The 144179-nt window shown below is 39.4% G+C and overlaps 4 protein-coding genes, 1 non-coding gene and 3 pseudogenes across 9 annotated transcripts in view; 4 read left to right on the top strand and 4 right to left on the bottom strand.

Moving 5' to 3' along the window:
* RPS12 (ribosomal protein S12) overlaps positions 1 to 1077 on the bottom strand; it is a 2548-nt gene extending 1471 nt beyond the window's left edge. Inside the window, exons 1-3 of the mRNA XM_077144031.1 lie at positions 955 to 1077; positions 773 to 824; positions 520 to 636 (exon numbers count right to left, since the gene is read on the bottom strand). Coding sequence (XP_077000146.1) covers positions 520 to 636; positions 773 to 786 — 131 coding nt within the window. The 5' untranslated portion in view covers positions 787 to 824; positions 955 to 1077. The remainder of the gene's footprint in view (positions 1 to 519; positions 637 to 772; positions 825 to 954) is intronic.
* Positions 323 to 395, bottom strand: LOC143669435 (small nucleolar RNA SNORD101). Its single transcript, XR_013168942.1, has one exon. It is a non-coding gene; the product is annotated as a small nucleolar RNA SNORD101 (small nucleolar RNA).
* A 44549-nt stretch (positions 1078 to 45626) lies between the features above and the next one.
* On the top strand, positions 45627 to 77003 carry SLC18B1 (solute carrier family 18 member B1). 4 transcript variants are annotated; one of them, XM_077144026.1, is made up of 15 exons: positions 45628 to 45812; positions 46935 to 47074; positions 56162 to 56257; positions 56719 to 56792; positions 59030 to 59177; positions 61422 to 61463; positions 63022 to 63178; positions 67634 to 67770; positions 70471 to 70572; positions 71658 to 71749; positions 72951 to 73046; positions 75302 to 75376; positions 76074 to 76167; positions 76264 to 76316; positions 76537 to 77002. In XM_077144026.1, the coding sequence occupies exons 1-15, from the start codon at positions 45770 to 45772 to the stop codon at positions 76661 to 76663; spliced, it is 1476 nt and encodes a 491-aa protein (XP_077000141.1). In that variant the 5' UTR covers positions 45628 to 45769; the 3' UTR covers positions 76664 to 77002. The 4 variants fall into 4 exon arrangements, with proteins under 4 accessions (XP_077000143.1, XP_077000141.1, XP_077000144.1 ...); XM_077144029.1 differs by having other exon boundaries at positions 45630 to 46100; XM_077144028.1 differs by lacking the exon at positions 72951 to 73046 and having other exon boundaries at positions 45627 to 45812; positions 76537 to 77003.
* LOC143669320 (protein MIX23 pseudogene) lies at positions 67782 to 70461 on the top strand (annotated as a pseudogene).
* A 13740-nt stretch (positions 77004 to 90743) lies between the features above and the next one.
* LOC143669429 (U6 spliceosomal RNA) lies at positions 90744 to 90843 on the bottom strand (annotated as a pseudogene).
* Positions 90844 to 110080: 19237 nt separating this feature from the next.
* LOC143668981 (pantetheine hydrolase VNN2-like) lies at positions 110081 to 117860 on the top strand. The gene is given in 7 exon segments (XM_077143573.1): positions 110081 to 110104; positions 110106 to 110135; positions 110262 to 110392; positions 113380 to 113572; positions 115435 to 115723; positions 116973 to 117349; positions 117762 to 117860. Coding segments are annotated over 7 exon segments (1143 nt in total).
* A 4045-nt stretch (positions 117861 to 121905) lies between these two features.
* LOC143669047 (histone H3.3A-like) lies at positions 121906 to 122324 on the bottom strand (annotated as a pseudogene).
* Positions 122325 to 127946: 5622 nt separating this feature from the next.
* Positions 127947 to 139751, top strand: LOC143669315 (vascular non-inflammatory molecule 3-like). 2 transcript variants are annotated; one of them, XM_077144023.1, is made up of 7 exons: positions 127947 to 128248; positions 128337 to 128467; positions 131545 to 131737; positions 133630 to 133921; positions 135800 to 136173; positions 136986 to 137159; positions 137836 to 139750. In XM_077144023.1, exons 1-7 carry the CDS (start codon positions 128036 to 128038, stop codon positions 137992 to 137994), a joined length of 1536 nt encoding a protein of 511 aa, XP_077000138.1. In that variant the 5' UTR covers positions 127947 to 128035; the 3' UTR covers positions 137995 to 139750. The 2 variants fall into 2 exon arrangements, with proteins under 2 accessions (XP_077000138.1, XP_077000139.1); XM_077144024.1 differs by lacking the exon at positions 128337 to 128467 and adding an exon at positions 128745 to 128988 and having other exon boundaries at positions 128137 to 128248; positions 137836 to 139751.
* The last annotated feature ends 4428 nt before the right edge of the window (positions 139752 to 144179 follow it).

Below are 144179 nucleotides of genomic sequence, written 5' to 3'. Positions count from 1 at the left end.
TGACCAGTCTACAGCAAAGCAAACTGAACTGACTTAAATTCAGACTTGTTTGAGAATCAAGATACATTTAAATTCAGCTAAAGTAAGCTAATGCTTTGCATTTGCCCAGAGAACCTTTTTAGACTAAGATATTTTTATACCGTATCCCATATTCTACTTCCTACTACATGACTAAATTCATCTAAAATCTCACCTGCTTTTCCAACTTAAAGATTAGTTTCAGATTTCGTTAACAAAGATTCAATTTTACAAAACGGTAGATGAAACGAGATTCCATCCAATCTCTAGTCAAAATCACTAACGACCCCATCTTAATCTACAGGTTTGTCAGACTTCATATTTCACTCATTAAGAGGAGTGAAGGGGTATCCGACAACGTAAGTCATCACGCAAACCTGTAGTTTTACTTTCTTAAGCTCTAATGACCTTTTCCTAGGCCTCCTGTAGCACGCTTTCTTCCCTTGGCTGAACTTATGTATCGGTTATAACAACCCACAGTAGTGAGACTACTACACGTACTTGTCTAAAGCTTTGGCAGCTTCGCGGATTCCACGTGCGAGGCCATCGTGGATGAGGGCGGTCTTCAGCACCTCTTGTAAAGCAGTGTTCACGTCCATTACACCTCCAGCAACAATGCTAGAAACACAAAAGAATACATCAATAATTCTCACAAACACACGAACAGCCGCACGTCTCAGACTCATTAGGTTCATGGATTTATTTAACTAAGCCTCGCTTCGAGAGTTCCGCTGGGGACAGCCCAATTACTCACCCTTCCTCGGCCATGGCGGTGGGATTACGGGTGGAGCGGAATTTTGAGAGCACTGCAAGAGAAACAACACATCAATCCACCACTTGACCTCGCTCAGATTCAGGTTCCAATCTCAACCCCAGCCCGAACCTACCAAACCAGGAAAGCAGGGGCACCCTTCGGCCGCAGCCGCACAAACTCACCCTAGGCCTCCGCCTCCGCACGACCCGGCGGCGGCAGGGAAAAAGACCGTGAACCCTCGCAAGACGGTATTTAAAGCGTTTCAGGACCCCTGGGCGCATGTGCAATTCAGCCCACGAATGAGGTGGCTCTCGTGGTGCCGGGCCTCGGGACGTCTGTTTCCGAATTGAGGAGCTTCTAAAATCGTCCGTCTCTACGGTGCCCGTCATTGGCGCGCGCAACAGGCACGGCTAGGGCAGCCTTGCGTCCTGTGCTCCTGCAGGGGGCGGGCCCTGCGGAGGACCGAAGAGCACGTTCTACGGTGTGCGAGAAGGGACAAGGGCGACTGTCCCCGCGCCGTTGTTGGGATACCTGCGCTCGGCTTCCGGCGAACCGGAGCCTCTAATTCGCGCGGTACCTAGGCCTGACTAACCCGGTTAGACTGGGGCTAGCAGAGCCGCACGCGGTCCTCCTTCCCTTTGTAAATGCCGCCAGGTCACTCAGAGTGATCTTGTCGTTGTGTGGCGATCTTCGTGTGTGTGTGTGTGTGTTTTCAAGAGCTGAAGTCATTCTGTTTTCGCTTTTCACAGCGCAAACGACGTGTCTCCCGGCTCCGGATTTATTCGCAAAGTGTTGGTAAAGGATCCTCGGGCCTGAACCACACATCCGGTTCTGAACCGAATTTATCTTCTGGGTAGTTTGCCCCCGGGATTCGCAATCCCGTGCAAATCTATTCGTTACGTGCTTTTTAAACGCAGTGTGCTGGACGCGGGCGTACGACCCGGGAAAAAGTCTTTGAGAAATCCGGCATTAATTCGTCATCTGGCTTCTAACCGAAGCGCCGTTTGCGGTTTGCAGTGCGTGGTTGGCTGTGGTTACCCCACCCCGACCCCGAAAGCGAACATGAAACCTACCCAGATGTAATCGGTGCAGCCTTTCTAACTTTGTTAGGCTTCCCTCCTGACCAGACGCCGAGCCAGTGAACAATTACTCAGTACTTGGTGTTGGTCGTTATCGTGGATACTGGGGTGAGCAAGATAATGTCGGACTCAGGACAGCTGTGAAAAAAACAAAAATGGGTGAGATGATAAGAGTGCCAAGAAGAGTTGGCCAAAGTAGTGCCGTATTGCAGTTTTCATAATTGATAAGCTCATTTGTGGCCTTTCAAATGCTATTCCGTTTGAATAGTGTTGAACCTACTTCTTGCCATCCTTAACGCATCCCAAAAAGTTGTTCTCTTAATTAAGCAAATGTTTATTGAGCTTGGTAAAGACTTTGGAAATGTAAGTGGGGAAACTAAATCGAGTCAAAACAACGTATTTATGTGGGGAAAAAATGATTGTCTTTTAGCCGATCCCAGTTGTTCCCAGTGTAGCCCCAGCCAACGCAGACTTGGTTTCTATTTTCTAATGCACATAGCCTATTTTGTTAAGCCTTTTGGCCTGTGCTTTAATATCTTATCTTAATAAAATTCCTTTTCAATTCATCGCAGGCCTCCCTCCTTAAGACTGAAGCTACATTTTTTACCTTTAAAAAATGAAAGTCGTTAATTATAAAACTGGTTCTGACGCCCAAAATAAAGTTAAAGGGCAGACTGATGTTTCAGGGATTCTTTAATACAGATTCTCTTAGTTCTCTTTCCTTTGAATTTTAGGTGTTGGTAAAGGTGGAAGACCTTTTTTTTTCTTCTAGGGACAGTAATGGTAATGATAGGTAATTTTATTTAGCATTTTCTGTGTAACATGCAGTCTGCTAAATGTTTGCCTTTTTTTTTGTAAGATATATTCACATACCACACAGTCCATCCAAAGTGTGTAACCAATATAACCATAGAGTTGTGCATTTATCACCTCATTCAATTTTACAGTTCTCATTATCCCATGTACTTTAGCAGTCACCTCTCAATTGCTCTATCCTTCCTCAGCTACATACCACAAATCCAATTATGTCTCTTAAATTTATTATATCTACATTTTATATAAATGGACTCAAACGATTGTAGTACTTTGCATCTGGTTTCTTTCATTAACACGTTTTGGGTTTTTTTTTTTTTTCCTTCTTTTTAAGTAGGTTGTAGGTTTACAGGAAAGTCATTATATTAGCTAGGGTTCTCTAGAGAAACAGAATCAGCAGGAAATATCTGTAGATAGAAAATTTATAAAAGTGCCTCACGTAACCTTGGGAACGTAGAGTCCAAAATCCATAGGCTTTTGTGAAGCTGAGGACTCCAATGAATGGTCTAGATGAACCCCACAGGAGAGGCTCACTGGCCAAAGCAGAAAGAAAGACTTTCTCTTCTGAATCCTTAAAAGCCTTCTAGTGATTAAATTCAGTCACTGCAGAAGACACTCCCCTTGGCTGATTACAAATGCAATCAGCTGTGGATGCAGCGGTGCTCATGATTTAATTCTATGAACTATCCTCATAGCAACAGACAGGCCAGCACTTACCCAACCAGACAAACAGGCATCATCATCACCACCTGGCCAAATTGACTCATGAACCTGACCATTTCACCTTGTTGTTTACACTTTGCATTAGTGTGGTACCTTTGTTATAAGTGATGAAACAGTATTAAAATATTAATGTTAACTATAGTCTGTAGTTTACAGTAAGTATATTTTTCCCATATAACACCCTATTATTAACCTTATTATAACTTGTAACAGTATCATACATTTGTTATAATTTGTGAAAGAACATTTTACATTTGTACTATTAGCCACAATCCATCATCCACAACTTGTTAATGTGGTGTATTACATTAATTGATTTTCTGGTGATGAACCTCCCTCACATATTTGAAATAAAACCCACTTGATCATGGAGTTCTTTTACTGTGCTTTGGATTTGATATGCAAGTATTTTATTGAGAATTTCACATTATGTTCATTAGAGAAATTGGTCTGTAATTTTCTTTTCTTGTAGCATCTTTATCTGGCTTTGCTATTAGGGTGATGTTGACTTCATAAAATGAGTTAGGTAGTGTTGCCTCCTCTTCAATTTTTTGGAAGAGTTTGCACAGGATTGCTATTAATTCTTGTTGGAATGCTTGGTAGAATTCACTGGTGAAGAAATCTGGTCCTGACCTTTTCTTCTGGGGAAGGTTTTTGATGACTGATTCAATCTCTTTGCTTGTAATTGGTCTGTTAAGGACTTCTATTCCTTCTAGAGTCGGAATACGTTGCTTGTATGCTTCTAGGAATTTGTACATTTCATCTAAGTTGTCTAATTTATTGGCATAAAGTTGTTCATAATATCCTTTTATGATCCTTTTTATTTCTGTTGAGTAGATAGTAATGTTCCCCCTCTCATTTCTGATCTTAATTATTTTATTTGTTTTTTTCTTCTTTGTCAGTTTAGCTAAGGGCTTGCTAATTTTATTGATCCTCTCAAAGAAGCACCTTTTAATTTTGTTAATTCTGTGTTTTTTTAAATTCTCCATTTCAGTTATTTCTGCTCTAATCTTTGTCATTTCTTTCCTTCTGCTTACTTTGGGATTAGTATGCTATTCTTTTTCTAGTTCCTTCAGGTGTACAGTTAGGTCTTGATGTTAGCTCTTTCTTCTTTTTTAATGTAGGTATGTAGCACTATAAATTTTCCTCTCAGCATTGCCTTCACAGCATCCCATATGTTTTAATATGTTGTGTTTTTGTTTTCATTCATCTCAAGATATTTACTGATTTCTCTTGCAATTTCTTCTTTGGCCCACTAATTGTTTAAGAGTATTTTGTTTAACTTTCATGTATTTGTGGATTATCCAGTGCTCTTCCTGTTGTAGATTCCCAGCTTCATTCCATTATGATCAGAGGAAGTGCCATAATTTCAATCTTTTTCAGTTTATTGAGATTTGTTTTGTGACTTTCTATCCTGGGGAATGATCCATGAGCACCTCAGAAGAATGTTGTATATCCTGCTGTTTTGGGATGCATTGTTCTGCTTAAGTTTGTTAGGTCTAGTTCCTTTATATTATTTAAGTTCTCTGTTTCCTTACTGATTCCCTGTCTAGATGTTCTATCTATTGACAAGCATGGTATATTGAAATCTTCAACTATTATTGTTGGGAAATCTATTTCTCCATTCAGTTTTGCACCGTGTTTGCCTCATGTATTTTGGGGCACCATGGTTAGGAGCATAAATATTTATATATCTTCTTGGTGGATTGCCCCATTTATTAAAATAAAATACAGTGTCTCTTTGTCTCATAACAGTTTTGTATTTAAAGTCTATTTTGTCTGATCGTAGTATAGCTACTCTAGCTCATTTTTGGTTACTGTTTGTGTGGGATACCTTTTTCCAAGCTTTCACTTTCAATCTTTTGTGTCCTTGGGTCTGAGTTGAGTCTCTTGTAGACAGCATATAGATGGATTATACTTTTTTATCCATTCTGCCAATCTGTGTGTTTTGTTTAAGGAGTTTGTTCCATTAATATTCAATGTTATTACTGTAAAGGCAGTACATACTTCAACCATTTTATCATTTGGTTTTTATAGGTCTGTCTGTGAGATTTTGGTTGTCTTATCTTCTAATTTGTTGATTGTTTCTTTTGCCTGTTCAATTCTGCTGTTGCATGCGTCTAGTTTATTTTTAATGTCTTCTGTTATGCCTTTCATTCCAATAAATTCTTCTATGTTCCTTTTCATACTTTCAAATTCTTTTTGCTCACCAAGTGTCTTCTTAATGTCCTTTATCTTTTTAGTCATATTTTATTTCATCTCCTTGAATTCACTTAGATTTGTTTGAACATCTTTGATTAGTTGTTCCAAAGTCTGTGTCTCCTCTAAAGTTTTAATTTGTTCCTTTGACTGGGCCATATCTTCCCGGCTTGTAATTTTTTGCTATTGTGTAGGCATGTGATAATCTTGATGAGTTTACTCTGAATATCAGTCTCTCTTTTGCCTAGGGCTTTATTGTTGATTGGCTATGTGTTATGGCTCTTCTTTGACACTTGGTTCACCTTAATCAGACCTTTAGAATTGCCCAGATCTTTTTAGCTCTTCATCTGATTGTTGGGTATGAGGTACAATTTCTAAGATTGCACTATTTGTGCAATTGTTTCACCACAGAGGAAAGCTTCCTTTCCCCTCTTCCTTCTCTAGGAATCTTGATTTGTTCTGTTTGTTTTTGTTTTGTCTCTATTGTTTTTTTATTTTTATTTTCTAAACTCTTTTATTGCCTCAAGCTGCTTTTCCCTGGAGGGCAAATGCTGAGAGGAAAGTCACCCTGGAGAGGACTTTCCCAAGTCAGTATTGCCCAGCCAAAAAAAGGGTCAGGGACCCATGGTGGGGGGCACAGACTTGTTCCAAAGAGATCTGGGGGAGGGTCAGGAAAGATGCTAAAAAGCCTTTTTGACGGCTCCTTGAAACAGTACTTTCCTGGCCTGCCCAGCAGATGGCAGTCGTCAGCAAAATTCCCTGCAGCCCTAAGTATACCCCACATCTTGAACTTCAACTGTCTTCATCCCTGTTGGTGGCATGGTTGAAAAGGTGGCCAGGCGGACCCTATACAGGGTGGGCTAAATTCACGGCTCAAAGCTTGGACCCAGCAATCACAATTTGCTGGTCAAAAGCTATGATCAGTGCTCGGCCTTACCGCACTCTGTTCTAGGAGAAGAAAGCTTCTGTGTCTCTCTCTGTACACAGCAGCCAGCCAAGAACTAGAATAGGGCTAGCCTAGAGAGTGGGCTTTGGACACAGGCAGTTGCTCTGAGCACTTCACTCCGTTCTTTACCAGTATCTGAGTCTCTTCCAGAACCCCAGAACGGTTGTTTTGGACAGTTACTGCCTGTCCACTTGCAGTTTTTGGACGAGGATTAAGTATTGTAGCTCCCTACTCTGCCATCTTCCCTGGAAGTCTCTGCTAAATTCTTAACCTGTATTTTCTCCCTAGATCATGGAAACCTTATCCTATTGCTGTTATCACCATTTAAAAAGTAAGGAAATGAAGACTGAGAGAGTTGTCCAAGATCTCATGCTATAAATGTGTGAATTGAGATCTGAGGCTAGTCAAAGCCTATGCTCCTACCCTTCAGCCTTTGAACAACTGCCCAAATATGGAAGGGAGATCACTGAAAATTCAAGGATGGACTTCACTTTCATGTTTGGCAATAAGATGACTATATCTGCCTCACTATGCTAAAAAAAAAAGTTGTATACATACAGAAAGGTAATATTGCAGTTTCAGGCAGAAAAAGAGCAGCAGAAATCTGGATTTCTGAATCATCTAAGTATAGATGACAGAGAGGGAAGACATGTAGAACAGATGAAATGAATTGAGCTGCAGAAACACTTTGAAAAACTGGGGAGAGAAGATGGGCTAAGGCAAATTAGAGATTTTTATCTTGGTGTGGAGCCCATGAGCTGAGTTCAAATTACAGCTCAGCTCACTTTGCTCTTTGGCAAGATACTTTTCTGAAAGTATGTTTTCTAAAATAGTGATAATACATATTTTGTGAGGATAAAATGAAATGGTTGTTTAATACGCTTAGTACCGTGCCTGTGAAGCAATCTGCCCTATAAAGAACATAATATGAAAATATATGGAAAGGTACCTAAATATAATTCTCCTGTCCTAAATCCAGCACATAATACGGTAACTTATATATTGGAGGTGTTAAACAAGTGTGTACTGAATGAATTCACTGAATGAAGTAAGATTAAAGAAGCATCTGGGTAGATGACAGACTTAAAGGGAAGCCATTTTGGAAACTATTGTCAAGTTAATTTCTGTTGTAAGTTGGAATCTTTAGGCATCCCAGAAAAACACTTTTTACTTGAAAACTTGTTAAATTCCCATACCTTTGGGAGTATAGACTAAATACAATAGATGGAAATGGTGTTGAGAAATAGAAAATTTTATTATCCTGCTGCAGCTCAGGGACATACTGGTCTAGCTCTGACTCATGAAGCATGTAGTTTTAAACATGCTGAAGAAAAATTCATTGGAGCTGAAGGACAGGTTTGAGCTGAAGAAGACAGAGTCCAAGGAGAAGTAAAATGAAATAAAACAGTACATAGATGAAAAAGAGGGCAATAGATTTAAACTAAGACTATCAGTTGTAGCTTGTAAAATTAATAGAATGAGGCTTTTAATTGGAAAACTTTATGAAGGAAAAATAAAAGGTCATAGGAGAGAATGGGGCTAGATTATTATATAACCAAGTGTTCTGGTTTGCTAGCGCCAAATGCAACATACCAGAAATGAAATGGCTTTTTAAAAGGGGGAGTTTATGAAGTTGCAAAGTTTAAAGTTCTAAGGCCATGAAAATGTCCCAATTAAAGCAAGTCTATAAAAATGTCCAAATTAAGGCACCAGCAGGAGGTTACCTTTATTCAAGAAAGGCTTTCTCTTCCAACTAGAAAGGAAAATGGTGAACATGGTGACATCTGCTAGCTTTCCAGGCTTCTTATCTCATGAAGCTCCCCCAGGGATGTTTTCCAAAGGTCTCTGGCTGCGTGGGCTCTCATGGTTCTTGTGGCTCTAAAAGGGACTCTCTCCAAAATGTTTCCTCTTTTAAAGGATTCCAGTAAACTAATCAACACCCACCTGGAAAGGATGGTGTCACATCTCCCTCTAATGAAAGGTTAATACCCACAATTGGGTGAGTCACCTCTCTACGGAGATAGCCTAATCAAGTTTCCAACATACAGTACTGAATAGGGTTTTAAAGAAATCCACAATATTGGATCAGGATTAAAGCATGGCTTTTCTAGAGTACATAATCCTTTCAAACTGGCATACCAAGTATAAGGCCCATTTAAGTTTCCATAAGTCTTACTAAGATTATTTCCTCTTACCCTTGTTTTTATTGCTACCACATGGTGTCTAGAGCAGTTTAGGTGGGGCTGCTAGCTAAAGGGCTACTTCACAAGTCATAGGAACTAGACGTACTGAGGAAGAGAATTAGAGATGATACTTAAAGTTTATGAATAAACTAATTATAAACAGTAACATATGTACTTTACAAATGATGTAAAGAGTAATTGCCAATAAAGCAAACTCTAAATTTAAACATTAAAATTATTCTTGTAGGGTAAAAGGAGGGCCTGAGTATATGGGAATCCAAACTCCAATGCAGCTTCATATAAAGTAGCTGTGTTATTATCTGTGTAATGTTTCTTTTGAAAAACATGTCTCGATGCCCTAAAATGTATTTGTTAACTAAAGTTCTTATTAGAGAAGCATCAGAATGAAACCAAAGCCTCTGGATTCTGATACAGGATCTACTAATTTCTAACTGTAGCCTTGGTCAAAATCCTTCTAGTCTCTGGTCCTTAAGTATCTCATCTGTACACTGAAGGAAAGAGTTGGATGATATGCTCTTAAGAATTCTTTAGCACAGACATTCTATTTTGTCATTCTAAAACAATTTTAACTTTAAGCAAAATGTGAACGTCTATGCTGTTCTCCATACTAGTTTTCTGATATCATTTAACTTCACCCACATGACTCTGAGCTATAGCTGATACACAGGTTACAGCTTACCTCTTTATCTGTAAATTATAGTTATTGCTTTTCTTATATTGGGAAAATTAAGCATAGTCACTTTAGAAAAGTTGGATTCTTTGCATGTAACAGAATGAGCTATGGGCCACATAAACCAAAAAAAAAGAAAAAAATGAATTTATTGTAATGCTACTAGATGGCTCATAAAATAGAAGGCTTCATGGAGCAGTGAGGTCCAGGAAATGGCAGGATTAGGATGGCTCCAGGAATCTTGGTTAAAGGAACTCCTGAAAAGTCTGTTAAAGCATTGCTTCTCAAACTATTTGACTGTCTTTGTGGGTGAAGAATTTTTATACAGGTTTTGCTAGAAGCAAGCCTTCTACAGGTAACTACTAAAACATTAAGATTTTTAAAACAACTACATGAAGACACTGAAGATTGACTAAACAAAGGCAGCAAATGGGGGTGGAGGGTTGAATGGGAGACAACTCAACACTCAATCCCAATGCCTTTTCCACGTTTGCATGTATTTGTCAAGCAGCCCACTTCCTGGTACCAAAATCTGTTTTAGTTTCCCAATGCTAAAATCAATACTGTACAATGGGTTGGCTTAGCAACCCAATATAGAAATTTATTGGCTCACAATTTCAGAAGTTAGAAGGTTTGTTTCCTCCAGGGTTGGTGTTTTCTGGATAGCCAGCAGTTTTTGCCTCTTCCCCATGGCTTCTGCTTATAAAAGATTCCAGGAATTTAGATTAAAGCCCAGCCTGATTCCATTTGGCCACATCTTCACTAAAGTAATAGCTTGAAGAGCTCTTATTTACCACAGGTCCACAAACCACCAGGATCAGACCAAGACCAGGAACATGTGCAAACCAGCATACACAATTCAGTCCACTAAATATGCCTTGTAATTAATAAGCATAAAAAGTCTGGAGTGACTATGTTAAAATAAGATAAAGTATACTTAAGGGGTATTACTAATGTTAGCAGCATTTCACAATGATAAATAGTAAGTTCACTATTTTTTATAATGTAATAGTCATTTTAAAATTTATACCTTATAACAGAGCTTCAAAAACTTGTATGTTCTAGTTTGCCAGCTACCAGAATGCAATATACCAGAAACGCAATGGCTTTTAAAAGGGGGAATTTATTAAGTTGCAAGTTGACAGTTCTAAGGCCATGAAAATGTCCCAATTCAAGCAAGTATTTTTGTGGCAGCTTCAGTTGATCGTGGGCTTGCTTGTGTTAATAAAAATGTCCAAATTAAGGCACCAATAAGAGGTTACCTTCACTCAAGAAAGGGCACTGAAGTTCAGGTTCCTCTCAACTGGAGAGGCGCACGGTGAACCTGGCGACATCGACTATCTTTCTCTCCAGGCTTCTTGTTTCATAAAGCTCCCCCAGGGCATTTTTCCTTCTTCATTTTCCAGGGTCTCTGGCTGCACAGACTGTGATTCTCATGGCTCTAAAAAGGATTTGCTCCAAAATGTTTCCTCTTTTAAAGGATTCCAGTAAACTAATCAAGACCTACCTGGAATGGGTGGAATCATAGTTCCCTCTGATTGAAGGTTAATATTCACAATTGGGCATATTACGTCTCTGGAGTAATCTAATCAAGTTTCCAACCTACAATGCTGAATAGGGATTAAAAGAAAGGACTACCTCCACAAGATACATTAGGATTAAAACACAGTAGCTTTCCTAAGGTATATAATCCTTTCACATTGGCACACGTGTGCACTCAGAGCCCTTCTCAGCCACTTGCCACTACTGCTGCCACTCCCTGGGAATGGTCTGGGCAAGAGCACATGGCCCTCGCTAGTGGCCCTGAATCATTTCTGCGTCCCTGGCCACTGACCCCATGTTGTCCCTCCCCACCCTCCAGGAGGACAACAGGGAGCTGCTGCTGATATTAGGAAAACACTTTCAGGAAATGGCCTCTAAATGTTGGCTAAATTGTTTACTCTTCCTTTGTGAATCAGCAATCAGATTTTTTTAAATGTTCTCAGCTATTTAGTATTTGTTGGAAGAACAAAGTGAAACCCAGCCTAATATTCTTCATAATGATCCTCATGCTAAAGATTCAGTTGACAGTGGACAGAATCATCTAAATGGACAGATGAACTTCAATGCAAATGCCAGCCTTGAAGAGATTTGTTGATGCATTTAAAATGGACAAATGGACACATAATTCTCCCATTGAAGACTTACTACTGGGGAGATGCATAGAAATTATTAACATAGAGGTGGGTGATTGCAAAGATATAAAGAAAAAGAAACATTTCATCTGTTTGTACCAGAATTCTATTTAATCAAAGGTTATCTATCCAAAACTTTTTGGTACTGGGATATAAATATTATCCTCCTGTAGAGGGTCCCAGATGCTGTTCTGATCTTGCAGTTTCTTTTCATTATGCTGACCCTCTAACTAATGTATGAGATAGTATACCTCATTTATTATTTTCACCCATATGTTCATTTATACAGATACCAATCTGCCTTACCTGAGAATATACTAAAGGAAATAAGTGAAATATACAAAAATGATGATCCAAAAGTAAAAACAGGAAACACTTGAAAGAAAAACATGAATGAAGAGAGGTCAAATGTTTCACATTGCACTGAAGAAGGACTTCTGCATTTCTGATAAAGAATATTGGAATCCCAATGTGGAATTTTTCTAAATGAACATTCCATAGTAAAAATCTTTAATATAAATGAGCGTAAACTGAAGATTTAAGGAACTGTGGAGTCTGTTAAAATGTGTTTTTGAGCCTCTCACCTTTCTCACCTCTATCTTTGTGAGAGTGCACACATTTTCTCTCACCTATGTACCTAATAAATTTTCTATCTGCTTAAAAAAATGTGCTTTTCACACACACACACACACACACACACATATGTATATATACTATATGCTTTTTAAATAGTGACCAGATAAAGGTATTAGAGAAGACATTTTATTGCCTGTTCTGGCCACATTTGTTATTGTCAGTGAGAAACTAAAACAGTTAAATTAGCTAAAACTACACTGCACCATATTAGTAACACACACAATGTTAAAAAAATCTGCTTTAAAGAAAATTTTAGAAGAAAAAATGTTGCTCAATATTGTTTACAAACTCAAGACATGAGTTTGTATTTGCAGTATGACATATATGACACACTGTCTAATGAAATTTTTCCTGTGATTATTTATAATCAGCAGTATTTTTTTCAGAAACAAGTGGCATATGAATGGCATTTGTCCTAAAGAGCATTAATGAAACTATACTTTGAAATTTAAAGAATTAAATGGCATAATAAAAAAATCTAAGATCATAATTAAAGATTTGAACACCCTTCTCTTAGAAATTGATGGAATAATTAGACAAAGCATTAAGATGATAGAAGATATGAACAAACAATTACTTGGACCTAAATGAGTTTTTAAATAAAGCATTACTGGGAGGTGCGATGTTGGCTCGGTGGCAGAATTCTCACCTGCCATGCCAGAGACCCAGGTACAATTTCCAGTGCCTGCCCATGCAACTAAATAAATAAAGCATTACAGAATAATATTGTTTTCAAGTGTGCATGATACTGATTATAAAGATAGAATGCATGTTGGGCCATAAAACCATTTCCAATACCTTTTAAAATTGTTTGTTAAATCATTCCTTCACTGTTATAACTCCTCCTTTTCCTTTGATACTACTCCCAATCTACAGGGGTCCTGAGCTATGCCCATTCTAACTTTTTCACTTTGAAAAGGGACGTCGACAACATAGGATGGGGAGGTGGAACTAGTTGATGTTCTTGGAGTGGCTGGCCCCTCTGGGTTTCAGAACTTATCTAGCCTAGAAACCATCTTGAGGTTACAGGTTTCAGGAAAGTAACCTAGTAAATAAAACTTTTGTAAAGTCTCATTTAGAGCCCTAGGTTCTTTAGGGTTAACAGGGATGATGTTAGTTAGGGTGTACTAGCTTGCTAAAGCTGTCAGAATGTGATATATCAGAAATGGAACAGCTTTTAAAAACAGAATTTATTAAGTTGTGAATTACAGTTCTAAAACCATGAAAATGTCCAAATTAGGGCATCAGCAAGAGGTTACCTGCACTCAAGGAAGGCTGATGCTGTCTGGAGAACCTCTGTACCTGGGAAGGAATGTGGTTGCTTCTGGTGGTCCTTGCTCCTAGGCTCCATTGCTTTCAGCCTCTTTTTCCTGTGGGGATTCTTCACTTGGCTTCTCTGGAATTAGATTTCATTTTTTAACTTCCCTTGACTCTCCAGGTTCTAGGTTCTTAGCATCTCATATGCATATGGCAACATCTGCTGGGTTCTGCCCATACCTAGGCATCTGCTCTCTTTCCCTCTCAGTACTCCAAGCATCCCTAAACATCCATATCTCTGTCAGCTCTGAAGTAACTGTTCTCTAAGCATTTATACCTGAGATTTCTCCAAGATGTTTCCTCTTTTAAAGACTCCAATAAACTAACCACGACCCACCTTGAATGGGCAGAGTCACAGCTCCATCTAATCAACAGTCCCTACTCACAATTTGGTATATCACATCTCCAAGGAAGTAATCCATCCACAACTGGGTGTGACACATCTCCATGGAAACAATCCATTCAAAGTTTAAACCTTAGAGACTTCTGGGAAGATGGCCAAATAGAATAGCTTGACATTAGCCCTGCTCCATGGAAAAGTTAGAGAAGGGACAGGAGGGCTACTGACTTGGGAGAACCTTCTGCACCACATGGGGCAGCCCTGGTTGCAGAGGCAGAGGAACTGAGAGACAGAGGGCTGGAGCCTGGCACAGAGGTGTGGAGTTGGCAGGAGTACACGGATGAAAGTGGGGACTAGGAAGTAAGCCAGGGCATGTTCCTTGGGTGTGCTATGATCAGCAGTGCAACCCCGTGGCCAGCGACTTACCCCACACCCCAACCACCCGAACCCCATCACCCACTCCCATTCCTTGCACTCCAGGCACCCCCACCCCACCACCCCCAGTGCACATACCTGCCCAACACCCCCACCCCAAATGCGGCCCAACCCACCTCTCCTGCACCCTTCCTGAGCACTATCTCCCCCTCCCTGTTCCCTGTAGGTTGTTGCCAGTGCATAAAGCCTGCAGGCACTAACCTCCAAACCCAGGCTACCCCTACCCCCCTGCCCATAATGTCGCACAGCCTCACCCTGCCCCCTTGCCCCCCGCAAGGCTCTGTGCATTGGTTTACATCACTCCTAGGCCCACACATGTGCACAGCCCTCAGCCACACTTTCAAGTGCTGAGAAAGTGCTGACCTGTGTAGTCGGCCCACATCTGCCTCAATCCATGAAGGCATAACACTGATCTGCTGCCATAGGTCTACACATGCACACAAAGGGCCTCATGCCTTAGACCAGTGCACACTAGGGTTACACCCCCAGACTGGTGCACCCATACAGCTACATCCTCCCTGGCTGTTGGGCACTCGCATTCACTGGCATCACCATAACATCCCCAACCTGTGCCAATACCTGCCCTGAAACAAATCACCACACTGAGTGCCCCACCCCATACCCTGCTCCCTGTTGTACAAACATTCCACCAACAAAAGGCCTTAGACTACTGAAAGAATTCAACTCCCAAAGTAAATCAACCAAGATATTTACATGCCACGAAGACAGCAGAAGATCACCAAGCATGTCACAATGCAGACAGATATAGCCCTGACTAATGACCAAATTAAAACACCAGAGGAGACATAGACATTGGAACAACTAATCAAAGATGTTCATTGTAACTCTACTTAATAAAATAGTGAGATAGCAAATGATATAAAGAAGATCAAGAAGACAGTAGAAGAGCATAAAGAGGAATTTGAAAGAATAAATAGAAAAATAGCAGATATCACAGAGATTAAAGACTTTGTTGACCAAATTAAAAACATACTAAAGGCACACAACACCAGAGTTGAGGAGACAGAAGAAAGTATAAGTGATATGGAGAACAGGATAACTGACTTCAAAGACTCAAAACAGCAAACAGCAAAAAAGATGGAAAAAATTTAATTGGATCTCAGGGAAATGACAGACAACAAAACACACAACTATAAGAATCATTGGTATCCCAGAATGAGAAGAGAGGAGTAAAGGGCTAGGAAGAGTAGTTGATGATATCATGGGGGAAAACTTCCCAACCCTCACAAAAGACATAAATATACAAGTCAAAGAATCCCAACAAACTCCAAACAGAATAAATCCAAATAGGCCTTCCCCAAGGCACATACTAATCAATCTGTCAAAAGTTGAAGAGAAGCAAAAAAATCTGGAAAGCAGTAAGAGTAAAGAAATCTACTATATACAAGGGGAACCAAATAAGACTGAGTTCAGTCTACTCAACTAGCACCCTGGAGGTGAGTAGGCAGTGGTATGATATATTCAAGATCCTGAAAAGAGAAAGACTTTCAGCCAAGAATTCTGTACCTAGCCAAATTGTCCTTTAAAACAGACAAAGAAGTCCTGAAATAATCTGTCAACAAGAGACCAGGCTACAAGAAATACTAAAAGGAGTTCTGCTGGCTGAAAGAAAAAGACAGCACAGGAAGGTCTAGAGAAGGGCACAGAATCGAAGAGTACCACTAGGGGTAATTCAAAGAATACAAAGGAGAAAGAGGGAAAAGAATATATGTATATGACAAATAAAATTAAAAAGATAAGATGGTGGATTCAAGAAATGCCTTTTCAGTAATTAGTTTGAATGTCAACGGACTAAACTTACAATTAAAAGATACAGATTGGCAGAATAGAATAAGAAATGTAATCCAGCTATATGCTGCTTACAAGAGACTCATCTTAGACACAAAGATACAAAGATTGAAAGTGAAAGGATGGAAAAAGATTTCCCATGCGAGTTGTAACCAAAAGAAAGCAGAAGCAGCTATACTAATATTGGACAAAATAGACTTTAAATGTAAAGACATCATAAGAGACAAAGAAGGACACTATATACTAATTAAAGGGTCAATTCACCAAGAAAATATAACAATCATAAATGTTTATGCTCCCAATCAAGGAGCTCCAAAGTACATGAGACAGACATTGACAAAACTGAAGGGAGTGATAGATGTTTCAACAATAATAGTAGGAGACTTCAATACACCACTCTCTTCTATAGATAGAACAACCAGACAGAATATCAACAAGGAAATAGAGAAGTTAAATAATTTAATAAATTAATTAGACCTAACAGATATATATAGGTCATTGCATCCTAAAGCACAAGGATATACATTCTTCTCTAGTGCTCATGGAACATTCTCCAGGATAGATCATGTACTGGGCACAAAATAGGTCTTTATAAATTTAAAAACACTGAAGTCATTCAAAGCCCTTTCTCTGATCACAATGGGATTAAACTGGGTCTCAATAACCACCAAAGAATGAGAACATTCACAAATATATGGAGAGTAAATAACACACTCTTAAATCACTAGTGGGTCAAAGAAGAAATTGCTAGAGAAATCAGTAGCTATCTGGAGACGAATGAAAATGAGAGTACAACTTATCAGAATTTATGGGATGTGGCAAAGGCTGTGGTGAGAGGGAAATTTTTGCACTAAATGCCTATATTAAAAAACAAGAAAGAGCAAAAATCGAGGACTTAACAGCACTCCTGGAGGAACTTGAGAAAGAACAGCAAGCTAACCCCAAAGCAAATAGAAGAAGAGAAATAACAAAGATTAAAGCAGAGATAAATGAATAGGAGAACAAAAGAACAATAGAAAGAATCAATAAATCTAAAAGTTGGTTCTTTGAGAAAATGGGCCACTAGCAAGATGGACAAAAAAGATGCAAATAAACAAAATCAGAAATGAGAAGGGGTGTGTTACCACAGACTCTGAACAAATAAAAGAAATCATAAGAGGATACTATGAACAACTATGTGCCAACAAGCTAGACAACTTAGATGACATGAACAAATTCCTGGAGATACACAAACAAACTACACTGACTCAGGAAGAAATAGAAGATCTCCAACAAACCAATCGCTCATCAAAAATCTTCCCACAAGGTAAAGCCCAGGGCCAGATGGCTTCACAGGGGAATTTTATCAAATGTTCCAAAAAGAACTAACTAATCCTGCCCAAACTTTTCCAAAAAAAATTGAGGAAAAAGGAACTCTACCTAACTTGTTTTATGAAGCTAATATCATTTTAATACCAAACCCAGGTAAAGATGCAATAAGAAAGGAAAATTACAGACCAATCTCCCTAATGAACATAGATGCAAAAATTCTAAAAAAAATATTAACAAATCGAATTGAACAACACACTAAAAGAATTATACACCATGACCAAATGGGGTTTATACCAGGAATGCAAGGATGGTTCAACACAAGAAAATCAACTAATGTAATACAGCACCTTAAAAAATCAAAAGGGAAAATCACAGTATCATCTCGACTGATGCTGAAAAAGCATTCAACAAAATTCAGCATCCTTTTCTGATAAAAACACTCCAAAAGATAGGAATCAAACGTAGCTACTTCAATATGATAAAGGGAATATATGAAAAACCAATGGCCAGCATCATACTCAATGGAGAGAGATTGAAAGCTTTCCCCCTAAGATCAGGAACAAGACAAGGATGCTCGCTGTGACCACTATTATTCAACACTGTGCTAGAAGTTCTAGCTAGAGCAATCAGGCAGGACAAAGAAATAAAAGGCATCCAAATTGAAAAGGAAGAAGGAAGACTCTCACTTTTTGCAGATGATATGATACTATAATTGGAAGATCCTGAGAAATCTATAGCAAACTTACTTGAGCTAATAAACAAATTCAGCAAGGTAGCAGGATATAAAATTAATGTACAAAAAATCAGTAACACTTCTATACACAAACAACGACCTAGCTGAGGAGTCAGTTAAGGAAAAAACTTCATTCAAAATAGCAACTAAAAGAATCAAGTACTTAGGAATGAACTTAACTAGGGACGTAAAGGACTTGTACACAGAAAACTACATAACATTGCTGAAAGAAATCAAAGGAGATCTAAATAGATGGAAAGACATTTCCTGCTCATGGACAAGAAGGCTAAATATACTTAAGATGTCAATTCTCCCCAAATTGATCTACAGATTCCACACAGTATCAATCAAAATTCCAACAATCTACTTTGATGATTTAGAAAGCTTATTACCAAATCATCTGGAAGGGAAAGAAACCCCAAATAGCTAAAAGCATCCAAAAAAAGAAAAACAAAGTGGGAGGATTAACACTCCCTGGCTTAAAAACCTAATATAAAGCCACAGTGGTCAAAACAGCATGATACTGGCACAAAGATAGAAGCATTGACCAATGGGATCAAATTAAGAGTGCAGAAATAGACCACAAAATCTATGGTCAACTGATTTTTGATAAGGCCCCCAAATCCTCTGAACTGGCACAAAATAGTCTTTTCAATAATTCGGCGTGGAAGAACTGGACGTCAATAGCCAAGAGAATGAAAGAGAACCCCTATCTTCCATCCTACACAAAAATTCACTCAAAGTGGATCCAACACCTAAATAAAAGAACTAGCACCATAAAACTTCTAGAAGAAATTGTAGGGAAACGTCTTCAAGACCTAGTAATAGGGGGTAGCTTCCTAACATTTCACCCAAAGCACAAGCAACAAAAGAAAAAACAGATAAATGGGAACTCCTCAAAATCAAATGCTTCTGCACTTCAAAAGACTTTGCCAAAAAGGTGAAGAGGCAGTCAACTCAATGTGAGAAAGTATTTGGAAATCATATATTCGACAAAGGTTTGATTTCCTGTACATACAAAGAAATCATACAACTCAACAACAAAAGAACAAACAACCCAATTATAAAATAGGTTAAAGATATGAATAGGCATTTTTTCTGAAGAGCAAATACAGATGATACAAAAGCACATGAAGAGATGCTCATCTTCATTGGCTATGAGGGAAATGCAGATCAAGACAACAATGAGATATCACCTCACACCTATAAGAATGGCTGCTATTAAACAAACAGGGAGCTATAAGTGTTGGAGAGGATGTGGAGAAATTGGAACACATGCATTACTGGTGGGAATGTGCAATGATGCAGCCACTATGGAACACTGTTTGTCATTTCCTTAGGAAAACTAAATATCGAATTGCCCTACGACCCAGCAATAGCACTACTTGGTATATACCCAGAAGAGCTGAAAGCAACAACACAGACAGCCTTTTGCACACCGATTTTCATAGCAGCATTATTCACAATTGCCAAAAGATGGAAACAAGCCAAATGCCCGTCAACAGATGAGTGGATCAACAAAATGTGGTATATACATATGATTGAATATTATGCAGCAGCAAGACAAAATGACATCCTGAAGTACATGACAAGATGGATGAGCCTTGAGGACATAATGCTGAGTGAAACTGGCCAGACAAAAAAGGATAGATACTGTATGAGTTCATTTTTATGACCAGCAAAAAGGTATAATCAGAGACTTATAGTACTGAATATAGGGGACTTAGAGATACATAAAGATACATAGAAACTAGAGATGGGTGAACCTATTAGCTAATGAGGTTGAAATCCAATTTAAGGGAATAGATAAGAGTGAAAGTGCTTCTCTATTGGGTCTGTAAGTAATGTTACCATATTGAAGGTGAACAAGATTGAAAAGGGTTGTATAGACCTACATGTCCCACTGATTAACACTAGAAATATGAATGAGTTTTCACAAGAATTACTTCAAAATATGATTCTTGTACGGAGTGTTTAAGTCCAGGGTAGTGGGAAAACTGTTACTGCATGCTATGAGCTATGTTCCAAAGGAAACCATCAGCAGAACAGCAGCAACAGCAGAGGTAAATAATGGGGGGAGGGACAAGAGTTAAGAGGAGGTTTAGATTTCCTATTTGGCGAGGGTGTGTTTATTGGTTTTGCTTCTCTTAGGAACAATGAAAGTATCTAAAATTGAGAATGTTGATGGACTGTGGAGTTTGGGCCCTCTACATTATGCCCAATGAATGCATGTGGCTGAAGGATACACTGAAAGAGAAGTAGATTGGTGAATGATGGTGTATACTTATGAACAAAGGTTGTGCTGCTACAAAAAGAAACAAAGTTGTGAGGCATGCAATGATGAGAATAAACATGTGGGACATTTGGTGAGACAAAATAAGCCAGAAACAAAAGAAAAAGAATGGTATGGTCACCTTTAGAGAATGCTTATAAGAAAACAGGGGCCTAGATTGTAAGCTTTTAGAGCAGATACTTTAAGTCCAGAGTGGTGGTTATTAATTCTGTATTTTGAGAGGCTATTATATATATATATATATATAGCCTGATATTTAGAAATAAGAACAAAGCTGAACAGTTGGGGTTAAAGTAATTCAGAACATAGGGGTAAGGAAGACAGTGTCTATATTTTAGAACCACACATACTCTTTGAGACCAACAGAAGAAAGGTTTATTTGATCTGGAACTGAAATTTTCTGTAGTGCATAATCTAATTCAACCTATCTGTATAGTTCATTTGAGCAACTGAAAATCTAAGGCAATATATACGATTCCACAAGGGTTCCAGAAACCTACAACCTCCAAATGGGTCCCTGGTCCAGATAAGTCCTGAAAACTAGCCCAGCCTCTTGAGAACATTAGATAGTTCCATCTCCCTACCCATATAAATGACAGACCCTTCCAATATGAAAATTTTTTAGAATGGACATAGCCCAAACACCCTGTTCTAGTTTGCTAGCTGCTGGAATGCAATATACCAGAAACGGAACGGCTTCCAAAAAGGGGAATTTAATGAGTTGCTAGTTTACAGTTCTAAGGCCAAGAAAATGTCCCAATTAAAACAAGTCTAAAGAAATGTCCAATCAAAGGCATCTAGGGAAAGATACCTTGGTTCAAGAAGGCCGATGAAGTTCGGGGTTTCTCTCTCAAGTGAGAAGGCACATGGCGAACACAGTCAGGGCTTCTCTCTCAGCTGGAAGGGCACATGGCAAACACAGCATCATCATCTGCTAGTTTTCTCTCCTGGCTTCCGGTTCCATGAAGCTCCCTGGGAGGCATTTTCCTTCTTCATCTCCAAAGGTCACTGGCTGGTGGACTCTCTGCTTCATGGTGCTGCAGCATTCTCTGCTCTCTCTGAATCTCTCCTTCTCCAAAATGTTTCCTCTTTTATAGCACTTCAGAAACTAATCAAGACCCACTCAAATGGGTGGAGACATGTCATCCCCTAATCCAGTTTAACAACCATTCTTAACTAAATCACATCAACCAGGGAGATGATCTCATTACAGTTTCAAATATACAGTATTGAATAGGGATTATTCTACCTTTAAGAAATGGGATTTATATTAAAACATGGCTTTTCTTAGGGGGCATACTTCCTTTCAAACCAGCACACACCCCTAAAGAGAGGGATGGAAAGATCAAAAGTGATGGTGGAGTTATAGAGAGAAGACAGGATCTAACAAATGAATATGAATACTGAATCATTAAATTGATATCTCTTTTTGTCTCCAATATCTTAGAAAGTAACGACCTAAAATTGTGGAATTGTAAACCATGTCAAACTCTGAAATATATTCTACAACTAATTGTGGTGTTGTGCTTTGAAATTTATAGCTTTTTTTGTATATATGTTATTTTTCAGAAAATAGGAAGGAAAAAAGTCTATTGTGACGATTAAAAAAATATTTAAGCCCTCTAGCCTCCTATATTCTGGAGCAGCTAGAAGGAAAAATATGAGAAGATTGCATAGTAGCCCATGACAAACTCTGGGATCTGTCCTGTAACTACTTGTTGAAGAGCTCTTTGAAAACTATTGCTTTTTTATTTCTTTGTTTTGTATATATATTACACTAAACAATAAAAAAAAGTTAAAAGTAAAAAAAACCCTAAACAATAGGTCTGGCCCCACAAGATTGGATCAGGATAAAACATGGCTTTTCAAAGGAGCATAGTAGTTTCAAACTGGCACGTGAGGTATGCAAACCATGGCAATTAGCAATATCTAGCTGAAGCTAGCATAAAAGTAGCCTCCAGGATAGCCTCTCAACTCCATTTTAACTCTCTTAGCCACTGATATCTTATTTTGTTACATTTCTTGTTCCCCTTTTAGTCAAGAAGGTATTGTCAATCCCACAGTGCCAGGGCCAAGATCAGCCCTGGGAGTCATATCCCCCATTGTCAGGGAGAATTTTACCCTTGAATGTCATATCACATGTAGGGGGGAGGGTAATAATTTTCCCTGCAGAGTTGGGCTTAGAGAGAGAGGCCACATATGAGCAACCAAAGAGATTTCCTAGAAGCAACTTTAGGCATAATTATAGGTAGTTTTAACTTCTTTATTACAGAAATAAGTTTTGTAAGGGTAAGCCTCAAAATTAAGGGCTTGGCCTATTTTCTTGGGAGTTTCTAATATTTGAAAGAGTAGCAGAGGGTTCCCAGATGGGAAAACTTAACATTTCCAAATTTTTTCTCCAGTCCTTCAAGAGACTTTACCAATACTTTTTTTTTTAACATTTTTATTGAATAGTATAACCTATATTCAAAGCAAAGGAAGAAAAAAGCAATAGTTTTCAAACCACTCTTCAACAAGTACTTACAGGACAGATCCCAGAGTTTGTCATGGGCTCCCATACCATCATCTAAGATTTTTCCTTCTAGCTACTCCAGAATTTAGGAAGATAGAAGGAATAAATATTTTTTATCATCACAATTGATTTTTTTCTTTTTTGTGAAAAATAACAAAATACAAAAAAGCAATAAATTTCAAAGCACAGCACAACAATAAGTTGTAGAACAGGCTTCAGTGTTTGGTATGGGTTACAATTCCATAACTCTAGGTTTTCACCTCCAACTCCTCCAAGATACCAGAGACCAAAAGAAACATCAACCCAGATTCAGCAATCACAGTTGTCTATTAAACTCCACCCTCTCTGTACAACTCCACCACCATCCCTGATCCTTCTATCCCACTCTCCAGGGGTACCTGGGCTATGGCAATTCAAAATTTTTCATATTGGAGGGGGTTGTCAATAATATGGGGTAGGAGATGGAAGTAGCCGATGTTCCAGGGAGGCTGGGTCCCCTAGGTTCAGGACTTATCCATATTCTGGGTATTACATTAAGCTATACAGAATTAGAGGGTCCCATTCCTGTTCTGGGCAACATGAGTTCGGGTTGTTTAAATGAGCTATCCAGACACGTTGACTTAGTGTGTTATAGAATATTTAAGTTCTAGGCATAATAAAACTCTCTGTCCTTGGCTTCATACAGTAGTGAAGCTCTAGTGGACATATTACCATCATCCTTTGCCCTGTATTCTGATTTACCTTAGTCCCAAACTTATTAGCTTCATTTTTATCTCTAACTGAAACCTGCTTTCTTTTTTCTTTTTTTTTTTTGGTGCAATGGGCTGGGAGTCAGAACAGGTGAGCATTCTGCCACTGAACCATCCATGCATCTTTTCTGCCTTGCTTTTAGTGATCTTTTAGTAGACCACTATGTAGAACAGCACCCCCAACATGAGATTTAGGCCTTGATTTGTTGGGGAATTATTGATAAGCCAAGTGTAAAAGGGGACCTTCAATGCAAACCCAAGTAAATACAAAAGTTTAGATGAGTGAAAGAAACCAACTTTCAAAATAACGTTATTAAGGTTTGTGGTAGTTAGGTTCAGGTGTCAACTTGGCCAGGTGAAGATGCCTAGTTCTACTGCTGTGGACTTGAGCCAATGGCATGTGAACATCATATGTTGCTGATTACATCTGCAACACGCTTTGGCTTGGAGGTGTGCCTGCTGCAATGAATGATGTTTGATTTAATTGGCTGGTAGCTTAAATGAGAAAGCTCAATGTATCACAGTCCAAGCAGCTCAGTATACCTCATCTCAGCACTCACAGCTCAGCCCAGGCCTTTGGAGATGCATAAAGGAATCACCCCAGGGAAAGCTGTCGGGACCCAGAGGCCTAGAGAGAAGACTAGCAGAGATCACCTTGTGCCTTCCCATGTAAGAAAGAACCTCAGTTGAAAGTTAGCTGCCTTTACTCTGAAGAACTATACATTTTAAACTAAATAAATCCCCTTTTATTAAAAGCCAATCGTCTCTGGTGTGTTGCATTCTGGAAGCTTTGGTAGGCTAGAACAGATTTGGTACCAGAGAAGTCGGGTGCTGCTGCAGTTTGCAAATAGACATGTTGGAACACTTTTTTTGGATGGATAAGGGGAAAATCTTGGAGAAACTGTGAAGAAAATGTTGGAGAAGTCCTGGAGTGCTTGAAGAGACTGTTGGCATAAATGGAACCACTGCCAATCTGGACAAAGGGGGACACAAAAGGGACAAATTGGAGTTTGCAGAATGAGACCCATGAAAGCTCAGATCTGAAGTCAAGAAACCTCAAAGCCAGGAGAGTGGACCCACCCATATACATGGAGAGAGTGAGTTTGCCCTGAAGGCAGAGGATGAGTCTCCCACCTTGTTGCAGTAGAAAAGTTGTGCTACCTCAGGCCTTGGAGAAGGTATAGCATGCTCCTTGGGGACCGGGGAAAGCCTGGCTCCCACCACATGGAGGGGCTGAGCCTGTGCCCTGGAAAAGCCCAGGTGTGGCCCCAATGCTTGGAAAGGGTGGAGCTGAGAAAAAGGTGGTCTCCCCAATGTCCCATGGGTTGATTTGGAAAGAGGTCGGCCACTTGCATAGGCCTTTGGAAAGGGTGAGACTTCAACTTTCTAAAACTGAAGGATAAATGACTTTCAGACTTTGAAATCCAATGGAGTTTGCCCTGCAGGTTTTCAGAACTGTGTGGGTCTTGTGACTCCTGTGTTGACTCCAATTTCTCTCTACGGAAATGAAAACCTATATCCTGTTACTGTCCTCCTTTGCATATTGTCACTAGATAACTTGTTTTGAGATTCATAGGTCCACAGCCTGAAGAGAATTTTTGCCATTTTAACATCATTTAAGGTGATGTGTATAGTGCCAAGTTGAAAAGGGGTGAACATGTGATAGTTAGGTTCAGGTGTCAGCTTGGCCAGGTGAAGGTGCCTAGTTCTATTGCTGTGGACATGAGCCAATGGCATGTGAACATCTTCTGTTGCTGATTACATCTGCAGTCAGCTAGGAGGCATGCCTGCTGCAATAAATGACATTTGATTTAATTGGCTGGAAGCTTAAATGAGAGAGCTCAATGTAGCACAGCCCAACCATCTCAGCATACCTCATCTCAGCATTCGCAGCTCAGCCCAGGTCTTTGGAGATGCAGAAAGGAATCACCCTGGGGAAAGTTGTTGGAACCCAGAGGCCTGGAGAGAAGGCCAGCAGAGATCATCCTGTGCTTTTCCATGTAAGAAAGAACCTCAGTTGAAAGTTAGCTGCCTTTACTCTGAAGAACTATACACTTTTAACTAAATAAATACCCTTTTATTAAAACCCAATCCATCTCTGGTGTGTTGCATTCTGGCAGCTTTGGTAGGCTACAACAAAGTTATCAAATGCCCTGGATGCAACAGAAAATCACAAAGCATGTGAAGATCCAGGCAGAAATGGCCTAGCTAAATGACCAAATAAAAACACCCAAGGGGACACAATATGGGAAAACTACACAAGGATATTGTTTCAGTTTGTTAAAGTGTCTGGAATGATATATACCAGAAACAGAAGAGCTTTTAAAAAGGGAATTTATTGCATTGCAAATTTACAGTTCTAAGGCCATGAAAAATGTCAAAATTAAGGCACCAACAAGAGATTACCTTCATTCAAGAAAAGCTGATGCTTTCTTGAATGTCCCGAACACCTCTGTCACTGGAAGGCATGTGATTGGCATCTGCTGGAGTCTTTAGCTTCTGAACACCTTTTTCACCTGGAAAGACTCATGTCAATGTCTGCTAGCTTCTTCTCCCACCTTTTCCTTTCAAAGAACTTCCCTGGGGGCATTTTCTTCCTGCATCTCCAAAAGTCTCTGGTTGTTTGGGCTCTGAAGGTTTTTCTAAAATGGTTCCCTCTTAAAGGACTCCAGTAAGCAACCCCACCTTAAATGGGTAGAGACACATCTCCATGGAAACCACCTAATCAAAAGGTCCCATCTATAATTGGGTGGGTCAGATCTCCATGGAAATAACTTAATCAAAAGATCCTACCCAACTATATTGAATGAGGATTAAAGAACATGGTTTGTCTGGAGTATATAACAATTTCAAACCAGTACAGATATTTATAAATAAATAAAGGATATCAAGAAGATTAGAAAAACATAAAGAAAATTTTGAAAGATTAAATAGAAAAACAGCAGATCTCACAGAGATGAAAGATACTTTAGACCAAATTAAAAATATAATAGAATTGCACAACACCAAATTTGAAGAGGCAGAACAAAAAATAAGCAAACTAAAAGAACAATTGAACTTGAACTCACAAAAGAACAAATGGAAAGAAAGATGGAAAAAATGGACCTTGATCTTAAGGAAATGGACAACAAAAGGTGCATAAACATAAGAATCATTGGAGTCCCAGAAGGAAAAGAGAAGAGTAAAGATATGGGAAGGTTAGTTGAAGAAATATCAGAGAAAACTCCCCAATGCTTATCAAAGCATAAGTATAGAAATCAAAGAGACCCAAATGAACCCCAAATGGAATAAATCTAAATAGGCCTACTCCAAGAGCACCAGTACTCCCAAGGGCAATTCAAAGGATAAAAAGAAGGAAAGAGAAAATGATTTATAGATCTGGACAAATAAAAAGAGAAGGATAAATGGTAGATTCAAGAACTGTTTTCACAGTCATAACTTTGAACATTAAACGGACTAAACTCACCAATTAAAAGGTACAGATTGGTAGAATGGATTAAAAAATATGATCCATCAATATGCTGTTTACAAGAGATGCATCTTAGCTCCAAGGATACAAATAAGTTGAAAGGGAAAGGATGGAAAATGATGTTCTATGCAAGTTGTAATCAAAAGAAAGCAGGAGTAGCTATACTAATAACAGATAAAATAGACTGTAAATGTAAAGATGGCATAAGAGACAAAGAAGAACACTACATATTAATAAAAGGGAAATTCACCAAGAAGAGCTAACAATCATAAATGTTTATGTTCCTTATCAAGGAGTGCCAAAATACATGAGGCAAGCATAGGCAAAACTGAAGTAAGCTACAGACATTTCAACAATAATAGTGGGGGACTTCAATATATCACTCTCCTCCATAGATAGAATAAAAAGACAGAGGATCAACAAGGAAATGGAGAATTTAAACAATGTGATAAATGAATTATACTTAATAGACATATATAGATTTTTACACCCCAAAACACCAGCATATACATTTTTTTCTACTGTGCTCATGGAATATTCTCTTGGATAGATTATATGCTGGAACACAAAACGTCTTTATAAATTTAATTAGATTGAAATGATTCAAAACGCTTACTCTGCCCACAATGGAATGAAGCCGGAAATTAATAACCACCAAAGAAAAAAATCTTTCACAAATATATGGAAATTAAACAACACACTCTTAAATAAACAGTGGGTCAAAGAAAAAAACTGTGAGAGAAATGGCTAAATATCTGGAGATGAATGAAAATGAGAATACAACATATTAAAACTCATGTGGTGTGGTAAAGGCATTGCTGAGAGGGAAATTTATTGCCCTATATGCCTATATTAATAAAGAGGAAAGAGCAAAAATCAAGGACTTAACCATTCATCTGGAAAAATTAGAGAAAGAACAGCAAACTAACCCCAAAGCAATAGACAAAGAGAAATAACAAAAATTAAAGCAGAAATAAATGAAATGAAAAAAAAAAACAATAGAAAGAATCAATAAAATCAAAAGTTGGTTATTTGAGAAAATCAATAAAATTGATGGACCCCTAGCTAGGTTGACAGAGAGAGAGAAAGAGAGGGAGAGAGAAAGAGAGAGAGAGAGGGAGAGAGGGAGGGAAGGAGGGAGGGAGGTAGAAGACACAAATAAACAAAATCAGAAATGAGAAGGGGCTCATGATTCCTGAAGAAATTTTTAAAAATCATAAGAGAATACCATGAGCAACTACACACCAACATACTAGACAACTTAGCTGAAATGAACAAATTCTTAGAAACACATGAATAACCTAAACTAACTCGAGAAGAAATAGAAGATCTCAATAAACCAATTACAAGTAAAGAAATTTAATCAGTCATCAAAAAACTTCTACAAAGTAAAGTCCAGGACCAGATGGCTTCACAGGGAATTTTATCAAACATTCCCAAAGAACCAATATCAATCCTGCTCAAACTCTTGCAAAAAATTGAGGAAAAAGGAATGCTACCTAGTTCATTTTATGACGTTAATATCACTCTTAATACCAAAACCCAAAACAGAGGTTCCTACAATAAAGGAAATTGACAGACCGATCTACCTGATGAACATGGATGCAAATCCTCAACAAAAATACTAGCAAATTGAATACGATGACACATTAAAAGAATTATAAATCATCATTAAGTGGGGTTTATATCAGAATGCAAGGGTGGTTCAACATAAGAAAATCAATCACCATAATACAGCACATTAACAAATTGAAAGGGGAAAATCACACATTCATATGATTGATGCTGAAAAAGCATTCAACAAAATCCAGCATCCTTTTCTTAAACACTTCAAAACGTAACAATGGAAGGAAACTTCCTCCACATCATGAAGGGTAAATGCAAAAAGCCCATAGCCAGCATTATACTTAATGGTGAGAGATGAAAGCATTCCAGGTATGAGAAAAGGATGCCCATTGTCAGCACTATTATTCAACATTGTACTAGAAGTCCTAGCTAGAGTATCAGGCAGGAGAAAGAAATAAAAAGCATCCAAATAGAGAAGGAATAAGTAAAACTTTCATTATTTACAGACAACATGATCCTATATTTGGAAAACACTGAGAAATCTATGAGAAAACTACTTGAACTAATAAACAAATTCAGCAAAGTGGTGTGCTATAAGATTAATGTACAAAAATCAGCACTGTTTCTATACATAGGTAATGGCCTAATCGAGGAGTCAATTAAGGAAAAAGATCCATTCAAAATAGCAACCAAAAGAATCAAGTATATAGGAATAGGTTTAAGCAGGAATGCCAAGGGCATGTACATAGAAAACTACATATTGCTAAAAGTAATCAAAGATCTAAATAGGTGGAAAGACATTTCCTGCTCATGAATTGGAAGGTTAAATGTAGTTAAATTGTGAATTCAACCCAAATTGATCAACTGATTCAATGCAACAACAACCAAAATTTCAACAACCTACTTTGAATACTTCAAAAAGCCAGTAATCTAATTTATGTGGAAGGAAAAGAGACATTGAATAGCTAAAGGTATTCTAAAAAGGAACAGGGAAGTAGGGGTACTAACAATTCCTGAATTTAAAATTAACTATAAAGCCACAGTGGTCAAAACTGCATGGTACTGGAACAAAGATAGAAATATTGGCCAATGGAATAGAATTGAGAGAACAGAAATGGACTACCAAAACTATGGTCAACTGATCTTGGATAAGTTCCCCAAACCTACTGAACTGGTACAAAATATTATTTTCAAAAAATGGACATGGGAGAACTGGCTATTAATAGCTGAAAGAATGAAAGAAGACCCTACACAAAATTTAATTGAAAATGGATTAAAGACCTAAAATATAAGGGCCAGTACCATAAATCTCCTAGAAGAAAATTTAGGGAAACATCTTCAAGACCTAGCAATTGGAGGTAGCTTCTTAAACTTTATATCCAAAGTACAAGATATAAAAGAAAAAAATGATAAATGGCAACTCCCTAAAATCAAAAGCTTCTGTGCCTCAAAGGACTTCTTCAAACAGGTGAAGAAGCCACCAACTCAATGGAAGATAAAATTTGGAAACCACACATTGGATAAAGATTTATATTCTGTTTCCGTAAAGAAATTATACTACTCAACAACAAAAGAACAAACAACTCAACTATACAATAGACAAAGGATATGAATTGACATTTTTCTGAAGAGCAAATACAAATAGTTAAAAAATACACGAAGAGATGCTGATCTTCATTAACTATAAGGGAAATGTCAATCAAGACTACTCTGTAGTAGTCTCACACCTATAAGAATAGCTTCTATTAAACAAGTAGAAAACTACAAAATGTTGGAGAGGATTGGAGAAGCTGGAACACTTATTCACTGCTGGTGGGTATTTATAATGGTACAGCTTGGTAGTTCCTCAGAAACTAAATATTGAATTGCCCTTTGACGGAGAAATACCAATACTCAGTATATACCAGAAGCGCTGAAAGCAGTGACACAAACAGACATTTGCACACTGATATTCATAGCAGTACTTTTCACAGTTGTCAAAAGATGGAAACAATCCAAGTGCCCATCAACAGATGAGTGGATAAACAAATGATGGCATAAACATACGATGGAATATTATGCAGCAGTTTAATGAAGTAAGGTCCCAAAGCATATGACAATATGCATAAACCTTGAGGATATAATGCTGAGTGAACTAAGTCAGCAACAAAATAAAAGATACTATATGATTTTGCTATTATGACTCTGGTAAGGTAATCTCAAAGGTTACACTGTAGAATATAGGGGATGTAGAGGTATGCAGAAGCTAGAGACCAGGGAAAGGTTACCCAATGAGGTTGAACATAAATGTAAGAGAATGGATAGAAGTGATGGTAGCTAATTAATGTAGTTATAAGTTACATTGCCATACTGAAGGTGAATTTGATTGAAAGGGGATATATAGTGCCATGTATCCCACTGACTAACTCTACAATTATAAATAAGTTCTTACATGAACTCCTTAAAAGGTTTGATCTTGTACAAAGAGTCAATAATAAAGGTGTATAGTGGGAAAATTAAAATTGCATGCTATGGCCTATAGTTAATAGGAAGACATCAATGGTACTACACCAATACCAGGGGTAAATAATTGGGGGGAAGGGATGAGACATTATGGGAGGTTTTGATTTGATACTTGCTGAGGCTACACTTATTGGTTCTTTGTCTCTTTGGACCAATCAAAACTGCCTAAAATTGAGAGTGCTGCTGATTGTACAACCACATGAGGACACTGTAAGATATGATTTGTTTATTTTTATTATCCATGATGTCCAATGAATGGAGGGGGCTGAAAGTTCACATTGACTGAGAAGCTAAAAGGTGAACTGTGTGGCTGATTGAATACTGTGTGGCTACACAAAGGAATGATGTTGTGAGGCACACAATGAACTGAATTAACCTTGGGGACATTGTGTTGTGCAAAATAAGCCAGAAAAAGAAGAGCAAATATGCTATGATCTCTTTTAGAAAATACCTATAAGAAAATTGGAGCCTAGAATGTAATCTCTTAAAGCAGCCATCCTTAGTCCGAAGTTTTAAGTGTATTTCTAGATTCTGAGACACTGAGCTATATGTGTATAAGCTGGTATTTTCCTAGAAATTTGAGTACCTCTGTGACACCTAAGATATAGAGTGGTGGTGGAATAGTATGGGCTGACTTCACTCAAGTCTGAATTTTGTAGGGCAGGCTGCAATTTGGAATGCTGATGAAGGTTTCAATGAATTCCCTAGGAGAAGCTGGCTGGTTGAGGTAAAGACAGAGATTCTTCTTTCTGATTACTGAAATCATCAAGGCTTCTGTGTGGGTTTGAAAGGATTCTGCACCCTAGAAAAGCCATATTTTAATCCTGATGCATCTTGTGAAGGCAGCTGTTTCTTTTAATCCCTATCCAGTACTGCATGTTGGAAACTTGATTAGATTATCTCCATGGAGATGTGGCTCACCGAATTGTGAGTATTAACCTTTGAATAGAGGGAGATGTGACTCCACCGATTCCAAATGGTTCTTGATTAGTTTACTGGAATCCTTTCAAAGGAAACATTCTTGAAAATCTTGAGAGTCCCAAGAGCCATGAGAACCACGAGAGCCCATGACGCTAGAAACCCTTGGAGATGAAGAAGGAAAATGCTCCCAGGGGAGCTTCATGCAACAAGAAGCCTGGAGAGAAAGCTAGCAGATGTTGCCATGTCTGCCATGTGCCTTTCCAGTTAGGAGGAAAACCCTGAACTTCATTGGCCTTTCTTGAGTGAAGGTAACCTCTTTTTTTTTTTTTTTTATTAATTAAAAAAAGAATTAACAAAACAATTAGAAATCATTCCAATCTACATGTACAATCAGTAATTCTTAATAACATCACATAGTTGCATATTCATCATTTCTTAGTATATTTGCATCGATTTAGAAAAAGAAAAAGACAACAGAATAAGAATTAAAACAATAATAGAAAGAAAAAAAAACAAAAAAAACAAAAACAAAAAACCTATACCTCACATGCAGCTTCATTCAGTGTTTTAACATAATTGCATTACAATTGGGTAGTATTGTGCTGTCCATTTCTGAGTTTTTATATCCAGTCCCGTTGTACAGTCTGTATCCCTTCAGCTCCAATTATCCCTTCTCTTTTTTTTTTTTTTTTTAATTAACGGAAAAAAAGAAATTAACCCAACATTTAGAGATCATACCATTCTACATATGCAATCATTAATTCTTAACATCATCACATAGATGCATGATCATCATTTCTTAGTACATTTGCATTGGTTTAGAAGAACTAGCAACATAACTGAAAAAGATATAGAATGTTAATATAGAGAAAAAAATAAAAGAATAATAGTAAAATCAAAACAAAACAAAACAAAACAAAACAAAAACCTATAGCTCAGATGCAGCTTCATTCAGTGTTTTAACATGATTACTTTACAATTAGGTATTATTGTGCTGTCCATTTTTGAGTTTTTGTATCTAGTCCTGTTGCACAGTCTGTATCCCTTCAGCTTCAATTACCCATTGTCTTACCCTGTTTCTAACTCCTGCTGAACTCTGTTACCAATGACATATTTCAAGTTTATTCTCGAACGTCCGTTCACATCGGTGGGACCATACAGTATTTGTCCTTTAGTTTTTGGCTGGATTCACTCAGCATAATATTCTCTAGGTCCATCCATGTTATTACATGGTTCATAAGATTATCTTGTCTTAAAGCTGCATAATATTCCATCGTATGTATATACCACAGTTTGTTTAGCCACTCTTCTGTTGATGGAGATTTTGGCTGTTTCCATCTCTTTGCAATTGTAAATAATGCTGCTATAAACATTGGTGTGCAAATGTCCGTTTGTGTCTTTGCCCTTAAGTCCTTTGAGTAGATACCTAGCAATGGTATTGCTGGGTCGTATGGCAATTCTATATGCAGCTTTTTGAGGAACCGCCAAACTGCCTTCCACAGTGGTTGCACCATTTGACATTCCCACCAACAGTGGATAAGTGTGCCTCTTTCTCCGCATCCTCTCCAGCACTTGTCATTTTCTGTTTTGTTGATAATGGCCATTCTGGTGGGTGTGAGATGATATCTCATTGTGGTTTTGATTTGCATTTCTCTAATGGCCAGGGACATTGAGCATCTCTTCATGTGCCTCTTGGCCATCCGTATTTCCTCTTCTGAGAGGTGTCTGTTCAAGTCTTTTTCCCATTTTGTAATTGGGTTGGCTGTCTTTTTGTTGCTGAGATGAACAATCTCTTTATAAATTCTGGATACTAGACCTTTATCTGATATATCATTTCCAAATATTGTCTCCCATTGTGAAGGCTGTCTTTCTACTTTCTTGATGAAGTTCTTTGATGCACAAAAGTGTTTAATTTTGAGGAGTTCCCATTTATTTATTTCCTTCTTCAGTGCTCTTGCTTTAGGTTTAAGGTCCATAAAACCGCCTCCAGTTGTAAGATCCATAAGATATCTCCCAACATTTTCCTCTAACTGTTTTATGGTCTTAGACCTAATGTTTAGATCTTTGATCCATTTTGAGTTAACTTTTGTATAGGGTGTGAGAGATGGGTCTTCTTTCATTCTTTTGCATATGGATATCCAGTTCTCTAGGCACCATTTATTGAAGAGACTGCTCTGTCCCAGGTGAGTTGGCTTGACTGCCTTATCAAAGATCAAATGTCCATAGATGAGAGGGTCTATATCTGAGCACTCTATTCGATTCCATTGGTCGATATATCTATCTTTATGCCAATACCATGCTGTTTTGACCACTGTGGCTTCATAATATGCCTTAAAGTCAGGCAGCGCGAGACCTCCAGCTTCGTTTTTTTTCCTCAAGATGTTTTTAGCAATTCGGGGCACCCTGCCCTTCCAGATAAATTTGCTTATTGGTTTTTCTATTTCTGAAAAATAAGTTGTTGGGATTTTGATTGGTATTGCATTGAATCTGTAAATCAATTTAGGTAGGATTGACATCTTAACTATATTTAGTCTTCCAATCCATGAACACGGTATGCCCTTCCATCTATTTAGGTCTTCTGTGATTTCTTTTAGCAGTTTTTTGTAGTTTTCTTTATATAGGTTTTTTGTCTCTTTAGTTAAATTTATTCCTAGGTATTTTATTCTTTTAGTTGCAATTGTAAATGGGATTCATTTCTTGATTTCCCCCTCAGCTTGTTCATTACTAGTGTATAGAAATGCTACAGATTTTTGAATGTTGATCTTGTAACCTGCTACTTTGCTGTACTCATTTATTAGCTCTAGTAGTTTTGTTGTGGATTTTTCCGGGTTTTCGACGTATAGTATCATATCGTCTGCAAACAGTGATAGTTTTACTTCTTCCTTTCCAATTTTGATGCCTTGTATTTCTTTTTCTTGCCTAATTGCTCTGGCTAGAACCTCCAACACAATGTTGAATAATAGTGGTGATAGTGGACATCCTTGTCTTGTTCCTGATCTTAGGGGGAAAGTTTTCAATTTTTCCCCATTGAGGATGATATTAGCTGTGGGTTTTTCATATATTCCCTCTATCATTTTAAGGAAGTTCCCTTGTATTCCTATCTTTTGAAGTGTTTTCAACAGGAAAGGATGTTGAATCTTGTCGAATGCCTTCTCTGCATCAATTGAGATGATCATGTGATTTTTCTGCTTTGATTTGTTGATATGGTGTATTACATTAATTGATTTTCTTATGTTGAACCATCCTTGCATACCTGGGATGAATCCTACTTGGTCATGATGTATAATTCTTTTAATGTGTTGTTGGATACGATTTGCTAGAATTTTATTGAGGATTTTTGCATCTGTATTCATTAGAGAGATTGGTCTGTAGTTTTCTTTTTTTGTAATATCTTTGCCTGGTTTTGGTATGAGGGTGATGTTGGCTTCATAGAATGAATTAGGTAGTTTTCCCTCCACTTCGATTTTTTTGAAGAGTTTGAAGAGAATTGGTACTAATTCTTTCTGGAACGTTTGGTAGAATTCACATGTGAAGCCATCTGGTCCTGGACTTTTCTTTTTAGGAAGCTTTTGAATGACTAATTCAATTTCTTTACTTGTGATTGGTTTGTTGAGGTCATCTATGTCTTCTTGAGTCAAAGTTGGTTGTTCATGTCTTTCCAGGAACCCGTCCATTTCCTCTAAATTGTTGTATTTATTAGCGTAAAGTTGTTCATAGTATCCTGTTATTACCTCCTTTATTTCTGTGAGGTCAGTAGTTATGTCTCCTCTTCCATTTCTGATCTTAATTATTTGCATCCTCTCTCTTCTTCTTTTTGTCAATCTTGATAGGGGCCCATCAATCTTATTGATTTTCTCATAGAACCAACTTCTGGTCTTATTGATTTTCTCTACTGTTTTCATATTTTCAATTTCATTTATTTCTGCTCTGATCTTTGTTATTTCTTTCCTTTTGCTTGCTTTGGGATTAGTTTGCTGTTCTTTCTCCAGTTCTTCCAATTGAACAGTTAATTCCTGCATTTTTGCCTTTTCTTCTTTTCTGATATAGGCATTTAGGGCAATAAATTTCCCTCTTAGCACTGCCTTTGCTGCATCCCATAAGTTTTGATATGTTGTGTTTTCATTTTCATTTGCCTCGAGGTATTTACTAATTTCTCTTGCAATTTCTTCTTTGACCCACTCGTTGTTTAAGAGTGTGTTGTTGAGCCTCCAGGTATTTGTGAATTTTCTGGCATTCTGCCTATTATTGATTTCCAACTTCATTCCTTTATGATCCGAGAAAGTGTTGTGTATGATTTCAATCTTTTTAAATTTGTTAAGACTTGCTTTGTGACCCAGCATATGGTCTATCTTTGAGAATGATCCATGAGCACTTGAGAAAAAGGTGTATCCTGCTGTTGTGGGATGTAATGTCCTATAAGTGTCTGTTAAGTCTAGCTCATTTATAGTAATATTCAGATTCTCTATTTCTTTATTGATCCTCTGTCTAGATGTTCTGTCCATTGATGAGAGTGGGGAATTGAAGTCTCCAACTATTATGGTATTTGTGTCTATTTCCCTTTTCAGTGTTTGCAGTGTATTCCTCACGTATTTTGGGGCATTCTGGTTCGGTGCATAAATATTTATGATTGTTATGTCTTCTTGTTTAATTGTTCCTTTTATTAGTATATAGTGTCCTTCTTTGTCTCTTTTAACTGTTTTACATTTGAAGTCTAACTTGTTGGATATTAGTATAGCCACTCCTGCTATTTTCTGGTTGTTATTTGATTGAAATATCTTTTCCCAACCTTTCACTTTCAACCTATGTTTATCTTTGGGTCTAAGATGTGTTTCCTGTAGACAGCATATAGAAGGATCCTGTTTTTTAATCCATTCTGCCAATCTATGTCTTTTGATTGGGGAATTCAGTCCATTAACATTTAGTGTTATTACTGTTTGGATAATATTTTCCTCTGCCATTTTGCCTTTTGTATTATATATATATCATATCTGACTTTCCTTCTTTCTACACTCTTCTCCATACCTCTCTCTTCTGTCTTTTTGGTTCTGACTCTAGTGCTCCCTTTAGTATTTCTTGCAGAGCTGGTCTCTTGGTCACAAATTCTCTCAGTGACTTTTTGTCTGAGAATGTTTTAATTTCTCCCTCATTTTTGAAGGACAATTTTGCTGGATATAGGAGTCTTGGTTGGCAGTTTTTCTCTTTTAGTAATTTAAATATATCATCCCACTGTCTTCTAGCCTCCATGGTTTCTGCTGAGAAATCTACACATAGTCTTATTGGGTTTCCCTTGTATGTGATGGATTGTTTTTCTCTTGCTGCTTTCAAGATCCTCTCTTTCTCTTTGACCTCTGACATTCTAACTAGTAAGTGTCTTGGAGAACGCCTATTTGGGTCTAATCTCTTTGGGGTGCGCTGCACTTCTTGGATCTGTAATTTTAGGTCTTTCATAAGAGTTGGGAAATTTTCAGTGAAAATTTCTTCCATTAGTTTTTCTCCTCCTTTTCCCTTCTCTTCTCCTTCTGGGACACCCACAACACGTATATTTGTGCGGTTCATATTGTCCTTGAGTTCCCTGATACCCTGTTCAAATTTTTCCATTCTTTTCCCGATAGTTTCTGTTTCTTTTTGGAATTCAGATGTTCCATCCTCCAAATCACTAATTCTATCTTCTGTCTCTTTGAATCTATCATTGTAGGTATCCATTGTTTTTTCCATCTTTTCTACTTTGTCCTTCACTTCCATAAGTTCTGTGATTTGCTTTTTCAGTTTTTCTATTTCTTCTTTATGTTCAGCCCATGTCTTCTTCATGTCCTCCCTCAATTTATCGATTTCGTTTTTGAAGAGGTTTTCCATTTCTGTTCGTATATTTAGCATTAGTTGTCTCAGCTCCTGTATCTCATTTGAACTATTGGTTTGTTCCTTTGACTGGGCCATATTTTCAATTATTTGAGCATGATCCGTTATCTTCTGTTGGCGTCTGCGCATTTAGACAGATTTCCCTGGGTATTGGATCCAAAAGTTTGGAAGATTTTTCTGTGAAATCTCTGGGTTCTGTTTTTCTTATCCTGCCCAGTAGGTGGCGCTCATGGCACACGTTTGTCTGCGGGTCCCACCAGTAAAAGGTGCTGTGGGACCTTAAACTTTGGAAAACTCTCGCCGTCCTGGGGGTTCGCTAGCCGAAGCGGCTTGAGCCGGCCCGGGGTCCGAACGCAGGGAGGGTTGCTGGTCGCCGCAGCCAGGGAAACAGCCCGTCCGAATTTCCTAGTCGGCCCTGGGCAACAAGCGTGGCGGGAGGGCGCCAGCAGCAGCGGCCCGCCCGAGAGAGTGCACGTTCCCCGGGAGTCACGGGTTTGGAAGGGGCCTTCCCCACCCGTCACCGTTCTCCACGGCCTGGGGGTTTCCGATCCAATTCTCTCAGTTGGTCCGGGGGCTGCACGTGGTGTGGGCGCCAGCCGCCTTGGTTTCAGGGGACCGCCTCTCCAATTCTCCCTGCCGGCCCGGGAAGGGGGAAGGGAGTAACTCCGGCCGCTTGCCACCCCGCCCGGTAAGGCCCGCGCGCCTCGGCGATCTCACCCGAGCTGCTTCTCTCAGCCAGCCAGCCGTTCCAGGATGGGGTATGCTGTCTTTTTTATCTCTGTTGTGGCTTTGGGCGCTTTCTGTATCGTTTCTACTCCCCTAGTAGGTGTCCTGGAGAAGAAACTAAGATCCGCGCGTCTTACTAAGCCGCCATCTTCCAGGAAGTCTGAAGGTAACCTCTTGTTGGTGCCTTGATTTGGACATGTTTATAGACTTGCTTTAGTTGGGACATCCATGGCCTTACACTGTAAACTTGCAACTTAGTAAATTCCCTCTTTTCATTGTAAAACTTGACAAATAAATTCCCCCTTTTTGAATGAAAGAGGACCCGTATCTCATACCCTATACAAAAGTTAACTCAAAATGGATCAAAGATCTAAACATTAGGTCTAAGACCATAAAACAGTTCGAGGAAAATGTAGGGAAATATCTTATAAATCTTATAATTGGAGGCGGTTTTACAGACCTTACACCCAAAGCAAGAGCACTGAAGAAAGAAAGAAAGAAATGGGAGCTCCTCAAAATTAAACACTTTTATGCATCAAGGAATTTCATCAAGAAAGTAAAAAGACAGCCTACACAATAGGAGACAATACTTAGTAACGACATATCAGATAAAGGTCTAGTATCCAGAATTTATAAAGAGATTGTTCAACTCAACAACAAAAAGACAGCCAACCCAATTACAAAATGGGAAAAAGACTTGAACAGACACTTCTCAGAAGAGGAAATACAAATGGCCAAAAGGCACATGAAGAGATGCTCAATGTCCCTGGCCATTAGAGAAATGCAAATCAAAACCACAATGAGATATCATCTCACACCCACCAGAATGGCCATTATCAACAAAACAGAAAATGACAGGTGCTGGAGAGGATGTGGAGAAAGAGGAACACTTATTCACTGTTGGTGGGAATGTCAAATGGTGCAACCACTGTGGAAGGCAGTTTGGTGGTTCCTCAAAAAGCTGAATAGAGAATTGCCATTTGACCCAGCAATACCACTGCTAGGTATCTACCCAGAGGACTTAAGGGCAAAGACACAAACGGACACTTGCACACCAATGTTTACAGCAGCATTATTTACAATTGCAAAGAGATGGAAACAGCCAAAAATGTCCATCAACAGACGAGTGGCTAAACAAACTGTGGTATATACATATGATGGAATATTATGCAGCTTTAAGACAGAATAAACTTATGAAGCATGTAACAACATGGATGGACCTTGAGAACATTATGCTGAGTGAGACTAGCCAAAAACAAAAGGACAAATACTGTATGGTCTCACTGATATGAACTGACATTAGTGGATAAACTTGGAATATGTCGTTGGTAACAGAGACCATCAGGAGATAGAAATAGGGTAAGATATTGGATAATTGGAGCAGAAGGAATACAGACTGTGCAACAGGATTGGATAAAAAAAACTCAGAAATGGACAGCACAATATTACCTAACTGTAATACAATTATGTTAAAACACTGAATGAAGCTGCATGTGAGAATGATAGAGGGAGGAGGGCTGGGGACATAAATGAATCTTTAACATCTATTTTTCAGAAAGAAAGATAGATGTTAAAGATTGAGATGGTATAATCTAGGAATGCCTAGAGTGTATAATAATAGTGACTAAATGTACAAATTTTAAAAATGTTTTTGCATGAGGAAGAACAGAGGAATGTCATTATTGCAGGGTGCTGAAAATAGATGGTAATTAATATTTTAAAATGTCACCTTATGTGTGAGACTAAAGCAAAAAATGTTTGTTACAAAATTTATATTTTGACTAGTGCATTTCCTAATATAACTTATGTAAATAGTTTGATTGAACACTGTAAGTACTTGGAATATCAGGTAGGACATGAGATTTTGTTGGTTAGTCCAGAGTGATGCCCCGATGAATCCCAGCGTGATTCGATCAGTGAGTGGAAAAGTATTTGCAAAGCCCCTTTTGGGGAATGGTGAGAATGGGGAGAAATTCAACTTCCCCAAGTTGAATTCTTGATATTCTCACAAGCAGTGTGGACAACCAAAGCTATAGGCTCAGCCCCCAGTCTTGGGGTTTGTTCATATGAAACTTAACCCCACAAAGGATAGGTCAAGTCTACTTAAAATTTAGGACTAAGAGTCACCCCCAAGAGAGCCTCTTTTGTTGCTCGATGTGGCCCCTCTCTCCAGACAACACAACGAGCAGTCTCACCACCCTACCCCTCTCTACGTGGGACATGACTCCCAGGGATGTGAACCTTCCTGGCAACGTTGGACAGAGATCTTGGAATGAACAGAGACTCAGCATCAAGAGATTGAGAAAAACCCTAGAATGAGCTGAGACTTAGCATCAAGGGATTGAGAAAACCTTCTCGACCAAAAGCGGGGAGAGGGAAATGAGACAAAGTGTCAATGGCTGAGAGATTCCAAACAGAGTCGAGAGGTTATCCTGGAGGTTATTCTTATGCATCAAGTAGCTATCATCTTGTTATTCAAGATGTAATGGAGAGGCTGTAGGGAACTGCCTGAAAATGTAGAGCTGAGTTCCAGTAGCCATGTTTCTTGAGGATGATTGAATAATGATACAGCTGTTACAATGTGACTGTGATTGTGAAAAACTTGTGTCTGATGCTCCTTTTATCTACCTTGTCAACAAAGGAGTAGAACATATGGAATAAAAATAAATAACAGGGGGAACAAATGTTAAAATAAATTTAGTTTGAAATGCTAGTGATAAATGAAAGGGAGGGGTAAGGGGTATACGGTATGTATAATCTTTTTTTTTCTATTATTGTTTTATTTCTTTTTCTGTTGTCTTTTTATTTCTTTTTCTGAATTGATGCAAATGTTCTAAGAAATGATGAATATGCAACTATGTGATGATATTGAGAATTACTGAATATATATGTAGAACAGAATTATATGTTAATGTTTTTGTTTGTTCTTAATTTTTTCAATTAATAAATAAATTTTTAAATAAATAAATAAATAAATCTTGAAAAGAAAAAACATTTTCCCCTTTTTAAGGTATTCTTCTTCTGGTATACTGCATTTCGGCAACTAGCAAACAGAACAGCTTCCTTTAAGGCTTTCAAATGATTGGATGAGACTTCTCTTATTGTTGAAGACAATCTCCTTTGTTGATTATAGATGTAATCAACCAAAGATGCAATCAATCTACTGATGATTTAAATCCATGAAATACCCTCACAGTAACAATCAAGCCAGTGCTTGCTTGACCAAACAACTAGACACAATAACCTAGTCAGGTTGACACATGAACTTAACCAGTGTAAGAAAAGAAATTTAAAATACCAGGAATAAAGGGGAACTATCATTACAGACCACATATTTTCAAAAAGAGGGATATGATGAACAATTTTGAAGTCAAATTCAACAACTTAGATGAAATGGAACATTTTAAAAGAATATTTAAAACTTGCCAAATCTGACACAAGACAAAATAGAAAATCTGAACAGCATTAGATCTAGGAATGAAACCAAATTTGTTACCAAAAAACTTTACGCATAGAAAACTCTAGTCCCCAGTGGTTTCCCTGGTGAATTCTGTTAGACATTAAGGCAAAAAATTACACTAAACATACACAAACTCATCTAGAAAATACAGGAAGAAGGAAAACTTTTGACTTATTTTATGTGTCCAGAATTACCCTGATACTACAATCTGAAAAAGAAAATTAAATATTAAAATTACTATAATGATAATTGCAAAAATGCTTAACAATATACTAGCAAACTGAATCCAGCAATATATGGAAAGACTATACATTTCATCAAATTTAGTTTATCCCAAAAATGCCAGTTATGTTAACATTAGGAAACTGATTAAGGTAATTCATCAAATAAACAGAATAAAGAACAAAAACCTTTACAATAAGTACTGAAGAACTATTTAATAGAATTTAATGGCAAACTTGTGAAAACTCTCAACACATTAGGAATAGAGGAGAACTTCTTCAATCTCATAAAGGCACATATGAAAAACCTACAGCTAACATCATATTTAGCATTAGGAAGAAAGTGAGGCTCTCATCTCTCACTACTTCTGCTCAGCATCTTACCTGTCATCCTAGCCAGTGCAATAAACTAAGTGAAAGAAATAAAATCATATATTTTAGAATACCAATTATAAAGAAAAAAATCCCATATGCCTGTAGATGTCTAGGTGAACATATTAAAATATGAAGAGATAATTGTAGTCAGATGATAATGGCTTCACAACCTATGTCCATATCCTAATTCCTGCAACCTGTAAATATTACTTTATTTAGGAAAGGGTCTGTGCAGATGTGATTAAATTAAGGGTCTTGAGGTTGAGAGATCACCCTGGATTATCTGGGCGGACTTACATGTCTTGCAAGTGTCTTTGTAAGAGAGAGGCAGAGGGAAATTACACATGCAGAAGAGGAGGAGGCCCAGTGACTACGGAGGCAGAGATTGGAATGATGCAGCCACAAGTCAAGGAATGCAGGCAACCACCAGAAGCTGAAGAGCCTCTGCAGGGAGCGTGGTTCACTGACACCTTGATTTTGGTTCAGTGAAAATTCATGTAGAACCTCCCACTTCCAGAACTGAGAAAGGACAAATTTACGTTGTTTTAAGTCACCAAATTTGTGATAATTTGTTTCAGCAGCCCCAGGAAATTATTATTGATAATAATAATAATTAATTATTATTAATTAATAATATTAATTAATTATTAATGATAATTAATAATTGAGGGTGATCTCTCAACCTCAAGACCCTTAACTTAATCACATCTGCACAGACCCTTTCCTAAATAAAGTAATATTTACAGGTTGCAGGAATTAGGATATGGACATAGGTTGTGAAGCCATTATCATCTGATCATCTAGGGAGGGGGAAAGGAAGGAGATTAGCTATGGAAAGGATGGTGTGAATATGAATATATATACATACGTCACAATGCCCTTTATGTAGATTAAAACATGCATGAACCTAAAACAAGAGTACAGATTTTATGAACACATAATCAACAAAAAGATATGCACTAAATACACAAGAATGGTTGCTAATGCTGTAGGGAAATGGGAATGCGGACAGAGGCAAACAGACTGATGACAACAGAAATGAAAAATTCAGTTGAAGGATTGATAGAGTTGGGTAAACGTTCTAAAAGATGGGGTCAAAATAGGAAGATTTGAGAAGAGTTAGTCAACATCTGCATGAAGTGTTTGAGAACAAAAGAACTAAAAAAGGGAATGTAATCATCAAAGAAATAATTCAAGAAAATTTCCCTCTACAGTCGGATGTTAGATCAGAGAGGGAATGTAGAGTTAAATGGTTTGGAGAAGCTGGCAAGGGTCAGATGATTAAGATTCTGGAAAGCCACTTTTGTGAGCCTTGGCTGGACCTCTCCTTACCGACTTGTTCACACAGAAATTTTACTTATCTTCCAGGATCCAAGGTAGCAATACCACCCAAGGAAATCATCCTAGACTTCATCTGCCAAAATAAACAGTCCTTCCAACGTGTTTCTCTTAAGCACTTAACCCATTGCAGTACAGTAAATTATTAAACAGGGTGTGCTCTATCTGCTGGAAAGTGGGGTGCTACCTGAGAGCAGAGAATGGACGAGGCTCATTCATCTTTAAATTCACACTGCCTGGCACAAAGTCGTAAGCCAATGGTAGTTTATTTTACCTTGGTCCTAAATCAAGAATTTCCCAGTACCTGAACGAACTTTAACCCCTACTGGATGGAAAAATATGATGAAAATAAGTTTCAGCTACCTTCACGATCAGTGAAAAGGTAAGGCGGCAGCTATCACGTCAGCCTGCCAACCACTGCCGAACACTCACACACCTACTCACTCATGCTCACAGCCTCCCCACAAGCTAGTGCTATAAGCCTGAGTGTACGGATGCGGACACTGAAGAATCACGCAGCTACTAAGTGCCCAGATTGAAACCCAGGCAAGTGCCTCCAGAAGTCGTGCTCTTAGACACCAGGCTTCCCCAGCATTCACAATTCTTGCAAAAATTTATCTGTGCCGGATGCTTTCATATTAGTTATTCACCATCGGCTCATTGATGTATGGCTTCAGTGGTTACACGCTGTGAAAAAATAATGCCCTTTTCAAAATATTCCATATAAGCCTAATTTTCTAATTAGTCTTCGTGTCTTTCAGTATAGGTACTCTTACCTTTTCTGCGTCTGCAGGCGCTTCTTTTCTTCCTTTCAGTCGGAATAATTGATATTCCTTTAAAGGTTTAGGACTGTCAAGTACACTGAATATGAACTCGCCTTTTATTTTTCTCATGTGGGATAAAAAAGTACAGCCACTATGGTCGGTTAGGACGAGAGCCTGAGACTTAAAAAAAAACCATCCTGGGTCCCGCCACGCCCCCGGCCTTGCGGTGGCCCGCCACCCTCTCTGCCAGGCTCCCGGCTCCACGTCTCGCCTCCACCCTGCACTTCCCCACCACGCCCTCGACACGCACCTGGCTCCGCCCCTGGCCCTGCCGTTCCCACCGCCCCGCCCCGCCCCTGTCCTGCCACGCCCCCACACCTTCGACACGCCCCTGTCTCCGCCTCCTGTCCGACCACGCCCCCGACGCTGCCTCTGACCCTGCCGCTCCTCCACTACGCCCCTACCCTGGCCCCGCCACGCCCTCGACACGCTCCTGGCTCCGCCCCTGGCCCTGCCATACCCATCGCCTCGCCCCGCCCCAGCCCTGCCTCCGACCCTGCCACACCCCCCACGCCGATCCTGGCTCTGCCACGCCCCTTCCATGCCCCCGCCACGTTCCCAGCCCCGCCTCCGGCCCCGCCCCGCCCCGCCCCCGTCTTCCCAGGCGCGCCTGACTACCCTTGGGCAGCGTTGGCCCTGCGCCGCCGGCCGCCGGCGGGGGATCCCGGATGCCTGAGCCGGGCTGAGCCGCGGCGCCCCGCTTGGCCGCGCGTCCTCCCGCCCGAAGTCGAGTCCGAGGCGCGAGCTGGGGGCGGAACGGCGTCCGGAGTCCGCGCCCGGAGTCTGCGCCCGGCTCATGGACGCTCGTGGGGATCCCGAGGGCTCGCGCCCCGCTGGAGGTGATCTGGACCTTTGGTCCTGTCTCGCTCGCAAAGGCTCAGTTGGTTTAGCTCGGTTTGCTTTCGCGCGATACCAAAAGGCTGGACCTCGTCTTGGGAGTCGAGTCAGCATTTCTTTACCGTCTGGGAGTGTCTCAAGTTCAGGGACTGGGCACCGGCTCTCATGACGTTCTTCCTGTGGCTCTTTTTTTCAGTCCAGCGCTTAGGAACGGGTTCCAGTAGAATGCCATTAGAAAAACCCAAAACGTTCCGTTTCAGTTCCTTTTCTTGTTGCCAGCTCTTTTAAAGGTTCGCTCGTTTTCCCTTCCTCATCCACTCCAAAGATTTACAAAATTTACAAGTGTGCCAGATTTCGTTTTTCTGAGTTGCAATGGCAACCTCCGAAAAACTGAGCAGATCAGATGTTCTTTTCTTAAGTGTTGTTTTTCAAAACCATTTATTTTCAAATGGCTAATGGATTTGCTAGATACTTGATAATGTAGGTGTCTTATGAGAAATTTTAGTCCAGGGAATAAATGTTAAATGAAACGATGCAAAAGGTCAGTAGTTGGTGTAAAAAATGTATTAATTTATGGATTTGTGGGGCTTATCCATCCAAGAGCATACCATAGTAAGTATTAATTCATCAGTTGAATGATTTAGCTTGTTTTTCCTACTTACATTTCACTTAATTCAGATACTGTTCTGAAATGTGTAATAAGCAGCTAACATTACATGGTGAGATAATTTTGAGTCCATGCAGCAAACGAAGCTAGTAACTTGAGAAACTAAGGGACACTATACATTAGAGAACAAACTTCCTTTGTTGATCACTCAGCTCCCTCAATTCTTGAAGAGACTTATTAAAATCAGAAGAAATTGGCCTTAGGTTGAAGTCAAAAGAGATCAAGTGATTTGATATGTCCTGTATTAAAATTCTAATAGTGAATTGTATGTAAAGGAAAACAATGCTTTCAAAATTGCAGGTTTGTGTTATCTTTGATCAAATGTGCTATTTTAAAATAGCTGTTAGCTCAGCAAATGTTATCCTCAGTGTGCATAGTCTGTGTACAGAAATGACCCTGTATGCTTTGATCAGTTGTATGTATTACATGTCTGTAATTGTAAACATTTACATTCAAGGTGACGGCTTTCCAGAAACATCAAGAGATGCTCCCAGGCGGCTTTCCAGAGAACAACTTTTTGTACTGATATCAGCAGCTTCCATTAACTTGGGTTCCATGATGTGTTATTCTATCCTTGGACCCTTTTTCCCCAAGGAGGTAAGAACATTTTATATTCCTAAAGACTCCAACTTTTTAAAAACCCTGAATGATTTCATTTTATAGTAGGTAATATATAAAAATGTAAATACAGTAAAGGTGATATGTAGAACATTAGCCAACAAAATATTTCTTACCAAATACTTTATACCAGAAAGAGAAGAAAACCCCACACAAAAAAGCAGAGAGAACATGCTCTTTGAAGGTAAATGATCTAGATAATTGACCTTCTAAAGGTTACTTCGCGTACCATATAACTTGATTAATCTTTACCTGGTTTCTGTAATTGAAACAAAAGAGGGTGCACTGAATATCTGAGATTTAAAGTGGTACTGCAACAAGTCTATTATAGACATCCAGTCAACCATGATGGTGGCATAGGACACTGCAAGGTGCTGTTGCACCACGAAATCTTTTAAGAACTAATGTAAATTGGCAGTGCCATTTCCTTCAAAACTCTGGAAAATAATTAAAGGGTTGTAGGAACTAAATCAAGTTTTCTTGATTTAGAAATGTTTTAAAAATGATAGAAGGGGTGCATGGTGGTTCAGTGGTAGAATGCTTGCCTTCCATGCGGGGGACCAAGTTTGATTCCCAGACCATGCACCCCCCAAAAAAAAATTTTATAGGAAAACTTCTGACACCCATACTGACCCCTCTCCCACACCTTCCCCTGTACAGTGTGGAGCTGGCCTGTGATCCATTGTCAGTCACTGGCTGTGTTCTGGAGGGAGCAGAATAACCCCTGTGCACATACTGGGGCTCCTGTATATCATTACCAGTCAACTGGGTGACAGTCTGTTCTAGTTTGCTAGCTGCCAGAATGCAACACACCAGAGATGGACTGGCTTTCAATAAAAGGGGATTTATTTAGTTAACGTATAGTTCTTCAGAGAAAAGGCAGCTAACTTTCAACTGAGGTTCTTACTTACGTGGGAAGACATAGGGCGATCTCTGCTGGCCTTCTCTCCAGGCCTCTGGGTTCCAGCAACTTTCCCTGGGGTGATTTTTTTCTGCATCTCCAAAGGCCTGGGCTGAGCTGCAAGTGCTGAGATGAGGTATGCTGAGATGCTTGGGCTGTGCTATGTTGAGCTCTCTCATTTAAGCCCCAGCCAATTAAATCAAACGTCATTCATTACAGCCGGCTTGCCTCCTAGCCGACTGCAGATGTAATCAGCAACAGATGAGGTTCACGTACCGCAGCAACAGAGCTAGGCACCTTCACCTATCCATGTTGACACCTGAACCTAACTACCACATGTAAATCTGTTTTAGTTTGCTAGCTGCTGGAATACAATATACCATACAGTTCTAAGGCTGAGAAAGTGTCCCAATTAAAACAAGTCTATAGAAATGTCCAATCAAAGGCATCCACAGAAAGATACCTTGGTTCAAGAAGGCCGATGATGTTCAGAGTTTCTCTCTCAAATGAGAAGGCGCATGGCGAACATAGTCAGGGCTTCCTTCTCTCTTGGCTGGAGGGGCACATGGCGAACACAGGGGCATCTACTAGCTTTCTCTCCTGGCTTCCTGTTTCATGAAGCTCCCCGGGAGGCATTTTCCTTCTTAATCTCCAAAATTCACTGACTGGTAGACTCTGTTTATCATGGCTATGTCGTTCTCTGCTCTTTCAGAGCTCTCCTTCATTCTCCAAAGTATTTCCTCTTTTATAGGACTTCAGAAATTTATCAAGACCTGCCCAAATGGGTGGAGACATGTCATCACCTAATCCAGCTTAACAACCACTTTGACTAAATCACATCTCTAGGGAGATGATCTGATAACAGTTTCAAACATACAGTATTGAATAGGGATTATTCTGCCTTTACGAAATGGGATTTTAATTAAAACATGGCTTTTCTAGGGGACATATGTCCTTTCAAACCAGCATCACTCTGAAAGTCTGAACCAGAGAATTCCTTTTCTCTGGCTTTCTGTTGGAGAACTTGGCCTGTAGACAGAAGCATCTTGCAGACAGCTAAAGCAGTGTAAGAAATAATTAGTTAATGCAGCCTGGGGAAAACAGTTACTTGCTTTGAGAAACACAATAGAGCATTCAGAAAAGGGGAAATTTTATAGGAAGTAGGGGCAATTCCTAAGGCCAAAACTAGCACAAGCCCAGGACAAGAGACAGGTTCATAGAAGAGAGAGAACCCTGGACTACACTTTCTCCTTGGGCTGATCTTCTTGATCAGAGGGCAAAATTCTGAAGGAGTACACCAGCCAAGGCAGAGCCAATTTATGCAGACTGAAAGGTGTTTTATTTTTACCTTGTTTTGTTAGCTACAGGCACTCAGGGATATCTGTGTTATATCAATACCTGGATACAGACTTAAGGAACACACAGATCAGAGTTAACACTTTAAAATATTAAAACGTATAGTGCGCAATAAAGATTACAAGATAAACAAAGAAACAGGAAATGATGGTCAAAGGAACAAAATAAAAATCCAGAAACCATCAATAAAGAAGACCAGACTTTCAATGGTCTAGACAAAGACAAAAAAAATGCTCCTTAGTATGTTCAAGGGGATAAAAGAAAATATGGAGAAAGAACTAACGGATGTCAGTAAAACAATGAGTGAATGATAGAGAATTTCAATAAAGAGATAGAAATTTGTAAAAAGGAGCCAAACAGAAATACTGGAATTGAAGACCAAAATAACTAAAATGAAACATTTGCTAGAGTTGTTTTTTGCATGGACAGGTACCGGGAATCAAACGCGGGTCTCTGGCATGGTAGGCGAGAACTCTGCCTGCTGAGCCACCGTGGGCTGCCCCCTAGAGTTTTTTTTTTTTTTTAACATGGGCAGGCACCGGCAATCGAACCCGGGTCCTCTGGCATTGGCAGGCAAGCATTCTTGCCTGCTGAGCCACCGTGGCCTGCCCGCCCCTAGAGTTTTGATAGCATCTTTGAGCTGGCAGGAGAACAAAAAAGTGAACTCAAGAAAAAGACTATTTGAAATTATTCAGGCTTAGAAGCAGAAAGAAAAACAAAAAAGAAAATAAGTGAAGAGAGCCTAAAAGACCTGTGTGACATCATCAAGCATACCAATATATACATTGCAGGAGTCCCAAAAGGAAAAGAAAGGAGTAGAAAGACTGTTCAAAGAAATAAAGTCAGAAAATGTCTAAATTTTATGAAAGATGTGAATATGCACATTCAAAAAGTACGACAAAGCCCAAGTAGGATAGACTCAAAGAGAACCATGTCCAGAAACATAGTTGTCAGGCTGTTGAATACCAAGGAAAGAGTCTGAAACCTGCAAGAGAAAAGCAACATGTTATGTACAAGAGAATCCCCAATAAGACTGAGTGCTAATTTCTCATCAGAAAACATGGAGACAAGGAGACAGTGGGACAAAATATTTCAAATGCTGGCAGAAAATAATTGCCAACCAAGATTTTTATAGCTAGAGAGATATAAATGAGGAATCGATCAAGACGTTCATAGATAAACAGAAGCTGAGGGAGTTTGTCAGCATTGGACCTGCCTTACCAGCAGTGCACAAGCATTCCAGTTCTTCAGAATGAAAGGAAAGGACACTGGACAGTGGATCAACACAGCATAAAGAAATAATGATCTCCAGAAATGGTAGCCATATGCGTAATTATAAATGTTGGAACTTTTGAATTGCGTTGCTTGGTATATAATTCCCCTTTTTACTTCTTAGAGGTTCTAAAATGCACACGCATAAAAATTATGAAATCTGTGGTACTTTACATACAATATATGAAGAGATATTTTGTAGCAAGTATGACAAAAAAGTGAAGGGATGGGGATGTAGGAGTAGCATATGTGCATGCTATTGAAGCTGAGTTATATCAAAGAAAACATGATTGTTATAGATTCAGGGTATTCAAATTAATCCCCATGGTAACAGCAAAGAAAACATCTGAAAAAGATGTACAGAAGGGAATGAGAAGAGACTCAGAATGGTACTGTGTGAAAAAATCAAACTATAAAGTAGGCATTAACCAAAGAATTAAGAGACAGAAGTACTATAAGAAGTACCACGCCCAAGTAGCAAAATGGCAGAGAAAGTCCTGAATTATCAGTTGTGACTTGAAATGTAAACAGATTGAGCATCAAAAGGCAAAAATTGTCAGAATGGATAAAAAAGCATAATCTAACTATACGCTGTTTACAAGAGACTCACCTTAAATTCAGACACACCAGCAGGTTGAAAGTGAAAGGATGGGAGAAGATATACCATGCAAATAGTAATCATCAGAGACTGGGATAGCTATACTAATATCAGATGAAATAGACTTTAAATAAAACACTGTTAAGAGAGACAAAGAAAATCACTGTATACTGATAAAATAGTCAAGTCAACAAAAGCAAATACACAAAATAATTATTAATATATGCACCTAGTGACAGAGCCCCAAAATATATGAAGCTAATATTAACAGATTTGAAGGATGAAGTGAACGCTGTGTTAATAGTACTTTACATGGGCATTACATTAATAGTAGGCGGTTTCAGTGTACTACTTTCAATAGGGTAGAACCTCTAGACAGAAGATCAATAAGGAAATTGAAGACTGGATCAATAATTTAAACTGCCTTAACAACATATAAAAAGCATTTCACCCCATAGCAGTGGAATACACATTCTTCTCTAGTACCTGTGGTTCATTCACTAGGATAGACCATATGTTAGGTCACAAAGCAAATCCCAATAAGTTTGAAAACATCAAAATCATATAATGTATATCCTCTGCTCTGCCCACACTGGAATAAAGCTTAAATATCAGTAACAGAGGGAGAGCTGGAAAATTCACAAAGATGTAGAAATTAAACAACACAATCTTATACAGCCAAGAGGTCAAAGAAGAAAACACAATGAAAATTAAGTAATATCTTAAAGTAAATGAGAACATAAACATGTTGAATGAAATAAGCCAGAGACAATAGGACAAATTCTGTAATAAATAATAAATTTTAAAAAGGTCTATATTAAGACAGTTTTCTTAAAATTCTGATTGGATTTAGGAATATGTGGTCTACTACATTGCCTTCTCTGTCCTGAATTTCTTATGCAATCTAGTGGCCATGTTTACCCAGAGGAGAAATTCTGATTAATGTTGCCTAGTTCCCTTTTTACGTGGTATTAGATCTGGAGCAATTGCTCTCTTACCTGCACTGTGCTCTCTAGATTTCAGTTCTCTTTCCCACACATTAATCTCCTTTGATTCCCACAGCACTCCCAGGAGGGCACAGTAGGGCTAATCTCCTCATGTTGCACATCAAGAAACAGACTGAGAATTTAAGGCATGTGTCCACTTCAGAGCCATTTGGAAGAAGTTTTGTGAGTCTCACTAGAGTGTGAAAGGCATTGGATGTGTTAGGGCAGAAAAGAAAAGGTGAGGGAAATGGTCCTGTCTTCTCTGCCTTTTAGGAGAGAAAAAATATGGAAAAAAAAAAGTTACACTTTGGACATCCTCTAAGGAAAGAATATATGTTCAAGATGTTGAGAGACTCAAGAGAAACGAATGGTTAATTCTGCCTTGGAGAGTGTGGAAATGGACTTCACAGCATAAATTTTGGCTGGATCTTGAGAAATGGTGGTTGCCAGGGTAGAGAAAAAGGCTCCCTAGATATAGAATTAGTAAAATAAATAGTAGGTTCTTGGGAACAACAGAGAGCTTGGTGTGGCTGGATTCTAAGGTGGGGTAAGATCTATGGGAAGCAGAGTATCTAAGGGGACAGGTTGGAGCTGGAACTCACAGGCACTCCCATGGCCTGCTAAGGATTTAAGTGATGAGATGTCATTACAGGTGTTTGAGCAAGACAGAGTAGCCTGACCACATTTATAACATATGCAAGCCCATGGAAATGAGACAGAGATGTAGGGACCCAACCAACCAGTTAGGAAGGCATTTCCTGGCTTGGCTGGAATTCAGCAAGATCAGCTGATGTTAGTTTCCTAATATTAGGGGAAAAGGAAAAGCAGTCTTAGTTATATGTGTGTTTTAAAAATTTACTACTTAATTTTTGTTGCTTATAAGAGGGAAGATTGAAATGAAAGAAGGTGGACACAGGAGAAGGTGTTCTATCTTCAAAAGCTATGGTTTGAAGAGTGGGCTCTTCCTTTTTATTTTTATTAAAGTCTTATACTGACAATTGCCCTGATAAAATGTCGCCTTCCTCCTACATGTTCGAGTCATCTTTTGGGAAAAGGAAAACTAAGGCCCTTCTTCATTTCGGCTGTGGGATTCCCACTTCTACTCACTCTTTGTCCGGTCACCTTCCTCCTCTGTCAGAGTACTATGTAGTTTTAGTTTCCTAGCTGCTAAAACAAATCCCATATAATGGGTTTACTTAAACAGTAGGAATTTATGGGCTCGTGGTTTTGAGGATAGAAGTCCAAAATTGAGGCATCAGCAAAGTGATGCTTTCTCCCCAAAGACTGTGGCATTCTAGGGCTGGCTGCTCTCAGTCCTTGGGGTTCCTTGGCTCTTCTGTCATATGATAATGCATAAGGCAATGTCTTTTCCTTTCTCTTCCATGTTCCACTGACTTCCAGCTTCTGGCTGCCCCTAGTGACTCTTCCCTCTGTGTCCAATTTCCTTTGCATATAAAGGCTTCAGCCATATTGAATTAAGGCCCACCCTTGTGCAGTTTGGACCTAACCTTAACTAATCACATCTTCAAGAGTCTTATTTACAAATGGGTTCATACCCACAGGACCAGCGATTGGGACCTGAACATGCCTTTGTGGGGGACATGATTTGCTCTCCAACAATATGTGAACCAGATGTTGTATTCCTGCTTTATTAATGGGTAATAGGACCCATATTCCAAAGTTAGCACTCAGCTGCAGCCATGACCCATGGTTCTAGAACATTGTGTCTACGTTTCTGCAGTGAATTTGGAAACAGGCAAAAGATGGAAGCTGCTTTGACTGCAGTGACATATAACCTTTCCAAATCCATATTCTCATCAATAAGAGAAGGACAGCAAAAAGTATATCCCTTTTTAAATTGTACCATGTAAGCTAGCACTTAACAGAGATTCTGTATTATAATGAAGTTTCAGTAAATATTAGTTGCTATACCCATTGTATATTTTTGGCCCCACACTAGAGTTAAATAACTGTCAGATTTATTTAGCAAAGAACATGGCTAATGTAACTTCACCAGTAAATGTTCTTCCTGCATCTCAACTGACTCCTTGTATACTGCCTCCCTTGGAGGTACAATATAGACTTGACATTGTGTGCTACAGTGAAGACTTCACATTGCCGTGTGCATCTAGCATAACCTGTTAAGATGCCACTAAGAACATCTTTTTATAGTGAGCTCCCTCTTGTCTCCATAATTACCATTGACTCATGGTTATAAGTTCTTGGAAGGGGAGTGGCTATTCTGAATCCTATAATATAAAATTATGGTTTAAATCCTGCCTAAGCAATCACTGCAGTGCAGTGGACCCATCCTTTCGACCCTCACCCCTGCCCACCAACCAGGGAATTAGGGAGCAGATATCTAGGCCTCTCCCTAAAGTAAGGGAGGCGGGGGGCAGGGATGGGGAGGAGCTTGCTAAAATTTAACTTAGAACAAAGGAATCCAGCTATCTGATTTCCTGTGATATTATGCTAGGAGAAATGTCAGGTTTATTTAAAAAGACATAATCCGACATAAAAAGAATAAATTTGAAAAATGCAAGGATTGAATGAAGATTATATCTTAATATGGGAAGCAATGGATAAAAATTTTATCTTGAATATCTAGTTAGAGAGGAACGGCAAAGAGATGTATTGAGTGCTGTTGAAGAGAATTTATTTTAAAGAGTGTGTATTTGTGTGTGTGTTTCTGTAAAATTCTTGTTTGTGAGAGATCTGACTCCCTGGCATACGCCTGACTTAGGGAAGATGTTCAGTGAAGGATGGTTGACTGAGAGGATGACGAGTTTGCAGGTCTGACTTGGCACTTCATAGGATGCTAAGTTGCCAGTTTTTAAAGAAATTAAACACATATTCCAACTCCTTAAATTGCTATAACTAAAGCCTTATAGAAGGATACGCCATGTTTCTAGGGTTTAAAATTTTTTCAACCTTCTCTCCATTTATGTGTATGAATCCAATTGTACATCACAACTGAGAGTTGCTTGAAGTTCATAAGAGGTATATTTAGTATACTTAGTATATTAATATTTTATGTAACTTCTAGTAAATGAAGGATCTCCTTGATAGAATGGGCTTTCAGCATAAATGGTTAAATTTGATAGTTGCTAAGTTCCCTGAGGTGTTTTAAGAGAACAACATCTTTGATCTGTGTTCTTGAGATCAGGAAAGAAAGCTCTGTTTTCTCCAGACTGTCAGGTGGTTGGTGTTATGTCAGAAGCACCAGACCAGAGTCAGCGGGCCTTGATTCATGTGTCAACTCACAGAACCTCTTCTTGAGCTCTTGACTGTCACAATAACAAAGAACTGCAAATATGGTGGTTTTAAAAAACAGAAATCTATTGCCTTACAGTTTTGGAGGCCAGAAGTCCAAAATCAAGATGTTGGTGGGGCTGTTCTCCCTCTGAAACCTGGAGAGAAGAATCCTTCCTTGCCTTTTCTGGTTTCTGGTAGTTGCTGGCAACCTTTGGCGTCTGTTGGCTGGCAGCCACAGCCCTTCAGTCTCTGCCTCTGTCTTCCCATGGCCTTTCGTCCTCTTCATATAAGGACACCACTTTTATTGGGTTTAGCCCCCCCCAATCCAGTATGACCTCGTCTTCACTTGATTACACCACACCCACAAAGACCTTATTTCCAAATGAGGTTACATTCTGAGGGGCTAGCAGCTCGGACCTCAGCCTGTCTTTTGGGGGACACAATTCAACCCACACACTCTCCACTTTTGAGTTTTGCCAGCAATCAGGTGTGGTGGGTGAGTTATTTTCACATCACAGACCAGTTTTTATGGTATTTCCCCTTCCTTCTCTACCTCATTTGTTTTAAAATAATAACCTTTGAAATTGCCACACAGATAAAGGTTACAAAGAGATGATGCCCTGATCTAATCATTCCATTACCCCATATCTCTGCTAATTTTTCTTTCAAACTTTGTTTCCTTTTCTATTTCTGTAAAGGCTGAAAAGAAGGGAGCCAGCAATACAGCTATTGGTATGATCTTTGGATGTTATGCTTTGTTTGACTTACTGGCATCTTTGATATTTGGAAAATATGTAAGTATTAAAGCTTATGTGCACATTTTAATTTTTAAAAATTGTGTAGGGAGTTACTCTAATTCACTGGTCAAGAATTTCCATTGATACAAAATAACCACTGCTGTATTTTATGGATTGTGCCACTGTTGACAGTTCTAGTCTCTAGGTGGCTTGACTTTTAATGCCTTCTATGTTTGTAAGCAATGTTTGTCATTCCATAGAGATGTTGGAATTTCATATGAAAAACATTAGTAAGGCAAAGTGGTTCTGCAGAATTTTTGCATTCACAGCTCTGATCAGAGAAGGTTCCAAACAGATAAATAGCTGTGTGTGGAGTTTTTAATAAATGTTTAGTTGAATTATTAAAATATTATATCGACTGTACCTGTTTCCCCAAGATCTTGTATTTCCCAACAGTGGGGTCAATTTGGACTTGTAGCAGTCATCAATTTACCACTCTTCTCTGACATTTATTACAGCTCGTGTATATTGGAGCAAAATTTATGTTTGTAGCAGGAATGTTTGTCTCGGGAGGAGTTACAATTCTCTTTGGGTGAGTCATTTTCTGATTGTTTGACAGTTCGAACAGGTCTCATAATCTGCCTTCAACTTAAAATATTTACAGCGTATTTAAATCATTCACTACCGCTGTCCGTTGAGTGCCTAGCCTGTGCTGGGCACAAGTAGCTGAGGGAGGGGAGTGAAGTAGGAAACAGGAATGAGTATCCTTGACCTTGGAAGTCCTCCAGGAGCAGCAGGTAAGCTGGCTACCGAATCTTTTCGTTAGGACTCTTGTAGTGTATGTGACAGAAACGTAACTCAAAGTGAATTTCTTGCCTAAAAAAATCAGCAGAAGAACATCAGAATACATACAGATGTTAAGAAAGTGTCATCCGAAATCTTTTTCAACGTTGTGATTTTGTTTCCTTTCCGTGTGCTTTGTTTTGGGGCAGGCTCTCCCCTTGTGGCGATGCACCCCACCTGCTCCAGGGGAAAGAGAGTGCCGCTTTCCCAGTAGCTCCCGGGAGAGTCCCAGCATGGACCCCACTGGACTGATCTTTGATTGATGGCTCCTCCCTGCATCGGGAGTTGGGGGTGGAGGGGGGTAGGGAGAATCTGTGACTGGGCAGGCCTGGGCCCTGTGCTCAGTTCTGAGAGCAGGAGCCAAAAGAGGGGGAAGGAGTGACAGAGGATGTTCTTAAGTGCTATGGAAGATCTTTTATAATAATTATTATTATTATAGAAAAGTTTTGAATTTACAGAATAATCATGCATAAAATACAGGATTCTCATGTACCATCCTAGTATTAACACCATGCATTGGTGTGGTACATTTGTTAAAATTGATGAAAACACATTTTTATAATTGTACCATTACTAAAGCCCATGGTTTAAATTAGGGTTCTCTGTGTAGTGCAATTCCATGCATTAAAAAAAAATTACTCTATTATCACATATAGAATGTAAACCTTCCCCTTTTAACCACATTTAGATATATATATATATCAGGGCTGTTAATTGCATTCACAATCTTGTCCTCCCATCATCACCATCCATTACCAAAACATTTACATCATTCCCAGTAGGAACTCTGAAGATTTTAAACCTTAACTTCCTATTCTGTATTCTCACCCCATTCCCTGGGAATCTGTATTTTAGATTCTGACTCTAAGAATTTTCTTATTGTAATTATTTCGTATCAGTGATATCATATAATATTTCTTTTTATGCCTGACTTATTTCACTCAGCATGATATTTTCAGGGTTCATCCATGTTGTACATAAAGGATGTCATTCCTGTTTATGGCTGAGTAATATTCCATTGCATGTGTATACCACATTATGTACCACATTTTATTTATCCATTCATTGGGGTTGTGTCCATCTTTTGATCATTTTGAATAATGCTGCTATGAACATCAGAGTGCAAATATCTTTTTGAGTTCCTGCTTTCAGTTCTTTTGGATATATGCCAAGTAGAAGCATTGCCAGGTCATATGGTATTCTATATTTAATTTTCTGTGGAATCACCAAACTGTCTTCCACAGTGACTGCACCGTTTTACACTTCCACCAGCAATGAATGAGCATTCTTCTTTCTCCACATCCTCTCCATAACGTTTTAATTTTCTGTCTTTTTAGTAGTAGGCATTCTAGTGGGTGTGAGAAGACAATAGACGATCTTAAGCTTAGAGTTCCTTAAGCCAGCAGAAAAGTGGCAAATAGTAAGGAGGAGCTCAAACAGGTATTTGGGGAATATGCAGGAATGATCAGAATATCATTTATGAGATTATTTATGATGAAATAGGCCTAGGAAAACCTTTATATCAAACACACTGTAGATGGGGTTTCTCTTTTCTTTTATTATTATTATTATTTTTTTGGTGGGTCAGGGAAGGAAGAAGGTTGATCTATCTCTTGCATTTATTCTTTTTCTGAAGGTTTAAGGCCCAGACATGAGACTTGGGTCCATTCTAAGTCCTTCCTTCATATAGGTGCTTGTCAGTGTAATTCCACACATTCCAGCAAGGTTTATTTAGTATTATCATCTGAGGGATAATTATGCCAGCAGAAAAGGCAACCAAGATGTCAGTATAACTAAAAACGCACGAAAAAAAAAAAGGTATGTTTCCTGCCACTGAAAGTCTGACCGAGCAACTCTTTCAAAAACTCATACTTTAGAGAGATTTATTCTGGTAACTATGGGTGGTCTACCATTGTTGAATACAATTAAAAGGCAAAAACGAAAACCAACCTGGTGTTTGCTGATAATTGTCTTCTTTCTCTTCAGGGTGTTGGATCAGGTTCCAGAAGGATCAGTATTTATTGCCATGTGTTTTCTTGTGAGAGTGGCAGACGCAATAAGCTTTGCTGCAGCAATAACCGCCTCATTCTCTATTCTTGCAAAGGCTTTTCCGAATAACCTGGCTACAGTATTGGTATGTGTTTTATACATTTTCCCTCTTTTCATTATAGGGGAGGCTGAGATGGTTAACCTTTAGAATTAAATTAAATTCCATTCTCTATACCTGCTTTTCTCTGCTCTCTGTGCTCTTGTTGTCTTGTCTCTCATTTCTGCTTCTAGCAGCAAGGCTGTCAGTCACCACACCATTCCTGTTACTTGGTGTTCTTAGAGTCTCCTGAATGGCTGGTTTGATGGGTTAATGTAGTCCAAACTGGAAATTCCTTGTACCACTTTTTTCACCTTTCTAGCCATGTTTTGTTGCCTCTGTAGTCTAGAGTATAGCTGAGATGTCCGAAGCATTCCAGGACTTCAGAAGAGTTATTTCTGGTGGTAAAACCTCAGTTTATACAAGAGCGTTTCCTCTATCCTTCTTAGACTCCTGGAGGGGCTTTGGAGATTATCTTCAGGTCCGTAAGCTCTTTGCTGTCTGTTTGAGGAGTGTCCTCATTTTGCCATAAAATTCCAGAACCTGCTGGCGTCATATTGTTTTCCATCCTTTTGTATTTACCGAAATGCATGCAGACCTGGTGTCTTAGTTCCTAGATCTGTCCCACAAACCAGGTGGCTTAAAACAACAAATTTATTGGCTCATGGTTCTATAGGCTACAAGTCTGAAATCGAGGTGCCAGTTGGACCATGCTCCCTTGCATCACTTGTAGGGGTGAATGCTTCCTTGCTTCTTTCTAGCTTCTGGCATTTGCCAGCCATCCTGGCCTTCATTGGCTTCTTCAGCTGCAGCACTTCCATCTCTGCCTCTGTTGTCACATGGCGTTCTCCCCTATATTTGCCTGTCTAGCTGTGTCCAGATTTCTCTCTGCTTCTCAGGATACCAATCATTTTGCATTAGGGTCCACCCAAATTTAGTTTCATCTCATTTGAACTAGCCATATTTTCAGAGACCCTATTTCCAAATAAGGTCACATTCATGGTAATGGGAGTTGAGACCTGAGCATATCTTTTGGGGGGACACATTTCAACCCATAACAGTTGGTAGTGGTGACATGTTCGATTTCAGTCCCAGCTCTGGGCTACTTCCTGCCTGACCCCATGATAAGAATCCTGTTTGTATTTCCCAGAAATGCATTTCTCAAAGAGGATGTTCAGTAAAACACTGGTCCCTTAACATGCTCCATAAAACAAGGTTTTATGGCTAAGTGTGTTTGGAGTATGCCATGTGCTGTCCCCCAGCTTAGAAATGTCTGGTTCACGTTAGCGTTTAAGACCCTGAAACCCTGTAGTAAAGATAACAACTCAATGTAACCTTGGAACTACTTTTGTTTCAATGTCTTTTGACTCCTAAAAAACTTGGTGTTTTGTTGAACACTCTGGAAAGTGCTGCAAAAGAAATCCCTATGCTGTTGGCCACAGTCCATTAGATCTTCTGATCAGCAGAGAGGAACTGGGTGTATTAGTCAGGGTTCTCTGGAGAAACAGCATTGACAGGTTCTTAAGAATACTTCCTCTTAGTAAATATTAAGGAATTTATTATAGGATTTAGCTCACACAAATGTGGGGATTAATAAGTCTGAATTCTATAGGGAGGCCACAAGCTGTAAACACTATGCAGGTGAAGTTGTATTCCTCAGGAAAAGCTGGCTGGCTGAAAAAGAGGCAGAAATTCTTTCCTTACTTCTGAAATCTTCAGTTCTGGTTTTAAGACTTCTGATTGGATGAGGAGACTCCTCTCACAGAGAAGGACAAGCTCCTTTGTTGATAGTAGATGCAATCAGCTGTAGATGCAGTCCTATGACTAATGATATAAATCCATCTACAAAATACCCTCACAGTAGCAGTCAGGCTAGGCTTGTTTGACCTAATGGTTGGACGCCATAACCTGGCCAAGTTGACACATGAAATTAACCATGACACCAAAGCCTGCCGTACCAAATTCTATGTAAAACTACAGCCAAAAGTCAGTACACCTGACATGGTACTGACGAGGCTGTCCTTATTGTGATTACTATAGTCTTTAGGAAATGTCAAAAGTCATTAATGGATTGTAATTCTTAACATACAAAAGTCATTAATAGATTCTTATTGTCACCTTCGTGTACTTTGTGAAGTCAGAGGAGGTAAGACTATGAGCCATGGATTTCTGTTTGAAGTCCCTGGAAACTAGATTTATGTAAAAGGGTGCAATTTCTGTTATGGTTCTATAATAAATAAATGGTTTTCTTCCACTGCACTGTTTTGATTTTGTTTGTTTGTTTGTTTGCAGGGGCAGGCACTGGGAAACGAACCCGGGTCTCCAGCATGGCAGGTGAGAACTCTGCCTGCTGAGCCACTGTGGTCCATCCTGTTTTCTTTATTTTAACTTTAATTAACAACAAATAATAGTTTTATATGGTACAGAACTCAAAGTTACAAAAAGGAATATAGTGGGCGGTGCAACTGTGGCTCAGTGGCAGAATTCTTGCCTGTCATGCCAGAGACCTGGGTTTGATCCCTAGAGCCTGCCTATGCCAAAAATAAAACAGAGAAAAGAAAAAGGAATATAGTGAAAAGTTCCCCTCCTATAACTGCCCAGCCACCAGAAGGCAACAGATGTTGCAGTTTTCTTCTAAAGCCCCCCCCAGATAGGTGTTTGTAAACACATGTGTGTGTGTGTGCATTGAGAGAAGGCATGACTCTCCTCCCTCTTAATTATTTTACACAAATGGTAACTTAACTATATACACCATTCAGTACCTTGTGGATTTCACTAACAATGCATCTTGGAAATCTTCTATGCCGAAATATATAGAAACGAGCTTTCTTTCTTTTTACTTCTCATTAATCACTCTGTAATATTTCACTGTATGGATGTCACAAAATTTATTTCAAGAGTCCCCTGTTGACAGATATTAGTTATTTACATCTTTTGCTATTATAAACAGTGCTACAATGCAGAGCCTTGTTCCTACACGCTGTTACAGTTGTGTGGTTGGATCTGTCAAACTCCTACAAAGTGGCATTCTGGGTCAGAGAGCATGTGCATTTGTAATTTTGATAGATTCTACCAAATTGTCCTCCGGCATTTATTCTACCAGCAATGCCCCCTTTCCCACATCTTTGGCAGTGTAGACTTTCTACTTTTTTTTTTTTTTTTTTTTTTTAGGGGGGTGCATGGTCTGGGAATTGAACCCATGTCTCCCGCATGAGAGGTGAGCATTCTATCCCACCCATGCACCCTGTCAACCTTTTTTAATTATACCAATTTGATAGGTGAAAATTGAAATCTTATAGTTTTGATGGTCATTTCTTTTAAAGGTGAAAATGAGATTCTTTACATGTCTAAGAGCTATTTGTGTTTCATTTTATGTGTCAACAATTTATTTATAACCTTTGCCCATTTTCCCATTGGGTTTTAATTTGTTCTCATTGATTAGCAGTAGCTTTCTCTCTATGGATTTTGAAAGTTAGTCTTTCATCAGTATTTTTTCCCTGTTGGCCATTTGTCTTTTGACTTTGGTAAAGGTGTGTTTTGCCATACATAGATTTTTTTCATATTTTCATATAATCACATATATCACACTTTTCTTTTATGCCTGTTGAGTTTTGTCATAATTAGAAAACCTTCCCTACCATAAAAATTAAAAAAGAAAAATACTTCCCTATTTCTTTTTCTAGTCCTTTTCTGGTTTCACCTAGGAATGTTCAAGGTTTTGGTCCACCTTGAATTTATTTATTTATTTATTTATATATTTATTTATTTATGGGGGTGTGTGAATTGTGAGGTGAGCAGAAATATTTCTTTTTCAGATAGAGCCCATTGAATATTTATCTGTAAATTCCTCAAAAAAAATTAACTCCATTTTCTTTTGTTTTCCTACTTTTAGGGGAGTCTTGAGATTTTTTCTGGACTGGGGCTAGTGCTAGGCCCACCTTTAGGTGGCTTTTTATATCAGTCCTTCGGCTATGAGGTGCCTTTTATTTTTCTGGGATGCCTAGTTCTGCTGATGGTACCATTCAACATGTACATTTTACCTAATTATGGTAAGACCACACTTATTACTCATTTCAAGAATCATAAGCATACGTATTTTTGCGCCTTTGTGGGAGACCCAGTTTCCATAGCCTGACTTATAGAATAAATAGTGTATTTTTTGAGTGCCCCAAAAGAACTGATTCTCTTCTCAAACATGTCACTGCTGGCAATCAGTTTGTATCGATTCCTGTATATCACAAATTCTTCCTGACCTTGAGAACTAGCAGATATTTAATCTTTGGTAAAAAGACCCATCACCATCTGTGATGCCGTGTGGATGTGGCACAGAGCTACATGTGGCACTGGGATTCCTGGAAGATATGAGCCAGGAGGGCAGGGCCAGCCCTTCCTTCCCAGAAGTCCTTGCAGCGGTCCGGGAAGCATGGCCAGATGTGCGGTAGGTCCCTTCCTCTGCCTCATCCTTCCTATCTAGTTAGTCAACAAGCCCCTGCTCTTACACTCCTCCAAAGAAATGCTTCCAAAGCATGCATTATGGTCAGGAACATGAAAATCCCTCCGTCCATGAAATGTGAGCTTTATCCTGGAAGCCAGCAGGAACTGCTACTAGATTTAAGCATTGGAATCATATGATTTGGAAGGATCTCTCTTAACCCCTCGCCCGCGCCACCGAACCCTTCCTCATCCTTCAAAACCTAATTTGTATCATCTCTTCTGGAAGGTACTCTGATCTTCTCTGTCATCAGACTAGATATTGGCAGGTAGCGTACAGTTCCAGCTCTCTCCTCGCCCCCGCCCCTCACACCTCATGGTACCCCACTTTCCCATCTCTAGCAGCTGCTATTATGGAGATGGCCAGTCAGGGCGTCATGGGCATCCAAGAAGAATATCAGTTTCCTTAAAAGCAGAGGGGGTAGCTGTGTAGCTGGGAAAAACTCCCCAGGTGGCTCTGATACATGAACCACAAACAGGAATCGCCTTCCATTTCCTTGCATGGGTTTCTTCAACAGCTTAATTAAACTTTGTGTCCATTTTTATGGACCTTGTTGTATAATCTTATTGTGATGACTCCTTTTCCTTGGATTTTAGGAAGGGGACAATTTGTGCCATAATTTGTGGTCCATAGCTCCACAATGCCTTTCCTGTGCTCAAAAAGTTATAACCGTTTAAAGCTGTACTATTTTGATAATTTATATTTGAAAGGTGACTACCGTCTTCAATGTAGAATGCAGCCTCCCTGCTGGCATTCCCACTGGGGGCCACACGGTGGCGCCCGTCCTCTGAGTGGGCCACACGCTGTTGCGCATCCTGGACTGTGCTCCAATTTGGTTCACGGATGTGTTGAATGTTTGCTCAGAAGGAAAAAAGTGATGCCAAAGATTAACTTTGGCCCTCATTTCCTGGTAGTGCTTAAGATAGTTGAATTACACTTTATGACTTTCTGTACCTTGCCGCATACTTTATCATTTGGTAACAAATCAAGTTCTATGCGGGGGGCTGTGGGAAAAATGAGGACGTACAGATGCTGATTTTGACGCTCAGAGAGCTTGCGCGGTCAGCCCTGCATTGGCATCTGTGGCTTCGGGGCGGCTGCAGTAGCCTTTTCGCTGCCCTCCCCCCCCCCCCCCCACTCTATTTCCCACGTGGTAACAGAAGGATCTCTCTCAACCACCAATCTGACTCTCATTCCCTACTTGCAATTCCCCGTGATTTCTCAGCCTTTTTAGCATGTCTTACAAGGTCCTGCACGATCTGACAGCTAACTTCTGCAGTGTGGCCCCTTCCCAACACCCATGGGAGGTGTCCCCAACCTCCATGACCCCCACCCCCCAATCTTGATCCTTCGTGTCTTCTGTTTCCTCCAATGCAGACTTATTTTGGAACCTTTGAATGTGTCATTCTGGAATAATAGGCCTGGGTTAGTCTTTCCCCCGTTTTTGCTTGTTTGTCTCGATTTTGTCCTTTAGACTGCAGCTTATGTTTCTTGGCAAGTCTTTCTTACTTAACTTGTATCAGTCAGATTCTCTGGAGAAACACAACCACTAGGAAATAGGTGTGTTTGTGTGTGTATATATAAAGGGATGTATTGAATTGTTTTAAGGAATTGACTCGTAATTTTGGGGGCTGGACAATCCCAAATCTGTAGGACAAGCTGGTAGGCCAGAAACTCAGGCAAGAATTGATGTTGCGTTCTTGAGGCAGAATTTCTTCTTTTATGGGAAGCCTCAGTTTTACTCCTAAAGCCTTCAGTTGCCTGGATGAGGCCCATCTGCTTTATGGAGGCTCATCCCCTTTATTTAGAGCCAACTGAATGTAGATGCTGAGACCATCTACAGAAGCCCTTCACTGCAACATCTAAATTCCGGTTTGGCCGTGCAGCAGGGGCACTGTGGCCTTCGTTAAGTTGACACAGAAAATGAACCACCTCCCAATCCTCTCTGGGTCTTAAACTCTCCTAGCCCCATTTTGGCTCTCTCCACTCCCTGTGGTAACTTTTCTGTGAGGACGGCCTGGGCCTGTCTTTTTATCTTCATTTGCCCGACATTTTGCATGGCACCTGGCTCAGCAAATTTTTTTTTTTTTTGACATTCAATGTGTTTTTTAAAAAATTTATTTTGTATTGTGAAACCAAAACAACATACAAACATGAACATTCTTAACATACAAATATTCCGTGTATGGTGTACAATCAGTGGCTCACAATATCATCTCCTAGTAGTATATTCATCACCATGATCATTTTTTAGAACATTTCAGGAAAGCTTTTGTTCATTAAATTTAGTGCAAAAGGAATGAGCTGGACTCAGCATCAAGGGATCGAGAAAATCTCGACCTAAAGGAGGAAGAGAGAAATGAGACAAAATAATGTGTCAGTGGCTGAGAGATTTCAGACAGTCAAGAGGTTATCCTGGAGGTTATTGTTACGAATTATATAGATAGCCCCTTTTGGGTCTGAGGTGTACTAGAGAGGCTAAAGGGAACTGCCTGAAACTGTAGAGCTGTGTTTCGGTAGCCATGTTTCTTGAAGATGATTATATAATGATAATAGCTTTTGCAGTGTGACTTTGTGATTGTGAAAGCCTTGTCTGATGCTCCTTTTATCTATGGTATGGACAGATGAGTAAAAAATATGGAGAAAAAATAAACATATAATAGGGAGAACAGAAACAAAACAAAACAAAAGGTGCTGAATTTTGTCAAATGGCTTTTCTGCATCAATCAAGATGATCATGTGGTTTTTCCACTTTGATTTGTTGATTTGGTTAATATATTAATAGATTTTCTTATGTTGAACCATCCTTGCATACCTGGAATAAATCCTTTTATCTATGGTATGGACAGATGAGTAAAAAATATGGATTAAAAATAAATAAATAATAGGGAGAACAAATGTTAAAAAAAATTGAGTAGATTGAAATACTAGTGATCAGTGAAAGGGAGTGGTAAGGGGTATAGGGAAAAAATAGGGGAAACAAAGGTTAAAATATATTGGGTAGATGGAAATACTAGTGGTCAATGAGAGGAAGGGGTAAGGGGTATGGTGTGTACAAGTTTTTTCTTTTTATTTCTTTTTCTGGAGTGATGCAAATGTTCTAAGAAGTGATCATGGTGATGAATATACAACTATGTGATGATATTGTACACCAAATATGGAATGTTCATATGTTAAGAATGTTTGTATTTGTATTTTTTTTTTGTCAATAAAAATTTTAAAAATTAAGTAGAAGATAGGGAAGTCGCCAAACACAAGTAGAGTGTAAGGCAGAATAGAAAGTAGGTGCTAAAGTATGTGGTATAGACTGGAAATTGCAGCGGGAAGATGCAGAAAGGTGAAATTTGTAGAATTAGGGCCAGAGCCAGACCTTACAGAATAAATAGAATTTAGAAAATTAGCAGGGCAAAAGGAGTCATCTGGCATGATTAGAGGCTTAGAAGGAGCCATTGCTGATGCTTGGAAGAGTTTGGGTTACAGGATAGGAAAGAAGAATGGTTCTCACCTGGCCTTGAATTAACTGCAGGTTATGCATGATTCAGCAGTAGTCTTTCAACCCAGTGTTTTCTTTGCCAGCAGAGAAAATTCGTGTTTGGCTCTTTGATTACCTCAGGTTCCCCTCAGCACACAGATTTTGTTCTTTGGAACAGCTTGGGCGGTGCCTTTCCCATACACCAAATGAAACTTACAGGTTCTCCATCCCATCTGGGGATGAAGGCTTTCCTTGCTTTTAGGTTATATGTAACTTAAGATCTCCTTTTTCCCCTCCCACTCTGATTCCAGATGATTCTTTCTGAACTTGAGAAATGATTTTTAAGAAAATTGAATGTGTACGCTAGGTCTGAATAATGCATGCAAACATAGATGATGTGCAATTTAAGGCAAAACTCAAAAGATGCAGTTATTTTGATGGCCAGATAAAATTGGCCTTGTCGACTTTATTTTTGTAAGCTAAACGATTGTACTGACTGAATCTTAATTATTTTTTCTCTTTTTCATTTTTACCCTAAAGAGTCCAACCCATGCGAGCACTCATTCTGGAAACTGATCACTTTACCCAAAGTTGTACTTATAGCCTTTGTCATCTATTCACTCAGCACATGCTTTGGCTTCCTGGATCCTACGCTGTCTCTCTTTGTTTTGGAGAAGGTAAGTAGCCTGAGAGCTGAGCAGTTCTGTGCCGTGGCAGGCGGACATGATCACTTCCTCCCATCCTGCTTTCTCAAAGGACCTGGAATGGCTGTGAGAAGGAGGTGGGATAGGGAGCTCTGCACCAGGGTGTCCTGAGCCTTCCCTCTGTGACATCCCTAGGAACTGGGATCTAGTTGAGAATAAATGAAAGAGCCTTTAGAAGTGGCCACAATGTTGGTCTCTCCTTGGCCCAGGCCTTGCTGGTGGCCTTTTAGGTCTGCCTGGGCCACCATCCTTGCTGCTTCCCAAGGAGACCGTCCTTTGTTTGAATTCCAGTGACGCAGTCCAGATTCCCAGCGGCTCAGTTAATGTGAGGCATCCTCCTTCTCTAGTGAACCCCCTCTGGGTCCACTTCCATTTTAGGCTATTGTGTATAATCAGATGACTCTAGACTATATTAGTCTGGGGTAGGGAAAAGGGACTGAGAGTCTCTCTGCCTTTCTAGGGCTAAAACATCAATATTGAATTCTAAAAGTTTGATGCCATGGAAACTTGTTCTTAGATATTTTTGAAAAAAGACTATGTTGTAACAAAGGTCATTACCAAGTCTTGTAGCTAATTATAATGGAGCATTCATATGTGCCTATAGACAAAACTGTACTGGTGATGCCTATACTGGCTTTATTTGGGGCACTTGAATTGAAGTGGCACAGTTGCTGACTCGTAAGTTGTAATCAAGTTTTTAAGACGGTAATTCCAAATGGTTTTGAATGTTGACTTAGGACATAACGTCAGGATTAAAATTAGTTTATCTTATATTACACTGCCACTTAAGATCACAAAACCATTTTGGGTGTTTCACAAACTTCAGAATTGTTGTTTTAGTGCCTGGTTCAAGGTCGAGAGAATAATAAATCACTAAAACAGATAGCATCCATGAGAGATCATGTAAGAAAAATATTTTGAGTTTGAATCATCAGCAACATGTCTCTTCAAGTGTCATTTTGCTGTACGCATGCAAAATTATGTCTGGATAGTAAAAATGATCTGTACCCCATCTCTAGGAAAGTCAAGATGCTTATAGACACCTTATAAGAAATCTTTAAAACTATATTTTCTTCTCAGTTATTATATCAAATTATTTTACTCCAGTCCAATATGGCGACACCCAGTGGTGGTGTGAACTGTGAGGAATTTGCCGAGTTCCAGGAGTTACTCAAGGAGTTGAGGACAATTGGTGACAGAATAGTACATGAAATAAACACTGCAGTTCCAACAGCTTTCTTTGCAGGGAAAATTGATGCCAGCCAAACCTGTAAACAACTTTATGAGTCTTTGATGGCAGCTCATGCCACTAGGGATGGGCTCATAATAAATTGTTAAGCTCAGACCTCAGCGGTAGTAAAAGATCTGCGAGAAGAGAGAAAAAATAATTTAGACAATTTAGCATTATTAAAGCACCTTGGAAAAGGACAGACAAAGTTAAAATGAATGCGGTCAGAACTGAATGTTGAAGAAGTAGTAAATGACAGGAGCTGGAAGGTGTTTAATGAATGCTGCCAAATTCACTTCAAGCCTCCAAAGAATGAACAAATGAAGAGAGATACTTTAGAGGACCTGGTCATCTCAGAAGAGCTAAGCATGGCTGACACTCAAGATGGCGGGCTTCCTAGGATGATTTCTGAGCCTGCAGTCCAAGACATTCTGTTGATTTCAGCCCCATTTAGCCAAGACCTCACATATAAATAATTCTAATAATTACGGAGAAATCAACTGCTATTTTATGTTGATTCTGTGTTTAAAAAAAAAGAAAGTTTTGTAACTATTTTACCCCATCTCCCTCTGGACTGGGCCTATCAGTTGTTTTGAGTGGCATTTGCTGAGGCATTCGAAATCCACCCACTAGGGTTCCATCGTTCCAACTGCTCTCGCTACTTGGAAAATCAAAAGGGACATTTCTAACTTTTGTATATTGCTTCAGTTTTTAAAGAACTCATTTCATATTTGTTGTAAAAACTGTTAAACACCATATGGACTCAGATAAATCCCATGGGCTTAATTAAGGAAAGTAAGTGAAACTAATTAAGGAAAATGAGAACAACTCATATGGCAAAAAAGGCAGTTATGCATGTTAATAGTATGTGACAGTTTGTCTTTGAAACCCTCTAAAATATATATTATCTAATTCTTTAATTAGATATTAATATCCCTAAATAGATTAGATATTAGCAACAGTGTTTTATACCAGAGCCACTTAAAATGTGGTCGAATAACTGTTTACATAACTGGGAGCTAATTAGAAATGCAAATTCTTGAACCCCATCCCAGACTTTCAGAATTAGAAACTTGCAGTGGGGTTCAAGAACCTCTTTAAACAAGCTCTCTGGGTAACTTGTATGCATACTAAAGTTTGCAAAGCACTGGTTTACACCTAAAAGTACTGGGATTTATAGATGCAAAATTATATATTTAATGCCAAATTCTACAAAAAGCAAGCAATCTACATCTTCTGACCTCTGGTTAGTTGTTGTTTTCTTAATCCCTTTTCCCCCATAGATTAAAAAATAAACCATTTACAAAAGTAAGGATACTGAGTGGTACTAGTGTAGTCCTGGTAATTAACGAGAGCTGGAAAAGTGGTAGAAGGAAAAGATGGATGTTTGTTTTAAAAATGACTTAAACATGTTAAATTACTTTAATACAGGATTTCTTTTACAGTTTAATTTACCAGCTGGATATGTTGGCCTGGTATTCCTGGGTTTGGCACTGTCCTACTCCATTTTTTCCCCGCTGTTTGGTCTACTAAGTGACAAGATGCCTGTACGTACACTTAATTTATATTTAAGAATCGCTTTTGCATGTTTAGACCAATAGTTTTCCAGCTGCACCTCTGGAACTCTAGGTCTCCTAAGAATCGACATGTTAATTTTGTGACGGAAAGGTTCCAACTCAATACCACCCTGAACAGATTCACTTTTAACTGCTTCACTGGGAAAAGAGGAGTTGTGCTAAAAATGGTGAAAAGCGGTGGATTAGACTTTTTATAGGAATAAGCACCATTATTGTAGATTTTACAGGGAATACAGTGACATTGATCCTAATAATTAGGACAGAAGCTAAGAAATATCTAAGGAATTTGGATCAAATTGACAGATTTGACCTTGGAAGAAGATAATTTAGGAATTCTGTGGGAATGAAAGGATTGACCTTGCAAATATGCACTGGTTGTCCCATAACCATCTTGGCAGAAAAGCCTCATTGCTCTCTTTTAATTGGGTCTGCACCATTTGGTCTAGATGACTAGCCTAAAGAACTAGTATTTTAGTCCAATCTCAAACTTCTAAGCTTTATTACTTGTTTTTGCATTTCCTTTCTTCATTGAGACCCAAATTTCAAAGTGATAACTTAGTAATTCCAGATGAAATAAAGTGATAGTTTTCAGAACTTGGTTTTAAGCCATAGTTTTATGTAACTTGGTAATTATCATGCCCCTGAACGTTTTAGCTCGCTTTCAAGTTGTTTATAAGGAACCATATTATTGGATGCTTTATAACAGTGGGGTTTTTCTAGGTGTTTTACCTTCTCCATGGACTCTCTATCATGACCACTGTTTAAATAGTCATGTGTAGGTAGTTTGTCCTGTGTAAAGCATGCAATTCTCTTCCTCTCCAAGGAATCTTAGTGCTTTGCTCACTTCCTGTTTTGTAGTATAGCAGTAAATACCACACACCTCTATCCTGGCTTTTGAGTTTACCATCTATTTATTTTCTCTGAAATGTAAAGTTTGTTTTTTCCAGTGTATTTGAATTTTTGATTAGTATGACTTGTGTCCTTTATTGATTTTTTGCACCATTTTATTAATGGAGAGTCTCTACCTCTAAGAGTTTCTTTGGCCTCTTTATCAGCATCTAAGAAAATGGCTTCTGGTCTTTGGAAACCTAATCTCTGCCGGCTGCTATATGCTCTTAGGGCCTGTCCCAATCTTGCATGTTAAAAGGTAAGTTTTTCTTCCTCTGTATTTTTTGGCCAAATAGCATTTAAGAATTATTATTTTTTTAATGTTGGCGTAAAAAAATTTTTTTGTCTTAGCATCTTGTATCTTATTATTTAAATAATTTCCTTGATTTAGAGCTACATCAAATGTTTCTAAGAGTGGCAGTCTTTTACCTTACTAGAGGCTAGCACTGGTGCAAGGAAGCAGGAATGCATAAGATCTGTTTCAACAGAGGAAAACACTTCTTTGTACTTAAAAAATAAATAACATCTGGTGCTACCATTGTTAATTGATAGCTCTAGTATATATTTTTGTTTTTTCTGTTCCTTCTTGCCTTGAGGCACAGCCCAAATCTTTTTTGCCATTTTGTCATCCACAGCTTTCAGTAGTGGCAAATTGTCTTGTTTATAATTTATTTGCTGAAATAGAGGAAGCCTCTTAGACTTTGTCAGGTACCTTTGGGGTAAAGCATGATATCATGGAAAGAGCAGGATTTCAGAGTCCTTCAGACTTGGATTTGTAATCAGGCTCTGCTACTTCCAGGTGTGAACCTGAGCAAAGCACTTCACTTCCAACAACCTCCGTTTTCTTATCTCCTCACAGTAGCTGTGGATACCACTTTCATCACAGCATCATGCAAGGATTAAATGGGGATGTGTATGAAGTGACGAGCATGTGTTCCTTTCTTGTCTTCCTTCACCATTTCCCTTCTACCTGAATTTTAATCCCTTTTTAATCAACTGAATATCAAAACCAAGCCAAGTGAGGGACCAGCGTTAGCACTGACTTTTTAAGCACCTTGTAAGGAATTTGTGGGATGAGAATCAGGCAGGTGGCTCCAGAGTGGCCAGAGGGATTGCCTTTGAGAAGGCTGGATGCATTGATCCACTCCACTGTTCCCCCAATATGATGAGCTAAAAGGCACTGAAACAGAATAAGATGAAATCAGTTGGACATGAGGACTACAAAGAAAACAAAAGCGCCTTTTTGGATTACCAAAAAAATAATTAATTTTAATATCTATTTTGAATTTTAATTTAGAACATATATTCCACATCAGCACTGCCTATCTGTTAACCTCAGAGTAGTCATGCGGTCTGGAAAACTTCTCTGGGATCCTGCCCTCTTTAGTGTTGTACTTTTGTGTCCCTTAAAATGCTAATCTTTCTTTCCTTATTTTTAAATCTCTGAAACCCCTTTGCAGTCAGCTCTGGCTGCTGGTGCTGGTACTGGTTGTAAACGGCATCTCTGCTGGGATGAGTATAATTCCAGCTTTCCCGGAGATCCTCAGCTGTGCATAGTAAGTTATACTGTTGCTTGAAGGAACCGTGTTGTGAATAGCAGTAAACATCTTAGGCTTTCTTGAATTTCTCAGTTTTGATGGCACTTTGTTTCTCCCAACCCTAAGGCTTCAGCATTTTACATCACAGAATAATGTAATATAAGTTGCATAAATCATACACAAATATAAATGATTATATGTAGAAATACTAATACAGTAATAGATAAAACGGGCTGTGGACAGAGGCTGGGCTAGGTGTATGCCTTGGTGTATATATAATTTTAAAAAGCCAAAGTAAAACAGAAAGGCCTCCTCATTGTTCCTCTCTTACGGACAAGGTCCATACAAGAACATGGAGTAACAAGAGCAGACTTCCATCACCTCGCCAGCCTCATCTGTTTGATGAGGCACAATCATGAAGAACACAAAAAGATTAAGCTAGAGCAGTGTTTTAGTTTCCCAGCTGTTAAAACAAATACCATATAATGGGTTGGCTTCAACAATGGGAATTTCTTACCTCTCAGTTTTCAGGCTAGGAGAATTCCAAAACCGATGCATCAGCAAGGTGAAGCTTTCTCTCCAAAGACTGTAACAACCGAGGCTGGCTTCCACTGATCCTTAGTTCTTGACTTTGCTGTCACATGGCAATGCAGTCTTCTCCTTTTTTCTTCCTATTTACAAATAAATTCCCATTCACAGGACCAGAGGTTAGGACTTGAACACGTCTTTTTCACAGGACACAGTTCAATCCAGAGCAAGTATCTCTGTGTCTTAGTTTGCCAGAGTTCCTATCACAAATGCCACAAACTGGTTTAGGCTTAACAACAGAAATTTAGCAACTCACAATTTCAAGACTAGAAGAAGACCCAGATTGAGATATTAGGAAGGCTTGCTTTCTCCTGGCATCTGGTGCTGGCTGCCATCACTCCTTGGGGTTCCTTGGCTTGTATCTCTGCTTTCCATCAGATGGCAACGTCTTCTCCTTTCTGTGTTTCCCTCCTGGGTTCTGCTAACTTCTGGCTCCTCACTGTGGGCTTCTGTGACCTCTGCCTTCCAGTTTCTTCTTTTAGTAAGGCCTTCTGTGAAACGGATTAAGGCCCGTCCTGATTCAGCTGGTCACACTTTAACATTTACAAATACACTCACACTCACGAGAGCACAGATGAAGATTGTTCTAGTTTGCTAGCTGCTAGAATGCAATATACCAGAAAAGGAATGGCTTTTAACAAGGGGAATTTAATGAGTTGCTAGTTTACAGATCTAAGGCCGAGAAAATGTCCCAATTAAAACAAGTCTATAGAAATGTCCAATCAAAGGCATCCGGGGAAAGATACCTTGGTTTAAGAAGGCCGATGAAGTTCAGGGTCTCTCTCTCAAGTGAGATGGCACATGGTGAACACAGTCAGGGCTTCTCTCTCGGCTGGAAGGGCGCATGGCAAATACGGCATCATCTGCTAGCTTTCTCTCCTGGCTTCCTATTTCGTGAAGCTCCCCGGGAGGCGTTTTCCTTCTTCATCTCCAAAGGTCGCTGGTGGACTCTCTGCTTCATGGTGCTGCAGCATTCTCTGCTCTCTCTGAGTCTCTCATTCTCCAAAATGTTTCCTCTTTTATAGGACTTCAGAAACTAATCAAGACCCACTCAGATGGGTGGAGACATGTCATCCCCTAATCCAGTTTAACAACCGTTCTTAACTAAATCTCATCAACCAGGGAGATGATCCCATCACAGTCCCAAATACACAGCATTGAATAGAGACTATTCTACCTTTAAGAAATGGGATCCATATTAAAACATGGCTTTTCTTAGGGGGCATACTTCCCTTCAAACCAGCACAAAGATGAACATGGCTTTTGGGGGCACATGATTCAGTCTCCCACGCTATGGCTGGACTGTGTCCAAAGCTCCTCATTGGGGTCAGGAGCTGCCCAGTGTTTTCTAAAAGTTACCCACAGTTCCCCTTTATATGTACTTCTCATTTTAAGAATTTTTCTTAGTTAATTTTATATTTTTGTGAGCATTTACTGCAAATGGATCAAGAGTCTTAATACTATATATATGCCTCAAAATTACTTTTAGATAAGCCTGAAGTGAAATTAACCAGGTAAAGTCCTTCAGATTAGATTAGCTTTTCATCTTAGAAATGGAGTGTTTGTACTGTTATCTTTATCCAAATCAACTTTGGTTTGTCTTCATTTACTACCACACAACATTCAAGCTTTTTTCTTGCTGGTTTCTCTTTCAATAATGGATCTACTCTTGTCTCTCTTTGCAGTGAAAATGGATTTGAAGAGGGACTGAGTACACTGGGACTCGTGTCAGGTCTCTTTGGTGCAGTGTGGTCAGTTGGGTGAGTAGTCGTAGAATTTCATTCAGACCTTCAAGATAGAAAACACTAGCCGCACTTTACCCAAGAACTTGAGATGCCAAAAGGTCAGATGAGTCGCCCAAAGACAAACAGTTTATCTGGGGCAGAGCTGGCATTCTAATACACATCCTTTGACTCAAAGGTCAGTGTTTAACATCTAATCAAAATAGTCGCATATACTCTGTCTTAACCAAGTGATATTTTTAATGCAGCAAATACATCTCAGATTTTTTATTTTTATTCATTTATTAATTTTTTTGACCTCTACTATGTCAGAGAGGTCATTGTATGCTGGCAGTGTAGTATATCTTCAATAACTATGTACTGACTGCAGCTATTTTAAATGCAAATACTGAAGAGAAGAAACCTGTTTTCATCTGAACAAGTATAGAGAAATTATAAAGATGGCTTTGAATGAATGTTGTCTTTTAAATTGTTTATTTTAAATAACGCATCTATTTTTCAGAAGCAGATAACAATTTAGAATTGTTTAAAAATTTTAAAATCGTTGTCAGGTAGAATTACTTTTTAAAAAATATCCAGTGCTGTTCTCAGATATTGACTTTTTTTTTCTTTAGAACATATAGTTCCATTTTTAACGGATTGAGGGATCATTCTAGCTTTTGAGAAGTCATTCTTTCATCCACTATTTAACATTCTGTCTTCTTTCCTTTTTTAGTGCTTTTGTAGGACCAGTGCTGGGGGGATTTCTGTATGAAAAAATTGGTTTTGAATGGGCAGCAGGTGTACAAGGTCTATGGGCCCTGACAAGTGTGAGTAATCAGTCTTTTATTTTAATTTTTCTTATATTCATAGAGGAATCTGACTTACAGAATCTACATTAACCAATACCTTTTATTGTGTTAAAGGGGTTAGTGATGGGCTTATATTATCTACTGGAGGACTCAAGGAAAAGAAGAAGGTATGATCACCTTGGGCTTTTTGCCTCCTTTAAAAATTGGCCTTTGGGAGTGGAAAATAAATGCCACGTTGTATCCATCCTTCCAGTCAGTGGATTTCTGGGCCCTCTGAACCTCATCACTGGGCAGACACTTCTAAGGAGAGAGTTGGGTCACAAGTAGGTATTGGGTGTTTCTAAGATGAGAAATACTGAGATTCCTCTTTCCTTTCCCTCAATGTAGATCTAAATCTGAAAATATCCTTGGCACAGAGGATGAGCAAACCGCACTCTTGTCTAATGAAATTGAGCCTCAAAATCCCAGTTCATCCCCGTGGGGAGATGGATGCTTCTGGCCTCAAGCTCCATGATCGAAAAAGTCTTCTCAGTCTCATGCCCAGAACTCCCATCACCAGCATCCTGGAAGTGTCGAAACTGGTTGTATTCTTAGATGATCCTGCATTGGGCTGTGTGGACTGTCATCCTGAAAAGCCAGCCTGCTGAACAAGCCATATTTGAAACATTTGGATGAAAGAGTAATTAAAAATCAGCGAAAGTTTTCTAAGGTGCGACCCTTGTCCTTGAAGGCTTTACTCTAGTGAGGCCCCTGCTGCCTCTGTTGACTTTGTATTCTAAGTGCACTGATTACTATGAATGTGTCGTGGGTTTTTTTAATAAACTAGAAAATAAATTAATCGAGTTACTATCCTTAAAAGTATGCAACCATAACTCAAAATATATAGAATATTTAGTGTGAAATCGGTTTTAAAAAAAATACACTTTCTTTGTTTGCTGAGATTTATTTTCTTGGTCAAAAGGTAAAGTTCCTGCATGTCATACAGAAACTCTACAGTGTTCTTGGCCTTCACCTCTTCTCAGAGTTTTGTGTGAAAGGTACAAGAGTAACATTATTTATGACTTCTATTTTTGTGACATAATTTTCAGTTATGACCTGGATGTGTAAACATCTCTTGGCCTAACATTATTCATTTCCCGCAATGTTTTTGTGTTTCACATTTACCATCTGTGTTAGTTAGGTTCAGTTGTCAGCTTGGCCAGGTGAGCATACCTAGTCTTGTTGCTGTGGCCATACACTAATGGTACATGAACCTCATCTGTTACTAATTACATCTGCAGTCGGCTAGGAGGCATGTCTGCTGCAATGAGTGACGTTTGACTTAATTGGCTGATGCTTAAATGAGAGACCGCAAGGTAGCACAGCCCAAGCAGCTTGGCATTCCTCATCTCACTCACAGCACTCACAGCTCAGCCCAGGCCTTTGGAGATGCAGAAAGAAGTCACCCCGGGGAGAGTTGTTGGAACCCAGGGGCCTGGAGAGTAAGGCCACAGAGACCATCCTGTGCCTTCCCACTTAAGAAAGAACCTCAGTGGAAAGTTAGCTGCCTTTCCTCTGAAGAACTAACAAAATAAATCCCCTTTTATTAAAAGCCAGTCCATCTCTGGTGTGTTGCATTCCGGTAGCTAGCAAACTAGAACACCATCTTTTTTCCTTCTTTTTCTTAGTAGAAGTATCCCATTCCTAAAGCAAGCAGTCCCACTGGAATGCTTGTATATTAGAGAAGGAGTTTGTTTTAGTTTCCTCTAAAGCAAATATCATGCAGAAGTTTGGTTTAAAGGATGAAAATTTATGGGCTCATGGTTTTAAGGCTAGAAGTCCAAATCAAGGCATCATCAAGGCAATGCTTTCTTCCCAAAGACTGATGGCCTGGGGCTAGCTGCTGGTGATATTTGGTCCATAGCTTTGCTGTCATGTGGTTATGCATGTGGTGGTCTCTCCTGGCATCTCCTGTATCTTCTGGGTTCTGTTGACGATCAGTTTCCAGCTGCACCTTTCTGTGGCTTTCCATTTAAGGCTTTCAGTAATAGGATTAAAATCTATCCTGGGCCATACCCTATCTGAAGTAACCTCATCAAAAGGTCCTATTTTCAAGGGTTCACACCTACAGGAATGATTAAGCACAGGGGTTTTTTTTTTTTTTGGATACTGTTTTAGTTCCCTAGGCTGCTATACCATGAAATGGGTCAGGTTAAACAATGGAAATTTATTCAGTCACAGTTTTGAGGCCAGGAAAGTGTCTAAATCAGACATCAAGGCGATGCTTTCTTCCCAGAGACTGGCTGCCAGTGATCCTTGGGTCCTCTGTACATGGCAAGGACATGGCAGTGTCTGTTGGTCTCTCCCTTTTCCAAGTTATTAATTTCAGCTTCAGTCTTCCATGACTTTCTCTCTCTCTGTCTGAATTTCTTTGTCCTACAAAGGACTCCAGTAACAGGGTTAAGATGTCTCCTGATTGAGATGGGTCACACTTTAACTGAAGTAGCCTGTCAAAAGTCTACTTATAATGGGTTCACACCCACAGGAATGGATTAGATTTAAAAAGATGTTTTCTGGAGTACATACAGTTTCAAACTACCACACTCCAGCCTTTGGACCCCAAAAAGACATATTCTTACTGTATGCAAAATATATTAATTCCATCATAATATCCCAAAGCCTTAAGTCCTTTCAGAAACAATGCTTAGTACAAAGTCTTACCAAAGTCAGATAGGAGAGTGGTCAGACCTGTTAAACCTAGAAAATAAGTTATCTGCTTCTGATATGCAAAGGAGGGATAGGCATAGAATATATTAAACATTTTCATTCTGACAGGGAGAAATTGGAAGGGAAACGGGTCACAGGTCCCAAATAATTCCCAAGCCCTACAGGACATACCCCAATAGATTCAAGGTCTGAGAGTCATCTATTGTATGATATTTTGTTCTTCATTCCTGATGGAGCAGCAGCCTACTCCTTCCAAGTGCTTGCCCAGTGGCCATGCTCTCCTCAAACACTCCAAGCATCAGGATGGCAGCCTGGCTTTCTGAATGCTGGGGTGCAGGTTCCAAACACTCAGAGTACTGGGGCAGCAACCAGACTCTACAGTCCCCGGGGCATAGGTTCCACTCTCTCTGAGCATTGGGATGGTGACCAGATTCTCCAGAATCTCTGAGGCACAGGCTCTACCCATTCTGGGCATCCGGGTGGTAGCACTCTTTCTGAACAATGGGGCAGGAAGCCCACCCTCTCCATGCCTCAAGGCAGACCCACCCTTTCCACCCAGATGGGTGGGCTTGTTTTCTTGGCCAAAGAAGATCAGTCCATTCCTTAGCTTCCGTGTTTCTGCCCTTCAAGTGATTTTTCCTGTAATCTGCCCCTTTTAGTTCAGGCTGGCAATGGTCTGTTCATGCAGATATAACAGAAAAATTTGTCAGATGGTTAGTACACAGGGGTCCAAACCATCAGGTAAGAAGGACTTTCTACAGAACGTTCCTGGATAACTGCACCTCCAGGCCTGAATTGCACTGAAATGGCTGACTGATTCCCTGTTCAGTTTCACCCTCACTATTCTTTTGGGACTCACCTTCCAGAAGCTCAGAATTTTCCAAATCAACTTCTGGTTTGTTTGTGCCCAGGAGTTCAGTTCTCAGTTCATCCCTTTCTTCTTATGTTTTATTGTAAGCTGCAAGGAGAAACTAAGCTGTATTTTCCACACTTAGCTTCGAAATCTTTTCAGCTAAATGTCCAAGTCCATTGCTTTCAAGTTCTGCCTCCATCAGACATCAAAGATCCAATTTTGTCAGGTTCTCTGCCACTTTACAATAAGGATTGCCTTTCCTTCAGTTTCCAAAAACACATTCATCATTTCCTCCTAAGATCTCATTGGAAGTACCTTTAGCATCCACATTTCTACCAATAGTCTCTTCAAAGCAAACTAGGCCATTTCTATCAAGCAATTCACAATTCTTCCAAACTCAGCCATTACCCAATTCCAAAGCCATTTCCACATTTTTGATATTTACAATAGCAGTATGCCATTCTGCTGGCATCTAAATCTATTTTAGTTTCCTAAGCAAATACCGTGAAATGGGTTGAGTTAAACAATGAGAATTTCTTTACTCATGGTTTTGAGGCTGAGAAATTATTCAAATCAAGGCACTGTCAATGCAATGCTTTCTTCCTGAAGACTGGCTGTCAGTGATCCTTGGTTCCTCTGTCATGTGGCAAGGCACATAGCAGCATCAGCTAGTCTCTCCTTTCTCTTCTGGGTTTTGTTGATTTTAGTTTCTTGCTTACATGGCTATCTCTTTCACTCTCTGCCTGTGTTTCATTCTGCTTATAAAGGGCTCCAATAATAGGCTTAAGACTCATCCTGATTGAGGTAGGTCATATTTTATTGAAGTACCTACTTACAATGGGTTCACACCCACAGGAATGGATTAGATTAAGGATATGTTTTTCTGGGGTATGTACAACGTCAAACCACCACAAGATTTCTCCAGCTTCATGTAATAACCATGTTGCTGTTTGAAGTGAGTGAATTTCTTTTGTGAAACTCTCATACCTCCTGATCCTTTTTTTTTTTTTTTTTAAGAATTCACAGTTCTGTTGATTGAACTAATTCCTAAATAGATTATCTTTTTTCAGTCTATGTTTTGGTATGTATTCTCACATCCTCTCCTGTAGAATTTTCTTTCCCCATCATCTTTATGTTACTTTACAAAAAAAAAAGCAATCTTATTGAGATTCATTCACCAACCGTATAATCCATTCAAAGTATACAATCAATGTCTCCCAGTATCATCACATAGTTTTGCAATCACCACAATTTTAGAACATTTTCATTATTCCAAAAAGTAATAATAATGATAAGTAAAGTTAAGATATAAAACAAGGGAGGGGCCAAGATGGTGGCTTAGCAAGGTGTGCGTTTTAGTTCGTCCTCCAGAACAACTACTAAATAACCAGAAACAGTACAGAACAGCTCCCAGAGCCACGACAGTGACTGGACACACAGCGTACCCCAGTTTGGACCAGCTGGACCGGCTGCGAGCCCCCCCCAGAACCATGAGTTCCCCAAGCCGCTGTGGCCGGCACCCAGCGCCCCTCCCCCACAGGCGGCTTCTAAGAGGGAAAGGAAAGACTCCCTAACAGTAGCAGGGACTGAGTCCAACCAAGCACCAATTGTGGCATTAATTAACAAATTCTGACTACTAAAAATAGGCTCCCAATCAGGCGAACCTGGTCAAGGTGGAGGTCGCTTATTGGGTTAACTGAAAAAGAGGAAAGGGGACAAAACTGAGGTTTCTGTGGCTGCCTCTATGGAGGCTTGGCTGCCTCTGGATTCAGCAGTGGGACTACTCAGGCTGCAACTGCTCCAGGCATAGGCAGAAACAGACTGCTTTCAGGGCTGTCTCCCACCTGTGCCTTCCCCAGGGGAGGGGCGAAGCCCAACTCAGCTGGAATCCCTCTCTCAAGGAATTCAGAACTGAGGGCTCAGCAATTTGAATCCATTAAAACCAGCCTACAACCTCTCCTCTGTCTCCACCACACCTCCAGCAGGGAGAGCCTTCCAAACTTAAAGGTGCCACAACATCTTTTGCTGGCGGGACCCGCAGTCAGACAAGCACCACATACTGGGCGGGATAAGAAAAACAGAGCCCAGAGACTTCATAGGAAAGTCTTTCAACCTGCTGGGTCTCACCTTCAGGGAAAACTGATGCAGGTGACTCCTTCCCCCTGATAGGAGTCCAGTTTAGTCTGGGAAAACCTGGCTGGAGTCTATATTACCTATGTAGACCCTCCTAAGAGTGGGGAGGGAAAAGGCACCTTACAAGCTGGGCAAGAAACAAGAAAACAAGAACTGAAAAATTATCCTCTCTTAAACGAAACCTAAACTAGAGGTCCAGAAAAAGCTGAACTGAGGGTCAAAGAACAGATAGACAACAAACACATCTAGCAAGAAAACCCTAGGTAAGATAAGTGAAAGCAATCTCCAGAATAAACTAATTAAGGTAATTAAATGTCTAGACGCCAGCAAAAAATAACAAATCACACCAGGAAAATTGAAGATATGGCCCAGTCAAAGGAACAAACCAATAGTTCAAATGAGATACAGGAACTGAAATAATTAATTCAGAATATACGAACAGACATGGAAAACCTCATTGAAAACAAAATCAATGAATTGAGGGAGGATATGAAGAAGGCAAGGAATGAACAAAAAGAAGAAATGGAAAGATAGAAAAAACAAATCTCAGAACTTATGGGAATGAAAGGTACAATAGAAGAGATGAAAAAAACAATGGAAACCTACAATGGTAGATTTCAAGAGACAGAGGTTAGAATTAGTGAACTGGAGGATGGAATGTCTGAAATCCAAAAATAAACAGAAACTATAGGGAAAAGAATGGAAAAATATGAGCAAGGACTCAGGGAATTGAATGATAATATGAAGCGCACAAATATATGTGTTGTGGGTGTCCCGGAAGGAGAAGAGAAGGGAAAAGGAGGAGAAAAACTAATGGAAGAAATTATCACTGAAAATTTCCCAACTCTTATGAAAGACCTAAAATTACAGATCCAAGAAGTGCAGCGCACCCAAAAGAGAATAGATCCAAATAGATGCTCTCCAAGACACTTACTAGTCAGAATGTCAGAGGTCAAAGAGAAAGAGAGGATCTTGAAAGCAGCAAGAGAAAAGCCATCCATCACATACAAGGGAAACCCAGTAAGACTATGTGTAGATTTCTCAGCAGAAACCATGGAGGTGAGAAGACAGTGGGATGATATATTTAAATTACTAAAAGAGAAAAACTGCCAACCAAGAATTCTATACCCAGCAAAATTGTCCTTCAAAAATGAGGGAGAAATTAAAACATTTTCAGACAAAAAATCACTGAGAGAATTTGTGACCAAGAGACCAGCTCTGCAAGAAATACTAAAGGGAGCACTAGAGATAGATACAAAGAGACAGAAGAGAGAGGTGTGGAGAAGAGTGTAGAAGAAGGAAAATTAGATATGACATATAAAATACAAAAGGCAAATTGGTAGAAGAAAGTACTACCCATACAGTAATAACACTAAATGTTAATGGATTGAACTCCCCAATCAAAAGACATAGACTGGCAGAATGGATTAAAAAACAGGATCCTTCTCTATGCTGTTTACAGGAAACACATCTTAGACCCAAAGATAAACATAGGTTGAAAGTGAAAGGTTGGGAAAAGATATTTCATACAAATAAAAACCAGAAAAGAGCAGGAGTAGCTATACTAATATCCAATGAATTAGACTTCAAATGTAAACAGTTAAAAGAGAAAAAGAAGGATACTATGTACTAATAAAAGGAACAATTCAACATGATGACATAACAATCATAAATATTTATGCACCAAACCAGAATGCCCCAAAATACGTGAGGAATACACTACGAATACTGAAAAGGGAAATAGACACATCTACCATAATAGTTGGAGACTTCAATTCCCCACTCTCATCAATGGACAGAACATCTAGATAGAGGATCAATAAAGAAACAGAGGATTTGAATATTATAATAAATGAGCTAGGCTTAACAGACATTTATAGGACATAACACCCCACAACAGCAGGATACACCTTTTTCTCAAGTGCTCATGGATCATTCTCAAAGATAGACCATATGCTGGGTCACAAAGCAAGTCTCAACAAATTTAAAAAGATTGAAATCATACACAACACTTTCTCAGATCACAAAGGAATGAAGTTGGAAATCAATAATAGGCAGAGCACCAAAAAATTCACAAATATGTGGAGGCTCAACAACACACTCTTAAACAACCAGTGGGTCAAGGAAGAAATTACAAGAGAAATCAGTAAATATCTCGAGGCAAATGAAAATGAAAATACAACATATCAAAACTTATGGGATGCAGCAAAGGCAGTGTTAAGAGGGAAATTTATTGCCCTAAATGCCTACATCAAAAAAGAAGAAAGGGCAAAAATTCAGGAATTAACTGTCCATTTGGAAGAACTGGAGAAAGAACAGCAAACTAACCCCAAAGCAAGCAAAAGGAAAGAAATAACAAAGATTAGAGCAGAAATAAATGAAATTGAGGACATGAAAACAATAGAGAAAATCAATAAAACCAGAAGTTGGTTCTATGAGAAAATCGATAAGACTGATGGGCCCTTAGCAAGATTGACATAAAGAAGAAGAGAGAGGATGCAAATAAATAAGATCAGAAATGGAAGAGGACACATAACCACTGACCCCACAGAAATATAGGAGGTAATAACAGGATACTATGAACAACTTTATGCTGATAAATACAACAATGTAGATGAAATGGACAACTTCCTAGAAAGGCATGAACAACCAACTTTGATGAAATAGAACAACCAATTTTGAGAAATAGATGACCTCAACAAACCAATCACAAGTAAAGAAATTGAATCAGTCATTAAAAAGCTTCCCAAAAAGAAAAGTCCAGGATGAGACGGCTTCACATGTGAATTCTACCAAACATTCCAGAAAGAATTAGTACCAACCCTGCTCAAACTCTTCAAAAAAAATTGAAGTGGAGGGAAAGCTACCTAATTCATTCTATGAAGCCAACATCACCCTCACACCAAAACCAGGCAAAGATATTACAAAAAAAAAGAAAACTACAGACCAATCTCTCTAATGAATATAGGTGCAAAAATCCTCAACAAAATTCTAGCAAATCGAATCCAGCAACACATTAAAAGAATTATACATCATGACCAGGTAGGATTCATCCCAGGTATGCAAGGATGGTTCAACATAAGAAAATTACAAATCAACAAATCAAAGCAGAAAAATCACATGATCATCTCAATTGATGCAGAGAAGGCATTTGACAAAATTCAACATCCTTTCCTGTTGAAAACACTTCAAAGGATAGGAATACAAGGGAACTTCCTTAAAATGATAAAGGGAATATATGAAAAACCCACAGTTAATATCATCCTCAATGGGGAAAAACTGAAAACGTTCCCCCTAAGATCAGGAACAAGACAAGGATGTCCACTATCACCACTGTTATTCACATTGTGTTGGAAGTTCTAACCAGAGCAATTAGACAAGAAAAAGAAATACAAGGCATCAAAATTGGAAAGGAAGAAGTAAAACTATCACTGTTTGCACATGATATGATACTATATGTCGAAAACCCTGAAAAATCCACAGCAAACTACTAGAGCTAATAAATGAATACAGCAAAGTGGCAGGTTACAAGATCAACATTCAAAACTCTGTAGTGTTTCTATACACTAGTAATGAACAATCTGAGGGAGAAATCAAGAAATGAATTCCATTTAAATTGCAACTAAAAGAATAAAATACCTAGGAATAAATTTAACTAAAGAGACAAAAGACCTATACAAAGAAAACTACAAGAAACTGTTAAAAGAAATCACAGGAGACCTAAATAGATGGAAGGGCATACCGGTTCATGGATTGGAAGACTAAATATAGTTAAGATGTCAGTTCTACCTAAATTGATTTACAGATTCAACGCAATACCAATTAAAATCCCAACAACTTACTTTTCAGAAATAGAAAAACCAATAAGCAAATTTATCTGGAAGGTCGAGGTGCCCCGAATTGCTAAAAGTATCTTGAGGAAAAAAAATGAAGCTGGAGGTCTCACGCCGCCTGACTTTAAGGCATATTATGAAGCCACAGTGGTCAAAACAGCATGGTACTGGCATAAAGATAGATATATTGACCAATGGAATCTAATAGAGTGCTCAGATATAGACCCTCTCATCTATGGATATTTGATCTTTGATAAGGCAGTCAAGCCAACTCACCTGGGACAGAACAGTCTCTTCAATAAATGGTGCCTAGAGAACTGGATATCCATATGCAAAAGAATGAAAGAGTATCCATATCTCACACCCTATACAAAAGTTAACTCAAAATGGATCAAAGATCTAAACATTAGGTCTGTTCTGGTTTGCTAGCTGCTGGAATGCAACACACCAGAGACGGATTGGCTTTTAATAAAAGGGGATTTATTTTGTTGGTTCTTCAGAGGAAAGGCAGCTAACTTTCCACTGAGGCTCTTTTCTTACGTGGAAGGCACAGGATGTTCTCTGCTGGTCTTCTCTCCAGGCCCCTGGGTTCCAACAACTTTCCCTGGGGTGACTTCTCCAAAGGCCTGGGCTGAGCTGCAAGTGCTGAGATGAGGAATGCTGAGCTGCTAGACTGTGCTACATTGCGTTCTCTCATTTAAGCACAAGCCAATTAAGTTAAACGTCACTCATTGCAGCAGACATGCCTCCTAGCCAACTGCAGATGTAATTAGCAACAGATGAGATTCACCTACCATTGGATCATGTCCACAGCAACAGAACTAGGTGCTTTCACCTGGCCAAGTTGACAACTGAATCTAACTACCACATGTCCACCCCTTGTCAACTTGGCAACTACTCACATCACCTTAAACAGGTGCAAAATATTCTCTTCTGGCTGTGGACCTGTGAATCTCAAAATAAGTTGTCTAGTGCCAAGATGCAAAGGAGGATATTCACAGGATATAGATTGTCATTTCCATAGGGAGAAATTGGAAGGAAGATCTGCAGGCAAACACCATTGGATTTCCAAGTCTGAAAGTCATTTATCCTTCGGCTGTAGAAAGCAGCAGTCCCACCCCTTCCAAGGGCCTATGCAGTGGCCGGCCTCTTTCCAAATCAACCTCGGGGAACATCGAGGAGACCACCTCTGGGCTCCACTCTCTCCAGGCATCAGGGCCACCCCTGGGCTCTCTGCCATTTCTGGAGCACACGCTCAACCCCTCCACATGGTGGCAGCCAGGCTCTCCCAGTCCCCCAAGGAGCGTGCTACGCCTTTTCCAAGGCCCGAGGCTGCACAACTATTCCACTGCAATGAGAGGGAAGACTCATCCTCACCCTTCAGGGTAAACTCACCCTCTCCACACATACAGGTGGGTCCACTCTCCTGGCCGAGGTTTCTTGGCTTCAGACCCGAACTTCCACGGTTCTCACTCTGCAAACTCCAATCTCTCCCTTTTGTGTCCTCCTTTGTCAAGATTGGCGGTGGTTCCATTTACACCAACAGTCTCTTCAAGCCCTCCAGGACTTCTCCATCAATCTCTTCACAGTTCCTCCAAAGTCTTCCCCTTAGCCATCCAAAACACAGTTCCAACAGATCTGGCATTTGCAAACCGCAGCAGCACCCCACTCTCCGGTACCAAATCTGTTCTAGTTTGCTAGCTGCCGGAATGCACCACACCAGAAACCGATTGGCTTTTAATAAAAGGGGATTTATTTTGTTGGTTCTTCAGAGGAAAGGCAGCTAACTTTCCACTGAGGCTCTTTTCTTACGTGGAAGGCACAGGATGTTCTCTGCTGGTCTTCTCTCCAGCCCCTGGGTTCCAACAACTTTCCCCGGGGTGACTTCTCCAAAGGCCTGGGCTGAGCTGCAAGTGCTGAGATGAGGAATGCTGAGCTGCTAGACTGTGCTACATTGCGTTCTCTCATTTAAGCACAAGCCAATTAAGTTAAACGTCACTCATTGCAGCAGACACGCCTCCTAGCCAACTGCAGATGTAATTAGCAACAGATGAGATTCACCTACCATTGGCTCATGTCCACAGCAACAGAACTAGGTGCTTTCACCTGGCCAAGTTGACAACTGAATCTAACTACCACAAGGTCTAAGACCATAAAACAGTTAGAGGAACATGTAGGGAGATATCTTATAAATCTTATAATTGGAGGCGGTTTTATAGACCTTACACCTAAAGCAAGAGCACTGAAGAAAGAAAGAAAGAAAGAAATGGGAGCTCCTCAAAATTAAACACTTTTGTGCATCAAAGAACTTCATCAAGAATGTAAAAAGATAGCCTACACAATGGGAGACAATATTTGGAAACGACATATCAGATAAAGGTTTAGTATCTAGAATTTATAAAGAGATTGTTCAACTCAACAACAAAAAGACAGCCAATCCAATTACAAAATGGGAAAAAGACTTGAACAGACACTTCTCAGAAGAGGAAATACAAATGGCCAAAAGGCACATGAAGAGATGCTCAATGTCCCTGGCCATTAGAGAAATGCAAATCAAAACCACAATGAGATATCATCTCACACCCACCAAAATGGCCATTATCAACAAAACAGAAAATGACAAGTGCTGGAGAGGATGTGGAGAAAGAGGCACACTTATTCACTGTTGGTGGGACTGTCAAATGGTGCAACCACTGTGGGAGGCAGTTTGGCGGTTCCTCAAAAAGCTGAATAGAGAATTGCCATATGACCCAGCAATACCACTGCTGGGTATCTACTCAGAGGACTTAAGGGCAAAGACACAAACGGACACTTGCACACCAATGTTTATAGCAGCATTATTTACAATTGCAAAGAGATGGAAACAGCCAAAATGTCCATCAACAGACGAGTGGCTAAAGAAACTGTGGTATATACATACGATGGAATATTATGCAGCTTTAAGGCAGAATAAACTTATGAAGTATGTAACATGGATGGACCTTGAGAACATTATGCTGAGTGAGACTAGCCAAAAACTAAAGGACAAATACTGTATGGTCTCACTGATATGAACTGACATTAGTGAATAAACTTGGAATATGTCGTTGGTAACAGAGACCATCAGGAGATAGAAATAGAGTAAGATATTGGGTAATTGGAGCTGAAGGGATACAGACTGTGCAACAGGACTGGATACAAAAACTCAGAAATGGACAGCACAATACTACCTAACTGTAATATAATTATGTTAAAACACTGAATGAAGCTGCATGTGAGAATGATAGAGGAAGGAGGGCTGGGGACATAAATGAAATCAGAAAGAAAGATAGACGTTAAAGATTGAGATGGTATAATCTAGGAATGCCTAGAGTGTATAACAATAGTGAAATGTACAATGTACAAAATTTTAAAAATGTTTTTGCATGAGGAAGAATAAAGGAATGTCATTATTGCAGGGTGCTGAAAATAGATGGTAATTAATATTTTAAAATGTCACCTTATGTGTGAGACTAAAGCAAAAAATGTTTATTTGTTACAAAATTTATATTTTGACTAGAGCATTTCCTAATATAACTCATGTAGAGAGTTTAATTGAATGTCATAAGTACTTGGAATCTCAGGTAGGACATGAGATTTTGTTGGTTGTCCAGAGTGATGCCCCAATGAATCCCAGAGTGATTTGATCAGTGAGTGGAAAAGTATTTGCAAGCCCCCTTCAGGGAATGGTGAGAGCAGGGAGAAATTCAACTTCCCCAAGTCGAATTCTTGATATTCTCACAAGCAGTGTGGACAACCAAAGCTACAGGCTGAGCCCCCAGTCTTGGGGTTTATTCATACGAAACTTAACCCCACAAAGGATAGGTCAAGTCTACTTAAAATTTAGGCTTAAGAGTCACCCCCAAGAGAGCCTCTTTTGTTACTCAGATGTGGCCTCTCCCTCCAGCCAACATGACGAGCAGTCTCACCACCCTCCCTCTCTCTGTGTGGGACATGACTCCCAGGGGTTTGGACCTTCCTGGCAAGGTGGGACAGAGATCCTGGAATGAGCTGAGACTCAGCATCAAGGGACTGAGAAAATCCCTAGAATGAGCTGAGAATTAACATCAAGGAATTGAGAGAACCTTCTCTACCAAAAGTGGGAAGAGTAAAATGAGACAAAGTGTCAATGGCTGAGAGATTCCAAACAGAGTCGAGACGTTATCCTGGAGGTTATTCTTACGCATTAAGTAGATATCACTTTGTTGTTCAAGCTGTAGTGGGTTGGAGGGAACTGCCTGAAAATGTAGAGCTGTGTTCCAGTAGCCATGTTTCTTGATGATGATTGAACAATGATATAGCTTTCACAAGTGACTCTGTGAATGTGAAAACCTTGTGTCTGATGCTCCTTTTATCTACCATATCAACAAAAGAGTAGAACATATGGAATAAAAATAAATAATAGGGTGAATAAATGTTAAAATAAGTTTAGTTTGAAATGCTAGTGTTAAATGAAAGTGAGGGGTAAGGGGTATGGTATGTATAACTTTTTTTCTCTATATCGTTTTATTTCTTTTTCTGTTGTCTTTTTATTTATTTTTCTAAATAGATGCAAATGTTCTAAGAAATGATGAATATGCAACTATGTGATGATATTAAGAATTACTGATTATATATGTAGAATGGAATGATATCTTATTGTTTTGTTTGTTTGTTGTTAATTTTTTTTAATTAAATATATATATATATATAAAACAAAACCCTGGGGTGCACTGGTGGTTCAGTGCAGAATGCTTGCTTTCCATGCGGTAGACCCAGGTTCGATTCCTGGTCCATGCATTCCCCCCCCAAAAAAAGGAAAAGAAAAGAAAACCCAAAATATGCAAAACCCTTTTCCCCATCCCCATTGTTGAACTCTAGTATCGGCGTGGTACATTTGCTATTGTTGATGAAAGAGTATTAAGATATTACTGCTAATTATAGCAATAAGAAATTTTCAACATTTTCTCCCATATGCCTCTCAGTTATTAACTTCTTGTAATAGTGTCCTACATTTGTTCTATTTCATGAAATAACTTTTTTATATATGTACTGCTGTTCGCAGTCATCATAAAAATATGGAATGCTTCACGAATTTGTGTCTTCCTTGTGCAGAGCATGTTGATCTCTGTATTATTCCAATTTTAGTATATGTTGTGCCGAAATGAGCACTCTTGATCCATTTTATAATGGAGTAGCCACATTTATCTTTTTTTTTAAGAAGAAGTGAATACCAGTTTATTCATTCAGAAATAGTTATTGAGTGTCTTCTCTGGACTGGCATTGTGCTGGGGCTAGTATTTAGCTGCGATCAAGATAAGCACAATCTCTGCTTTTATGTACCTTATATTCCAGTGGAAGAGAGAAACAAGGAACAAGGGGATGCATGGGGAGCCCAGTGGTAGAATTCTTGTCTGCCACGTGGGACACATCCCCACTCCACCCCCACCCCCCCAAAAAGAAGGAAATATCAGAAGTCTAATTTTCTTACAGATATACTGGGAAGGGAAAAAACATTGTGTGGAGGGGCACCATTTGAGCTGAGTACTGAAGGCTGGGAATGAGTGAGCCATTTATTCATTCTGAAGAGGGAGCAGCTTTAGCATGTTAACAAGTGCTACGGAGTTTGGTGTGGCCAAGTATGAGCTAGTTGTCCATGTGACAGGAATCTGGTAGAGAGAGGAGGGTGGGGGGAGGTGGAGGAGCCATCTCTAACTGTGGAATGCCCTGTCCATGTTTCAGGAAGTTCACTGCTATGTATATGGTCAGTGAGTGGGGTAGGGAAGCAGTGATGGAGGCAGACCTTGGGAACTTTGAGAGATAGTGATGGCTTGGACCAGAGAGGTGGCCCTGGAGATGGAGAGAAAAATATGTATTTATAAGTGGAGCAGGCTTTGCTGAAGGGAGTGGGGGGCGATGCAGAGGAATTTAGGATGATTCCTAGGGTTTGGTCTTGAGGGTAGGGGTGGCAGTGCTTAGTGAGATGGGAAAACAGATAGGGACAGGCAATTAAAAATCATGAAGAGATGCTGATTTACACCATCAGAATGAAAAATATTAAAATGAATGAAAACCAAGGGTTGAGGGGAACAGAGAGCAACTAACTCTCTTACACTGCTGGTCAGAGTGTAACTTGGCAGGACCCTGTGGAAAACTGTATGGCATTAATTGACTGTAGAATATTCACACCCCATAAAAATCTTCATTTCCCTCCTCCCCAAGCCCCTTGGCCACTGGACCTCCAGAGGGTGGTCCAGTGAGTGAAGTCACCGAGTGCCCTTCATCCCCCATTCCAGAGTAGCACCAGGATGGAGAATCACCCCAGCCTACTACACTACTGTGAAGTACAGAGTAGGTGTGATAAGCCCCATTAAAAGGTGGAGCCCCTGGCTCTCAGTTTGGTTCTTTTCATCCCTCAGTGCCAGCTCCCAAGCACAGCTCCTCCTTAACCCAGTGACTGTGGTTCAGCAGATGGCTGGAGTTCCACTACTGCCACTTGGGCCACCATTAAAGCACAAGAGTCTGGTCAACAGGAATCAGGCTCTCACCTGCTAGCAGGGCAGCTACACCCTGGACTGGAATGGCCCCAAATCAGGACTCTATGAATCAGTCACTCCATATGTCCAGCCTATTACTATTAACAACATAGTTGACTGTTGAGATTTCAAGTTCAGTACAAAGATTCTAGGCTTTCTGGTGAGAATTTTCTCTGTGACTATTCCCAACATGCTGTGGTCAATACATGCCATGGGTTCCTGTATATTTAAAGATACATCATCAGAAACCAACTTTACCCCTTCTGTGTATAAAAAGAAATAAAACAAAACAGAGTTACTATGGCTAAGAGATTTAAAATGGATCAGGAGACCTCAGGAGGTTACTCTTATGCAAATTTCAGCCAGTTCTCACAAATGCAGAGGTATGCAAAATCTTAAATAACAATGTTCCTGAAAACCGTAAAGACATGTGGACACCATCTGTCATGGTTAGGGACAGGTGTCAACTTGGCCAAGTTGTGGTACCTGTTCATCTGATTGGGCAAGCGCTGGCCTGTCTGTTGCAATGAGGACATTTCATAGGATTAGGTCATGATCACGTCAGCTACATCCACAGCTGATTCCATTTGTAATCAGCCAAAGGGGAGTGTCTTCTGCAATTAGTGATGCTAAATGCAATCATGGGAAGCCTTTTAAGGAGGACTCAGAGGAGACAGGTTCCATTCCTGCTTTGGCTGGTAAGCCTCTCCTGTGGAGTTCATCCAGGCCATCCATTGGAATCATCGGCTTCGCAGCCTGCCCTGTGGATTTTGGACTCTGCGTTCCTACAGTCACGTGAGACACTTTCATAAATTTTATATTTGCAAGTGTTCCCTATTGATTCTGTTTCTCTAGAGAACCCTAACTAATACACCATCAATAAACCGTAAGATAAAGAAATCAGTGAACTATCTAACTTAAAGGACATTTGGGCATCTTGAATATCCACCAATCATGAATCATTTATGTAATCTTCTTTTTCTTTTGAAACCCTTGCCTGGGAGACCCAAGACAGAACACAATTTGGGGTGCAACCTGAGTCTGTGTTCCGCAAATTTACAATTCTAAGAGCCCAAATAAATGGCTTTGTTGCCTTGCATCTCAGCTTGTTACATTCTGGTTGATATCACATGTTGTCAGAAATGGGACATGAAGGAACCACCGAACTGATTCCAGAGTGCCATGGGATTTGAGCATGGTATCTGCAAGAGTCCCTTGTGCTCTGTTATTTCCTGAGGGCTGCGATTTCCTGTTGGTGTGTCCTCAAGGATCTGAACCCCCCATTTTTTAGCTGAGGTTCCTACCTTTCTTTGGGTGTGTCCTGGTAAAGAGTATTTGAACTTCATCTTCTGGTTTGGCTAGTCTACCAGTCCTTTTGTGTATGTGAACTTTTGTGCTTCCGGTTTGTGTGGTTGGCAGCAGTCCTTTTATTTGCTCTTTTTAGAATATAAGGAAACTTTCCTTGTTGGGTGAGTCCTTGAATGGGGCTTTTAAAATTCCCACTTTTGTATTCAGCTCTCTTCTTTTTCCTAAAGATCAATTTGACCTAAGTTCTGACTGAGCAATCAAATAACTATTTTGGTGGGCACTGGACAGGCACTTAAATGCTATTAGGCACCTGCCAGTTTTGAAGAGAAGTGTCAGCTTCTGAAGATCAAGATGCTTTGAAAGGATAGGTGGTCATGGATGGGCTAGAATGACATGAGGTCACCTACCACCTTCAAGACAATTTCCATGCACCTAGGGAGACCTGGTTACAGGTTGGGAAACTAGAGTGCAGGCTGTCCACCAGGTGAAACTAGTATCGTGTGAAAGGCATGTGGTAAAACATCACACTTATCCAACTCCCAGACCATGCTTCTCAGGTTTAGTATTTAGGATTACTCAGCATCAGAACTAATAGAATGGGTTCCAATTTATCTAAGACCACTAATGGTGCACTGCCATCTGGCACACTAGCTGGTTTGATGTACAAAAATTATGGTTCTGCTTCATGTAAAATTTTATCCCACTGGTCCTGGCACACTAGAGAAAATCTTGAATTATAATGGCCCCAGTGGAAATCTTTTGATATGCCTAAATTGGCATATTTGTGTGCTCAACTAGAAAGCAGAGGCTCTAAAACTAAGAAACCTGAATGGGATACTGATTTTAATTGGTACTTGAAAGCTTCCAAGCATATAACTATATCTAAAACTGCCTCTTTTCAAGAAATGAATACTAAATTTAAAAAGACTAATAAAGGCTTATCTATGTGTACTATCAAACTTGAAAAATTATCCAGCACTCCTGGCTTTGACTATTCTAACCCTCCTTTAAACCTCCCCTGTCCTCTTCCTCTATAGCCTAGCTTAGCTGAACTCCCCTTCTATAGGGGTCAATTCTCCAAATCCTACTGAAGACCCAGCAGATATTGCAGAAGAATTCACTCTTTTCATTCAGACTTATGTGCCTGGATGGATTATAATTAATTCACATGACTGCTGGTAAATGTCATGCCAAAATCTGCATAGACAAATCTAGTTGGAAAGATCTCTTAAATGATTTGTCAAAATGAAGAGCTATGGCCAAAATGGAAGCATTTAAGCTACCTAAGGAATTACATAAAGTCATACCTGAAGTTCTTCTCCAAAGTACTGATTGGAGGAAAATCCAACCATGTACCCAGAAACCCAATGAACCCATGTATGAATATTATAACAGGCTTGGAATAAAACCTTTAAACCTTAAAAAAATTCTCAGGTCTTGACCATATAAACTATGAAATCTCTACCCTTTTAAAATTCTGCTTTTGTTAATAGCCTTTCAAAAGAACTAAGCACCACCCATTCTAAAAGGTAAAAAACTAAATTGGGCCACAATGGAACCTAATGATTTTGTGAATCTAAGAGATCGCATAAATCACACCTTTAAAAAGCAGAAAAAGGAAATCCGTCCAAGCTAAAACAGTGCAAATATGATAAGCACAACCATGGGTTTCCAATTACAGGAGCTAAATAAGCTGGAAAAGAAACTGCCCCAAATACATGAAAATAACAAAAAATGTTATTTGCCCTCTAGGAAAGCAAGGTGCTTTCAATTGGCTGCTCAGAGTGCTCTGGGGATAACCGTGGAGGATTTTCCAGATGCCCACGTTATACCCTTAGGTGAAATAGGTCTGATCATTGGGAACACACCAGGGCCATCTTCTCCATTTTAAATCCCACTGCCCTCATTAACACTCCTCCACAGAGGACAGAAACAATGCAAATTTTGGGAGATTCCAACAAAACCTATGACTGTCTTTAAATCCCTCCTTATTTCCTTTTAATTAGGACTTTTACAAGGCACCTGTCAATTTCTGTCAGTCCCCTATTCCCCAACTCACCTTCTAGGAAGAGATTTTCTTGGATTAATTCCAAGTACCCATGTGTTTCTCCCAAAAGAGGGAAATTAATTTAAACCTCTTACAACCAGATTCAACAGACCAGGATAAGGAATTAAGTTCCATACATATCCCTGTACTTTCTGTCAAAGAAATGCAATTTAAGCACCACCCTCATTCAGCTACTATTTCCGTTTATGGTCTGCATTGCCGACTGACCTGAGCTGCATTCTTTCTGCCCCACCCATCCCTGCCCCCAGAGCCCCCTCCTCCTACACCTTGACCAAATCCTAATCATTCTCTCACTTTCTCTCTTCCCAAGACCAAGCATCAATTAAGAGGACTTTTAGGCCTTGCAGGATATTGTAGAAATTGGATTCCTAATTTTTCTTTGATGGCTCAACCTTTATATACCTTGCTTAAAGCGAAGCAAATTAAGCCCTTTATTTGGGAAGAAACTAATCAAAATCCTTTAAGGAAATAAAGCATAATGTGCTGAGCCCTCCCACTTCGGGACGTCCTAATGACAAATTCCCTATTTCCTCCTTGTGCAAGAGTGAGAAGGGAATACCTTAGGTTTCTTACACAAAAGTATGGAAACCACCACAGACCTCTCGGATATTAGATCCAGCGATTGGATGCCTTAGCCAGGGGATTCTCCCTTGCGTGAGGTCCACTGCTGGGAAGGCAAATATTTTAGAATCCATTGAAGTATTAATTGTGGAATCTCCCTTAACTATTTGTGTACCTCATTCTGTTGAGGCCCTTTCTACCAACAGATTAATTTATGAAATTCTCTTACTTCCCCTCCCAGTGTCTCCTTTGTTTGTTGTCACAACCTTAATCCTGCTATTTCACTTCCTGCTATTTCTGAGGAAACTCCCCATGACCGCATAGTCTTAACTACCAATTGTTAACCCCTTGAAAAGATATACAAGAAATTCCTGTGAATAATGCAGCTATTACCTGATAGACAGATGGTTCCTACATTAATGACAATTCAAGAATCTATTGTTTTGGATATGCTAACACTTGTAACCCTGAAATGACCGAAGCAAACTCCTTACCTGATGCCACATCAGTCCAGCATGCTGAACTTTTTGCCCTCACAAAAGCTTGTATACTTGTAGAGGAAAAACAGCAAATATATACTCTGTTAGTCAGAATGCCATTGGAGCCATTAACGGTTTGGGCATATTATGGAAACAGGCTTTTATTTTATTTTTTTAACATCCAGTGGAGGAAAAATTTTAAAAGAAAAGAAAACCAACAACAGCTATGTTACAGAAATGCTAGATGCTGTGCTGTAACCAAAGACTTTGGCCATAGTTAAAATTCCTGGGCTTTCTTGGGCAGATTCAGAGGAAAGCACTGGAAACCATGTGGCAGACACAGCCACCAAAAGTGCAGCTATAAATTCTAATCCAATTCCTGTTTCTATAATGACTTTTGAATTAAATAATTCTATTGGAAACATAAAGAAAATTATTCCTTGAGACTCAGCAAAATGCTCCTCCCCAGGAATGGAAAAATGGGAAACACTGCTGATTTATAAGCCTGCAATTAAATCACGGTTTGGTGCTAATGATAAACCAGTCCTCCTTAATTGCCTCCAGGAAACAGTCTTGAAATTGTTCATAGTATGACTCACTAGAATGCTGATAAAATGGGTGAGCCCCTATCCCAAGGCTGTAAATATGTTTAAATAATGATTTCTGTGTTCCACCCATGAGGCTGAAGCCTTTTGCTGTTGACAAGGTGCTACCTACTGTCACAAAGGTATTATTAGAAAAAATAATTCCAAATTGGGGAATGCCTTTGGAATTTCATAGTGACTGAACAGCCCACTTTACAGTACAAATTATGAAAGCAGTATGCAAAATATTGCCTACCTTGCAATATTTTCATTGCACTATCATCCCCAATCCTCTGCTTCATAGAAATAGTAAATGCTATGCTTAAAACTCAATTAACTAAATCCATGGACTCCTTCAATCTACCATGATTAAAAGTCTTATTTATAGTCTTACTACAACTAAGATCCACTTCTTTTGGAAAACATAAGTTATGCTGATTTGAAATTATAACAAGGAGATCATGAAAATAAACTCTGGATTATATGAGCCAAGCCTCATAAAAGGAAATATGCTAACCTATTTTCAGGAACTAATAAGAACCATAAAAAAAAAAAAAAAAGAAACCTTGGTAGAACAATCCTTCTACAGTGTGCTCCTGGGAAACAAAGATATTCAAAACCACAATCTTCAGCCCAGTGACTTTGTATAACGGGAAGGACACCTCCATAAAATTACACTCCAACCTTGCTGGAAAGGACCCTATCAGGTACTTTTAACTAACCCATGCACAGCTAGATTAGAAGGTATTTATTCTTAGATTCGTATTTCTCCTTTAAAGAAACCTGCCAGCCCTTCTTGGAAATCCATTCCTATTGGGAACCTAAAGCTCAGAATTACCAAGGATCAGAAGTAGATTGCATCTAATGTAGGACCAGACCTGATTTTCAAATCAGATTGAAATGAACTCAATGATGCTTGCTTTAATCTTCATAATTATCCTATTAGCGTTAGGCTTCCTACTCTTCATTCCTTCCTCACCCCTTCTTTTGTATACCAGTCCCTCTCTCTGCCTCCCATAATGACTCCTACCCCCTTAAAACTCCTCATTCTCACCCCTACCCTCTCTTTCTGGTCCCTTGCCATTCAGCATCCTTTCATTCCAGACTTGGCGGCTGACCTAGGCAATCTGTCAATTTTCCTGGTCTGTCCTGGTTTAGACGCCATGGCAGGGCCCCAGTTATTGGTCACACCCTGTCATTCAAACCTAGAAAAACATCAAAGACATCAAAGATAAGATTCAAATATTACATCAACCAGGAAACACTGAAGCATGAGACTTATTTAGTTGGCTAAATCTTAGATCTTGGGGAGATTGGATTTATAGCATATTTCAAACCTTGCTAATACTTTTTTTTTTTGGCTTTTAACATGGGGAATTTAATAAGTTGCTAGTTTACAGTTCTAAGGCTGAGAAAATGTGCCAATTAAAACAAGTTTATAGACATGTCCAATTTTTTTTAATTTTTTAAATTAATTTTTAAATTTTTTTAAAAATATGACAAGAAAGAAACACAAACATTCTTAATATATGATCATTCCGTTCTACATATATAATCAGTAATTCACAATTATCATGACATAGTTGCATATTCATCATCATGATCATTTCTTGGAACATTTGCATCAATTCAGAAAAAGAAATAAAAAGACAACAGAAAAAGAAATAAAACAAAAACAGAAAAAAAAAATTATACATACCAGACCCCTTACCCATCCCTTTCATTGATCACTAGCATTTCAAACTAGATTTATTTAAACATTTATTTCCCCTCTTACTTATTTTCATTCTATATGTTCTATTCATCTGTTGACAAGGTAGATAAAAGGAGCATCATACACAAGGTTTTCACAATCACACAGTCACATTGTGAAAGCTACATCATTATACAATCATCATCAAGAAACATGGCTACTGGAACACAGCTCTACAGTTTCAGGCAGTTCCCTCCAGCCTCTCCATTATATCTTGACTAACAAGGTGATATCTACTTAATGCATAAGAATAACCTCCAGGATAACATCTCGACTCTGTTTGGAATCTCTCAGCCATTGACACTTTGTCTCATTTCACTCTTTCCCCTTTTGGTCAAGAAGGTTTTCTCAATCCCTTGGTGCTGAGTCTCAGCTCATTCTAGGATTTCTGTTCCATGTTGTCAGGAAGATCTACATCCCTGGGAGTCATGTCCCACATAGACAGGGGGAGGGTGGTGAGTTTGCTTGTTGTGTTGGCTGGAGGGAGAGGCCACATCTGAGTAACAAAAGAGGTTCTCTTGGGGGTGTCTCTTGGGCCTAATTTTAAGTAGGCTTGACCTATCCTTTGTGGGATTAAGTTTCACATGAACAAACCCCAAGACTGGGGGCTCAGCCTATAGCTTTGGTTGTCCACACTGCTTGTGAGAATATCAAGAATTCAACTTGGGGAGGTTGAATTTTCCCCCATTCTCACCATTCCCTGAAGGGGACTTTGCAAATACTTTTTTATTCACTGATCAAATCACTCTGGGATTTATCGGAGCATCACTCCGGACAAACCAACAAAATCTCATGTCCTACTCAAGGTTCCATGTACTTATGGTATTCAATTAAGCTATCTACATAAGTTATATTAGGAAATGTACTAGTCAAAATATAAATTTTGCACAAAAGAAATGTTTTTTACTTTATTCTCACACATAAGTTGAAATTTAAAAATATTATTTACCATCTATTTTCAGCACCCTGCAGTAATGACATTCCTTTGTTCTTCCTCATGCATTAACATTTTAAAAATTTGTACATTTTTGCTAATACTTTTTAAATTGTGGTCATTGCAATGTTATTTGTCTCATCAGCAAATAATAGCCACAACTACCTCTTGAACTATGCTTGTGCACCAAACCCTTGGTTTTGAAGCTTGCACTTAGGAAATTTAATCCTGTAATGACAGAACTAAGTCTAATTATAAATCAGTGTCTAAGAATCACCCCCTGCAATGTGCCCACCCTGCCCTAAGCCAAGCCTTGTAAATAAACTCGCTACTTTCCCCACTGTGTGGGACATGTCTCCGAGGTATGAGCCTGTTTGCTAAGAAGTGGTAATAGCAAATGTTCTTCAGCAGTACTTTCAAAGAATGATCTTGATCAAAAGGGGGAAATTTTTAAAAAGAAATAAAACAAAGTAGAATTATTATGGCTAAAAAATTTAAAATGGAGGCAGGAGGACTTTCGGTAGGTTACTCTCACACGAATCTCAGCCAGATATCACAAAATACAGAAAAATGAAAATCCTTAAGCAACTATGTTCCTGAAAACCCTAAGGACAGCTGGACATGGCAGACAAGTGACAAGATAAAGAAATCAATAAACTATCTAACTTCAAGGACATTTGGGGTTCCCCATATTTTCACCAATCATAAACAACTTATGTAATCTTTTTCTTTAAAAACCCTTGCCTGGAAGACTCAAGACAGACAAAATTTGAGTTGCTACCTGAATCTGTGTTCTCTGAATTGCAATTCTAAGACCCCCCAAATAAATGCTTTTGTTGCTTTGCAACTTAGTTTGTTATTCCTTGGTTTGACACATGTCTTATGATTTTGCAAGTATTAAGACAAATGAGAAAAAAGTTTAAGAAATGATAAATGGTAGCAGAAACAATACTTTGAACAAAGAAAAACAGTAAGTCAAACTATCAAAGGGACTACTAATGCATGTTTATTATTTTTTAAATATGTATTTGTATTCTTCTAAATGTATCATTGGAGTCCAGATTAAAACGTAGCCCTTTTAAAGAATGAAAATTAATATTTTAGGCAGATGAATGTAGACTATTCTAATAGTGAATATGAGTTGATCTTTAATGCTAAGATTATATTGCACCCTAAACATATATGATACGACCTACACATTAATCTAAAGGAAAAATAAAAAGGTCAAATTTAAAAATCACACACACATTGACCACACTAATGCAAGAAGATGTTAATAATAAGGTGGAATAAAAATAAATCACACATAGGTTTTATTTTTTTTCTTAAATTTTTTACTTTGAGATCATTGTAGACCCACACTCAGTTGTGAGAAATGATGCAAACAGTTTCTGAGTCCCCTTTACCCAGTTCCCTGCAATGGTCACATCTGGCACTATCCCAACCCGGACAGGGACACCACCGATGCTGTCAAGATCCAGAACATTCTCAGCACAATGACCCCTCAAGCTGCCCTTCAGTAGCCACATCCACTTCCCTTCTACTTCCACCTGCTCCTTAATCCTTGGCCACCACTCGGCTACTCACCATTTTTATAATTTTGTCACTGCAAGAATGCTTCTGGAATTAAGCGTATGTGTCATTTTGGCTTTTTTTTTCACTCAGTATCAGGCCCTTGAGATCCAATGCAAGTTGTTGCATGTATCAGTAGTTCATGTCTTTGTATTGCTGAAGAGTATGTATTTCATGGTCTAACTCTTCACATGTTGAAGGAAATTTGGGTTGGGTTCCAGTTTTTGGCAATTACAAATAAAGCTGCTATGAACAATGGTGTCCAGGATTTTCTTGTGGATGTAAGATAAATGCCTCTACCTAGTGGGAATGAGGCAATAATAATTAATAATAGCAAATATCATTCGGCACATATGATGTGCTGAGTACATTACCATCAGTTTGCAGGTAAGGGAATCTGAGGCACTGAGAGGTTCCATACAACTTGCTCACAGCCCCACAACTAGGAAGCAGTTCCAACCCAGGCTTCTTGCTTCGCCACTTTGCCTCCAACCATTACCTGAAATTGCCTGTTTTAACTGTTGTGAGAAAAAAGCTCGAACCGCACATGTTAACACCAACCAGATGCAGGATCATCCACAATTTCACTATTTCCACCTTGGAGAAAGGTCTAGTTTGGGATCTGTGTGACAGTCAAAGACTAATGTGCTATAGAGAAAGAAGATGATATGGATAGAAGAGGTAACAGGTCTTGCAGGAGAGAGAGGCCTAAGTTCTACTGCTGTCACCTGTCTTGCTGAATTTGTCACTGTTGAGTAGGAATGATGTCATTCCACCTGTGTCACCTGGCCATATGACTGTTTGAAAGAAACCTCCAGAAATGAAAATTGCTTGGCTAGGATGAAGTATATGTTCCCTCTCCTATGTTCTACTAAGGGTTTGAATCCCCTGGCCAGCTGCTGCTAGGGTTGCTCCCCCTGCCCACCCCTGTCACCCCAGAGGTTATTAGGAGGGCCAGAAAGCTAAACCTAATTAGAATGGGCCTGGGGATTGCCAGGGCCCAGACCCTGGAAAGCAGAAAGCAGATTGGACGAAGAGGAGTGGAGAGCCTCCCCTTGATGGAAGCTGTAAGTGGTTTTTTTTATTTTCAATTTTTATTTTTTATTGAGATATCTCCACGTACAATATGATCCATATAAAGTATAGAATCAGTGGATCACATTATCAGCACATAATTGTGTATTCATTACCATGATTATTTTTAGAACATCTGTATCCCTCCAGAAAAAGAAATAAAGAGAAAAAAAGAAAAAGAAAACACATACATTCATATTCCTTACCACTCCCTCTCATTGACCACTAGTATTACAATCTACCCAATTATTTTTTCCTCTTATCTCTGCCCCCCCACTATTTATTTATTTATTTGTATTTTAATTAAGTAATTATTTATTTTTTTGTCTTTCGTTTTTACCCATCTGACTGTAGCCTGGAGAAAGAAAGTGTCAGCCACAAAATTTTCACAATCACATGGTCACATTGTAAAGCTAGGCAGTAACATAATTTTCTTCAAAAATCAAGGCTACAGGTACACAGCTCAACTGTTTCATGTACTTCCCTCAAACCACTCCAATACACCATAAACTAAAAAGGTATATCTATATAATGTATAAGAATAACTTCCAGGATAAACCTCTTGACTCGGAAATCTCTCAGTCACTGAAATTTTATTTTGTCTCATTTCTCTCTTCCCCCTTTTGGTCAAGAAGCTTTCTCATGCCCCTGATGCAGGGTCCCAGCTCAGCCCCAGGAGTCATGTCCCATATTGCCAGGGAGGTTTACACCTCTGGAAGTCATACCCCACATAGGAAAGTGAAGGCAGTGAGTTCATCTGCTGAGTTGGCTTGAGAGAGGGGTCACATCTGAGCAACAAAAGAGATTCTCTGGGCGTGACTCAGGCATAATCATAAGTAGGCTTAGGTTCTCCTTTGCAGAAGTAAGTTTCATAAGGCCAAGCCCCAGCATTGAGAGCCTGTCCCATCAAATTGTCAGTCCCCAGTGCTTGCAAGAATATCAGGTCTTCCCCAGGTAGGGAAGTATATTTTCACTTCTTCCCCTAGTCCCTCAAGGGGACTTTGTAAATACTTTTTAATCTTCTGTCCAGATTACTCTGGGACGTGTTGGGGCATCACACAAACATGTAAAAATCAGCAAAATCTCACTCCTTATTCACGGTGCTATGTAATTATGGTGTTCAAATAAGCTGACCACACAAGTTAAATTAGATAGTGTGTTGCTAAAAATATAAATTTTGCACCAAATAAACATCTTTTCCTTTGGTCTCACACAGAAGTTGAAGTTTTAAAATACCGTCAATATCATCCTTTACCATTTAGTGTGATTTACTTTAGTCCTACCCAGATGAGCCTCATTCATATCTCTAATTGTAGTTTGATCACTCTTTTGGTATTTCACACACACATTCACACCTTAAAAGCTCTATTGTTTAATCATCTTCAAGAATCAAGGCTCTTGGATTACAATTCAACAGTTTCCAATATTTCCCTTTAGCATCTCCAGTACACCAAAAACTGAAGAGGGATATTTCTATATATTACATGAAGATAACCTCCAGAAAGACCTTTTGACACTATTTGAAATTTTTCAGCCACTGAAGCTTTATTTGTTTCATTTCTCTTCCTTCTTTTGGTCAAGAAGGCTTTCTTACTCTTGCAATGTCAGGGCCAGTCTCATTCCTGGGAGTCACGAACCATGTTGCCTGGGAGATTTACACCCCTGGGAGTCATGTCGCTTGCAAGGGAGAAGGCAGTGAGTTCACCAGTCAAGTTGGTTTAGAGAGAGAGGCCACATCTGAGCAACAAATGAGGGTCTCTGGGGGTGACTCTTAGGCATAGTTATAAGTAGGCTTAGATTCTCCATAGTAGGAATGTTTCATAGGGGTGGGCCCCAAGATCGAGGGCTCAACCTGTTAAACTGGTTGTCTCCAATGCTTGTCAGAATATCAGGATTTCCCCAAGCAGGGAAATTTAATATTTCCTCCTTTCTCCCCAGTCCCTCCAGGGGACTTTGCAAATACTTTTTTATTCTCTGCCCAAATTATTTGGGGATGTATTGGGGCATCACACTGAACTTCACAGACCAACGAGCTTTCACTCCCTGCTCAAGATTCCATGTAACTATGGTGTTTGAATAAACTGTAAGCAGTTTTCTTAAATCTCAGACTACATTTCAGGTAATAAAGGGTGGTGATAGTAACATAATGATTTTGTTAGCACTGAAATACTTATTTCATTATGATTAAAAGAGGAAATTTTGGGTTGTATATGCTACTAGAATGATTTTTAAAAATTCATAGGACTGTAGACCCCAAATGGTGAACCCTAAGTTGAATTATGGTCTATAGTTAATGGGACAATAATAATAATAAAAATCTTTCATCAGCTGCAATAAATGTGCCATGCTAATGTAAGGTGTTAATAATAGGGTGACGTATGGGAACTCTGTACTTTATGCATGATTTTTCTGTATCAATAACTTCTCTAATAAAAAATAAATAAAAAGTACATTTTAACTTCCTTGTTCATTTATAATTGGTGAAGTATAAATTTATATCAGTCTCTAATAAAAAATAAATAAAACGTACATTTTAACTTTCTTGTTCATATATAATTGGTGAAGTATAAACTTATATCAGTGAATTTTTATGACATCCTCATATTGCTTGATAAAACAATCAATGTACCACAGTTTCATATGGATATGTTTCTATTTTTTTTTACACGGGCAGGCACTGGGAACCGAACCCGGGTCTCTGGCATGGCACGCGAGAACTCTGCCACTGTACCACCATCGTCCACATTTCTTTAATTTACTGTTTCCTTCTTTTTCTTCTGTAACTAACAGAAATTTCAGTTTTTTCTGTTTTTTTTTTTTAATCAGACTCTACTTAAATAAACCAGACTTTGATGCGGCTCTGTGGGATTTATTTTAATTGTGGCTATCTTCCTGACTTTCTCCAAAGCTTTGAATGCAACCCAAAGAAATGGAAAAAGCAGCACCTGCTGATGGTTGCAGTGAGCTCTGAGATGAGTTGGACAGGAAATTGCTCAGGAGAGCTCATTAGTGTTTCTCTTTTCAGGAAGTGGGGGCCATAGACACTGTGGGAGCATGCTACCAGCTCAGGGGGGCTGCCCCGGTCCTAGACTTCTCAGAGGGGAAAGCAGAAGGTTAGGTTGAACCACATGAAATTGCTCATGTTGCAGGTTAAAACCAGCTGAAAGTTGGCAATTTCAGGGGGGTACAGACTTTCCTTCAGTAGAGCCTTCAGAGATGCAAAGGCCGTGATGTGTCAACCCTCGCAGGTTCTTTCTGACTTTCAGGTACATTCGCTGTCTGGGGAGTTGAACACTCACTCCAGGCTGGAGGTGGAGGAGCACCTTACCTACGTGGGACCTGGCACAAGAGGATGCTCATGGTCTGGCTGGCTCTGCTCAGAAGAGACATTTTCCTTTCGTGGAGGTTGATCCAAACAGACTTACTAAAGAAAACACCCCCTCACGACTCCAGTGGGGTGGACATTGTGCATTGTCACCAAATACCACTTCTTTTTTTTTGATCCAGTATCATTCCATTTATTTATTTATTTATATGTAAGAAAACAGTACACTTAAAATCACCAAAAGTAAATATCTTAGTTAGCTTACCCCTTGGCGTATTTAAATAAAGTAACCATATAATCATTGTAACGCCTGTGTTTGCACAGTAAGTTTCATAAACCAATTGAAAATTAAGGCAACAAGGGAAAAATCTACATATTCAGATAGCAAAGTTCTTAAATTCTAAGTATTAAAAACTAACTTAGATACCATTTGATCTGCTTTCAAAACTGTGAATGTTCTCAAAATATCAAGTAGAAAAGTCTTAGACATATTTGCATTGCTATAGTAATGACCTGCATTACTAAATATTTTCCTTATTTCAGGAAAATATGAAGATACAAATATTTTTACCATTAACATTTGGAAATCTTAGCCACCTAAAATGGATATCGTGACTAGCTTATCCATAGGCATATTTTTAAAAAAATCTAAGTAATCATCGTAAAGCCTACCTGTACAATATGTTTCATAAAACAATTTAAAATTAAAGCACAGAAGGAAAAAAATCTATAAATACAGATATCAGAATTACTTGAACTCTAAACATTAAGCAGTATCTAAAATACCATTTGGTTAACTACCAAAACTGTGCATTCTCAAAATATCAAATAAAAATTATAACAAATATCACCTTTGCTATAATATATTCCTTTTAATTTTTAAAAATTGTTTTGGAAATCAGGACAAAATAGTTTCATGTAAGGGACTTTTTTTTTCAGTTTCTACTTGCATCTCATCTTGATGCACGCTGATTCCAACTCTTCATTTCTATGATCACTTGTCATCATTGCATGTTTGAGACCCCCAAACCCTATGGCTATGTCAGAGCCCAAGCCGCTCCTTTCCCTCCTGCAGCCGAGCTCCCTGGTGTCCTTCCTGCCTGTGTCTCCTCCCCTAGCTGAATGGTGTCCGCCAGGCCTGGCTTGGCAGGATCCACGGTTTGGTGTTGGGTTACTCTGTTACTCCCCAGGAGCTTGCCAGCACATACTCCAAGTAGACAACAGAGTTTCACAGAGCAACTGTAGTTCTGTGGGCCTTACAATTAAATAGCGTTCAACACCTCAAGATCTTTGTATTACTAAATGAACACTCATCTTTGTTAATTGCTGTCACCCCTCTGATAATTTTACAGAGAACTTTCATTTCCTTTTGACTCTTAGAATAATCTTGTGAAGGAGGCAGTGCAGGTATCTGCACATTTAGAGGAGATACAGAAGTGCAAAGAAGTGGAGTCCCCCAAAAAGGCACCTGTTCTAGTTTGCTAGCTGCTGGAATTGAACACACCAGAGACAGATTGGCTTTTAATAAAAGGGGATTTATTTTGTTAGTTCTTCAGAGGAAAGGCAGCTAACTTTCCACTGAGGTTCTTTCTTACGTGGAAGGCACAGGATGGTCTCTGCTTGTCTTCTCTCCAAGCCCCTGGGTTCCAACAACTTTCCCCGGGGTGACTTCTTTCTGCATCTCCAAAGGCCTGGGCTGAGCTGAGAGTGCTGAGATGAGGAATGCCAAGCTGCTAGGCTGTGCTACATTGCACTCTCCCACTTAAGCACCAGCCAATTAAGTCAAACGTCACTCATTGCAGCAGACACGCTTCCTAGCCGACTGCAGATGTAATTAGCAACAGATGAGGTTCACATACCATTGGCTTATGTCCACAGCAACAAAACTAGGTATGCTCACCTGGTCAAGTTGACAACTGAATCTAACTAACACAGCACCCCTCAAATGCAAGCTGTAATTATACCTCTTATCTTCCTACTCTTGATAAACTGGAGGAAATGAGATTTTTAAGAATTGCAGTCTTACAAACTAGCCTAACTGAAAGGTAATAGGGTTTCCAATTAGAAACAAATATTTGAACTTTTACTGTTTATAGAGACTCCTTGATCAAATAACTTTGATTTTAACTTTTCTTCCTTTTAATTAATTCCATCAATCACAAAACAAAAACTAGAGAGTAGGCACTGTTAGCAGTGGCTTAAAATTAATCATTGTTCTTTGTGACAACGTAACATGACATTATTTTATAACAGAGGTAAACTTCAAACGTTAAGCTTTATGTAACCAAACACCTTTATGAACATGAAAATACAAACTCAAAGTTCTCTGGCTTGAATTTTGATCTTTTACTTCTGAAGATTTTTTTAAAACTGTCAGTTGCCTCTACGGCAAATGCTGGTGAAGAGCATATCCTTTTACTTTACTTGTCACGGATCTTTAAATTGTTGCTTCATTTACTCCATTCTGGTTCTTCGAAGCAATTTCCTTTGCTATTCAGATTTGCAGTTTCTATGAGGAGATTTTGAAATGCTGCAAAGAGAGCTTGCTCATCTTGACTGTACATCACCTCTTGTTTCTCCTATAATCCAAAGACCCTAACCAATACCATGTGTGCTGGTTTGAAAGGAAGTATGCCCCCTAAGAAAAGCCATGTTTTAATATAAATCCCATTTCATAAAGGTAGAATAATCTCTATTCAATATTATATGTTTGAAACGGTAATGAGATCATCTCCCTGGATGATGTGATTTAGTCAAGAATGGTTGTTAAACTGGATTAGGGGATGACATGTCTCCACCCATTTGAGTGGGTCTTGATTAGTTTCTGAAGTCCTATAAAAGAGGAAACATTTTGGAGAGGGAGATTCAGAGAGAGCAACACTACGAAGCAGAGAGTCCACCAGTCAGCGACCTTTGGAGATGAAGAAGGAAGACGCCTCCCGGGGAGCTTCAGGAAACCGGAAGCCAGGAGAGAAAGCTAGTAGATGATGCCGTGTTCACCATGTGCCCTTCCAGCAGAGAGAGAAGCCCTGACTGTGTTCACCATGTGCCATCTCATTTGAGAGAGAAACCCTGAACTTCGTCGGCCTTCTTGAACCAAGGTATCTTTCCCTGGATGTCTTTGATGGGACATTTCTATGGACTCGTTCTAATTCGGACATTTTCTAGGCCTTAGAACTGTAAACTAGCAACTCATTAAATTACCCCTTTTAAAAGCCATTCCGTTTTGGTGTACTGCATTCCAGCAGCTAGCAAACTACACCATGTTTATCTTTTGCAGCCACCATGAGAGGCAAACCCAAATAAACAAACAGGAAATTTGGGAAACTAAGATGTGAAAGAAATGTCCATGGTGGTCATTGACAGTGCCCTGAAGCTTGGGGCACCCCAAGCCTTTGCTTCTGACCTAATCCCAGAGAGCAGCACATAAAGGGGCTGTGCTTTAGGAGCTAGGGATGCAGTAATGTGCTAACTAGATACAAATATCTCATTCTCATGGTGCACATGCTCTTAGTAATTAATGCCAAAGCTAAGTCAGGGCACAGTGTCGATTTTGGTGAATTTAGTTCTGCAGCATATCCTCCTAAGAAGAAACGCTTCTGCATATTTCTCGTCTCCTAAAAGCAAACATGATATATCACTCAACGGAGTTGAAATAAATTGTTTTTCAATTATTTAATGATTTAATAACTGAAATCATTTAATTTCATAACTGAAATGTTTGTTGCCATAGGACTTTTCACACCAGAGTTGATGCGGTTACTATATTCTTCCTATTACTAAAAGGACCCGATTGTATGATATTTGATTTTTGGTTTTATAACATTTGGAATTATCGTGTTCAGTAGTCCATCTTGTCCAAGACTTGTAGTACCTTTTGACTGTATTCATTGAACTGCAATAGTATTTTCTTCAAGAATTGTCACATATAATCTATTCCGAAGATTGGGTAACAGACACCTAATGTCTAGCTGTGATAGGTTATAGAAATCTCCCCCCTTCTATAAATACTACAAGGATATTACTTTCATTTTCAGAGTTCGCTAGAACTTGGTCACAATCATGTGTTCTTCTCTACCCTCTGTGGCAATACTTGCCCTAATTTTCCGGCATGTTAGTTCACTGGACACTTTTAAAGCGGCTGTATATGAACATGCTGTCGTATTGCCAAATAAAACAGTCACGGCTGTTTCTAAAGAAGACGCCTTGACCCTGATGTACAAGAATCTAGATATTCTGGGGGAAAATGATAAAACAGGCAGCGGAACAGGTATTCTTTTTATTTCTGCTGGACAGAATTTGTGGGGAAAGAAGAAGAGCTGCTGGAAAACTGGGGTGTTGAATTTGCTCTGCTGTACATAAAGGAATCATTTTGGTCTGACTTGCCTTTGAACAGGGTGCGCAAATCATCGTGACCCCAGAATATGCTCTTTATGGTTGGGAATTTACCAGGGAAACCATTTTCCCTTATCTGGAGGACATCCTGGACCCCCAGGTGAACTGAATTCCATGTCAAGAACCCCAGAGGTAGTTTGACTATCTTAGCTATCTGGGGGGGGGGGGGGGGGGTGCGGAGGGGAAGCTGTAATCCTCTAAAATCTATACATTCATCTATGCAAAATAATTTTTCCTGAATTACCATGTATGGGAGATCTTGTTATAGTTAAATTAATCTTAGCATTTGTTATTTATTAAAGAAAACATGACATAGAACTCAACAATATTTTATGACAGTATCTTTATTAAATTCGGAAGAATATGTAAACTCTGTATATATTACTAGGAAATGTTGAGGAAGAGAACCTCATGGATACAAGTAAGGTCTTAATTTCTTAAAGGGAAAGTGGGTTGTGTTTGGGAAATATTCCAAGATCTCTACTGAAGGGACCCTACTTCAATTTCATAGAGTCTCTCTGTCCTGCAGTGCATTTCCCAGACAAGAATGTCTCACCAGGTACTTTTTAGTGATTCTGAAGGCTCTATGCTTCAAAACTTTGCATTTTCCTGTGCCCATAAAGATACTTTTCCGTGGACAAAGGCATCTAGAAACCTTCTAGTTAGAAACTTTAATAAAAAATGTAAAGTATTTAATATATAAGTACATTGCATATACAAACCTCATTGAAGATTATTTAGGTAGAGATTTCCCACTTCTTAAGCTGAAGCAATAGAGCTCTCACTCTTTCATGCTCATTTTCTTACCCTCTCTTCTTTCAACAAAGTTTATCAAACATTCCACTGCTGTGTTCTTGCTGGAGGATTATGGATATGATACTTTTTTCTTCACTTCTGATGTTTCTGAAGTTTATATAAGAAAGTGGCTTTTCTTAGCTATGGAAAGATTGTGCAAACAAGAGAATATTGTGTTACTTGAAGGTGGACATTTCTACCTCCTGGCCCTTCCTGTTCTCAGCTGAAATTCTTTGTGGTGCTTGTCAGAAAGTTTCTATCTTTTGGGTAAGAACAAGAGATCAGTAACTGGAGTCTTTCTACGCCAAAATTTTGAGAGTTGAGATAACCCAGTTGTTTTTCTTCTCATCAGTAGGACTGAGTTCTGGATTTCCTATTAAAAACAGCATCTGTTACAAAGTTGTGCAGTCAGTGATCGCAGTAACTATGGGAACCAGTGAAGGTTGGGGTGGAGATTGGGGCAGAGCTTTATTTACACAGTTAGTAAACCCTTCTTTTGTCACCCCAGAGTAGAAGGAGCAAACTCTGACACAAAATGGCTTGTATGCACTCGTGCATTTATGTGACACATATTGTCACAATTCATTAATTCATTTTTTCATTCTCTCATTTAATGATTTATTGAATACTCACTAGTATTCAATATTCAGTATTGGATGCCTACTATATGCAAGGCGCCATCTGGAAGTAGGTGATACAGCACTTAATAAAACAAAGCCTGCCCTCCTGTGGCTTATTGTGTAATGGTGGAGGAGCTAGATGTAAATAAGCCTATTTGTAATATAGAATGTCTGATGTTTCTAAGAACAAGGGAAAGAGGGTTCTTGGGTGGGATGAGGTGCAGCTCCAATTGCGGTCATTCTTTTATTTGGGTTGATAATGGAGCAAGGAGGTGAATGTGACTGAAGTGCGGTGGCAAGAGAAGAGGGGAGAGAGGTGCTAGAGTGGGACAGATCACATAGGCCCTACAGGCTATTACAAGGATTTTGGTATTTCCTCTGCATGAGCTGGGGAGCCAGCAAAGGTTCTGAGTTAAGGAGTGACTTACATGACTCAAGTCTTAAAAGGATCTCTTTGTCTTTTTGTGGAAGAAGACTAGGAAAGCAAGGATAAAGTGGAGAAACCAATCAGGAAGCTGTTGCAGCCATCCTGGCCAGAGCTAATGGGGACTTGAACTAAGATGGATGAAGTGATGGTGTCAGAAATGGTCAGATTATAGAATCATTTGAGGCATCAAGGTGGCAGGATTTACTGCCTGGTTAGTTATGAAGTATGAGAGGAAGGCAGATATCACCACTGACTCTGAGTGCTTTGGCCTGAGAAACTGGAAGAAAGGAACTGCCATTTACAGAAATCAAGGAGCATGGAGGCAGTAGCAGATTTGGGGATGGCAATCAGGAATTTGATTCTGGGCATGTCATGTTTGCCCTCTAGATATCCAAGTGGATCTGTCCAGTGGGCAGTTACACATATAAACTGACATGAAAGGAGCAGGTCAGGGCTGGTGACAGAGAATCAGAAGTCAGTATACAAATGGCATTTTACACCGTAACACTGAATGAGTTCAGCTGCATGTGGAGGGAGTGCAGTTAGAGAAGAGAAGAGGCCTAAGGATTGCGCTCCAAGACATTCCAAGGTTTAGGCTCAGAGTCAATGAGGAGGAAGTGCAAAGGGGACAGAGAAGAGCATCCAGGATGAGAGAATCATGAGAGGGTGGTGTGAAGAAGCCAGACAAGCATTTTCAGTAGTCTGTGACTAACAGTGTCAACTGCAGAGATGTCAAATAAGATGAGAACAGGGAAGATGTGGAAGTCATCGCTGACTTTCATACGAGTTGTCCAGTATTGGAATGACAGATGGAAGCTGATGGAAGTGCCTCAGGAGAGAAGGCGGGAGGGAGGATCAGGACAAGCAAGATGGACAGCTCTTTTAAGAAGTTTCGCTGCGCGATGGGAGCTGAGAAGTGGAGCTGAAAAATGGAGCTATTTGGAGGGACACTTGAGGTCAAAAAGGTTTCCATTTTTTTTTTTAAACAGGAGGTATTAGAGCATGTTTGCATGCTGATGAAATAATCCAATCAAAAGACAGCTGATGACACAGGAGAGTGAATATGGAACTGCTTGAGCAATAAATAAGGTGTAGGAAAAATTTACGAAGTTTAAATATACTTTGTGGCTTCTGTAATGTGATTTTTTAAATGAGTAGTGTTTATATTGATCACGTTACATTCAAGCTCTTACTATAGTTACTGTGGTCTGTAGGAAGTGACAACAATACTGAAATACATGTTAAAAATGAAATGTCTGAATTGAAACTTGATTTAGATTTGGCTCCACACCAATACAAACAAGTCTCAGCTGCCTGGCCAAGAACAACCTCATATATGTAGTGGCAAATATTGGGGACAAAAAGAAGTGCAGGTCCCAGGACTCTGAGTGTCCTAGCAATGGCTTTTATCAGTACGATACGAATGTGGTGTATGATAAAGAGGGGAAACTGGTGGCGCATTACCATAAGGTAAGTAAAGCTCTCTACACAACTGTTTGGCATTGGTTTATTTAGTGTCTAATCTCTGAGGTTCCGAGCTTGCTTGGGAACTTACAGTATGTACAAATTGGTTAAGATATAATGCAATGTATTAAATGAATATATATAATTGATTTTAAAAAAAGAGTCACTTACTCCAAAAGGCGTTTTGAAATAGAAGAACTTAACGAGGGTCAGAGGGATTAGGAAAAGGTCTCAGGAGGAACTGGTCGAAAATCAGAAGACTGGGTGTATGTAATACAGCAAAGCCTGGGAGTGCAGTGTTTTACCCCAGCCCTCCAATATAGACACACACACATCCTCACATGCTTTCGATGGCTTTTTCCAGTTTAAGCCATGTGTGAGGTTCTCTGTACACACACTCCCATCTAATTCTCTGATAACATCGTGAGATGGGCTGTTTTACTAGTAATTGGAGGCTCAGGAAGGTTAAGTAACTTACCCAAGGTCACAGAGCTAGTGCAGAAGAGTAAGAATTTAGATCCAAGTCAGTCAGACTTGAAGAACCATGTTTTTCTACTAAATTATTATGGCCTTTGAACCTTTTTACTCCTCAATGAAAAATGATAGTCAAGCTTTACTTAAAGCATGTGAGGTATAAATGAGTTAATACCATAGAAAAATGCTTCATAAGCTGTAACACATTATGTAAATATTGCCTTGATTTATTGGTTGCAACTTGAATGTTTTTTTTGGGGGGGAGGGAGGCAGGGGTGGATGGCTTTCTGGACAGAAAGAAGAGTGACAATCATTTAGGTAGATCAGCTAGGTACATAAAGTGGGTCCAGATAGGAGATTGTTGAGTGCTGTGTTTAGTAAGCTGAGTTTCATTTCCTACATAATAAGATGTTATTGAGACTTTTATGAATGTGAGGAATAAAGAAAGTGGCATTTTAGAAAAAAAACTAATCTGTATTAGAATATAATCAGAATCCTGTTAGAAAGGTATAACAGCCCAAGATTGAGAGAACTTTTTTGTATGTCTAAAATAAGTAATTTTAATATCAATATAAAAGATAATAAGGAGACTGTAATCTGAAAGCCATTTGCATTGAAATGGTATAAAGATGCTTTTGAAATTATATGAATCAATTTCACATGAATTAATTTTCTTGGTTTCCATCCAATCACAAAAATACCCTCACTATTTATTTTCTACATCAATTATTTTAATTACCGTCTTGTAGATTTAATTTGAAATCATAAACTTTTCACTTTAATCTATGAATTGAAAAACGGTAAAATAACCCATAGGTCATCATTTTATACTAGATTGGACCGGGAGATACGATGGCCCTTTAAATGGATGTGCGATGTGGCCCATGTGAGTATTTTTTGTTTCCCTAGATGGAATCAGGGAAAATTAGAGAAAATAACCATTTCATTGGTAATTTTGAGATCTGGGCCCCTTTAATTACTTTGGGTGGAACACTGTAAAGAGAGAGGTGGCAACCTTTTTTCAATTAACAAATATTTATGAAACATCTATTATGTTTTCAGATATTGGAGGATTCAAAGAAAAGAAAGACATATTTTCAGATTTCAAGAAGCACATGGTCTTTGTAGCTTATGGGGAGGTCTTTGGCTCCTGACTGAGAGAGAGAGAAAGAGAGAGAGAGAGGAGAGAAGAGATGGTGTAGACAAATGCTGCTTATTCCTTCTGATTTTCCTTGAAAGGTCACTCCCAATCATTAGATCTGTTCATTTCCTAGGAGATTTCCTGTTGTGACTGTATCTAAAGCCAAGTCTATTACTTACTGTGGATGGTTTTATGAATCCTCTTTTCACTTAACAAGCCGTGAACTGGTTTCTCTTCTGTGTATTTGTTATAGTACCACCTCTACAACGAACCTCAGTTTGATGCTCCTGAAAAACCAGAGCTGGTGACTTTCAACACCACCTTTGGAAAGTTTGGCATTTTCACTTGCTTTGATATACTCTTCCATTAACCATCGGTTACCCTAGTGAAAGATTTCCACGTAGACACCGTACTATTCCCCACAGCTTGGATGAATGTCTTGCCCTTTTTGACAGCTATTGAATTTCATTCCGCTTGGGCAATGGGGATGAGAGTTAATCTTCTTGCAGCCAACCTACCTAACAGCAGCCTGAAAATGACAGGTAATTCATGACAGGGTGGAGTTCACAGTTTATAATCTGAGTGCAGGAAAAACTGATACCTCAGCTATGAGCTGTCTTGTTTTTTTCCTTTGTTGGGACTCTTCATTCTTCCTGTCATTTCATGCAAAAGGGAATGTTTGATTATAAAAGCTATGATTATGCTAAGAGCTTTTGTGTATTATTTCATTTAATCTGAAGAACTTTATGAGATGGGCATCCCCATCTCAATTTTGCAGGTTAGAAAACCGAGATGCCGCTGAATGCCAGTAGTTTGTCAAAGGCTCCCCAGCCATTAAATGGTGAAGCAGGGAACTAAGCAGAGATGGGCTCTAAACCACAGTGTGATACTGGCAGAGGATCGGTTCAAGAGGTGTATTATTGCTGGGTTACAAATGGTCCTACAAATTGGTGGCTTGAAACCACAAAAATTTTTTTATCTCACAAGTTTCCATTGGTCAGGAATTTGGGCGTGACTCACCTGGGTGGCACTGCTGTGGGCTCTCTCATGAGGTGACAGTCAAACTGTTGGCCAGTCCTGCCATCATCCAAAGGTATGATGGGGCTGGATCATCAGCTCCTAGTATGGCTCACTCACACAGCTGTAGGCACAAGCCCTCCTTTCCTCAGGGGCTGTTGGCAAGAGGCTCTTATTTCTCATCACTTGGGTTTGTCCAAAGGGCTGCTAGGTAGATTCTCATGACTTGGCACTGATTTGCCCCAGAGCAAGTGACTTGAGAGAAAGCAAGGAGTAAGTCATGATGCATTTTAGGACCTTATAACATACCATCACTCCCACTGAGTCCCATCCATTAGTAGTAAGCCCCTACCTAAGTCTATCCCATACCTAAGGAAAGAGGTATTAGGTTTACCCTTTGGAAAGAAGAGTGTCGAAGTATCAGGGGTCATATTTGAAAACCACCACAATGGAGAACAGGAGAGAATTTTTCATCACCTTTCCCTACCATTCCCTCCTGAAGCACATGCTTTTATATTCAGTTTAATTTTCCATACTGCCAATAAACGACCCAGTTATTTTAAAAGTTTATTTGAAATGAGACTGTTGCACATCTGTTTTGATCTCTTCCAATAGGTGGTAAAAGACCTACTTAGGGGTTCAGTGTAACTAGAGACTTGTATGCTGTCTCATTGTGACTAACACATGAGATGTGATCACTTGTCCAATTCTGATGGAGAACCTGGCAGTGCTGATTTTTATTTTTGCATTAAAAATCTTTTCTTGCATTCATAGGGAGTGGCATCTATGCACCCCCCCCCCCCCCCAAAGTGTTCCATTATGATATGCAATCCGAGTCTGGAAGGCTCCTCTTTTCCGAGGTGGAGTCACATTCCCGAAACTCTCCAGCCTACCCACCAGCAGTGAATTGGACGGCCTATGCCAAGACCATCAAACATTTCCACATACAGAAATACACTTTCCCAGGACTTATTTCCCGGGATAAGTTCGACTTCATAGAACTTTTTGAAAGTGCAGGAAATCTTACAATCTGTCAAAGAGAGTTCTGCTGTCATTTAAGCTACATGATGTCAAAAAAGGAAGAGAATGAATCTTATGTTCTAGGAGCATTTACAGGACTTCATGGTGGAAGGCAACAGGAGTACTGGCAGGTAATTTCCTTTCAGCTTCAGTACGAATATCACCCAAAGACCTCCGCTCCCCTGGGCTCTACCACAGCTGATACGCCAAACTAATGGTTTACATATAATTCTAAACTGGATCCTATCTTTCAATCTATTTACGTTCCATGGAGTTGTTTCTCAAATCACTTGTCATTTCTAATAAAGCAAATAATTATAAAAGAACATGCTCCAATGGAGGAAAAAAAAATATTTGCCTTGCTATGATCAAAACCAAGTCAGCAGGGGCACAGGTAGTTCACTGTAGAGTGCTCACCTTTCATGCTGGAGACCCGAATTCGATTCCCACATCATGCACTTCCCCAAAAAGCCAAGTCAACAGTCCCAGTACAAGTAATATATACGAAAGTTATCCGATTTTGTCCACATCTGTTCCATATAGGTATGCGCAATGCTGAAATGCAAAACTACTGATTTGACAACTTGTGGACAGTCGGTAGAAACTGCTTCTACAAGATTTGAAATGTTTGAATGGTGGTGATAGCACATTATTGTTAGTATAAGTTAACAGTGCTGAATTATGCACATGAATGCGGTTGAGAGGGAAAGTTTGGGCCAGACTGTATAATGCAGTGAACCCTGTTGTGGACAATGGACTGGAGGTTAATTTTATAAGTATAAGAATGTTCTTTCATGAATTATAACAAATATATGACATTAATATAAGGTAGTATATGAGAAAAAAACAACCTAATGTAAATTATGGGCTGTAGGTAATAGGGAGTTATAAATACCTCATTTATAACATAGGTGCCACACCAATGCAAAGTGTCAACAATAGTGGGGTGTAAGGGAGCACTGTACTTTTTACATGACTTTTATGTAAACCTACAACTTCTCTAATTAAAGAAAAAAGCAAAACACAGGGAACAACAAAATAAAATTGAGAAGGAAGAAGGAGGAAATTCAAGAGACTATGGGAAGAAAGTGTATCAAGGATGGCATAGTTGTGTTTCTGCCAAGTGGTCAAGTGTAATGAGCCTGAGAATTGCCCACTAGATTGAGTAATTTGGATAGCACTGGTGACCTTGATAAGGCTGCAATTACAGGAAGCACAATCCTGATATGAGAAAAGTAATTGGAGACAGGGAAGATAAACACCACTTTCGAGGAGTTATGTTATAAAATGGAGCCAAGAAATGGGGCAGGAGCTGGAAAGGGATGTCAGATCAAGAATCAAAAGAATTTTTTTAAAGATAGGAGATATTACAGGATATTCATATACTGAAGGTAAAAAATCCAATAGAAAAAAGAAAAATTGATGATAAGGGGGAAGAGGGAATTGTACAACCAGTGCCCCTGGGATCCATGATGCAAGAATAGTGGATGGACTCAGAGGGGGTCCATGACTCATCATTGATAGTAAAAGGAGGGAGGCAGAATAAATACACAGATTCTGACCTGTGAGTTAATGCTTGTTAGAAGCATGTGGAAGATCTCTATCCAGCTGGATAAATAGGCCCAAAGTTCAGGAGAGAAATTTGAGCCAAAGAGAGAGACACAGAGGCAAGGTAGTTGGAGATAAAGAATAGCAAAAGATCATCCATCAAGGATGGATGGAGAATTGACAAGATGTGGAGATCATAAGCGCATTAAGAGTTCAGAGAAGAGAATATCAACAAGGACTAGAGATGTGAAGTAGGCTGGAGAGGCAGGAGTTGTTGAGGAATCATTCCAGGACAGAGCGGTAATGATCATGTTAAAATACAGTAAGAAGAAGGATCTTAGCTAAGAACAGTGAAGGTAAAATGAAACTGCATTAATTTTCTGGCTGCTAAAACAAATACCATACAATGGGTGTCTTAACAACAGGAGTTTATTGGCTCACAGTTTCAAAGTCTAGAAGGCTTCCTTCTTCTGGGGCTGGTGTCTTCTGGCTTGCCAGCAATCTTTGGGGTTCCTTGGCTTTTCCATTGGCAGCAGCTTCTCCTTTCTCCTCCAAGATTCGTTGACTTCCAGCATCTGGCTGTCTATGTGGTTTCTCTCTCTGTGGTCTTCTCTATAAGGCCTCTAGTAATAGTAGTAAGACCCTTCCTGATTCAACTGGGCCACACTTTAACTGAAAGAACTTCATCAAAAGGTCCTTTTTAAAATGGGTTCACATCCACAGGAATGGATTAAGATTAACAACATGCTTTTCTGGGGTACATAGTTCCAAGAAACCACAAGGACCATGAGTGAAACAGCCCTAATCATCTATCTCAATTCAATATACATATAGGAAGGACTTGATTAATGGAAGCAATGGTTAGAGAAATTTAATGGTTTTCAGTATTGATCGCAAGAAGGGAGAGGGGTCAGAATGACCAATGGACAGCCTGTGAGAGCAATTCATGGCCACAGAAACAGGACCCTGATAATGGGAATGGAAAGTTTTATGATGAATAATGGAAATCCAGACTTGGGGAGGACCACCCCACTTTACAACTTGTCTCTGGCATATTTAAAAGCAGAATTATTATTTCTTTAATGCAAATCCTGAGATGCTAAACTTCCTAATCTCCCTCAAATTATAAACTGTCATTAAGGTTATATGCAAATACTTCAAATAACTTACACTTTCAGTCCTGTTTTTTTTTACACTTATAGAGCAAAGGTTTTATAAACAACATTTGGCAACTGAATGCTTATTCTTGGTTTCTATTGATTTCACCATAATCAAAAGTTGGCACATGGCCTAGAATTAAGGACTGGGAAATGAAGGGGAATTCCCATGCATTTCCTTTTACTTCTATTCAGAACCAAGACAAGAGTTAGAATTTTAATACGAAATTTAAAGTGATTTCTTCAATCTCACCTTAAAATAATATAATCCTCTGACACAGTTCCTATCTCATCAGATATTTTTTCTAAAATGAATTTGTGTCTGATGTGTTACAGGGTCCTGTGGGTCAGGACCCAAGGAACGTACCTGGAACCTGGGAGAAGAAAGACATTTTAGGCTAATGGGAAAATGTTACTGAAATCAAGGGACTTAGAGTTATGAAAGAAAACAAAATAAAAAATGCACAAATTTCCAGACCTAACACTTTCCCTACATCAGATGAGGATTAGAAAGACTTCCAGGAGAGACAGCCAATATTAATGACTCTAAAATCATAGATTTAAACCCCAAAAGAAAAGTCTTTATATTTGAAATCAACTCACATTCAAACAAGGGGGGTTTGATACAAAACTAGGCCAGGAAATTAAATGTAACAAATCAGCAGACAATTTTCAGAGCACTGCACAAAATTCCGCAGATGCAATAGAGAATTTTGATACAGAATCTGCCCTTAGGGAAATTGTAAGGACGATATGTCTGAAGATATAAGAATTAAGAGAGAATTTAAAACTCATTTTGAATTATTTAATAGTCTGTCATATTGAATGGGGTTGGAGTTAATGTTTTAAACTGTAGAAGACACACAAAGTTAATTGCAGCTCAACACAAGAAAAAATGTTCTAGAAATTAGCAATATTCAAATACGGACTAGACTGAAAGTCAGATGGTGGACTCTTCCACTCATCACTTGTACGGTTATTAAGCTCCAGCCACATGTAAGGTAGTAACATCCTTAGATAACTACAAACGTGAGTGTTTTGGGATCAAGATTCCTTTCCATCTCTTTAAGGAGACAAAACATACACAGAACAACAGTAAGCAGTGAGGGACGGTCAATAGCACAGAAAACATGTGCTGTGAGAGTTCAGAAATATCACACAGGACTGGGGTGGATTTGGGCTCAACAAGGAACTGGCGTTAAGGTGATGGAAAGCGAGAGTATTTCGGAGAGAGATGGGTGGATAGTGATCTAGATAAGGTGATGCACACAGTGTTTGATGGACACAAAATGAATCTTTATGCTGGAATAATGAGTCTATATAGGCAAGTTGTAGAAATAAATTCAGAGCAGTATGTTTAATTCAGGTTGCAGGAAAACTTGAACAAGGTCAACATTTCCCAAATTTCATTCAATCAGTTCATTATCTTCATGATTTTTGCATTAACCATACACCATTTATTACTTATTATGTTTCTGATTAATAAACATCTTTTATGTAGTCTCATTTTAAACTCTACTATCCATAGGCTTGATGAAACAGTTGTAAATCTTGCTAATTATTATGACAGTTAATCCATAGTTATTAAGATAAAGTGCACTTGTCTTGCCAAATCAATTTGCTTACCACTGTTGGGCATGGGTTACTCTTGGGTAAATAGCGTTTTTTTTTTTTTTCCAGAAAAATTTAACAGGTTTATTTATAATTGTTATAAAGTTGAACTGTTGAAACTTGTTCACTGAAACATTTTGACTTACATTAATGCTTTATGTCCCCACATTTATATTAAAAATTCACACACAAATGAAAATGGAAAACTGCCAATGCCTGATTTCTGTCCCCTATTTTTCCATTCACAGTCATATAGTTAGGTACCTTTTGACCCCATGGGGAGAAAAAAATCTAACGTTCAGAACTTCCAATAACAGGAAGAGAAAAAAAAATTTTTTTTTTTTTTTAGAATGAGATGTTTCCCATCAAGGTGGATTCTTAAGCAGGTTCTCCACGGATGCGGCGTGCTAGCTGGATGTCTTTTGGCATAATTGTTATATGTTTGGCACGGATAGCACACAGGTTGGTGTCTTCAAAAAGGCCAACCAGATAGGCCTCACTTGCCTCCTGCAAAGCACCAAGAGCTGCGCTCTGGAAGCACAGATCTATTTTGAAGTCCTGAGCAATTTCTTGCACCAGACGCTGGAAGGGAAGTTTGCAAATCAGAAGTTCAGTGGACTTCTGATAGCGTCTAATTTCACGGAGTGCCACAGTACCAGGCCTGTAGCGGTGGGGCTTCTTCACCCCGCCACTGGAGGGCGTGCTCCTGTGCCGGGGCCTTCGTGGCCAGCTGCTCCCTGGGCGCTTCGCCTCCGGTGGACTTGCGAGCCGTCTGCTTTGTAGGGCCCATGGCGTGGAGACCTCCTCACTTGCCCCCTTCTCCTCGGGCTAGAGCTCAGCGAGCTGGGGCGTAAATAGTGTTTTAAATAATAGAGAACCATTGACTGCTTTGGCATCAAAGTGGCATAATAGGAGTGGTAATTTAGGCAGAATTCATCTGGGGATGTTGTATGGAATGACCAACTTTAGCCACTGTGTGGGAAATGGAGCTAAATTAGAAAGTGGAAGTCTGGCTTAGCATAATAAATCAGAATAGAAAGGCAGGTTTAAAAGAAATTTTATGATGAAGAGGATGTGAGAGCAGAGGGAGGGGAAGATGTCAGAGACTCAGGTTGGATAAATGACAAAGTTAGGATGGTACCTGTTGTGCATTGACTTGTGTCCCAAAAAAAGTTATGTTCAAGTCCTAACCCCTGGGACTTGCGAACATGACTTTATTTGGAAAAAATGTCTTGGCTGATGTAATTAATTAAGATGAGGTGTTCTAGCCCAGTACAACCCCAATACCAAAGAACACTCTAGGCAGAAGATTACCCATGAGTTTGTCTAGGGGCTTAAGGCCAAGAGGAAGATTTTTCCAATGGCTGCCAGTTAAGAGAAAAGTTTGCACACCACCCAAAGCTACGAGAGAAAAAGAGCGAGCCATGCCCAGGAAGCTCCTTATGAAGTTTAACAGTCTCGCGAGATTTGGTTACAACGGAGTTTCAGTAGACACAGAATTACAGCAGACACTAGAGATTTGGTTACTAGGGAAGGGGGATTTTTACATTCTTTGACCCTTAATGTCCGTGCGGGTCCCATAGGTGGCAGTGCAACTTGTTTTCAAAATGGAGGAGGGGGTGGGGCACGGACACTGGGTCCTTACAATCCACTCCCACACAGCCGAAATGCAGTGACCACAGGACAGGCATTGCGTTCATTAACACTCTAAGAGGCAATAGAACTTTAGGAGCTCCCTACACAGAGATAACAACTCCACAAAGTGAGGCCACCATGGCTAAGAAAGGGAATTACATCATTCTACTGATAATTAATAAAACCTATCATTTCAGTCTTAGATTTTCTTTCAGAAGTTTCTGAAATGCTGAATTCTGCCAGGTCAGTAGGATATTCTCTGCAGTCCAGTTCACAGGGGTCACAGTCCAAGGCAGGCTGGTGGCATCTGACAGTCGCAATTCAGTGCACACTCAGCAATGAGATCTGCTGTGCATGAAGGCTGCCGCGGAAGCCAGTTGCAGGAAGGTATTTGCTATGACACTAAGGGCAAAAAGAATACAGGCTAAATTTCCATTATTAGACAGATACCACACTTTTCCCCCTTGCAATTGCAGGGAGCTTTTTGGAGTAAAATCCATAGTTAGCCTGAGCATAGTAAGTGTCCACAGAATCATACATACTGTGCCTAGGGTTATGGAGGTGTGGGGGGGGTCCTGGGTTGGTTACATATACAACTTTCGGCATTTGTGTATAAACTGTGGTCTAATACTTAAATCCTAATACCCCAGAGACCTAGGACTCTCAACTAACATGACTGTGCTGGGCAGGACTATCGACAATTGATCTTATTTCCCCCAATTTCTAATGCTTGTCGCACAGCCAAGAGTAAGTTATATTCATTACCTCGTTGTGGTGCAGTGCCTGCATGGGTCCCGCTATTACCAGTTCAGCAGAGGTGGGAGCAGCTGCTTGGAGCACATGAATGGACGCTGGTGAGGGCTGCATACAAGCAGCAAGTCCACTGCTGCAGAGATTGCTTATCTTTCAACTGCTCCTTTAAAAGCCCATTTATCTTTCCAATTAACCCTGCTGCTGTGGGGTTGTAGGGCAAATGGAATGTCCATTAGATGTCATGTTCAGTAGCCTAGGCTTGGGTTAGTTGTCTGGTGAAGGGAATCCCCTATCACTGTCCACATGTGTGAGGACCTTGAAGAACGCACTGAGCTTGTCTATGCTATGTAAGGTGACTCTTCGGTTAGCGTTCCCTACTGGGGAGGCCAGTAACAGTCCAGTAGCCATATTTATAGCTGTTAAAGTATATTTTGCACTTCTGGGTGAGGGAAGAGGTCTAATATAATTTACCTGTCACTTGGTGACCAGAATCTGCTTGAGGCTGATGTGAAGCATTCTTTTGTATCACAGCAGAAAAGAGAGGTAGGCATCCAAAACTTCTTCCAGTTGTTTGGTGCTGGGCAGCTGGAATTGCTGTGCCAATCTCCCCAGAGGCTGGTACTCTTCATGTCCTGTCTTTTTATGCAGCCATTTAGCAGCCTCATGTAATGTTGGCTTTAAGCTATGAATTTCTGCTAAAGCATCTGCTTCAATATTGTCCGATTAAGAACCACTGTTATGGGCAGAGACATGAAACATGGTTACATTTTGCTTGTGCCAGGTAGTCCATATGTCTTCTTACATCTTTTTTCCCAATAAGGGGTGGCTGACGCCAGTCCATTGCTCTCACTTCCACATGGGCATCCATATGGCTAGGATGGATGACCCCGTACACTGCCCGGTTGTCAGCACAAATAGTTGATGTATATCTCTTGGCTCATGAACAATGACCATCCATATGGCCCTTAATTCAGCCCGTTGGCTGTTTTGCATACTCTCAGTTCCCCATTATATAGTGTCTGAACTAGGGACATTATGCTGTCCAGGTGGCAGGCTGCCTGTGTACTGATCCACCAGTATACCAGGCAAACTTAGGTATACGGCCACATCCTTCAAAGGTGCACACAGAAACAGCCACCTTGGGAGGACCAGCAGGAATGGGCAAGCGTTGTTCTTCCACATAGGAAACTGGTCTCAGGATATCATACATTTTTGCGCTTATGGGGCTGTTGTTTAAAATGCTGCCCTATATCAAAAAAAGCTTTCCATTTCATTAATGTGCGCAATTGCGCATTGCTAAAGTGAGGCTTAGTGATGATGTCCTATATCCACCCCTGTATGGGGATGGTTGTTTTTAAACCACAGGGCATTTCTGAGTCAGTCCTTCAACTTGCAGTACCACATTATAGACAGCACCCAGTTATTTTCCTAAGGGACTGCCTTGCAGTTTGGCTTTTTTAACTTACTTTGTCTTTTGCCTTTGCCACAAGCCGCACAAAGTCAATATTGGTTCTGGCCATCTCTAATTCACAAGGCCTATCTGTTCTCCCCCCATAAAGTCTGAGCCAGTGTGATGGTCCATCTGGCTTTTCCAAAAGCAGCCTGCTGGGAGGTAGCACATTCCCAGGGATAGCTTTTCCTAATCAAAGCATACACAGGTTTTAACATTTGGGCTGAGTGAGAAACTAAGTAACAATCCCAAGAAAGCCATTAGTTGTTTTGGCATTTGCAGCTTAGGAAAACATCGCACCTTATCAATTACTGTAAAAGGAATAAATTTTACCTTTTCTGACCATATGATACCTAAGAATTTGACCAGGCAGCAAAGGCATTGCAGTCGACCACCGTCCATTGTCTATCCCTGGCTGTAAGATGATAAGATGCAATAGCAATGAACCTAAGGCTTTTTTTTTGCTTCTGAAAAAGTGTTCCTGGTTAACACGACATCATTAATGTAATGAAATAGAGTTACATCTTTCCATCGGAAACATGGCATACAAAGGAGTTGTCACCCCACCCTTTCTCTCCCAAATTTCTTCTTTTTTCTCCTTTTCATTATCAGATAAAGAATCTACAGGATCCCAGTCAGAGAAAGTCAGGACATGTCAGCTTACTCTAGCATACTGGCATGCTAATATTTCAAAACTCTTATCTACAAGGCATAGCCTCTCATTTAATGCATGCTCCAAATCTGCTGATTTCTCTGTGTTTCTAAAACAGTCTGCTACAATAGCCACCGTGGACTTGCAAATTTCTCTGTCTTCCTCAAGACAGCCTGCCATAGCTGGCTGCACTGCACACTACAGCCAACTGACTGCAGGGCCGTCAAGCAAATGGATGACCAAGGAAGCAGGCCACTCCGGAATTACTCCTGCAGAGTTCCCCTTCCCCAGACGCATGCTTTCTATGGCCAGGGTTTCTTTGGTCTCCTGGCTGGCTCAACAAATATTCTAGCCATCACATCCCAAGACCAAAGAACACGCTAGACAAAAGACTACCCATGAGTTTAATTAGGGACTTATGGAAGGGAGGAACATCTTCCCTAACGGCAGTTGGTTGGGAGATGAATGTCTGACTCCACCCAAAGCCAAGAGAGAAAAAGAGAAAGAGAGGGATGCCCAGGGAATAGCTTATGAAGTTTAACAGTCTCATGAGATTTGGTTACAATGGAGTTTCGCAGACTCTTGTGAGATTTGATTATTGGGGAGGGTTTTTTTTTTTTTTTTTTACATTATTTAACTTTTAACGTCTGTGTTGGTCATGTAGATGGCTATATGATTTGCTCTTAAAATGGAGGTGGGGCAAGGGCTGGGTCTTGAGTCCTTACATGATGTCATACTGGATTTGAATGGGCCCTAAATCCAATATAACTATTGTCTTTATAAGAAGAGGGACATTTGGAAACAGAGATGGGAATACAGACCCAAGCAGATAGCCATATGAAGATGGAGGCAGAGATTGGAGTGAAGCTGCCAGAGCCAGGGAACTGTGTTTGTTCCCTGAACAGAATTTGGAAGAGGCAAGGGGGATTCTTCTAGAGGTTTAAGAGGGGGCTTGGTCTTGCTGACTCCTTGATTTTAGACATTCTGCCTCCCGAACTGTGTGAGAATAAATTTCTCTTGTTTGAAGACACCAGTTTGTGGAAATTTGTTAAAGTAATCCTGGGAAACTATCACATATTTATTTATCCTTAATATATTACTTTAGAACGTTCAACTTTTTCAAAGGTACAAGGAAACAACCCATTGAAAATTAGCTTTTGGGTAATATAATGTTAGAGGTATTTAGGGAAGAGATTTTCACTAAAAAATGTGTAGATTCCATAGACATGAAGAAGTTGCATGACCTTGAGGCCTTGGCTTCAGGTTTTCTGCACATGAACCAAGCAGCATCAGCCAGGATCTAGAGAGACCCAGAGGCTCAGCCTAGTCGGTGCTCGCCATCATTGGCCTTGCTACCACCCATCTACTTTTTACAAAACATTCAGCTGAAGTTCCAATATTTTAGTCGATTAGGCAGTGTTTCTAAGAGAAAGCAGCAACTGTGGTGTCTGCCAATACCCTTTAATATGCATACTTCAGGGGTCACCAGTGATGAATATGTGAGGCCAGTCTTTAGCATGTACATACTTATCTGCTCTCCTTTGCCATTTTGTGAGCCCTGTTAAAAGTAGGGCTTACACTTTGTGTTCCATGTCTGTCATAGCCATACACATAAGAATTTCTCAACAAGTTGGCTGCCTTCAGAAACAGTTCGGTATTGGTCCTGTTAATGGAAATATTGCCTTAACTGGGAAAATACATTTTATTAAGAGAAACAAATTACCTACCAGTGTGTTTTGACTGGGGGTGAGGGGAGCGTTGGCTCACTAATTCCACTGATTCTTTAAACAAGATCAAAAAGAGCACTGTATACTTGAGCCAGTTCAATTATGTGCTTACTTCTGGATGCCAATTTTCTTGCTCAACATCCTCTCTCAATACTATGTTGCATAATGTAGCCATGAGAAAATATAAGTAGCTGGTAGCTGGAAGGGCTTTAGTATAAAAGTTCTCCAGTCATACAGCATTTAAGAGTCTGAGTTTGTTTTTTAAAGATCACTAGATTTTAGCAATGATTACATCATATTTTCCAAAATACGTGGCAATTTTTGCCTTCTCTGTACTGACTGTTGGTGCTCTGGACACTTTCATTGCTGCAGTGTATGAGCATGCTGTGATATTACCAAACGGAACAGAAACACCTGCTTCAAAAGATGAGGCTTTGCTCCTAATGAACAAGAACATCGATGTTTTGGAGAAAGCAATTAAGCTGGCAGCTAAACAGGTATTGCTGTTTCCATACTGGTTGGGATGTTGTTAAGGAGTTTCGGGAATTTATGAGAAACTCCTTTTCTCCCGCTTGTTTTGAGCAGGGTGCACATATCATTGTGACACCAGAAGATGGAATTTATGGCTGGGTCTTCACAAGGGAGACCATTTACCCGTACCTGGAGGATATCCCAGACCCAAGTGTGAACTGGATTCCATGTAGAGACCCTGAGAGGTATTGCCTTTGGTGTTTGAATAAAAGGTTGGGTTATTATAAAATACCAATAACAAATTCACTTAACTTGACTAGCAATCTTGCTGGCAAGAAATCAGTCTATTTCAATGAGCTTAGAACCGCTGGTACTTCATAATGTGCATCGTCTGGCCTGTCTCTTTTTTAATAGGTGACATGAGATGGTAAAAACTGCTTGGCTATTTGTTGTAGTTTTCTTTAAAGAATAGTATGCATATATACAAATTGTATAATAAAAATGTGTTTAATGGGATTTCAGCAAAGCAAGAAAGTTGTGATGTCGAGGAGCTGTGTTACCAAACACTGGCTACTGGTTTTATCCATGACCACCCACCCCCTTTGCAAGAATGGGAAAGAGATGGAATATTTCTGTCTCCAAAGAGCTTTGATATCACTATCATTTATAATGTAATGAGTTCAATGAGTGGAAAGCGCATGGGATTTGAAAAAGGAAGAGCTGTTTCTGAGACCGCGTGCTACCATCTGGGGCTGAGTTATGTGGGGTATGTAATGCTTGCCATCTCTGTTTATCTGTAAAACAGGGATAATAAATTACCCTCTTCTCTTTCCTTTACAGAGTATTAAGAGTATCAAATGAAGTATTATTTGGAATCTGTACACTATAGAGCTCACTCCAATGTTAGCTGTCACTGTGACCCTTGGAACCTGGTCTGCATTGTTTCTTTTGCTTGTTCTTTTGAGAGATTTTAGTTGTTATTACTAATAATTATTACTAGCAGTAGTTTAGGTATACCTTTATTAAAGAAAGTCTGTGCAATAAATAGAAAAAGATTTAGAAATAGATTATTTTAGGTGCAGTTATTTTCCTTTTAAAACACTTCCCATGTAATTCCTCTATATGGCAAAACTGGTGTATTAAGGAGTAATTTAATTTGCTAATTTTTAAATTTTACGTGCAGCCATTCAGAACTTCATCTACAGTGCAAAATGAGAGAAGGTCTTTAATAATTTTGATCATTTAAAAGTCAAAAGTCCAGGGCTACCACGTGAGAGCTGTGCCATGTGAGTCCAGCTTTGTCCTGGGTTTTCCCCCTTTGGAAACATAGTCTCTGAATGTTGCAAGGTCCGTGTTTACAGATGCCACATAACTCTGACTAATGTGCTGATAAAGCTTTTCCCGGAACAGGAAGGCCAACTGTTTTTTTGGTTTTTTTTTATACATGGGCAGGCACGGGGAATGGTACCTGGGTCCTCTGGCATGGCAGGCAAGTGTTCTTGCCGCTGAGCCACCGTGGCCCGCCCCCAACTATTTTTGATAAATCAAGTAGCTTATGTCGGAAATAGATTCTATTTGCCTGGGATGGGTACAACAGGCTCTCTTGAGAGAAGTGTGTAAGTAATATACTTCTATTAGATAATTAGATGATCTTAGATGATTATTTTAAATTGGAAAGGTTGGTAACTGATGAAATGTAGCATTTGAGTCTTGGCAAACATGGGTTCAATGACAAGCTCTCAGTCCCGTGTTATTAAAAAAGTTAAAGGAGAAATCCAGTATTCAATAAATGGTAATATTGCTAAGGAAATTCTTGTTTCTTTCCTAGTAATATGTATCCCTAAAGGCAACGACAGTGGGACATGTGGTCATCCTTGTGTATTTAAATACTACTATTTAGAATGCTGACACATCCTAGCTTCCTTGGGCTTTCTTCAGGAAGAACTAATAGGAAATATTAAAGTACCTAAATTATTTAGACATGAAAATAAAAATAAAGCAATGTACATGGTGAACTTTTTGAAGGTTTAATGAATATGAATATTGACAATATTGCCTGTTTTGCCTGAAGGCAAAATAAAAGAAATAGTATAAAATAATAGGCCATAAATCTGTGCTTCCTATTCAAAGATTATCTCAACATCAATTGCAGAGGGGCTAAGAGATCAGGGAGAGAACCTGAAGGGCCTCTAGAATCTATAAAGTCATCAGTATCATGGATTGTCTTTTTATAATTACAAAACCCATAATAGCCACTATTTATTTATTGCATACCTACTTGATCCTAGGAACTATGCCTGGTGTATTAGACATGCTATCTCATTCACTTTATGTAGTGAGTATGACTATTTCTATTTTAAACATGAGAGAAAAGGAGGATTAAGTTCTCATAATTGATAATTAGCATAGCTGGAATTAAAAGATTTGGTAATTAACACGGCTGGAATCCAAACATAGCCAATTCCATTTACCCGTGGTAACTCAGTACCAAGACGCAACATATTATACTTGAAAATTCCAGTGACTAGTGGATCCACTACTTTTACAGTGTTCTGGTTGTTAAATTTTTAATCTTCTTTTCTGCTGAACTCAGCCTCCCTGTATCTTCCTCTGGTCTCTGTTCTGCCCTATGTAGTACATTCACATGCCAGACTCATCTCTTTCAAATTAGAACTATTTGAAGCCAGCTGTCATCCTACCTATTTTATCACTTTATTCCTTTCTTATTTCTATGAGAAATATCCCTAGTGGATGCATGTGGTGTTACTTTGAAAAGCAGTTTTGTAGTCTGCATTTCAGGGTTTCTCACTTCTAAGGTAGAAAGGAAGTTACTGTGTTACAAGGACAGATGAGGAAACGGAGCAAGCACAGTGCAATGCTTTTACTGACATCCCCACTAGAGCATGCTCTCGTGTTCTCTATAGAAGTAGTTTCTGAGCACACCTCCTTGCATTGGCAAATTTATTGCTTGACCCATAGATGAGTTCTTCTGCATTAGCAGAGACTGTTGAAATTTCAGGTCCTTCATTTACCATCTTCCTAGGATCCCTTTACAAGAGAAAAGTGTTGCCTATCCTTCTCCCCTTTCTCTTCTATCTTTTCTGTGCTTCAGTCTTGTTAGCTGCTCTGCAATCTGAAGTCTGGTACATTAAAATAGGTTACAGTTCTTAAAGATACAAACACCACTGCATATGAGTTATTGCATGTTTTCCGTTTGCTTCTAGAGCTGTTGTGTTATAGAAAACAAGCAAATAAAGCAGCACTTTCATATTTCAGAAATCCTCAAAGTAGAGTAAGTTTAAGGCTCTATCTACCGAATTAGGTTTGGTCATGCCCCAGTACAAGAAAGGCTCAGCTGCCTGGCCAGGAACAACTCTATCTACGTTGTGGCAAATATTGGGGACAAGAAGCCCTGCAATGCCAGTGACGCTTGGTGTCCCTGTGATGGTCGTTACCAATACAACACTGATGTGGTGTTTGACTCCGAGGGCAGGCTGGTGGCACGCTACCACAAGGTAAGAATCACTTGTGCCTTAGCTAAATATGTGTGTCTCCTTTTGTTTGTCTGTGGTATGTACATTTGTTTGTTGATTTTTGAGGAGAGAACTGTTATGGAGGCATCTCTTAATTATCAAATTCTACATTCCAGTAGAAATTTCTACATTCCACTTGAAAAGGGATTTAATTTACATCAATCCCACGTAAGCATTCTGAGTTCGGTTAGAAATAAAATAGAATATGGCTGAATATGAAAATGACTGTGATAGTAGTCTCACAAAGATTTTAATATTCTCTACATAGTAAGGAAAAATGCTGGGTTTCATTCATGATTTGATTTGAGTCAGCTTTTTGGCCCAATTTGTTAATATTTTACTAATTTACCACTTAATTCCATTAGGACTTGTTTAACGGCAATGATAGAAAAGCCCACGTGAAACTGGCTTAAATAATCATGGAAATTTTTTTATTATGTACCTGAAAATAGATCATAGAAAGACCTGGTTTAAGGTGCTGTCTGCCCCAGAAGCTTGAAAAATACCACCTATTCCTCTGGCTTTCTCAGCCCTTTGTGGCAGCTTTTTTCTCAGGTTAATTCTCCTTTTAAAAGTCACATGGCTATAGCAACCCAAAGCTCACATTCTCAGAGTGACAAAATCTAAAAGAAGAAGGTATTTGTTCTCTCTAGGCATCCTGAGAAATCCTCCCTCCCAACTTTCTAATTTTATTTTAACCTTTGCTCCCCCTATTATTTGTTTATTTTTTAATCCATATTTTTTACTTGTCTGTCCATACCCGAGTTAAAAGGAGCATCAGACACAAGGTTTTCACGATCACACAGTCACATTATAAAAGCTCTATCATTATACAATCATCTTCAAGAAACAAGACTACTGGAATACAGCTCAACAGTTCAGGCACTTCCCTCCAGCCTCTCTAACGCAACTTAAACTGAAAAGGGGATAACCATATAATGCGTCAGGATAACCCCCAGGAAAACCTCCCAACTCGGAAATCTTTCAGCCACTGACATTTTATTTTGTCTCACATCTCTCTTCCTCCTTTTGGTCAAGAAGGTTTTTCTCAATCTCTTGATGCAAGGTCCCAGCTCATCCTGGGCCTTCTGTCCCATGTTGCCAGGGGGGGTTACATTGCTGGGAGTCATGTCCCACATAGACCCTCCCCACTTCTTGACTGCCATCATGCCCCTGCCCTGAGCCAAACTCCCCAGGATGCAAACTCCTGCATGGACGGGAAGAGAAGGAGCGGGATGCCGCATGGAAGGCAGAGCAGCAGCAGCAGTGGCTGTTGGCAGGACACACACATGCACACATCAGACCAAATCAGAACCTGAGCGAAACGTATGTTGTACTCATGATCCCAGGTCAGGTGGAGTTTGAGAGTCATGATTGGGCTGAACAAAAGAATTGCTGATGGCCTACAATTTACGATATTGGCTTTTACATTGTCTACATAAACTTTAAATCTACTTCCTTCACTTGTATAAGCCTAGCAGGATCATAGGGAGATAAAGTCAGTTTTTATCACTTATTACCCTTTGCCTGGGCTGTGCTATTGAATATTTAGAGAGTAAGGGGAAAACAATCTGCAATTTATAAGATTCAGAATTTCAACCTGTGGTTTTTAATATCAAAATCTTCACATTTTAAATATCAGTTAGAGATGGGATTTTATCCATTGATTGTAGAAAAATGAGGTTTTGAAATAAATATCACAGAAAGAAAATGCATGCACAAAGTGGTCCAATGGGTAAGATGTAAACTCATGTATGTGTAACAGTTTTAAATACCCACTTTAGCATGCACAGGGGAAAAGATCCATGGGACTCAATCATATCTAGGGGACAATTATCTGGCTAATTTTCTCCTTCTTTCATTTTGGTCAACAGTACAATCTTTTCGCATCTGAAGTACAGTTTGATTTCCCCAAGGATTCGGAACATGTGACTTTTGATACTCCGTTTGGAAAGTTTGGCGTCTTTACTTGCTTTGACATTTTTTCTCATGACCCAGCGGTGGTGGTGGTGGATGAGCTTCAAGTCGACAGCGTCGTCTTCCCCACAGCCTGGTCCAACACGCTGCCTCTCCTCTTGAGTGCTCCCTTCCATTCCGCATGGGCCAGGGCCCTGCGAGTCAACCTGCTTGCTGCCAACACCCACCACACCTCCATGCACATGACAGGTAATGCCAGCCTCGGGGCACCTGCACTGCTCTGCAAGCCAGGCTTTGCTTTCAAGTTTCTTTTATTAACTCTAATATCACAAACTCAAGAGTAACATCCATTCCTTGAATAGGGCATGGGATTTTGTAGGTTTTTCCAGAGTGATGTCCCGAAAAATCCCAGAGTGATTTGAACAGTGAATAAAGAAGTATTTGCAAAGTGCCCTTGGGGGAACAGTGAAAAAGGGGGAAAATTCAACTTCTCCATGTGGATACCTCCTGATATTCTTGCAAGCAGTAGAGACACCCAAATCAATAGGCTGAACCCTCAATCTTGGGATTTGTTCATATGAAACTTATCCCCTCAAAGGATAGAATAATACTTAAAATTAGGCCTCAGAGTCACCCCCAGAGAACCTCTTTTGTTGTTCAGATGTGACCTCTTTCTCTCTCAGCCAACACAGCAAGCAAACTCACTGCCCTCCCCCTCTCTACATGGGACATGACTCCCAGGGGTATAAACCTCCCTGGCAACATGGGACAGAAATCCTAGAATGAGCTAGGACTCAGCATCAAGGGATTGAGAAAACCTTCTCAACCAAAAGGGGGAAGAGAGAAATGAGACAAAATAAAGTGTCAGTGACAGAGATTTCAAACAGAGTCCTAGGAGGTTATTTTGACACATTATCTGAATATCCCCTTTTTTGTTTAAGGTGTATTAGAGAAGCTAGAGGGAAGTGCCTGAAACTGTAGAGCTGTGTTCCAGTAGCCATGATTCTTGAAGATGATTGCATAATGATGTAGCTTTTGTAATGTGACTGTGTGATTGTGAAAACCTTGTGTTGATGCTCCTTTTATGTATGGTAGAGACAGATGAGTAAAACATATGGATTAAAAATAAATAAATAATAGGAAGAACAAATGTTAAAATTAAAAATACATATATATTGGGTAGATGGAAATACTAGTGGTCAATGAGAGGGAGAGGTAAGGGGGTATGGTATGTATGAGTTTTTTGTTTTTATTTCTTTTTCTGGAGTGGTGCAAATGTTCTAAAAATGATCATGGTGACGAATATACAACTCTGTAATGATATTGTGAACCATTGATTGTACACCATGTATGAAATGTTTGTATGTTAAGAATGCATGTGCTTGTACGTTGTTTTGTAAAAAAAAAATACTTTCTATAAAACAACAGTAATAAAAAAAAGATATGTTGGTCTAAAAAGAAGTAGCATCCATTTCTACACCAACATTGTTCAAAGAACATAATCCCTGTGAGTGAAGAAAGTGGCAACATTATCATCTCAACTTCACGTGAATGCAAGTTGGAGTTAGAGAGACGTCAAGTCACATAAAAACTCAAAGCTGCCTCTAAGGCGCAACCAAACCAACACCCATTTTATTAATAATGGAAAATAATTCTTGCTGCTGAGGGGATGAGAGCGTGTTAGAGTAATCAGCTTTTGAGAATCTGTCCCTTACAGTAGTACTCACCTTGAAGATAATGCAAGTTAAGTTCTCTCTTTTTGATTGCTTTGTTATTTGTTTATCCAGATGGTGAATCCCAAACACACATAAATTAAAAAGGTTGGTGGAGGGCTAAATTTATGCTTCATGTTTGAAAAGTTTTCTAGTTTGTTGCCAGGTAGCTCAATTAAAGGGTTGCTTAAGTTATGAATAAGTCATCCAAGTCAAATGATAACTTCAGCGTGAATGGAGGGTGCAGAGTGGCCAATGGAAATTTACGCCCATGTGATGGCTATCTCCCCAATTATCTTGAAAATGCTTCTATTTTGATAAGTTTACATTTACTTTCTCCTGGGAATAGTTCTACTCCTTTGTGATCAGGAAACATTTTGAAACAAGTATTTGTGCTTTTTTACGTCTCCTCCAGGGAGTGGGATCTACACCCCGGACGCAGTCCAGGTGTACCACTATGACATGGAGACGGAGAGTGGCCAGCTCATGCTGGCGGAGCTGAGATCCCGGCCCCGCAGGGAGCCCAGCTACCCGGAAACAGTTGAGTGGAGTGCCTACGCCAGCGGCATCCAGCCATTCCTGTCCGAACAGTCAGACTTCTCGGGAGAGATTTATTTTGATAAGTTCACCTTCACCCAGCTTAAGAAAAATACAGGAAATTACACAATTTGCCAGAAAGACCTGTGCTGTCACTTAAGTTACAGGATGTCTGAGAAGCGAGTAGATGAGGTGTTTGCCCTAGGCGCTTTCGATGGACTGCACACTGTGGAAGGCCACTACTACTTACAGGTAGAGAGACTGGAATGGCTTCGCTATTCATTTTTCTTTTAGCGCATCCTTGCATTTCTTTCAAAATTGTGCTGGATTCAGTTAATTGGTATCATACTACATTTGTCACCAATCCTCACCATCACCCCTCATCCCACCAAAACACTTTATCTGTTTCATCTTAAGAAGAACAGTATTAGTTCTCTTAGCTGCAAAGTTAAAAACATAAAGCAGGGCGTGCATGGGAGGTTCAGTGGTAGAATGCTCACCTTCCATGTGGGAGACCCGGGTTCGATTCCTGGGCCATGCACCCCCCATAAAAAACAAAACGTAAAAAGCAGGCTGACTAGTTCCTGGCAGGCCAGGTTCAAGTTTAAAACATTGTAAATTCAGTGCATCCTCTTCTTCCTTCAAGCAGTGGTTTTCAAACTGTTTTCAACTTATGTCCAAATTATGAGGTACACTCAAATTTTGACCTACAGCAGTAGATATGTGAGGGAATTAAAAAAGTGAAATTCCACTGAAGCAAATATTTTTTGAAATCATTCAAATTAGAATGAGAAATAGCTACCATTATGAGCAATGCTCTCTGATTCATAAAATGCTGGTCTGTTCCATTGGATTTCATTAAAAAAAAAGTGCTCAGTTTGATCAACAAAATTGATTTCAATATTCACTAATAGGTTATGAGCTGCAGTTTGAAAAACCTGCTTAAGAGGCATCTTAATAAATACTCCTTTGTTCTTTGAAATAGTGTTGCTTAGTTGATGAAAGATCTATATTTTCCTTCTTCTGATATTTTCTATCCATTTCTGTTTTCTTTTCCTACCTAGATATGTATCTTACTGAAATGTCAAACCACTGACTTGAGAACTTGTGGGGAGCCTGTGGGGTCAGCTTTTACAAAATTTGAAGAATTCTCCCTTAGTGGCACATTTGGGACGAGTTATGTCTTTCCTCAGCTTGTCCTAAGTGGGGGTCAACTTGCCCCTGAAAGACATTATGAGGTAAGAGGTTTTTAGGATGACGCATTTCTTTGAAAGATGGAGTGTGGGTTGGCATAATGAAATATCGGAAATAAGGAGACAGTTTTGAAATATTGTGGTTCACATCCTATAAGTGATACTTTGAAGACATGTGGAAACTATGATTTGGAACACAAGGTGTAGTTCTAGATTGTCTTTAGGCTGGGGCAGAGAACCGAAAGTTCATTCTTCTGCACAAATGGATATTGATTCAAGGTCATGGAGAAGGGAGCAAAGGAAAAATAAATGTAAAACTATTGATTTCTGTTGATGACAATGAATGTTCTCTTCATTTGCGTGATGTGAAAGTCCAAGGTAGATACACTGAATAATGTTTTGACAAGTTATTTTTCGGGTGTGCTGTGTTGCAAAGTTGTTATACTCAGTAATACCACCTTGTGTAGTGTTTCATGAGTTTAAAGAGCATTTTTTAAAGTCAGCTTATTTGATTTTCATCATCTTGTGCAATAGAATTATCTGTTGTATTTTGTCCAAAGTCCCTCTGCTAGTAGAGCAGGAACTGGTCTGGGTCTTCTGAAAGTAAATCCTGAGCACCCTTCACTCTTCTCCACTGCTTTTAGGACATGTTGCCACGGAAGTCCTCTGGCCTGGAAACCCAGCCCTACACTGGAGTTAACCCTTTGCTTTCTTTGATCAGGTTTCCAGAGATGGTCGTCTGAGTTGCCGAAGTGGAATCCCTTTGCCTGTCCTAGTTCTGGCCCTGTATGGAAGGGTGTTTGAGAAGGACCCTCCTCGCTTAGGGCAGGGGCCTGGGAAGCCTCAGTGCCCTCTTTCTCCAGAACAATTTCAGGATTAGCCTGGCAAAGAGAGGGAAAAGAAAGAACAGGGCTATGTGTCTGTTTAGAATCAAAACTACAAACTTATAGGAATGAACAAAACATTGGAAGATTTAAAAACCAGTGGATATGAGTTTAGATTTTACATTTCATGCATTTGATATAGCACAAATTCATTTAAGGGAGCTGCGTTCCCTTTCCATGGATGTGTGTTTACGTATGCTTATGAAAAATGAAATGTATATTTACATGGGAAGGGCCTAGAAAAATCCTTTTCTGTTAACAATGTACACAAATGTAGTTTCCATCACTTGTAAATACTCAGGGCTAAGGGTTCAGTTGGACTTTGGTTAACTTGCATATGCCCAGGGTATTGGATTTGATCCTTGTCAATCAATATACAGGAAATTGTGAAAGGACAAGTGTATCTTTAAAAGTAATTAGGAATAACATTTAAGTTATGAATTAAATTCATTTAAATTAAATTAATTAGATAATATGATTTTATATAGAATGAAATATTGCTCCACTATCTCTTTATCATACCTATTTGACTCTTGTGACATATTTTGATGTGAATTTAATACTTTGAATGGAAATAAAATTTAAAAATTATATCCTTTAGAACACAATTCTTCCTTTTGAAATGATGCTTCCCTAAAAATCTATGCAAGCCTGACTAGACATCTTGATATTCGGGGGATTTTGGGGGGCCTGTGCTAGTCTGAGCATCCTTAGAAAGGGCCTTCTTGCTCTCTTTCTCCAGCTTCCCTTTGTCCTTTGGGCCTGATTCACTGAGCCCTTTTCCTGGTTGGTCACTGGATGACACTGGAAAGGGGCCCACATGAGAGCAGGGCGCTGTCTGGGGGGGTGAGGGAGTTGGTGGAGACAACTCCAAGTTTGAAAACACCTCTTCTCCCAACAAAAAATATGATAATTGCTCTCCTAGACTTTTCCTGGGTTCTTACTCACCTCTGCTCACCCAAAACTATTCAATTCAGTGCCAGGAAGCCGGAGAAATTCTGGATGGTAGAAAACGCTCTTACCCCCCACTCTCAGTTTTGCTGGATTCTTTCTCCCAGGGCTACAGCACTCAAATCTGAGAATGGTGCCTGTGCTGGTTTGAAAGGATATATGTCCCCTAGAAAAGCTATATTTTAATCAAAATCCCATTTCGTAATGGCAGAATAATCCCTACTGAATACTGTATGTTTGAATCTGTAATTAGATTCAAACAGTATTAGATGATGGAGATATCATCACCCTGGAGATGTCTCCCAATCAATAGAGGTTGTTAAACTGGATTAGGGAAGGTGTGTATCCACCCATTTGGGTGGGTCTTGATTAGTTTCTGAAGTCCTATGAAAGAGGAAACATTTTGGAGAATGAGAGATTCGGAGAGAGCAGAGAATGCTGCAGCACCATGAAGCAGAGAGTCCATGAGTCAGCGAACTTTGGAGATGAAGAAGGAAAATGCCTCCCAGGGAGCTTCATGAAACCCGAAGCCAGGAGAGAAAGCTAGCAGATGATGCTGTGCTAGCCATGTGCCCTTCCAGCTGAGAGATATGCCCCGACTGTGTTCGCCATGTGCCCTTCTACTTGAGAGAGAAACCCTGAATTTCATCAGCCTTCTTGAACCAAGGTATCTTTTCCTGGATGCCTTTGATTGGACATTTCTGTAGACTTGTTTTAATTGGGACATTTTCTCGATCTTAGAACTATAAACTAGCAACTTATTAAATTCCCCTTTTAAAACCCATTCCGTTTCTGGTATATTGCATTCCAGTAGCTAGCAAACTAGAACAGTGCCTACAGTAGATTGAATTCTGTACCTCAATTTAGGAATGTCCTTTTTCTAAAAAAAATATTTTTATTGACATATCTTCACACTAGTATAGTGTATGGACATACAGTCCATACGTGGTATACAATCAATGGCTCATGATATCATCACATAGTTGTGTCTTCATTACCACGATCATTATTTGGAACATTTGCATCACTCCAGAAAGAGAAAGAAAAAGAAAAAAGAAAAAAAACTCATATATTCATACGTCATACCACTCCCTCTCATTGACCACTAGTAATTCTATCTACTCAATTTTTTTACCCTTTATTCCCTTCTGTTATTATTATTATTATTTGAACACTGTATGGCGGGGTCACAGTTCCTTCTCTTTTCCATGTGAGTAGCACGTTATTGTAGCATCACTTGTTGAATTTTTTGTTTGTTTGTTTGTTTGTTTTTGGTTTCTTTGTTTGTTGGTGTGGGAAGTGCATGGGCCGGGAATCAAACCCAGGTAGAATTGACAGGCGAGAATTCTACCACTGAACTACCCTCTCCTTCTATTATTTTATTTATTTTTTATCCTTATTTTTTTTACTCATCTGTCCATACCCTGGATAAAATGAGCATCAGACACAAGATTTTCACAATCACATGGTCATATTGTAAAAGTTATATATTTATACAATTGTCTTCAAGAATGAAGTCTACTAGAATACAGCTTAACAGTTTCAGGTACTTCCCTCCAAGCACTCCAATACACCATTAACTAAAAAGGGATATCTATATAATGAATAAAAATAATCTCCAGGGTAACCTCCTGACTCTGTTTGAAATCTCTCAGCCACTAAAACTTTGTTCTGTCTAATTTCTCTCATCCCCCTTTAGGTCAAGAAGGCTTTCTCGATCCCATGATGCCAGGTCCCGACTTATCCTGGGCTTTCTTTCTCACATTGCCAGGGAGATTTATACCCCTGGGAGTCATGTCCCATGTAGGAGGGAGGGTGGTGGGCTCACCTGTCAAGTTGGCTTAGGGAGAGAGGTCACCATCTGAGCAACAAAAGAGGTTCTCTGGAGGTGACTCTCAGGTATAATTGTAAGTAGACTTACTCTATCCTCTGCAGAAATGTTTCATAGGAGTGAAACCCAAGATTGAGGGCTCAGCCTATTGATTTGGTTGTCCCCACTGCTTGCAAGAATATTAGAAATTCTCCACATGGAGAAGGTGTATATTACCTTCTTTCTCTCCAGTCCCACAAAGGGACTTTGTAAATACTTCTTTATTCACTGCCCAAATTCGTATATCAGAGCATCACACTAACCTGGAAAAACCAACAAAATCTCATACCCTATTCAAGATTCCATGTACTTATAGTGTTCAACTAAACTGATCATACAGTTGAATTAGGTAATGCACTACTCAAAATATAAATTTTGCACCAAATAAAGATCTCTCCCTTTTGTCTCACACAGAAGTTGAAGTTTTAAAATATAAACAATATCATCCTTACCCTATATTCTGCTCTACCTTTGTCCTATTTAGATCATCTTCTTTTATATCTCCAGTCGAAGTCTGATCCCATTTTCAACTTTTTAAACAGTTTCTGCATGGAGTACTGCTGGCTTTCACAGCTCCAGAGCTCTGACTTTGAGTCTCGGGTGTCACCTAAATGCCCGGAGTTTCTGTGAATGACCAGGTTATATACAAACAACTCAGTATCTCAGAATTTAGAAATAAGAGTTACAGCTTCTGAATATATGTGACTGCTGCAACAGTTTACAATCTAGAACCCTTTACAGTAGGCACCAACCTGATAACCCATACTCTCAACTTCAGTTGAGCAACTTGAGTTTTTATATTATAGTTAGTCCATATGAGTGAGGTATGATAATATTCGTTTCTGACGTTTCATTTAACATATGATCTTTAATGTACATTCCCCTAGTTGCATGCTTCACATCTTCATTCCTTCTTGAACCACTCAGTAGTTCACTGTACATATATACTGTAGTTCCCCCTTCCATTCCTCAATTATTGTGCCTTTAGGTCACCTCCATCTATTGTGAATCTGAACACTGCCACCATAAACACCAATGTGCAAATGTCCATTTGTCCCCACTCTCAGTTCCTCCAGGTATGTACTGAGGAACAGGGTTTCAGGATCATATGGCAACCCCAGCCCTAGTGTCCTGTGGAACCATCACACTGCCCTCCAAGGGTCCAAGGGGCTGCACCTCTCAGCTTCCCTACCGACAGTGAACACGTTTTCTCTAGCAATTGTTTCTCTGTCCTTTTTTTTTTTGGCATGGGCAGGCACCATCTCTATTCATTTTTAAGGAATTTTATTCACACATCATACAATCCGAGTATGTAGACATGCTTCTCTCACCATATCTATATGAAGACATTTCCTTTTCTTCCACAAAGAATCTAAACCCCTCCCCACTGCACCCCACCTGTCGACATTTAGTTTTGGCATGATACCTTAGTTACATTCAGTGGGAGCATATTACAATGTTACTATTAACTATAGACCCTAGCTTGCATTGATTGTACTTTTTCCTGTATACCATTTATTTTCAACACCTTGCAATACTGACATTCATTTGTTTTCCCTCCTGCAAAAACATTTTTTTATTTGTACATTTAATCACCATGATTGTGCACTCTAGGCAGTCTTAAGTTATACCATCTCGGTATTTATCCTCTATCTTTTCTTCTGGTATCATAAATGCCCTCAGCCCTTCTCCTTCAATCATATTCACATTCAGCTTCATTCAGAATACGTATATTATTGTGCTACAATCAAATAGTATTGTGCTATCCATTTCTGATTTTTTTCAATCAGTCCTGTTGCACAATCTGTATTCCTTCAGCACCAAATGCCCAATTTCTACCATATTTCTATCACCCTAACCTGTGTTCTTAACTTCAGCTCTCACAGTTGACTCATTAATGTTAGTTCATATTAATGAGACCATACAGTGTTTATCCTTTTGTTTCTGGCTAATTTCACTCAGCGTGATGTCCTCAAGGTCCATCCATGTTGTTACATGCTTCTTGACATTATTCTGTCTTAGAGCTGCATAATATTCCATCACATGTATATACCACAGCTTACTTAGCCACTCATTCATTGATGGACATTTGGTCTGTTTCCATCTCTTGGCAATTGTAAATAATGCTGCTATAAACATCAATGAACAAATGTCCCTTTGTGTCCTTGCCTTCAGTTCCTCTGAATATATTCCTAGTAATCAGATTGCTGGATCATATGGCAATTCTATACTTAGCTTCCTGAGGAACCACCAAACTGCCTTCCACAGGCTGTTGTAGCATTTTACATTCTTGCCAACAGTGGATAAGTGTGTCTCTTTCTCCACATCCTCTACAGCATTGTAGTTTTATGTTTTTTATTTTTATTTTTTGATGATGGCCATTCTAGTGAGTGTCAGATCATAGCTTATTGTGGTTTTTTTTTTTTTTCTCATTGTGGTTTTGATTTGCATTTCCCTAATAGCCAATGAAGTAGCATTTTTTCATGTGCCCTTTTGCCATTTCCTCTTCTGAGAAGTGTCTGTTCATGTCTTTTGCTCATTTTTTAATTGGGTTGTTTGTCATTTTGTTGTTGAGTTGAAGAATCTCTTTATATATTCTGGATACTAAATCCTTATCTGATATGTGCCTTCCAAATATTGTCTCCCATTGCATAGGCTACCTTTTTACTTTCCTGACAAAGTTCTTTGATGCATAAAAGTGTTTAATTTTGAGGAGTTCCCATTAATCTATTTCTTTTTACAAAGCTTGTGCTTGGGTGTAAGGCCTAGGAAACCACCTCCTATTACAAGATTTATATGATATTTTCCTACATTTTCTTCTAAAAGTTTTATGGACTTAGCTCTAGTTTTTAGGTCTTTGATCCATTTTGAGTTAATTTTTGTATAGTGTGTGATGTATGCATCTTCTTTCATTTTTTTGCATTGTGGATATCCAGGTCTCCAAGCACCATTTATTGAAGTGACTCCTCTGACTCAGGTGGATTGGCCTGACTGCAGTATCAAAGATCAATTGTCCATAGATAAGAGGGTCTATTTATGAACACTCAATTCAATTCCTTTGGTTATTGTATCTATCTTTATCATCCTGTTTCGACCACTTTAGCTTCATTGGATGCTTTAAAGTCAGGTGGTGTGAGACCCTCCACTTCATTTTTCTTTCTCAAGATATTTTTAGCTATTCAGGGCACCATGCTCTTCCAAATAAATTTGGTCACTGGTTTTTCTATTTCTGCAAAGTAAGTTTTTTGGATTTTAATTGGCATTGCATTGAATCTATAAGTCAATTTGGGTAGAATTGACATCATAACTATACTTAGTCTTCTAATCCATGAACATGATGTGCTCTTCCATTTATTAAAC

The sequence above is a fragment of the Tamandua tetradactyla genome, chromosome 25 (genome assembly GCF_023851605.1).
Source record: "Tamandua tetradactyla isolate mTamTet1 chromosome 25, mTamTet1.pri, whole genome shotgun sequence".
NCBI classification, from domain to species: Eukaryota; Metazoa; Chordata; class Mammalia; order Pilosa; family Myrmecophagidae; genus Tamandua; species Tamandua tetradactyla.
Note: the sequence above shows the minus strand (reverse complement) of the source record. Positions and strands in the feature narration are given on the sequence as shown.

Bases quoted from the DNA above. Each gene is read 5' to 3' on its own strand.
- SLC18B1 (XM_077144026.1), top strand. From the start codon at position 45,770: ATGGACGCTCGTGGGGATCCCGAGGGCTCGCGCCCCGCTGGAG. The intron at 67,771-70,470 runs GTAAGTAGCCTG...TTTCTTTTACAG, and splicing joins CTCTCTTTGTTTTGGAGAAG to TTTAATTTACCAGCTGGATA. The intron at 71,750-72,950 runs GTAAGTTTTTCT...ACCCCTTTGCAG, and splicing joins CCAATCTTGCATGTTAAAAG to TCAGCTCTGGCTGCTGGTGC.
- LOC143669315 (XM_077144023.1), top strand. From the start codon at position 128,036: ATGATTACATCATATTTTCCAAAATACGTGGCAATTTTTGCCTTCTCT. The intron at 136,174-136,985 runs GTAGAGAGACTG...TTTCCTACCTAG, and splicing joins AAGGCCACTACTACTTACAG to ATATGTATCTTACTGAAATG. The intron at 137,160-137,835 runs GTAAGAGGTTTT...TTCTTTGATCAG, and splicing joins CCCCTGAAAGACATTATGAG to GTTTCCAGAGATGGTCGTCT.